The 131,597-nt window shown below is 34.5% G+C and overlaps 11 protein-coding genes, 3 long non-coding RNA genes, 1 other non-coding gene and 3 pseudogenes across 19 annotated transcripts; 7 read left to right on the forward strand and 11 right to left on the reverse strand.

Moving 5' to 3' along the window:
• Positions 1-6,324: 6,324 nt before the first annotated feature.
• Positions 6,325-11,122, reverse strand: LOC146948669 (cytochrome P450 714C2-like). Its single transcript, XM_085741460.1, has 5 exons — positions 10,747-11,122; positions 8,780-9,006; positions 8,254-8,504; positions 7,467-7,881; positions 6,325-6,892 (listed from the first exon to the last, which is right to left on the reverse strand). Exons 1-5 carry the CDS (start codon positions 11,042-11,044, stop codon positions 6,449-6,451), a joined length of 1,635 nt encoding a protein of 544 aa, XP_085597586.1. The 5' UTR covers positions 11,045-11,122; the 3' UTR covers positions 6,325-6,448.
• A 5,638-nt stretch (positions 11,123-16,760) lies between these two features.
• On the reverse strand, positions 16,761-19,179 carry LOC146948670 (uncharacterized). Its single transcript, XR_015025347.1, has 2 exons — positions 19,051-19,179; positions 16,761-17,002 (listed from the first exon to the last, which is right to left on the reverse strand). It is a non-coding gene; the product is annotated as an uncharacterized LOC146948670 (long non-coding RNA).
• Positions 19,180-31,609: 12,430 nt separating this feature from the next.
• On the reverse strand, positions 31,610-33,193 carry LOC146948671 (small ribosomal subunit protein eS1-like). Its single transcript, XM_085741461.1, has 3 exons — positions 32,793-33,193; positions 32,155-32,355; positions 31,610-31,867 (listed from the first exon to the last, which is right to left on the reverse strand). Exons 1-3 carry the CDS (start codon positions 32,973-32,975, stop codon positions 31,787-31,789), a joined length of 465 nt encoding a protein of 154 aa, XP_085597587.1. The 5' UTR covers positions 32,976-33,193; the 3' UTR covers positions 31,610-31,786.
• A 597-nt stretch (positions 33,194-33,790) lies between these two features.
• On the reverse strand, positions 33,791-35,316 carry LOC146948672 (uncharacterized). The gene is made up of 3 exons (XR_015025348.1): positions 35,213-35,316; positions 35,018-35,121; positions 33,791-34,333 (listed from the first exon to the last, which is right to left on the reverse strand). It is a non-coding gene; the product is annotated as an uncharacterized LOC146948672 (long non-coding RNA).
• A 2,845-nt stretch (positions 35,317-38,161) lies between these two features.
• Positions 38,162-45,353, reverse strand: LOC146948673 (uncharacterized). The gene has a single exon (XM_085744877.1). The coding sequence runs from the start codon at positions 44,925-44,927 to the stop codon at positions 39,915-39,917; it is 5,013 nt and encodes a 1,670-aa protein (XP_085601003.1). The 5' UTR covers positions 44,928-45,353; the 3' UTR covers positions 38,162-39,914.
• On the reverse strand, positions 39,499-39,873 carry LOC146948674 (uncharacterized). The gene has a single exon (XM_085748416.1). It carries the CDS (start codon positions 39,871-39,873, stop codon positions 39,499-39,501), a length of 375 nt encoding a protein of 124 aa, XP_085604542.1.
• LOC146948675 (small nucleolar RNA R71) lies at positions 44,317-44,423 on the forward strand. The gene has a single exon (XR_015029474.1). It is a non-coding gene; the product is annotated as a small nucleolar RNA R71 (small nucleolar RNA).
• Positions 45,354-47,277: 1,924 nt separating the features above from the next.
• On the reverse strand, positions 47,278-51,957 carry LOC146948676 (small ribosomal subunit protein eS1-like). The gene is made up of 6 exons (XM_085748417.1): positions 51,948-51,957; positions 51,404-51,474; positions 50,919-51,056; positions 50,647-50,832; positions 50,011-50,211; positions 47,278-47,501 (listed from the first exon to the last, which is right to left on the reverse strand). The coding sequence occupies exons 1-6, from the start codon at positions 51,955-51,957 to the stop codon at positions 47,406-47,408; spliced, it is 702 nt and encodes a 233-aa protein (XP_085604543.1). The 3' UTR covers positions 47,278-47,405.
• A 2,234-nt stretch (positions 51,958-54,191) lies between these two features.
• Positions 54,192-64,278, reverse strand: LOC146948677 (small ribosomal subunit protein eS1-like; annotated as a pseudogene). Its single transcript, XR_015025349.1, has 6 exons — positions 64,149-64,278; positions 63,955-64,060; positions 55,470-55,607; positions 55,198-55,383; positions 54,563-54,762; positions 54,192-54,287 (listed from the first exon to the last, which is right to left on the reverse strand). The product of XR_015025349.1 is annotated as a small ribosomal subunit protein eS1-like (transcript).
• A 4,258-nt stretch (positions 64,279-68,536) lies between these two features.
• LOC146948678 (uncharacterized) lies at positions 68,537-68,872 on the forward strand. Its single transcript, XM_085741462.1, has one exon. It carries the CDS (start codon positions 68,537-68,539, stop codon positions 68,870-68,872), a length of 336 nt encoding a protein of 111 aa, XP_085597588.1.
• Positions 68,873-81,901: 13,029 nt separating this feature from the next.
• On the forward strand, positions 81,902-83,135 carry LOC146948679 (uncharacterized protein At2g29880-like). Its single transcript, XM_085744880.1, has 2 exons — positions 81,902-82,261; positions 82,355-83,135. The coding sequence occupies exons 1-2, from the start codon at positions 81,902-81,904 to the stop codon at positions 82,991-82,993; spliced, it is 999 nt and encodes a 332-aa protein (XP_085601006.1). The 3' UTR covers positions 82,994-83,135.
• A 12,328-nt stretch (positions 83,136-95,463) lies between these two features.
• LOC146948680 (small ribosomal subunit protein eS1-like) lies at positions 95,464-98,385 on the forward strand. Its single transcript, XM_085744881.1, has 6 exons — positions 95,464-95,569; positions 95,661-95,766; positions 96,860-96,997; positions 97,090-97,275; positions 97,499-97,699; positions 98,103-98,385. Exons 1-6 carry the CDS (start codon positions 95,511-95,513, stop codon positions 98,196-98,198), a joined length of 786 nt encoding a protein of 261 aa, XP_085601007.1. The 5' UTR covers positions 95,464-95,510; the 3' UTR covers positions 98,199-98,385.
• Positions 98,386-101,496: 3,111 nt separating this feature from the next.
• Positions 101,497-112,666, reverse strand: LOC146948681 (pentatricopeptide repeat-containing protein At4g14820-like; annotated as a pseudogene). Its single transcript, XR_015026946.1, has 7 exons — positions 112,082-112,666; positions 107,237-110,756; positions 105,957-106,089; positions 105,661-105,842; positions 105,125-105,223; positions 103,072-104,577; positions 101,497-102,907 (listed from the first exon to the last, which is right to left on the reverse strand). The product of XR_015026946.1 is annotated as a pentatricopeptide repeat-containing protein At4g14820-like (transcript).
• Positions 112,667-114,536: 1,870 nt separating this feature from the next.
• Positions 114,537-117,480, forward strand: LOC146948682 (small ribosomal subunit protein eS1-like). Its single transcript, XM_085744882.1, has 6 exons — positions 114,537-114,654; positions 114,746-114,851; positions 115,958-116,095; positions 116,186-116,371; positions 116,595-116,795; positions 117,199-117,480. Exons 1-6 carry the CDS (start codon positions 114,596-114,598, stop codon positions 117,292-117,294), a joined length of 786 nt encoding a protein of 261 aa, XP_085601008.1. The 5' UTR covers positions 114,537-114,595; the 3' UTR covers positions 117,295-117,480.
• Positions 117,481-118,878: 1,398 nt separating this feature from the next.
• On the forward strand, positions 118,879-123,479 carry LOC146948683 (helicase-like transcription factor CHR28; annotated as a pseudogene). Its single transcript, XR_015026947.1, has 6 exons — positions 118,879-118,953; positions 119,069-119,975; positions 120,769-120,899; positions 121,113-121,339; positions 122,141-122,724; positions 122,995-123,479. The product of XR_015026947.1 is annotated as a helicase-like transcription factor CHR28 (transcript).
• Positions 123,480-123,931: 452 nt separating this feature from the next.
• Positions 123,932-126,721, reverse strand: LOC146948684 (protein ASPARTIC PROTEASE IN GUARD CELL 2-like). The gene is made up of 2 exons (XM_085744883.1): positions 125,855-126,721; positions 123,932-124,900 (listed from the first exon to the last, which is right to left on the reverse strand). The coding sequence occupies exons 1-2, from the start codon at positions 126,396-126,398 to the stop codon at positions 124,287-124,289; spliced, it is 1,158 nt and encodes a 385-aa protein (XP_085601009.1). The 5' UTR covers positions 126,399-126,721; the 3' UTR covers positions 123,932-124,286.
• Positions 126,722-127,055: 334 nt separating this feature from the next.
• Positions 127,056-127,688, forward strand: LOC146948685 (uncharacterized). Its single transcript, XR_015026948.1, has 2 exons — positions 127,056-127,567; positions 127,598-127,688. It is a non-coding gene; the product is annotated as an uncharacterized LOC146948685 (long non-coding RNA).
• Positions 127,689-129,375: 1,687 nt separating this feature from the next.
• On the reverse strand, positions 129,376-131,307 carry LOC146948686 (uncharacterized). Of its 2 annotated transcripts, none has more exons than XM_085744884.1 (2): positions 131,066-131,307; positions 129,376-130,602 (listed from the first exon to the last, which is right to left on the reverse strand). In XM_085744884.1, the coding sequence occupies exon 2, from the start codon at positions 130,575-130,577 to the stop codon at positions 129,864-129,866; it is 714 nt and encodes a 237-aa protein (XP_085601010.1). In that variant the 5' UTR covers positions 130,578-130,602; positions 131,066-131,307; the 3' UTR covers positions 129,376-129,863. The 2 variants fall into 2 exon arrangements, with proteins under 2 accessions (XP_085601010.1, XP_085601011.1); XM_085744885.1 differs by having other exon boundaries at positions 129,445-130,945; positions 131,066-131,259.
• Positions 131,308-131,597: the final 290 nt, after the last annotated feature.

The raw sequence follows: 131,597 nt of genomic DNA on the forward strand, positions 1-131,597 counted from the left end.
CCTTCTCTATGTCTACGATGAACATAAGTGAGTAGACTTCTCTTGTCTTGGGATTGTTGGATAAGTCTAATGACGTAATCCGATTCAAACCAAACCATAAACCCTAATTTTATATAAGCTTACTTTCTAATCTAATTTCACCGTTTTTATAATGAATTAACAATTACCGAACTAGGAAGCGAACGCGAAGGGTTTTGTAATTGTTAATTCATCATCTCAAATATCAATTCATAAAACGAACGCGGAGCTTTGATATTGGAACAAGTGAAATTAGACAAGGGTTGCGAAACATGAGAATACTCTAGCAAACCTTGAGACATATAAAGTTTCGTTCTTCAAGGATTCTAATAACAATCAACCATGAGAATAGGCTTGATTGTTAGAGGAACACACTCACTGACTTCGAGAGAAGCTTTGATACGCTAAAGAGAAACTTGTCTTTAGAAAGTAAACCAAATATGAAATTAGAAGTTTAGGGTTTGTTTGTGAAAGATTCGTTATTATGATGAACCAATAATCCCAAGGCTCCTTTTATTATTATATTTACTTTCAACCAACTAAAACCCTCTATTTTACAACTTTCTTCTCTTCTAATCATCAAATTAAAGTTAATTGAACTGAACAACTCCCTGTCGGAACGATACTCTCTTTTATTACTACTTCGATAGACCGTGCACTTGCGGTTTATCCCATCAGATATCATTAAAGCATATAGACTATTAAGTGGATAGACTGATGATCCCATCTCACATATCATGGATAAAGATTTATCAAGTCTACACATAGATATAAATATTAGGAGTAATATTTATATTAGATTGACCCACCATGAGAATACTACATAGTAAAAGTTATAAAAAATGTCATAAGATATTCTCATAGTGATAGTGGTGTATTCCACCCTTTGACCTGAAACCACTATGTACCCTAGATGTTGGAGTCAAGTGTTTTGTCATCATTCAAACGTTGTCTATGACAAGATGACTATAAAGTTGGTTGATGGGTACTCCACGAATCATGCTGAGGGACATGAGTGACCTAGATGGAATTTTCCCCTCCTACATAACAGGAGAAATGTCTACAGGCCCAATATTGAACTGGACAAGGATGACATACTATGTCTTGTGTTCAATATAGACATGAGGGCAAAAGGGTAATTATACACACAAACATTATCATGGAAAAGGTTCCGTCAGATCACATGACATTCTCGTCACTTGGGTAGCAGTGATGTGTTGCTAGATACCGCTCACTGTTTATAATATTAAATATGTGATTTGATATTATTGGCAATGTTACGGGAACCTATAGGTCACACCTATAGGTTCCCGTAACATTGCCAATAATATCAAATCACATATTTAATATTATAAACAGTGAGCGGTATCTAGCAACACATCACTGCTACCCAAGTGACGAGAATGTCATGTGATCTGACGGAACCTTTTCCATGATAATGTTTGTGTGTATAATTACCCTTTTGCCCTCATGTCTATATTGAACACAAGACATAGTATGTCATCCTTGTCCAGTTCAATATTGGGCCTGTAGACATTTCTCCTGTTATGTAGGAGGGGAAAATTCCATCTAGGTCACTCATGTCCCTCAGCATGATTCGTGGAGTACCCATCAACCAACTTTATAGTCATCTTGTCATAGACAACGTTTGAATGATGACAAAACACTTGACTCCAACATCTAGGGTACATAGTGGTTTCAGGTCAAAGGGTGGAATACACCACTATCACTATGAGAATATCTTATGACATTTTTTATAACTTTTACTATGTAGTATTCTCATGGTGGGTCAATCTAATATAAATATTACTCCTAATATTTATATCTATGTGTAGACTTGATAAATCTTTATCCATGATATGTGAGATGGGATCATCAGTCTATCCACTTAATAGTCTATATGCTTTAATGATATCTGATGGGATAAACCGCAAGTGCACGGTCTATCGAAGTAGTAATAAAAGAGAGTATCGTTCCGACAGGGAGTTGTTCAGTTCAATTAACTTTAATTTGATGATTAGAAGAGAAGAAAGTTGTAAAATAGAGGGTTTTAGTTGGTTGAAAGTAAATATAATAATAAAAGGAGCCTTGGGATTATTGGTTCATCATAATAACGAATCTTTCACAAACAAACCCTAAACTTCTAATTTCATATTTGGTTTACTTTCTAAAGACAAGTTTCTCTTTAGCGTATCAAAGCTTCTCTCGAAGTCAGTGAATTCTCATGGTTGATTGTTATTAGAATCCTTGAAGAACGAAACTTTATATGTCTCAAGGTTTGCTAGAGTATTCTCATGTTTCGCAACCCTTGTCTAATTTCACTTGTTCCAATATCAAAGCTCCGCGTTCGTTTTATGAATTGATATTTGAGATGATGAATTAACAATTACAAAACCCTTCGCGTTCGCTTCCTAGTTCGGTAATTGTTAATTCATTATAAAAACGGTGAAATTAGATTAGAAAGTAAGCTTATATAAAATTAGGGTTTATGGTTTGGTTTGATTCGGATTACGTCATTAGACTTATCCAACAATCTCAAGACAAGAGAAGTCTACTCACTCATGTTCATCGTAGACATAGAGAAGGAAGAGAAGAACATAAATAAAATAACAAGTAAAGATATAAAAGAAGAACTTTATTGAGAAAGACAATTGTCACTTATTGAATTCCAAGAAGAAAGATGATTCATTTGTGATGGCTAGCTACTCTATTTATAGGATACATTCGACTTAAAATCTAAGCAATTACATCACTAGAATGTTCCACAAGCAACTGCGGGATTTTTGGTCAAAACTAAATAGAGTAGCTTAAATCCTAAGCAAAAGCAGCAAAAGGCACTCCTGGAGGGTGGCACGGCCATGCTAATCTTAGCACGGGCCGTCCCAAGCTTCTGACTTTGGGGAGATATATTTTTGTCTCCAAATCATCGTATTTTTGCTTCGAATCAGCTCCAGACTCCTTTCTTTTGCTCCAAGACTCAATCCATCAAATATTTATTCCTGAAATATAATAATATGAAATTGGAGTAAAATAGTTCAAAAAGGAAATAATATTAAAATAAAATAAACTTAAATCTAATTAAAACGAAACTAAATATTATACTAAAGCTAACTCCCCCACTAATCAAACGTAGGGGTAGCTAAGAAACATAATGGATGCATTCTCAATAGATCCATGATATACATAATGGATGCAAGGGGAGTGTTATAAATTGTGTCGAGTGGAGTGTATCAAGTATTAGAGTATATGGCTGAACTCTATTGCTGTGTTTTGCTAAGCAGCAATGATGCATAAAACATTGCAGTAGTTATGTGGTAATGCAGGGGCATTAATTGGTGTAATATGTATCAATTAATCATTTTTTTGTTCTGTTTGAATATTGCTTTCTTTGCATCAAAATTTTCCTTAAAAAAAATATACTTAGCAAGTTGTTTTCAATTGACTAGATAATGTGTGATCATCAGCATATATATGCTTCATTTCCCTATTGATTTTATTCATCTTTCATCAATACCTATAATCTTTAAAGGTAGTTCTTATGCCTATTTATATGTCCACATGTAGATTTCATTTACTTATTACCTTGGTGACTTATTTGATGCACATATGTTGTTATTTCACTTGGATGAGTTTGTTAGTTTGCAAGATTGGCATGCAAGACTGATGTTGCACCACCTGATATACTATATGGATGAGTTTGATCCACAAAAAGGTAGATACTTGACAGAACAACAACACAATATAAGATAAAACAGTCCCCGTGAGAATAGTTCAGTTGGTAGGGACATGCATTGTTATATGCATAGGTCGAGTTCGAACCCCGGACACCCCACTTATTCATCTTGAAAATGGTGAATTCTAGTCACTAGCTACCTGACCAAAAAAAACATACGATAACTTTTTTAAGGTATTAAACAACCTTTTTTTTTAAGAAAAGATATTAAACAACTTTTTGTCTTGTATGATATTTGGTGGACAAAAAATTATATTAAACAACTTATACATGAGACAAGGATATAATTTTAAATAATTAAAAAGCTATATCATATATTCCAACGGATTGGTTATATCTCCTTATTTTGTCTACCCCTTCAAGTTATACCGGCACAAAATCCCAAATGTGTTGTAGCGCCGGTAAACAAAAAGATTTATTTTTTCTGTGTTGTGTTTTATAGATAACATCTTAAATATTCCTTCCGATCTTATATATAAGAGAAAAAAATTAGGTTCATTGAATAATTGATGTATATGGTCAATATTGTAAACCAAATACATGAATTATTCAATAAACCTCGTAACAAATTTTTTACTTACATATGAAACCGGAGGGAGTAGTAAAATTTTGAGTTCGTCATTTTGTTCCATTATTATTGTACATGTGAAGTGCAAAAGAAAATTCTAAAGAGAGAACATAAAAGAAACTGATGAGTTATTGATATTATAGGTTGTACTACTGATATCAGTTAAAACCAACAAAGCCATAGTTATTGATCACAATTTCAATCAACTCTAGAAGAAATCATTTCCCAGCGTTATGATCAACCTTGCTAACAAGAAACTTGACACCATATTGATATTCTGGTATTAACAGCCAATTAGACTCAAGGCAATGGACATAATTAGGTGAAACCTTAAAGTCGAAATTCTAAAGAGAGAATATAAACATTAAACTTTATTGTGATAAAGATCATATGAAATTTTAACATAATTCATTAAGCTTCTTGTTTGTTAAAATTTCCAGGGTTAATACGTTTTTACCCCCTGTAATATAGGCGAGTTCCGGTTTTTCCCCTGTAAAAAAGATTCTTTCGATTCCAACCTTGTAATATAAAGATTCCGTCGAAAACCCCCCTGGTCGAATATTGGACCCCCCAGCTGATGACGTGGCGCGCTGAGTCACCCTTTTCTGCTGACGTGGCGTGCTGACTGTATAATTAATTTTATTTTTTATTTTTTTTATAGGGTACACGTGGCATTTGTCATTTGTTTATGTCTTTACCCCCCTGTAATTTAGGCGAGTTCCAGTTTTCCCCCCTGTAAAAATTTTAAAAATAAAAAATAAAATCTGGAAAATTTTAAAAAATAATTATTTTTTAAAAAAAATTCTGGAAAATTAATAAAAATTGAAAATAAAAAAAAAATAAAAAAATTGTTCAGTCTTCCGGTTTATTTTCTCTTTTATGTTGTTTATTCCTTTGATGATGTCTAACTAATTCCTTTATGATTGGGTCATAAATGATTTTGTTCTAGCTCATGACCATGAAAGTTATTATAGTTTATTCAGTATAAATTGTACGTAATGTTTTTATGATTCTTACCCAATATAATTGATTTTAGGGAATTATAATTAGAGAAAAGGGCTTTGAGTTAAGGGATTGATCTGAGCTGTTTTTTTAATTGTCGTAAACCGATTAACAATCATATGATTTAGGTGCAGATTACTAATAAGTGATGAATAAATGATACGAAAGACCTAATCATTTCTCTAATCATATTTCAAAACCAATTTTATTCTTCAGTAATTTATTTATTATTACAAAAAAACATGTTTTCCTAAGGCAACCCCCCATTAACATACATCCTGAATATTGACGAAATTTTTCAGGGTTATGATTTTTTCTGGGTATTTTTTTATTAATATTGATGAAGATGATGAAGGTGATAAGAGAATAAGATGAAGAAAGGAAAAAAATATCGGGTAGTTATAGTGCACTATTACTTACAATAGACGTCTAAAATCCAACGGTTTATGTTTTATCAAATAGATTCCAGTTATTGATCCAAATTTTTAAAATTTTAAATATTTTCCAGTTTTTTAATTTCGCAAAAAAATCTAAACTTTTTTTTTATTTTTTTTATTTTCAATTTTTATTAATTTTCCAGCATTTTTTTTAAAAAAATAATTATTTTTTAAAATTTTCCAGATTTTATTTTTTATTTTTAAAATTTTTACAGGGGTAAAACTGAAACTCGCCTAAATTACAGGGGGTAAAGACATAAACAAATGACAAATGCCACGTGTACCCTATAAAAAAAATAAAAAATAAAATTAATTATACAGTCGGCACGCCACGTCAGCAGAAAAGGGTGACTCAGCGCGCCACGTCACGCCACGTCATCAGCTGGGGGTTCAATATTCGACCAGGGGGGTTTTCGACGGAATCTTTATATTACAAGGTTGGAATCGAAAGAATCTTTTTTACAGGAGGGAAAACCGGAACTCGCCTATATTACAGGGGGTAAAAACGTATTAACCCAAATTTCCAATATATTTAAATATACTCGTAAAAGATAAAAGCCATTGGATTTAGAATAAAATCCATAAGATATATTATGGATGTGTATTATTGAAATCAGTTCAAACCAACAAAGTCACTACAATTTATTGATCATGATTTGAAACAACACTAGGAGCATAACATAACCATGATCATTTCCCTTTGTTATGGTCAACCTTGCTAACAAGAAGCTTCACACCATATTTTGGTACCAACAGCAAATTGGACACGGGGCAATGGACATAATTTGGTGACAGCTTGAACTCGAAATTATAGACAAGAAGACCAAGAACAATCTTAATTTCTGTCAAGGTAAAGTTTTGGCCTAAGCAATGTCGACTCCCATATCCAAATGGTAGATAAGCTTGAGGATACTTACAAGCTCCAGAAAGACCATTAGCAAATCTTTCTGGCTTGAATTCTGTAGCATCCGGACCCCAATTATCAGTGTCGCGATGTAGCAATGGGACGAACATCCATATGTAGAGTCCTTTGGGGAGAACTAAGTTTCCGATCTTCATCTCAGCAAAAGTTTCCCTTGAGTTCGTCACTGCAGGCCCATAAATACGCATAGCCTCAAGAATCACCATTTGTAGCTACACAACATAAAACATCTTCATTAGTTTCAAATTTTGAGATTTTTAATGGTATTACAAAGAGAAGTAATGTACAAAGAGAAGTAATGAATTTAAAACTCCTGCAAAACACTCTCAATGCATATTTTGATTTCACATTTATTGGAGTTTAAGTTCAATGAAGAAATTTCAACTCCCAAAATAAAGTCCAAGGCCATAATATTGATTAAACATAAAGTCATGGGCCTAAGACAACCGCCATAATCGCCTTAGAGATTCGACAACCCTAGCAAGGTTGCCCTAGTGACATGCATGAAATGCTACAATATCATACCTCATGTTATTGAGTGGAACTATATAATAAAGAGTATTGAAAAGTGTTGATTATATACAGGAAACAAGATATGGAATTCGATATAAGGGATACTATACATTCAGATCATGTCATATGCAATGTAGGATTTTCAACACCCCTCACGCTCAAGACTGGAGTGTAACCGTAGATGGTCAACTCATAAAAATTAGTATTAACACAACATCTAAATTGTAAATGTGTTTGTTTTCATGAAGAGGGATTGAGAAAGGATGTACTAACCTTTTTCAGCTGGTTAAGTTTGGTGATATCAGTAAAAGAAGGAGGCAGATTACCAAAGGTCTCCGAAATCTCAGTTCGAATTCGTTGTTGCCATTCCGGATAAACCGCAAGGAGATACATTGCCCAAACTACTGAAAGAGCAGTGGACTCAGAACCAGCAAAGTAGATACTTTTGCAGATATCTATGATCAGTTGGTTCATGTCATGCCCTGCTTTCAAAGTACCCTTTCCACTAGCATTTAAAAGTTTCTCATTGGCAACACCTTCTATTATTTTTTGTAATAGATCATTGTGTTTCTTATTGTTATTGTTCTTTTGGTTTTCAATTTCGCGATCACGGATGATATTCATTATCAACACATCCACCTCTTTCTTCATTCTCCACATCTCTCTACGGTCCTTATTGGGAAGAAAACTAGAAAAGTATCATATAAATCATTAATTGATTAACTTATCACATGGTGCAATATAATATCAGTAATGAAACATAGACACCCACTTCTTGTACACTGGCACGACACTGGTTAATCACATTCCAAAATGTGGTAAATTAGTTAAGTATACGGCTAATTAAATAATTAAATTCACAGTCAAAATTTAGGTTAATTCAACTACATGATTTAACCATAATATTCGGTGCAATTTGAATTAACCATCTAATCAACCGAATAAATCACATTTTTGCACATGAATAATCAGGTGTCATGGATGTATGAAAAAGTGGGTGTACATGGAACATTTTTTATATAATATAAGATAGTATTGATTAATTTGTGGAATAAATTACCTTAGGTTTAGAAATCCCAAAAGAGTGCTAGTCTTCGAAAGTTTTGCTTGAATAGCATTCAATCTTTCAAAAATATGTTTTCCTTGTGTATAATCACTTCCAAAACATGCTTTTGAAATAATATCCTCTGAAAGAACTTTCAGGTCACTTTCAATCACTATCTCTGCAATGCTTTCTTTGCTTTCTGTGATACACCTCTCCCATTTTTTGACAATTTCCAAAGCAGATTCTTCCATATAACCTAACATATTCTACAAAAAATAAACAAAAGTAAAATAACAACTTTGAAATATAATTCTTTCCTTAAAAGAAACTTTGAAATATAATTCTGATAATAATAAGTATAATGATAATGATAAGGAATAAAGACAACATATAATGTTGCAGTGAACATAGCTCGGTCGGTAAAGACATTGCGATATGCATGTCTAGACTTCAAACCCCGAGTTCTCCACTTATTCTTAAAAAGATGAATTTATAGTCTCTGAAACTGCTTGACAAAAAAAACAAGATAGCATATACTAACCTTAACTTTGCTCATGAATAACTCAGCCATAATAAGATTCCTTTGGAAGATCCATGATTTTCCATTGGCTCTGAGGATGCCATCTCCTAGCATCGGATCCAAAGCTTTGTTTAGATACTCAACCCTACCAAGATCGGGTGACATAACAACGCTCATATCTTTTATTAGTTCACCCTTCTCCACGTAAAGATGTTGCTTGATTCCGGTGGAGTACGTATACAATGAGCCTAATGATCATATTTGTTAACAAAACAACAAGGTTTACTATGAGAGAAAATTAAAAACAAAATGTGAATCATTATTTTAAATTTTTGGTACGGTGGTAAAGCAAGACACCTTGGTCAATTTAACAAAAAATTAAAATGATTTATGAATTTTAAGTTTTTGGAACTTATGTATATTTTCTTTAGTTCACAACATTATATAAGGAATTTGGGTGGTATTGGCTTGAGACCTTGAGAGTGCGCTTCTCCTCGAGGTCTCAGGTTCGATTCTCTCCGGTGTCAATTTGGGTGGGCAAAGCGTAAGGTTATTGGGTGGACAAATTTAGCTTCTTCATAAAAAATACTTTATCATATTAAAAAATAACTACAAAAATTATATGCGGTTTGATTTGACTTTGAAAGGGCAAATTTAGCTTCTTCGTAAACGTTTGATTTGACTTTGATTTGATTTGACTTTGAAAGGGCAAATTTAGCTTCTTCGTAAACGTTTGATTTGACTTTGAAAGGGCAAATTTAGCTTCTTCGTAAACAATACTTCATATTAAAAAATAACTACTAAAATTTATATGCGGTTTGATTTGACTTTAGCTTCTTCGTAAACAATACTTCATATTAAAAAATAACTACCTAAAATTTATATGCGGTTTGATTTGACTTTGAAAAAAGATTTGAGACTTTTTCAGATCTAAACTATTTTCACAAAAAGATATCCAATAGTATTATATTTCATGTTGATTTAGTGAGTGTTTGGTGCAGCGGTGGTGTAAACATAACCTAGCGTTTAGTAAATAGGTAGCTTAATAAAATTGCGATGAGAACGGCATAGTAACAGGAGATTGATTGTTTGTGCGCGTTACCAAACATGTCATTAAACTTGTTTAGATCGGATTGCAATTTTGATTTGAATGGATTTAGATATTACCATCCTGACTCAAAACAAAAGTAAAATTGAATCCGATGTGACTTGTGAGTATCTTGCTCAAAAGAAAAAAACATACTCACTCCGATCACATTTATAAACAAAAAGTAAAATTTATTGAATAATTAAATGTATCTGGTAACATTTATAGATCAAGTACATTGGTTATTCTGGGGGGGCTAATTTAACTTCTTCAAAAAAAATACTTTATATTAAAAAAAAGCTACTAAAATTTATATCATTTAAAAAAAAAAACTACTAAAATTTATATGCGGTTTGATTTGACTTTGAAAAAAAAAATTATATGAGGTTTGATTTGACTTTGAAAAAAGATTTGAGATTTGTTCATATCAAAACTATTTTCACAAAAAGATATCCAATAGTATTAAATTTCATGTTGATTTCGTGAGTGTTTGGTGCAGCGGTGGTGTAAACGCAACCTTGCGTTTATTGTGAAGCTCAAATAGGTAGCTTAATAAAATTGCGGTGAGAACGGCATCGTAACACGAGATTGGATGTTTGTACGCGTTACCAAACACGCCGTTAAACTTCTTTAGATTGGATTGTGATTTTGATTTGAATGGATTTAGATATTACCTTCCTAACTCAAAACAAAAGTAAAATTGAATCCGATGTGACTTGTGAGTATCTTGCTCAAAAGAGAAGAAAAAAAACATACTCACTCCGATCACATTTACAAAACGAAAAAATAATTTTTTAGGTTTATTGAATAATTGATGTATCAGTTTGGCCGGAGGGAGTACTTCAAGTTCTTAAAAAATGATATGATCAAATGAAAATAAACAAAAATTTCATAATTTTACCGTAGCGTTGTTTCCAGGTTTCAAAATATGGGAACAAGGAATAAACCCATTCCTCAGTTGAATCAGCACCAGCAGGAGGTTGGGGACGAATCTGTTGCATCTCAGAAATGTTACCAAATGGGAAAGAAGGCTTTGGTCCTTTGATACCTTGTTTTTCAAGCACCGATCGAATCCTTCGTGGCTTCAGCAACACTTTCTCCAACAATATTATTACACTGGTTATCACTAGCATGCCCACTGTCCAGTATAATTTGTTCATCACTTTCTCTGAAGTCAGCCACTGGTATTGGGATTCCATGATATCACCCCTCTCTATCTCTCTTTCTGCTCACACTGAAATGTTTGATTTATACTCTCAAGCTTTATACACTTTTTCTATTTGACAAGTGTCCTTGACTTGGGTATTTATAATAGCAATTTTTTTCTTTTTTTCACACATTTGAATACAAAGCACTTGTGATAGGCTCCACTTGACAAGTAATAGAAGCTTCCAAAGTAAAATTAATCATAAAAAATTATTAAACTGGAATTTTATTAAAAATGTTTGGAAATGGGGGTAATTTTTTTTAAAATGGAACTTAATATATTTTCTGAACAAATGCATGAACAAGTGCAATATAATGTTAAAAAAAATTCTAGAAGCGAAGAAATGTTGACTAATATTGTCAACTTTTCTGGAAAAAATTGAATTTTAAAATATAATATAAAATTTTTGAATTGGAAAATCAATAAAATTTCATTTTTTTTAGAGGAATCTACAAAAATTCATGAATTTCCTAATAATCGGTATTGTAAATAAAAATTATCATGATTATCACCAATGCTTTCATTTATATTTATGCCTATGTATAAAGAGATCTTAAATTTTTCTCTCGTGAGCTTAGCTCAGTTGTTAGGAATATTGCATATTATATACAAGGTTGAAGTTCGAATCTCAGACACCTCACTTCTCCACATTAAAATGTGTGAGTGCTAGCTATACTTGACCAAAAAAAAAATTAATTTTTTATTTTGCTTTGGTCAAGAAAAAATCCTATTTTTTTTTAAATGGAATTTAATGTACTTTATTAATCATGCGTGCACAAGAGCAAAATAATGGATCGAGTGTTAGTTTCAATGTTTTGTAAAGGAAAAAAAAATTAAACTATAATTATGACATACACCTTACTACTACAATTGATAATTTCTTTTTCATGATTCTTTATTTTCCAATGCATGACTCTTCTTAAACGTTTATAATGCATGACTCCTTGTAACGTCTATTGTCGCACACTATTGTATTTTCGATGGATTGTATTTCCGATGTGATATAGTGTCATCATTAGATCTCATTCTTTGGTTTTAGTGTAAATTTTATCAAGAATTAAAGCGCATATACTACACCAACATACCTGCGACGACAAGCAATAATTATTTTTTCTTGCATTTTCATTTTCCAATGAATTTCTCATATTATATATGAGTAATGCTAGCAACACTCTCTTTTGAACACTCTCTCTAATACTCACTCTTTTATTGGTTTAAATCATTATGAGTCTACACTTTGAAAATTGAACCCACACAAAGTGGTGGAACATATATTGATTTCATCCAATAAAAGAGTGAGTGCTAGAGAGAGTGTTAAAAAGTGGGTCTTGTTAGCATTCATCTATTATATATGGGTCATGTTAACTTGTGCCCTAAGGGCACAAGTTAAGGAGCTTAAAATGGAAAGTCAAACCAACTTTTATATTATAAATACAACTTTTGAAACTTTTAATGCATTGAATGCACAATTTTCAAGATTTTTTTTCTACATTTAGTCTTTTTAACTTATGCCTCAAGGGCACAAGTTAACATTTCCCATTATATATTTATTGTCACACATCATACTTGATGGTTGGATTTAGGCTAGTGTACCACATCATTTATTAAGTAATAAAGTGTAAGTAGTGAATCATATCCACATGGATGATTGTTCCAACTAGGCAATTGGTGTTACTTATTTAGGAACTATAAACAATAAACAATAAAATAAAGAATCAAATATATATATATATATATATATATATATATATATATATATATATATATATATATATATAGACACACACACACACACACACCCCTACTACTACGATTGATAATTTCTTTTTCATGATTCTATATTTCCCAATGCATGACTCTTCTTAAACGTTTATAATGCATGACTCCTTGTAACGTTTATTGTCACACACTATTGTATTTTCGATGTGTTGTATTCCCGATGTGATATAGTGTCATCATTACATTTCATTCTTTAGTTTTAGTGTAAATTTTATCAAGAGTTAAAGCGCATATACTACACAAGCATACCTACGACCACAAGTAATAATTTTTTTTTCTTGCATTTTCATTATCCAATGAATTACTCATATTATATATTTATTGTCACACATCATACATGATGGTTGGATTTAGGCTAGTGTAGCACATCGTTTATTAAGTAATAAAGTGTAAGTAGAGAATCATATCCACATGGATGATTGTTACAACTAGGCAATTTGTGTTACTTATTTATGAACAATAAAATAAAAGATAAAAGGGGATTTTGCAATTTAGTCTATTTATAGCTGAGCAAGAGTTTAGGAATAACCTGCTTTGATTGCAGAATGTTAGCGGCGGTAGGATTCTTCGAATCCCCTCTAATTAATGGTCAAGCATTATTCAGATATTGATTTTACATCTTCTATTTAAGTGATGAGTTTGTGGGCTTTATTTCCTACCAGCTAATGAGTTGCACCTACTGATCACATGGTTTAGTACGTGTGGGGCCTTACTCTCTTAGAGGATTAGGTTTATTCCCCTCCATCTGTCAAGTTTAAACCTTACACTGGAGTGTCTACACGGTTCAATGCTTAGGGTCGTCAATCTTGTAGGGACATGCACCTTCGCGCGTAGAAGTACATGGAGTTCCTACTCTCTTAGAGGTAATTGAAACAATGACTTAAATTAGGGTTACCTAAATTCTCAATGGTCCTAAATGTTCCATCGTTTATTGATTCTTAAAAGTTCATCTTACATACTCTCTCTCTCTCTCTCTGGAAGTTCTACAAACGTGCACCCCTATCTCGTCTACCTTACCAAGGATGAAAGAAGAATAAAGTTACTATGCTTATTTAATTCCCTAAAGTTACTAATGTTTCCTTAATTACTGTAATCTTTATCTTAGTTACTTCCTGATTCGGATAGGTTTTCACCAGTATTGGGTATGTCATTTCCTTAAGTACCGTTATCTTAGCGTTGGTTCACATTTAAAAGAAATATATAATTAACATAATAAAATTAAATAGGATTCATAAAATATCTAAATAAAGAACTTAAATTAAATAATCCAACAAATAAAATAGAGGTTCATCTTAGAACCCTACCCTAATAGGGTTTAGTTACTGATGGTAACTAAAGACAAATTACAAAAGAAATAAAACATACGCTGGATACTTAGAATGGGGAGAAATTCCTCCCTTAAAGATCCTAGTACTTGCCTTCCTCTTGAAACGCTTCATTCTGAATGAAAATTTATGAATGAGAGGAGTTGTATCTATAGGCAAAGTTTCCACTTGGTTTGGCTTGAAAACTGGGCTTTTTCACTTAAAAAGTGGAAAAAGAAGTTCTTACTAGCTCCCAGCATGCCCGGAGCGCATGAGTGTAAAAACTCATGCCCAGGGTGCATGGTGCATGCCCAGGATGCATCAGTGCGTTTTCATGTGCGTAATCAATTGTTTCTTCGTCTTTTTGTGTGTTCCCTTTCATATAAGATGTCTTAGGACTTGAGAACATAATTCCTCCCTTTGTAATGTCTTCTGAAGTCTCTTGAATCTTCATTTATGGTCTTCAAGATGTATTGTTTTACCAATTTGCATGATTTCTTCTTGAATTACATCAAAAAACTCTAAGAATGCTATGTTTTGATGAATAACTATAATTATATGACTCAATAGAAAACATTAAAAAATGTCCCAAAAACCATAGGCAATTGCTCTAATACTACTATATTTTGGATTAAAACTAAATAAAAATGACTGAAAAACATGGTAAAAATAATGTAAGATGATATGCGATCAATACCAAACCACAATTTGACATGATATAGTGTCAATATAGATGGAGAAATTTCCCGAAATATACTACACCACCAAGCATGGGTTTGTAACTATATAACACCCAAAAACTCATAGTGTTTATTTGTGATTATGTTTACATGGATTTATTGTGTTTGAGCTATGTGGATTGATGGTCGGATTATGCAAGTGTACCAAATCGTTATACACACACCTACTACTGCAATTGATAATTTCTTTTTCATGATTCTTTATTTCACAATGCATGACTCTTCTTAAACGTTTATAATGCATGACTCCTCTTAACATTTATTGTCACACACTATTGTATTTCCGATGTGTTGTATTCCCGATGTGATATAGTGTCATCATTACATCTCATTCTTTAGTTTTAGTGTAAATTTTTTCAAGAGTTAAAGCGCATATACTTCACCAACATACCTAATACCACAGGTAATAATTACTTTTTCTTGCATTTTCATTTTCCATTGAATTACTCATATTATATATTTAGTGTTACACATCATACCTGATGGTCGGATTTAGGCTAGTGTACCACATCATTTATCAAGTAATACAGATTAAGTAGAGTATCGTATCCATAGGGATTTTCGTTTCAACCAAATAATTCGCGTTACTTATTTGGGAACAATAAAATAAATAAAAGAGATAAGGGTTTAGAGTTTTACAATTTAATATGTTAGCAACAGAGCAAAGTTTACCTGTTTTGATTGTTGAATGTTAGTGGAAGTTAGATTCTTTGAATCCCTTCTATTTATTTGTTGGAATTAGATAACAGTCAAGTCAAGTTCAGTATTCTAAGTAGACTATCTAAGTGATGAGTTCGTTGGGATGTGATAACCTAATCAGCTGTCAAGTTGCACCTGCTGGTCACACGACGATCCTTACTTGTGGGGTCTTACTCTCTCATAGATGTAGGTTTATACCTCCGCCTGTCGAGTTACACCTGCTGATCCTAGAGGTTCTCTCATCTATGAATTTTAAAAGTACATAGCACACTCTCCCTCTCGGTAATTCTACAAACGGGGATACCTATCAGCATCTACCTTACCAAGGTGAAAGGAGAATTGAGTTACTGAACTGATTTAAGTCATGAAGTCACTTGTTTCCTTAATTACTAACTAATTACTACCTAGTTCCAGCATAAATGCATCAATATTAGGTATGTCACCACCCTAAGTACTTACTCTCAGGGTACGCTCGCTTTCGGTTTGTTTCACTAGTTACTAATTAATTAATTCCTAATTAGACATATATACATCAATATTAGATATGACACCTCCCTAAGTTCCTAATTCAGGGCTATGCTTCAGAGGTGACAAATCTTACGCATTACAGTATAACTAAATAGCGAACATAAAATAATTGAATAAAAGACTTTAAATTAAATAGTTATCCAACAAACAAAATAGATGTTCATCTTAGAACCCTCGCCTAAAAAGATTTAGTTACTCATGGTAACTAAAGACAAATTACAAAAGAAATAAAACATACCCTAGAGAAACTTGAAGTGAGGAGAGTAACTCCTCCCTTGAAGCTCCTAGTGCTTGCCTTCCTCTTGAACCGCTTCGTTCGAAATGAATAACACTGAATGAGGAGAGCGGTATTTATATGGAGAGTTTCCACTTAAACTTGGGCTAAAGTATCGGGCTTTCTTCACCAAAAAGTCACAAAATAACGCAATTGTCCAGCAAGGAACAGACACCATATGCCTAGAACCATGCGTCAGGCGCATGTGAGTGGAGGTTTGGGACCTAGGCGTCTACTTTCATGCACCAGGTGCCCCAGTGTAGAGTTATTGTAACACCCTATTTCTATTAAGCGGTAAAACGCGCGAATACATCAGAAATATTCTAGAAATAGATGCCACGTCTCCGAATAACCACAATTCATACATGCATGTTATACCACATAGCAGCGGAACAATATATAATTCATAAACACTCTGGATCTCCAAACTAAATACAAATGTATCATCCAAATCTCAAATAACAGAATATCTCAACAACTCCAAAATACAAAGTCAAATAAACAACATGCAAAGACTATCCTAGATCAGAGCCCTAATCTAGACACTTGCATGAAAAAGAGGAACTCCACTCCTCGGCATCAACAAGCAACAACTAAGCATCCTGCACTCCATCTACCCGTCCATACTGAAAGGTAGGTGGTAAACCACTGAGGGTTAGCATTACATCATCATAATCCACTTAAAATTAACAAGAAACTTTGAGAATGAAAGATACATTTAAGAACGATGAATAACAAACTACACACGTATTCACAAGTATTCTTAACATTCACATCATTCAATATCAACATCTCAAATTCATATCCACAAGTGTATCATACACGCATCACAAGATCAACCATCTTAATCAACAATTAACAAATTCAATCATCATTCGCAACTCAAATGTATTTCAATTCACCAACAAGTATGCAATGACTCTAGACTCATCTAGATGCATGTGGTACCAATTCTCCTCAAGGTCGTCACCCATGATGCAACAAAAACATCATTATCAACGGCTATAGTCAACGGCAATATGGATATAACATCCGACACGACATATGATGCATGAACATATGACTCAATTCACTATGCATATGTTCACAACAATTTCAACGGCTATAATCAACGGCTATAAGTCAACGGCTATAATCATCATCCAACTATATCATATATTTCATATCTCCACATAGTTCCTTACATTCCAAATAAAAGAACAATCACAACATATGATCACAAACATCATATTCATCACTTAACAACCATTCATACATCATCTCATAATCATATCAATCTAATCATAGAGGGTTCATAAGCAATTGGCCCTCAATGATCATTTTCAATCAAGTTCGTCTCATAAATCACAATATTGAAAATAATTGAGCACCTAAGCCAAAACCAAGTAAACGAGCTCAATCGCCTATGCCATGTATCCTCACAAGTCACATATACGTGCAGTAGAGGTTACATAAACATTTCATCGGCCACATATGGAGAATTAACAAAAATTCCGAAGTTCGTCTCAATTGATCACTTTTTACAAAATTCCCATTTTCAAAGCAAAACAAGTTCAAACTTGATGGAACCATTCACAACCATTTTTAGAAGTCATATAAACATCATACATACTTAACCCTACTTCATTCTTTTGAGAAAACAAGTTTTCAGAAAATTAGCGTTCTTGAACATTCCTTGAACAATCAACAAAAAGCTTGATTAAATCCAAGGAGTCAAGTTCAACTCAATTCTTTTGATGTTTCCATAGGTTTAGAAAGTCTAGAAAATAGTGAAAACATCGAAAGAATCGGTTTTGGAAGTCCGGAATTGGCCCCAAAGCACCCCAGCACAACACAACAAGGCAGGCACCCATGAGGGGCTGCCAAGCCACGCCCAGGCATGGCTTCCTGCGCCCAGGCGCAAATGGGCAGCAGCCAGTGTCCTGAGCTGCGGTTCTGTGCAGTTCCAGTTTTCCGGTTTCGCCATTTCGTTCGTAAAATCTCGACCGTTAACCCAAATTCAATTCCGTTTTCGCCTATATTCTCCTAACACTTAGCTCTATCATAATGTATAGAAAAATTCAAGTTTCAACCATCCCAAAAATCATTTTCCATAACCTCACATCACACTCATTTTCCAAAACGGTTAACGCTCAATCTCATATGAAAATCCCGATTTCTCCCAAACCATTTCTCATTACCAAACAACAACCAAAAACAGAAAATCATTATACCATAACTCATCATAATCAACTTGTTTCATTCATTAAAAATCATTGACACTACAATTCAACTTAATCTCATCAAAATTCACCAATTCATCAATTTCCACAACTTTCAACAACAACAACATATTCATCACCAATTCACCATTTCAATGATACCCATTGTATCAATCCAACAACAACATATGTCAAGATAACAACAACAACATTTGAACATAAATTCATGCACAATTTAACACTACAACTTCAATTCTCATCAAACTTGCTCAAGAACACAAAGCACCAACAACTATGCATTTAAACATGTTAATTCACATACTAACATGCAATTATCATGTAAATCATGTTCTCAAACATAACAACAACAATCATGCACGAATTTTACAACAATTAGATTCAATTCATCAATTTCACAAAAATGGGTAAGAAAGAAAAAGTTATGAATTATGGTTGAATTCTAACCCTCTTACCTCTAGCACCAAGATTCTCTAACACAAGCTTCAATTGAGCTCCTAGATGATGAATCCCTCTTCTAGCTCTAGCCTTCCTCTTCAATCTCTTCAAACCCTTTCTTCTCTCTATCTCTATCTCTTCTCTCAAAGAAATGAAATGAATAATGTTTGTAAAACCTAGTTTCACCAACAACTAGAGTTTATATACTAGCTCTACTCAATTGGGCTTATCTCTTAAACCTTAATGGGCCTAACCCATTTCTATTCTAACACCCAAATGTCACTACTCACTTAATGGTAAATTATAACACTAACGGTCACTTAATGGTAATTAAAATAATTACTACACCCTCTCTAGTAACTTGGTAAAATAATACTCCTACTAAACATTAAAAATAATCCTCGTTCAAAATTACAAAATTACCCCTACTCTCAAAATGACCAAACTACCCCTAAGTCCAAAATGACTAAAATACCCTTCTAACACCGAATTCTACGAATCCCAACCAAAAATACACACAGATGCAAATAATCACATAAGAGCACATATAACAAACACAAATAAATAATTAAAATAAAAACTAGCGAAAATCGGGCTGTTACAACTCTCCCCCACTAAAATGAATTTTCGCCCTCGAAAATTACCTGAAGGAAACAACTCCGGATACGAAACCTTCATCCTACTCTCCAATTCCCAAGTGGCACTCTCACCCGTCGGTCCAACCCAAATCACTTTAACCAAAACGACCTCCTTGCCACGCAAACGCTTCACTTCACGATCCTCAATCCTAACTGGCCAAGTCTCAACAGTCAAATTATCCCTTACTTCCAAATCATCCACTTGGATCACATGAGACGCATCATACACATACTTCCTCAACTGAGACACATGAAACACATCATGAAGATTCGACAAAGATGGTGGTAACGCAATCCGATACGCTACAACCCCAACCTTCTCAACAATCTCAAAAGGTCCAACAAAACGAGGAGTTAACTTCCGACACTTCAAAGCACGTCCAACACCGGTTACAGGATTCACTCTCAAAAACACATGATCACCAACCTGAAACTCAAGGTCTTTCCTCCTCTTATCATGATAACTCTTCTGCCTACTCTGAGACGCTTTCATCTTCTCTTGGATCATCTTAACCTTTTCCGTAGTCTCTTGCACAACATCCGGTCCTAACAAAGCACCCTCTCCTGACTCATACCAACACAAAGGAGTTCTACACCTCCGACCATACAAAGCCTCAAACGGTGCCATTCCAATACTAGAATGAAAACTGTTGTTGTAAGTAAACTCAATCAACGGTAAACATTCAACCCAACTGACACCTTGCTCCAAAACACAAGCCCTCAACAAATCTTCCAAACTCTGAATAGTCCTCTCCGTCTGACCATCAGTCTGGGGATGATAAGCAGAACTCAACCTCAACTTAGTTCCCAAAGCATCTTGCAACTCTCCCAAAACTTAGAAGTAAACCTCGGATCCCGATCCGACACAATACTAGAAGGAATACCATGCAATCTAACAATCTGCTCAATGTAGATCTCAGCCAACTTCGCCACAGACATACCGGTCTTAATAGGAACAAAATGTGCCGACTTCGTCAACCGATCAACAATCACCCAAATTGAATCAAAACCCTTAACAGTCTTCGGCAACGCTCCCACAAAGTCCATTGATATACTATCCCACTTCCACTCTGGCACAAATAACGGTTGCATCAAACCTGACGGTCTCTGATGTTCAATCTTAGACTTCTGACAAACCAAACAAGCATACACAAACTCTGCGATCTCTTTCTTCATTCCAGGCCACCAAAACAACATCTTCAAATCTTGGTACATCTTAGTCGCTCCTGGATGAATACTCAAACTACTCCTGTGACCTTCTTCCAAAATCTGCCTCTTAAGCTCAAGAACACTTGGTACACAAACACGATCACGAAACATCAAAACACCGTTCTCATCCAACCTGAAGTCTCCACCTTTGCCTTGATTAACCAACACTACTCGATCTACGAGTTCCAAATCTCCCTTCTGACCATTCTTGATCTCCTCCAGAATATTACTTGTCAGCTTCAACATTCCCAACCTCACACCATCCGGTGTCAACTCACTAACCAAACTCAAATCTCGAAACTGTTCAATCAACTCTAACTCTTTTACCATCAAAGCAGACATATGCAACGACTTCCTACTCAATGCATCAGCAACAACATTGGCCTTTCCAGGGTGATAACTCAGCTGAAAATCAAAATCCTTAAGATACTCCAACCACCTTGTCTGCCTCATATTCAACTCTTTCTGGTCAAACTAGTACTTCAAACTCTTATGGTCACTGAACACTTCAAACTTAGAACCATACAGATAATGCCTCCAAATCTTCAACACATACACCACGGCTGCTAATTCCAAATCGTGAGTCGGATAATTCTTCTCATGCACTTTCAACTGCCTCGAAGCATAAGCCACGACCTGACGATTCTGCATAAGCACACCACAAAGACCCATCTTAGAAGCATCACAATACACAACAAACGATTCCTTCGGATTCGGCAAAATCAACACTGGAGCTGAAGTCAATCTCTTCTTCAACTCTTGGAAACTCTTCTCACACTTAGCATCCCAAACATACGCTTGCCCTTTCCGAGTCAACTGCGTCAATGGCAACGCCAACTTAGAGAATCCCTCAATGAACCTCCGATAATAACCTGCCAACCCAAGAAAGCTTCTAACTTCAAAAACAGACTTAGGTGATTCCCACTGCAACATTGCATCAACCTTCGACGGATCCACGACAATACCACCTTTAGAAATCACATGACCAAGGAAACTCACTTCCCGCAACCAAAACTCACACTTCGACAACTTAGCAAACAACTTATTCTCCTTCAAGACTCCCAACACAATCCTCAAATGCTCGGCATGCTCTTCTTCAGACTTCGAATACACCAAAATATCATCTATAAACACTACCACAAAACGGTCCAGAAAAGGATGAAATATCCTATTCATGTATTCCATGAAGACACCTGGCGCATTAGACACTCCAAATGGCATCACAGAATACTCATAGTGTCCATACCTCGTTCTGAACGCAGTTTTGGATATATCTTCCGCCTTTACTCTAATCTGATGATATCCTGACCTCAAATCAATCTTACTGAACACTTCTGCACCAACCAACTGATCCATCAAATCATCAATCCTCGGAAGCGGATACCGATTCTTGATTGTCACCTTGTTCAACTGCCGATAATCCACACACAATCTCATGCTACCATCCTTCTTCTTAACCAACAATACAGGAGCACCCCACGGAGAAACACTCGGTCTGATAAACTGTTTCTCAAGCAACTCTTCCAATTGCTTCTTCAATTCACCCAACTCTGATGCAGACATCTGATACGGCGCAATCGAAATAGGACTCGTTCCAGGTACCAAATCAATTGCAAACTCAACTTCCCTCTCCGGCGGTAATTCGGTAATGTCGTCCGGAAAAACTTCTGGAAACTCTTGCACTACCGGCAAATCACCAACTCCTTTCTCACTACTTTCCTTCAAGGAAGCAAACATCATGAACACACTAGCTTCACCATCCAAGGACTTCTTCACTTGCTCCGCGGTCAAGAACTTCCCAACTTCCTCAGCCACCGGCTTAGAAAACGTTACACTCTTGGTCAAACAATTAATGTTAACACCAAAAGTCAACATCCAATCCATACCGAAAATTACGTCCATATGCTTCAACGGAAGACACACAAGATCCAACTCAAAATCAACAGGAACCTTAACACAAACCACAACCAACTGAGCCTCTGCAGCCAAAGATACATTCCCTTGCCAGACCAACAAACTAGAAGCAACCTGCTACTCCCCCACTACGCTCAAACGCACCTAAAAGAACAGAACAACACAACAAGTACCGACAGTACTCCCGTATATGTCGCATACAACAGGGAATTCAACGGGTTTTGGTCTGGACAAGACCGACCACGGCTCTTATACCAACTTGTAACACCCTATTTCTATTAAGCGGTAAAACGCGCGAATACATCAGAAATATTCTAGAAATAGATGCTACGTCTCCGAATAACCACAATTCATACATGCATAAGGATCATGTTATACCACATAGCAGCGGAACAATATATAATTCATAAACACTCTGGATCTCCAAACTAAATACAAATGTATCATCCAAATCTCAAATAACAGAATATCTCAACAACTCCAAAATACAAAGTCAAATAAACAACATGCAAAGACTATCCTAGATCAGAGCCCTAATCTAGACACTTGCATGAAAAAGAGGAACTCCACTCCTCGGCATCAACAAGCAACAACTAAGCATCCTGCACTCCATCTACCCGTCCATACTGAAAGGTAGGTGGTAAACCACTGAGGGTTAGCATTACATCATCATAATCCACTTAAAATTAACAAGAAACTTTGAGAATGAAAGATACATTTAAGAACGATGAATAACAAACTACACACGTATTCACAAGTATTCTTAACATTCACATCATTCAATATCAACATCTCAAATTCATATCCACAAGTGTATCATACACGCATCACAAGATCAACCATCTTAATCAACAATTAACAAATTCAATCATCATTCGCAACTCAAATGTATTTCAATTCACCAACAAGTATGCAATGACTCTAGACTCATCTAGATGCATGTGGTACCAATTCTCCTCAAGGTCGTCACCCATGATGCAACAAAAACATCATTATCAACGGCTATAGTCAACGGCAATATGGATATAACATCCGACACGACATATGATGCATGAACATATGACTCAATTCACTATGCATATGTTCACAACAATTTCAACGGCTATAATCAACGGCTATAAGTCAACGGCTATAATCATCATCCAACTATATCATATATTTCATATCTCCACATAGTTCCTTACATTCCAAATAAAAGAACAATCACAACATATGATCACAAACATCATATTCATCACTTAACAACCATTCATACATCATCTCATAATCATATCAATCTAATCATAGAGGGTTCATAAGCAATTGGCCCTCAATGATCATTTTCAATCAAGTTCGTCTCATAAATCACAATATTGAAATCTATATGAAACAACCTGAACATTTTGCGATTCATGGACAAGAAAACAAAGTCTGTAAGTTAGATAATTCTTTGTGAGGTCTAAAATAAACTCTTAAGGAATGACATGAAAAATTTGGCATTCCATTGCTATCGAATGAGTATAAAGTGAATGAAAGTGACAAATAATATTTGCACGATCATATGTCTCTATGAAGACGACTTGCTCATATTTGATTTAAAGATTCATGTTATGAAATCATTGTTTATCAATAACATTGATAAGAAAGACCTAGACAAAGTTGAAGTAATTCTTGGTTTTAAGATTACTAGATCAGAAAAGAAATTTTTTTTGATAAATCTCACAAAGTTGAGAAGATCTTAAGGAAATGTAATTATTTCACCATAAACTTGCAATCATATATTATGATCCAAGTGTAAGAACACTTGAGATGGAGTTAGAAAAACAGAATATACGAGCTTCATTGGCAGCACTTCGGTATGCCACTGAATGTATTAGATCCGACATTGCCGATGTCGTGAAACTCTTGTGCAAGTTTACTAGTAGACGGATGAGAAGCATTGCCATGCTATAGAAAGAGTCATGAGGTGCCTTAAGAAGACTATGACTCTAGGATTACTTCATTAGGAGTAACCTATTGTACTTAAATGGTACAAGATATAAACTAGAACATCTTTCAGATGAGTATTTAGCGACTAGTGACTGCACATTGAGCATCACTAAAGGAGTTGTTTGTTAAAACAAATGATATTGACTCAGTCCACTATGGAATTAATCTGAGATGAAAACACTAGAGAAAACTAGTGGAGAAGCAAGTTGATAAGATGCTTGCTAGTTGAGATCCCTTAGTGGATAAAACCGTTGCCAAAAGTGTTAATTCATTGTGATAGTCTGCAGCTATTACAAAAATTGAGAATCGTTAGTATAATGGAAATAGACGATAATTAAGGCATGAACACATAAAGGGTTAGAGAGCTAGCTACTCTCAAAAGGAACAGTTGAAGTATATCATGTATGTAGTGATAAAGAATAGTCAATCCTTTGACGAAAGGAATTACTAAAAAGAAAGTCCTAAACACATCCAATAGGATGGGACTAATGCCCAAAGGTCACAAGTGATGGTAACCCGACCTACATGACTGGAGATCCCAAGAAATAGGTTCAATGGGTAATAACAAGTCATGAGTGATAGAACATGCTATGAGAAAATTAAGAAAGCATGAATCCTACAACGACAGAAGGATGAGATAATAGAAACTCTTAATGAGATCTATACTCTATGTGGAGTGGAGTACATAGCTACAGGAGTACTCTTGATAGACTCACCTATACGAATGTGGAACTAAGGCCGGTTCCTATGTAATTCGGGGCAGAATACCTAGAGCGTTCGTTAAAACTGGGATAGACGTGCAGGGCCATAAGCGCACGGGCTTTTAGAATACACCTTATGAAAAGATTTGTGTGTGGGTTCTATGTCTGAGATAGAGTTCAATGCTGTAAGCAACTCTTGTTAATCAGAATTTTACTCGCTATGCATAGGTTCAAGTTGTAGGCGACACCTTTGTTTACTAGCAAATCTTATGGAGACGTTTTTGATGTTATTTCAGAAACCATTTTTTTAAATTCAAGTGGGGGATTGTTGGAACATGTGTGGAAATTGAGTTAAAAAGACTAAACACAAATGTCACATGTTGGGTAGAACTAGTGTTGTGTGAATTGAAAAAAGTGGAAGTACCACATCGGATGGAACACACACATTAGTAGTGTTTATATAGTGGGGGTGTACCTCTAATAGGGGTACATGATTATGTGAACGAAGTAAGCAGTAGTGGAAAAATATATATTGCTATATATTTTATTATTTGAAAATGATAAATTAAATAATTAATTTAATCATTATTAGAAAGTGCTTTCTTAGTCCCCAAGTTTTGCTAAAATATTGTGGAACTGAATCTAGAATATTTTGGAACACAATCTGAAATATTTTGCTAGGCAATCTAATATATTTTCTGAAATATATTTTGGTACATAATATAATATATTTTTGTATTCAATATAATATATTTTGGTACTCAATTGAGATATTTTTGTACTAGATCTAATATGTGAATTACTTAATCACAAAGTAATGTATTACTTGTTCCCAAAGTTTCTCACTTATTAGTTGTGAATTTTCTCTATAAAAAGAGAGCTCACACAGTGCATTCTACACACTGAAATTCACAGTTGATGCTTCCTGTGTCTTTCCTCTCTTCTCCCTCCTTTGACTTGTGTTGACAAGTCCTTCTCCTTTTTCTACTCCTTTCTGTCCCTTCGGAATTAAGAGTGTTCTTAAGACCATATAGTCCATTTTCGGTATATTGTCCCTTCGGAATCAAGAATGGTCTTAAGAGCATAGTCCCTTCAATTATTTATATCTTTTTAGAATAAATAATATTTTAAGATCATAGTCCCTTTTCGGTATAATAAGAATGATCTTAAACATATATATTCTTCTTCAATTCATGGAGAAGTTAGATGTTAGAATAGTCGTAGCACCATATTTGAGTGGTTGAAATACCATATTGATATTTGGAGAAGTTGAGAATTAGAATGGTGGTAACACCATATTTGAGTGGTCTCAACACCATAATAGAGTGGTTATAGTACCATATTGGTTTCAGTATTAAAAGAGTGGTCTTAGTACCATATTGAAGGTGTAATTCTCGAACGGTTTTCTACAGTGCAGTAGTTAACCGCACAGTTGTAGCTGAGCTTGTTTTATCCTGGAGGCGGCGTGGTTGATAGTCTGTCTTGCACAATTTTGGGCAGTGCCACGAAACATCTTAAAGAGAGCGACCTGTTCGTGACTCAACCTAGTAACAACTTCGGTAGAAAATAGAATTTGGAAAACCAAAATACAACAGTTTGGGAATCCAAAAACAACATTAACATAATAAACCAGTACTCCATGTTTCTGAAACTAATAAGATTATAAATATTGCTAACCACAGGAATCACACAATACTAAGCTAGTAAAATAAGCAAGGTTAAATATATCTAAGGGACATATCAAGTGAGAGGACATGTTATAATGAGATATGAGAGTGTTAAATTATAACCATTAGATTTAATCAAACCGATGAGATACTTTAAAGTGACAAATGAATGAATTAACAAGTGGTTCTCAATTCAATTGCAACTTTGTAGATCAAAGGAGTTTAAGACATAAAAGATTGAGTTTGAGAATAGAGAGGGGTACTACTATTTATTGTTGAGGATATAAGGGTTGAGAATAACAATGGGGAAACTAACAATTCTTCGTCATACCATTGTAACTTGTAACAGTGGAAACTCACAAATTTCTCTATGTTTTTTCCTTCCAATTTTCTAGAGAGAAAAATAAAATGCATGTTTCTAAGTTGTAAAGAATGGATCTTCCGATGTGAAACGAGAAAATATAAATAAAGGCGCGTGAGGGCAAACTAAGGGGAAATAGTCTCTCATCCGTTTGATTAAATTTAATGGTTATAATTTAACACTCATCCTATAAATCACGGACACTGCTCAAACACCGACTAATATAATTACACTGAATTATGTGATTTTCTCAAATTATTGGCAGTATCGGCTGTTAGTGTTCGTGTCGTGTCCGGTGTCCGTATCTATGTTTCATAGCTCTCATCTCTCATATAATAAGACCTCTCACTTGATATGTCACATATATATATATATATATATCATATTATAAAAGAAAATCAAAAGAGAAGACAAATATAATTCAAATACAAACGCAAGCAGCAAAAATAACAAACATGGCACAAGTTAAGGAACAACCACTTGGATATATGATCAATTTATTCACTTGTTTGTGAAACACCTTTAATTTCTATTCTTACAATTTGAACACCAGTTATTTTTGTCATATCAAAGTGTATTTACCAGATGACCATACTAGATTTACCTAAGTACACATCAACAACAAGAAATCATAATCTTGTCAACAATTAGATGCTTTAGAATAGCTCATACCACAACCCTATGAATAAAAAGTGAGGTAATGATTGTAGTTTCATGCATAAAGCTACACGCATAAGTTTTAAACTCCTAATATCTAAGTTGTATATCACATAATCTATCAAAAAAAAGGAAGTTGTATATCACATAAGTTTTACTTAACTTACATTGACTCCACTGTGAAGTTTTTTTGCCCATGCTAGCAATTTGTCTAATATTGTAGCAATGAGTTCATGCTCCTTCGAGTCAAATCAAAATCATCTTTCACTTCATCCATGTGACAACTCACATCACCCTTGCAAAGTAATCGAGGTGTCCTGAAAAAGAATGATACATAATTATAATTCAAAACTAAAGATAGTTATAAAACATTTAAGTTTCCTTTGTTGGAAATTTAGTTTTTAGTAAAAACAGAGTTCATAAAACATGTTCAACAATTATGAATCAATAGCGGAAGTAAATAAAGTATTAAACATGATTATGATCGGGTCAACGACATGTTTGATTTATCAAAGATATTAAGAATTAGGGTATTAGGAATACCTGGATCAAGCTTTGATGACAGCCCTCTCATCAACGATGATAACCAAAGAGAGGAGATGATCTGAAACACACAATAGAGTTAGTCGCGGCTGATTTGGTTCTTCCTCAACCGGTATCTTTATGCCTCAAGTTCGCTTCAGATGGGAAGAAAAAAGAGTTTGTCGTGTACGGTGTATTGGGACCATAGCCTCTTTTATATTAGATGGCCATTAGGGTTTCCCATTATTCCGTTAATGGTCATCCGGGCATCCACTCATTGAGTCCATATCAACTAATTAAATATTAATTAATTATCTAATTATAAATCTAATAGACTTATTACTTAATTTGATCACTAATCAATTAAGGTTCACAGTTGATAAATAGGTAATATAATTATTATTACAATATTTATCCACATAATCATGTTGGAATATAATGCAAATAAATATAGAATGATCTTTCAACTAACAAAGAATAAATAAAAAAACTATATTATATTTATTAATAATGCTAATATTAAAAATTTAAAGTATTGGTGTCAGAATAGAGGGTCTTCTGGCCTATAAAATAATCACGTTAAAAGCAATTAATTTACATCTCTTCAATTTTTTTTTTTTTGTTTTCTTGTTTGCATTAAAATTTTGATGATGTGGCATGTCTAAATGAGCTCTAAATGGATACACAAACATGACGAACCATCAGAGTTGGATTTAACGGAAGAATTAGACCCTCACAACATGACGAATCAAATCAAAATTTAAATCGGGAAAAAATGTAATTGCCTCGCTCTCTGGTGGAGGGAACATATTAGAAATAAGCAAATAATTTTTTTTTCAATAATTGACCAATAAAACGTACGAATTATCTTCAAGTAATTGTATGTAGTGTAAGGGAGTAGTTTTGATTTTTTACCAGAAAGAGAGGGAGTAGTTGATTCTGTATTTTGGAACTGATTTATCAAAGTCTAAACACATACTATACACTTTAATTTTAAGAAAATTCTTAGGTGGCTTGAGTTTTGATGGATAGCGATTCTTCATGTAGGAAAAATTAATTCAAGAATTAAATTAACTTTAAAATAATTAAATCTAGGTATCGAGGTATTCACCTAATTTTAATTTGACATTTCCAATCAGGAGGATGATTCCTAACTATTGGTGATATGGATTGGTTCTGACAAGTAATCCATAATTTGAATGATTTATTTGACTTTATCGATCCACAAACATGCATGTCATTATTTAGAAGAAGGGTTTTGTTCACTGGTGCCTTTGAGGCACTCGTTAAAGAATCCAAGAGTAAGAGCTTTTTGAAAATATAGACAACTACTTTTGATCAAATAATTATTACACTACTTTTTAATATATATCTTACATCTATTGGCTGCTTAACCCTGTGACACTGTTTAACATTCTCGTTAGAAGAATTCTTGAAAACAACTAAAGATATGTGAATAAGCTCTCTTCAGCTTATTTCCATAAGCTCTTCAAAATAACCTATGAAAACAACTAATAATTATAAAAAAACAATTTTACTTTATTTCATCTGATGTTGTAGAAATTGATGATTATTCATAAGTGCTTATATGATAAACACCTATGTTATCATATAAGGGTTTAGGTTAGAACCCCAAGCTTGATCAAAATGTGTTACTCTTTTTACACTAAAATAATTTCATTAATTTTTACAAAACTTGACTATATTAATTTTTTACATATGTAAATGTATATTTTTAAGGAATATTTAAATAACACATTAAGTTGAAGTTGCTCGACAGGTGACACGTGTCCAAAAGGGTAATTTAGGTTTTACCACAACATCTTCTTTTTCTTTGAACAAACCACAACATCTTCTATTCTTATATTAAGAAGGATTTGTATCACTGTGTATAATAATAAATTTTAAATAACACCTATAAAACTCTCAAAGCACAAGAAACAACATGACATAAACACAAACACATAGTGCGCAATCCCTTTTGGAGTTTATACATGACATAAACATAAACATATTATATACAGTGATACAAATCCCTATGTATAATATGTTTCAACATCGTGCACAGTGATACATGACATAAACATAAACATATTATACACAGTGATAAACATAAACATAAACATAAACATAAATATTTCAACATAAACATAAACATGACACATAGTGCACAATCCCTTAATATGTGCACTATGTGTTTCTAGAAACACATAGTGCACATATTAAGGGATTGTGCACTATGTGTCATGTTTATGTTTATGTTGAAATATTTATGTTTATGTTTATGTTTATGTTTATCACTGTGTATAATATGTTTATGTTTATGTCATGTATCACTGACAGCAACAGCAACCACCCTAAGCATGATATATCATATATCATCATTTGATCTTATTATTAAGGAGTGTATTAATCTTATTTTATTTTTTCTAAACTTTAGAGTAAGTTTTACTGCGAGACAAGCAAATAGTGTTGTTCATAAAATTGCAAAGCGGAACAGATTCATATTCAAGGAGGAACGTCCTACAAGCAGCTGTAACTCACAAAATTACGAATTCTACCAAGCGTGTTAGGTTATCTCTACAAAGAGATACGATCGTGCAATGGGTCACAACCAAGATTCATCAGTAAAAATCAATGAAATGGAAGGATCTGTAAGCCCTGGCCAAAAATCAGTCTAACAAAGGATGCCGTATTTCTTCAGTAGAGTTTGTAGAAGTTATCCAAAATGTAATGTGATTTTAACGAAGCACAAAATATGACAGACCATTACAAACAAGAAGTAACGCTAAAATTGAATCAATTTTTATTATTCCGATATTTGATATTTTATGTTTGTAACATGGATAATAAAAATGCATTGTTTGCCTAGTTAAGAATCCAAATAACAGCCAAGCAAAGTCAAAAGACAATAGAGGCATTATGAGTGTTTCTTATGCTTAAGTCTAAAATACCATACCATTACTTCAAAATGAAATATCAAAAATCCAGATTTAAATTACAGTAAAAAAAACATTCAAGTCAACAACAAAACTTTGGAATAAATATCGGTAAAAGCAGGAGAAGCATCCTAAACAAACAAAAATGCATTATGAAATGGATCAAGCTCCAACAATTTATGGGGTTCCTTCAACAATTGTTTCATATGCAGGTCGTTCAACCTTTGTACCAACATCTTCAGAGTAATCCCCATGAACCTATGACCAAAAATAAACAATGAATCAACAAACTGAAAAAAAAACTAATAAATAATACAATGATATGGGTTGTATAACCGTTGTTTTCTTTTTTGACCGAAAAATAGTGTAATTATATCGTAGGATCATGATTTGTCAAGAAAATTAATGGAAAATCTTTAACCAGAACAACTCAACATGGGTTCACTAACATTCTAGTGTAAAGGAATCATAAAATAATAGTAACTTTCATTCAAATGGAAACAAAGTAGTGGCTTCAAGTCTAGTAGTGGATATAAAAGACATACCTCCATCAACTTCCCAAGATCAAACTTGGGAGCTTTCAGGATCTTAACTTTACGAATGAAAACATTCTGTAGAGGGTAGATGCTGGAGGTAGCCTTCTCAATCTCTTTTCCAATCATCTCAGGGATAAACTTGCGTACCAACTCCTTCAAATCACATGAGGTCGCCTGGATTATCATGATCTCCCTCATTTTTCTACGAATCTAAAAAAGATAAAGGAAAACATATAAGCTTTTCATGCTATCTGACATAGCAAACCATTTCCTAAGAAAAAACATAGTAGAACCTATACATATTATAAAGTATGTATCAAAACAAAGAGTAGGAGATATATATGAGTAAAACAATAAGGGTGGATAAGCAAAATCAGAGAGAACAATTAACTAGTAAAGATATAACTTAATTTACCAAGTACACTATAAATTAGTTATACGTGCTTGACTAAAAGAGATATGCAATTAGAAGGTCACACCATATGCTATAAATTGGCTATATAAGTGCTTGACTAAAAGAGATATGCAATTACAATGTACACCAATTAACATCCTACAAGCAAGTACAGATAGTTATAAAGTAGAAAATAGGTTAAAGATAAAGCAGAGTTCAAATGAAACCACTGGCAATATTGTAGTGAAAATACCTGACGGATTTGACTTGACTGGGCATAACAAGTCCTCTTGACATGATTAGAGCACCTCTTGGTTAACCCAATGCAGAACATTCTCAAAGTATAGTTGTCAGTGGTCTTAACATCCACATGAGCTTCAATGAGAGTCTGCCATTTTCGCACCAATGACCTAAGCTTTTCGGTGGTAAAATCCATACCCTGTAGAAAAAACACACACAAAATACATCATACACTATTCATACAACAACAAAACAAACAAAAAATACACATCCACTGACATAACCAGAAGTTGGTAATGAGATTTTTCCCTTGAACATCTTCAGCTCTCAACCTAATCATCCTGAATGCGTTGTCCTCATCTCCTTGAAGAACAGCCAATGAAACCTCAAACACACGATGTTTGAGTCCTTCAGTAGCAATCTGATATGTAAAAACAACATAGAATCATCATTGAGATATCCATGTCTGATAACGAATTTCGCAAGTGTACGAAATCGTGCAAGTAGAAAAAATAAAACGGTAAGACCGAGTGTCGAACTAGAGGGTCGCGTTATACTATTGAATCGTATTTGTGACTTAATCGAACAAAAGGTTACGAGGTTTGTTTTATCGCAATAATGAAAATTAAACAAAGTAAATTGGTTCAAACTTAATAAGAGAAAAGCGTTGGGGATGAGTTTCACCGGATTATTACCTAGACCTATTAACCTGATTATCACAATTGAATCGACTTATTTAATTGTTACCGAATTCTCTACAATATTCGTGTCCTAATTCCTTAGTGACAGAACCTTTAATTCTAAAATGAAAACCTAATTCCTTAGTGAATTTGAAGATTAGAATTAAGCATGAACAATCAAGAATTCTCTAATGATTCCAAGGGTTTGCATCTATTCCTAGATTACAAAGGCAAGGATCTCTTATCTCAAGCGTTTATAAATTCCACTTCCGTTTCACAATATAAACCGTAAATCAATTTAAAGGTGATCAATCAATAAAAGCATTAAGCATGGAGATAAGAAAAACAATTCAATAAGTTTCATCAAAAGTCATAATCAAATTACATGGCAAAGGTATTCATCTAGGTTTACTCATCCCCAACAATGGAGGGTTTAGTTACACATAGCAATTAAACAAGAGAAAGGGATAAAAGAGATATTACAAGAACAATTCATGAATGATTCTTGATAGAAATCTCCTCCAGTGATGCTCTAGATCTCTTCTTATGTGTTTCTATGCCTTTTGATCTCCAAAAACGTGAACCCTTAATTCAGAAACGCACTTTTCTATAAATAGGCAACTCAAAATCGGCCACCGAGTCTCAAAATCGGAGCCCGAAATAAGAAAAACGCGTCCAGACGAAGCTGAAATCGGCGCCCGATTTTTCCAGTAAGTTGGCCATTCCATTGTTGCGAAAATCGGCGCCCGAACTCATGAAATCGGGGCCCGATTTTTCCAGTGTTCCAGTGGCTTGAAATCTTCGTTTTTGAGTGCTTTCAGCTTGAATATCTTGATGAATTGCCTTAAAAATACTTGAAAAAGTGTCTACAAAACTAGTAATGACAGAGTGTCATCAATGTCAATCAAATCAAATTGTCCATGCAACAAATACACCAAAAGTGAATAAATTAACAATGTTAAGCCTCCTAAACAATACTAAACACTAATTAATCATGATCTAGATAACCAAGTCAAAAAATTGCATTGCCAGTAACAACAAATTTACCCAAAACTATAACTTTCAAAAATAAAAAAAAACTCCTAAGTAAAAATGAAACACTAATTAATCATGATATAAACTTATAGTCAATCCATCCAGATATAATTAAAAGATCAATGAAGCATATAAGCATTCATTTTATATACTATATTCATTATCCTCATTCCATCTAGATATAATTAACAGACCAATAAAGTATATAAGCATTCTATATCTATATTCATTGTTATTGTGCTTCAAATAAAATAAAATAAAAATTTAAAAGCAAAAACATCATACCTACTTTAATTCATTGGCATTAGTTCTGTAAACTATATTCCAAACAATTAATTACAATAACAATTAAGAAGTATCTAATTCCATTTACGCATAGATAGAGATCAGTAAACAAACTAACCAAATTTCAATTTTAAACAAGTCCAAGTTACAATTAAAATATTAAGAAAATTACATTACCCAGAAGCATTAAACAAATAAATTATAAATTTTGATCTATAATATAAAAGGAAAAGTGTACCTTGGTACCCTAAGTACGAGAAACCAAGGTTTTGCCAACATTCTTCACTTGGAAGACGGAAGGGGCTTTGATATCATACCAACTTCTTGGCAAATGGATCGGCGCTGTAAATTGACAATAATTGAATCAAAAAATCTGGGCTAAATAACAAAAATGAAAAGCAATGAGAGTGAAATGGAATTAATGAAAGCTTACGCTTTCTTCTTGCCACCCTTTTTCCCTTTTGAGATTCTCTTGTTCTTTCCGACCGCCCTGATTGTGCTCTCGAGGTGCTGCTGCTGCTGACAGTCGAAATGCACAAAACCTGAAACCCTGATGTTAGAATGAAAGATGAATCTGTGTTATATATTCAGGTTAAACCTTTTGGGCTTATGGGTTTTGGGCTTAGTGCATTGTTTGGTAATACTCGTGGGCTTTCTCTTATTCAATTGAAATGTTACTATTTTGACCCCCAAGCTTGATCAAAATGTGTTACTCTTTTTACACTAAAATAATTTCATTAATTTTTACAAAACCTGACTATTAATTTTTTACATATGTAAATGTATATTTTTAAGGAATATCTAAATAACACATTAAGTTGAAGTAGCTCAACAGGTGACACGTGTCCAAAAGGGTAATTTAGGTTTTACCACAACATCTTCTATTCTTATATTAAGAAGGATTTGTATCACTGTGTATAATAAAATTTTTAAATAACACCAATAAAACTCTCAAAGCACAAGAAACAACATGACATAAACACAAACACATAGTGCGCAATCCCTTTTGGAGTTTATACATGACATAAACATAAACATATTATACACAGCGATACAAATCCCTATGTATAATATGTTTCAACATAGTGCATAGTGATACATGACATAAACATAAACATATTATACACAGTGATAAACATAAACATAAACATAAATATTTCAACATAAACATAAACATGACACATAGTGCGCAATCCCTTAATATGTGCACTATGTGTTTCTTGTTATATCATGTTTATGTTTATGTTGAAATATTTATGTTTATGTTTATGTTTATCACTGTGTATAATACGTTTATGTTTATGTCATGTATCACTGTGCACTATGTTAAAACATATTATACATAGGGATTTGTATCGCTGTGTAGTTGACAGCAACAACAACCACCCTAAGTGTGATATATCATATATCATCATTTGGTCTTATTATTAAGGAGTGTATTAATCTTATTTTTCTTTTTTCTAAACTTTAGAGTAAGTTTTACTGGGAGTCAAGCAAATAGTGTTGTTCATAAAATTGCAAAGCGGATGATAGGTCCGCAAGTGCACGGAAATATCGGTTTTAGTATAAAAGATGTCGAATCCCACAGAGACCAATGTCAAGTACCGTTATCTATTGTCACGTTGTTTATCTAAGGCGATACTAGTTAATTTGGTTGCAAAATTGGAAAATAACTTTGATTTAAATTAATATTAATGACGAGAGACCGGAATATAATTCGTGTCGACCGTTGATGTTTGCTAAATTGTATTTTATTATTGTAACATGACAATATTTTCGCGCGTAAAAAGAATTAAATTAAAGGGGTCGTCAGCTTTCGCATGTACGACACCGAATTTCGACTTTGTAATCTATTCGACAGCTTTCGCGTGTACGCCTTACAACGTCAAAACTCCGTTTGAAAAATAATCAATTTTTGCTTGAAAAGTTATTTTTAGTAGAAAACAAATTTAAAGGTACCGTCGGCTTTCGCACGGCCGTTACCAGGTTTTAAGCTTATAACTGACAGCTTTCGCATGCACAATTACAATTTTAAAACCTCTTTTTGGAAATTTAAAATTTCTAAATTAATTAAAGAAAACGCTCTCGCTATATTTCAAAATCAATTTCTGAATTTTCTACGGTCAGATACAAGCTTCACTCTTTCGATATGAAACCGGTATCACGTTATTTCAGCTTTCGCTGTAAATATTTATACTCAAAAATCAGAATTTTCAGACTTAAAAATAATTCCTGTTACAATATCAAATCATACAAATTAACAGAGCATCATTGGTACGACATTCATCATATTCCGGACTCTATACAAATCTACTCAGACATGGTAATTATAATAAGCATACTTTTCTTCATGCTACTAAACATTTTTGAAACAGGGAACAATACAAGTAAATAAACGTGAATAATAGCTAACCTGGAATAGTTGGATACTTTAAATTAGAATAACAAGCATGGCAGCAGTTGCAAGCAAATTGAATTGAATGGAACCGCCACTTTGAAATACAGCAACAAAAGAATAAGACGGCAGTGCAGCACACAAATTGAGCACCGATTTAAAGACCTGCACCAACAATGACTAATTCTTTCCCATGGACAGCCACACAACAAATACAATTCACGCTTGCAGCAATGGAATTCAATTTGGTTCGGCACCGTAACAATACGAAAAGAAGCAAACAATTGAAACGAAGCAATCACGGCAACAATACCATATAAATAATTTGGGAAAAACTATTAAATTGGAATAAAGGGGATAATAATAAACGGCAATTTGGAATGAATAAAAGGTTTACTACTAAATTAAATATTGCAAAGAAACAAAGGTTTTTGAGACTTGTAAACTATACGGTAGCAGAAAATGAAAACTTTGATTACAATAAGTTGCGAATTTCTCTCTAATCTCTAAAAAGCTTCGTGCCTACAACTGAGTTCTTCAAGGTTTATTTATAGGCTGAAATCTGCCCTGAAGTGCTTCTGATCATGTCTCAAGTAGTGGAGAAAATGAAGGAAGTGGGCAAACTGCTTCTGAAACGTGGGGAATGAATTGGTCTGGCTTTTACTTCCCACAGACTTCTGATTTTTTTTAACCTTTTTTTTCTTCCTTTTTTACCCTTTCTTTCCTTTTTTCGCCGAATTTCATCATTTTGATGCGCGGAGACCTTTAACCGATAAATACCTGAAATAGACACACAATACCAGCATAACATTGCAAAAATTTATAAAATCAAAATCAAAAAAAATGTGTAAGACGAGTCAAAATAATAGTGCATTTTACATGTTATCAAACTCCCCTACACTTGAACCATTGCTTGTCCACAAGCAAGAGACAAGGGACAACATCAACATAATTCAGAAAAACATAATCAACTAAAAATCAATTACATTATTATTTTTCAAGGCTTTGTTCTCAGGGTGCACTTATCACAACCTAAACACTTTTCAAAGATCACATCAACCCTACAACAGTTTCAAGTGAGTGTGTGTGTGGAGTCCAGCTTTTTATTGCGCCTGTGTAAGAGGTATTATGAGGAAAACAGGTTCTAACTTCAACAGTAAATCAACCGAGAAAAGTCATTTCTTCATTTCATATAAGAGAGATGGGAATTTAGTTAGAATTAAATTAACAATTTAAGCACAAGGGGCTGCAGATTGCTTAGGGGCTATCTATCCTCATAGGAAGTCTTTATGGAGAGGGTGTCCTTTCCTCCTAGATTCAAAATCACCCTAAGTAGTGCTGCAAAATTTTTATCATCTCCGCGTAGGAAGTCTTTATGGAGAGGGTGTCCTTTCCCCCTAGCTTTGATGAATTTATTTCCTCTTTTGAGGGATTTGGAACTTAAGCTCAATTTAGGGAGTCACCACCACATTTAGGAAGTCAGAGAGAGAATGTCCTTTCCTCCACATGTTGGTGTCATTCTCCCGCCCCATTTTAGTTTAACAATTTATAACAATAAGGCACATTATTTCCCACACAAACTTATACTACTTTTACTCTGAAGACTTTTAAGGGTCTAAGTTACCATTAAAGTTAGAACGTGCTCCTTAAAATACCTACTCATACACTTACTCAAAGACTGCAACTTTGTGCTTTTCTCAAAAAGAGAATTTTCACAATGAAACTGATATGAGTTTAGTGAGATTTAAAAAGGAAAAGGTGTTTGCATGCACAAAATCATCATCAAACTCAACCTTCAAATAAGAGAAACAAATTTATTATTATTATTATTATTATTATTTATTTTTTTTTTTTGAAAATTTGGGAATTTATTTTATTGGTTCAAGAAATAGGAAAATTAAATAACAAAGCAAAAACACAAGCATAAATGACTCGACAACACATGCATTGACTCGATAACACTACTTTATTAATGAAAATGAAAATCCTAAACCATTAAAGTGGGAAATTCCTCCCCCACACTTAAAACCTACATTGACCTCAATGAAAATAAACAAAAATATGAGAAAAAGAAAGATATTACCGAGCAAGATCAATCGTCGATAGAATCAACTGGGGCGTGTACATACGCATGATCATGAAGTGGTTTGTACCTGCGGAAATGTTAGCATGAAAATATGGGGGAGGGGGTGGATTATGGTGTTGATCCGATTGCATCTTTTTATTCACTTAATTAACTAAAAAAACTAAACTTAAACTCGTGGGTTGCCTCCCACGCAACGCTTCGTTTAATGTCGGTAGCTCGACTTTTCAGTGCTTGGCCCTTAAGGGGGACACATCACTAGAGTAGCGACATGTCCTATTTTCTCTGCTGGATGGTAGTGCTTCAGTCTCTGGCCGTTTACTATGAACTTTCCGGTGGATTCACTCCAAACTTCAATTGCACCGGATTGGTTAACTTTAGTCACTTCAAATGGTCCACTCCATCTAGAGCGAAGTTTTCCAGGGAAAAGTTTCAGCCTAGAGTTAAATAGCAGTACTAACTCGCCCTCATTGAACTCCCTTCTAGTAATGCGCCTATCATGCCACTTTTTAGTCCTTTCTTTATAGATCAAGGCATTCTCATACGCATCTAACCTCAACTCCTCTAATTCATGCAGGTCTAACATCCTTTTTCCTCCGGCATCACTATGGTTCATGTTCAGGGCTTTGATGGCCCAATATGCTTTATGTTCTAGCTCTACCGGGAGATGCAGGATTTGCCGTAGACCAGCTTAAAAGGGGTGGTTCCAATGGGTGTTTTGTATGCCGTCCTATAGGCCCAGAGCGCATCATTTAACTTTGAAGACCAGTCTTTCCTTGAAACAGAGACAGTTTTCTCTAGGATTTGCTTAATTTCTCTGTTAGAGATTTCTGCCATTCCGTTTGTCTGTGGATGATAAGGGGTAACCGCTCTGTGCCGCACTCCGTACTTTGTCATAAGGTTTTCAAATATTTTTGATATAAAGTGAGATCCACCATCACTGATGACAAGCCTAGGGACACCAAATCTTGGGAATATGACGTTTTTGAACATCTTAACCACTACTTTTGCATCATTAGTGGGAGAGGCAATGGCCTCGATCCATTTTGACACGTAGTCCACAGCAACAAGTATGTATTTATTTCCCATCGATGACGGAAAAGGACCCATAAAATCAATTCCCCAGACGTCAAAGACTTCCACTTCCAAGATGTATTTTTGGGGCATTTCATGTCTCCCGGAGATGTTTCCGGTGCGCTGACATCGATCACATTCCATAGTGAAAATATGAACATCTCGGAACATGGTGGGCCAGAAAAGGCCAGCTTGAAGGATCTTTGCAGCAGTTTTAGACTTACCCATATGTCCTCCACATGGCGAGGAGTGGCAGTGGGTAATGACACTTTCTATCTCATCTTCTGGGATACATCGACGGAAGATTCCATCAACACCTCTCTTAAATAAAAGGGGGTCATCCCAGTAGTATTGCTTAAGGTCATGGAAAAACTTTTTCTTTTGCTGATAGGTCAGATCGGGAGGCAGAACTCCAGCAGATAGGTAGTTGATGATATTAGCGTACCATGGAACTGTAGTTTTACCCAAAGCTAATGCCTCCTCTGGGTCCTTTTTTATGCTTGAGCTTCCTTCCTCTAGGAAGTCTACAAGATGACCATATCTAGGTGCCTCAGCTCTAACAAATGCCACCAACCTATCATAAGGGAAATGGTCATTTATGGGCAATTCTTCCACTTTACCATCATTGATTCTTGACAAGTGATCCGCTACTACATTCTCTGTTCCCTTTTTATCTCGGATCTCCATGTCAAACTCTTGAAGCAGTAGTATCCACCGAATAAGTCTCGGTTTTGCATCTTTCTTGCTTAGTAGGTACCTGATAGCTGCATGGTCTGTGTAAATGATAATCTTCGATCCCACTAGATAGGAACGAAACTTATCAATTGCAAAAACAATGGCTAGAAGCTCCTTTTCAGTCGTGGCATAATTAATCTGAGCTTCGTCAAGTGTCCTACTAGCGTAATAGATTGCATGTAATTTCTTATCTTTGCGCTGTCCCAAAATAGCACCTACTGCATAATCACTAGCGTCGCACATGATCTCAAATGGTTGGTTCCAATCTGGAGGTTGCATTATAGGGGCAGAGATCAATGCACGTTTCAGCAGTTGGAAAGACTCAAGGCATTGTTCATCGAAGATGAATTCAGCGTCTTTCATCAAAAGGCCAGTTAATGGCTTGGTGATTTTTGAGAAGTCTTTGATGAACCGCCGGTAGAAACCAGCATGTCCCAGAAAACTACGGACCTCTCTTACAGTTGTGGGAGGCTGCAAATTCTCAATAACTTCAATTTTTGCTTTGTCAACCTCGATTCCTCTGTTGGACACCACATGGCCAAGGACTATGCCTTCATTTACCATAAAGTGGCACTTTTCCCAGTTTAACACGAGGTTGACCTTTACACACCTCTCCAATACTTTCTCCAAGTTGGCTAGACATTTTTCAAAACTTGAACCGCACACAGAAAAGTCATCCATGAAAACTTCCATAATGTCTTCTAGGAAGTCGGCAAAGATTGCCATCATGCATCTCTGGAATGTTGCAGGTGCGTTACACAGTCCGAATGGCATTCGCCGGTAGGCAAATGTGCCATATGGGCATGTGAAAGTAGTTTTCTCTTGGTCGTCCGGGTGAATTGGGATTTGAAAGAATCCCGAATAACCGTCCAGGTAGCAAAAATACGAGTGCCTAGCTAAACGCTCAAGCATCTGGTCTATGAACGGGAGTGGAAAATGATCCTTCCTAGTTGCTTTGTTTAGCTTTCTATAATCAATGCACATCCTCCATCCCGTTACTGTGCGCTTGGCGACTGAGACTCCTTTCTCGTTCTGCACCACCGTCATGCCACCTTTCTTTGGTACCACGTGCACCGGACTAACCCACTTACTATCAGATATAGGATAGATAATCCCAGCATCAAGAAGCTTCATTACTTCTTTCTTTACCACTTCGCTCATGTTAGGGTTCAGTCTCCTCTGATGCTCTCTAGAGGTTTTAGAATCCTCTTCTAGCATAATCCTGTGCATACAAACAGAGGGACTGATTCCTGTGAGATCATTAATTGTGTAACCTATTGCTTTGGGATATCTTCTTAACACATCAAGGAGTTTCTTTGTTTCCTCTTTTCCTAGGTTGGCATTAACTATGACTGGGTGATTCAATTCACTGTCTAAAAACTCATATCTAAGGCTTTGGGGAAGTTCTTTGAGCTCTATCTTTGGTTGCTCTGGTTCAGGCATCGGATCAGGAGTAAGGTCGAGGCATTCTAGAAGTTGAGAAATATCATCCTCGTCTTCCTTTAGTTCCGCTGCCGAAGTCGCAACCATCATCTCAGTTGGTGGAGCTTCTGACGATAGTTCCTTAATGCATTCATCAATTATGTCAACAAAGCAACATGTGTCATTTATGGCAGGGCCTTTCATGAATTTAGACAGTATGAACTCAATCTTTTCTTCACCAACCTCAAAGGTAAGCTTTCCTCTCTTTACATCAATAATAGCACCGGCAGTGGCTAGAAAGGGTCTTCCTAGGAGGATTGGGGTGTGAGAGTCTTCACTTATGTCCATGACAACAAAATCAGTGGGAATGTATAACTGACCGATTCTTAAAGGAACATCTTCCAGTATTCCGACTGGGTATTTTATGGAACGGTCAGCTAATTGTAAGGACATTTTGGTTGGTTTCAACTCTCCTAGATTTAGCCTCTTACAGATAGACAAAGGTATCAGACTCACGCTAGCACCTAAATCACACAGAGCTTTATCGATGATATGGTTACCGATGACACAAGGAATTGAAAAACTCCCTGGATCTTTTAGCTTTGGCGGCATCTTATTTTGAATGATGGCGCTGCACTCCTCAGTAAGTGCTACGGTACCATCGTCATCGATCTTCCTCTTGTTGGTCAGTATCTCCTTTAGGAATTTAGCATACGAAGGCATTTGAGTTATCGCCTCCGAGAAAGGAATACTGAGATGAAGCGTCTTTAGAAGCTCTACGAACTTCTTAAACTGACCTTCCGTTTTAGACTTGGCGAGTCTTTGAGGGTAAGGGATTTGAGGTTTGTATGGAGGAGGGGGTACATAAGGTTTTTCTTTTTCACTCTCCACTACCTCCTTAGGCTTGGATGTTTGCCCATGGTCAACGAGTTCATTCTCATTATTTTTGGCAGAGTCAATACCTTTTCCTACGTCTCGGTCTCTAACTCTCACAGCAACGGGATCTTCTAACTCTGTTCCGCTTCGAAGCGTTATAGCGTTAGCGTGTCCCTTGGGGTTCGGTTGTGGTTGGCCTGGGAATGTTCCGGCTGGGGCAGCAGTAGCTGCCTGCTGTTGGGCCACTTGGGAAATCTGCGTTTCTAGCATTTTGTTATGGGTGGCCATAGCATCAACTTTGTTTGCCAACTGCTTAATCAATTCATTTGTATGAATGTTTTGATTCATGAACTTTTTGTTTTGCTGAGTCTGAGCCAAGACGAAGTTTTCCATCATAAGTTCTAGGTTTGACTTTTTAGGAACAACAGGAGCAACAGGGGCTCCTCTTTGGCCTTGAAAACCAGGGGGATTTGCAGGTGCAGGACTGGGCGCAAAGGTGGGATTGTTATTAGGGTGGTTTCTCAATCCAGGGTTGTACGTGTTAGAGTACCGGTTACCTTGCGCATAGTTTGCCTGATCGGTTCCAGCTAGCAATTGACATTCGGCAGCGAGGTGTCCAAGAACTCCACAAATTTCGCAATTTGGAGTCACAGCAGCAGCAGTAGCTGGTGCAGCGAGGGACAAGTTGTCAAGCTTATGGTACAACGCATCCACTCTAGCATTCATGTGGTCAAGGTTGCTAACTTCGTACATTCCTGCTTTGGGTTGTGTTTTCTCCACTTGAGCGCGTTCGCTCCCCCACTGGTAATGGTTTTGCGCCATGTCTTCGATAAGAGCATAGGCGTCATTAAACGGTTTGTTCATGAGAGCACCTCCCGCAGCAGCATCAAGGGTCATTCTTGTGTTATACAACAGACCATTGTAGAAGGTATGAATTATGAGCCACTTCTCAAGTCCATGGTGGGGGCAAGCTCTCATTAATTCCTTGTATCTCTCCCATGCTTCGAAAAGCGACTCACCGTCTGTCTGCCTAAAGCAGGTGATTTGGTTCCTGAGTTGCGCCGTTTTGCTCGGCGGAAAGTATCTAGCTAGGAACGCCTTTTTAAGCTCATTCCACGTTGTAATGGAATTGGACGGTAGGGATTGTAGCCACGCTCTGGCTCGGTCCCTTAGGGAGAATGGGAATAGGCGCAAACGAATGGCTTCAGGGTCGACGCCATTTGCCTTTAACGTATCTGCGAACTGCACAAAGACAGAAAGGTGCAAGTTCGGATCCTCCGTCGGGTTTCCGGAGAATTGGTTCTGCTGCACTATTTGCAGCAGAGAAGGTTTGAGTTCGAAATTGTTCGCCGCAATCGCAGGACGAACAATGCTAGTATGAGGCTCCTCATCAGAGGGCACAGCGAATTCCTTAAGTGGCCGATTATCGTTAGCGTCGCCCATTTCTGTTTGAGTTTCAGACTCTAAAGGTGTTTCAAGTTGTAAACGGCGTCTTACTCGGAAGTAGCGCTCGATTTCGTCTATGGGTCTTATAAGATTATCGGCACTTTTGGTTCTTCGCATACAATTTTTTTTTTTTTTCTAAATAAAAAAAATAAAATGCCTTAGTCTATACGGTGTGACAACGGAGTTACGATATTGTCAAAATTGGTCCCCGGCAACGGCGCCAAAAACTTGATAGGTCCGCAAGTGCACGGAAATATCGGTTTTAGTATAAAAGATGTCGAATCCCACAGAGACCAATGTCAAGTACCGTTATCTATTGTCACGTTGTTTATCTAAGGCGATACTAGTTAATTTGGTTGCAAAATTGGAAAATAACTTTGATTTAAATTAATATTAATGACGAGAGACCGGAATATAATTCGTGTCGACCGTTGATGTTTGCTAAATTGTATTTTATTATTGTAACATGACAATATTTTCGCGCGTAAAAAGAATTAAATTAAAGGGGTCGTCAGCTTTCGCATGTACGACACCGAATTTCGACTTTGTAATCTATTCGACAGCTTTCGCGTGTATGCCTTACAACGTCAAAACTCCGTTTGAAAAATAATCAATTTTTGCTTGAAAAGTTATTTTTAGTAGAAAACAAATTTAAAGGTACCGTCGGCTTTCGCACGGCCGTTACCAGGTTTTAAGCTTATAACTGACAGCTTTCGCATGCACAATTACAATTTTAAAACCTCTTTTTGGAAATTTAAAATTTCTAAATTAATTAAAGAAAACGCTCTCGCTATATTTCAAAATCAATTTCTGAATTTTCTACGGTCAGATACAAGCTTCACTCTTTCGATATGAAACCGGTATCACGTTATTTCAGCTTTCGCTGTAAATATTTATACTCAAAAATCAGAATTTTCAGACTTAAAAATAATTCCTGTTACAATATCAAATCATACAAATTAACAGAGCATCATTGGTACGACATTCATCATATTCCGGACTCTATACAAATCTACTCAGACATGGTAATTATAATAAGCATACTTTTCTTCATGCTACTAAACATTTTTGAAACAGGGAACAATACAAGTAAATAAACGTGAATAATAGCTAACCTGGAATAGTTGGATACTTTAAATTAGAATAACAAGCATGGCAGCAGTTGCAAGCAAATTGAATTGAATGGAACCGCCACTTTGAAATACAGCAACAAAAGAATAAGACGGCAGTGCAGCACACAAATTGAGCACCGATTTAAAGACCTGCACCAACAATGACTAATTCTTTCCCATGGACAGCCACGCAACAAATACAATTCACGCTTGCAGCAATGGAATTCAATTTGGTTCGGCACCGTAACAATACGAAAAGAAGCAAACAATTGAAACGAAGCAATCACGGCAACAATACCATATAAATAATTTGGGAAAAACTATTAAATTGGAATAAAGGGGATAATAATAAACGGCAATTTGGAATGAATAAAAGGTTTACTACTAAATTAAATATTGCAAAGAAACAAAGGTTTTTGAGACTTGTAAACTATACGGTAGCAGAAAATGAAAACTTTGATTACAATAAGTTGCGAATTTCTCTCTAATCTCTAAAAAGCTTCGTGCCTACAACTGAGTTCTTCAAGGTTTATTTATAGGCTGAAATCTGCCCTGAAGTGCTTCTGATCATGTCTCAAGTAGTGGAGAAAATGAAGGAAGTGGGCAAACTGCTTCTGAAACGTGGGGAATGAATTGGTCTGGCTTTTACTTCCCACAGACTTCTGATTTTTTGTAACCTTTTTTTTCTTCCTTTTTTACCCTTTCTTTCCTTTTTTCGCCGAATTTCATCATTTTGATGCGCGGAGACCTTTAACCGATAAATACCTGAAATAGACACACAATACCAGCATAACATTGCAAAAATTTATAAAATCAAAATCAAAAAAAATGTGTAAGACGAGTCAAAATAATAGTGCATTTTACATGTTATCAGCGGAACAGATTCATATTCAAGGAGGAACGTCCTACAAACAGCCGGAACTCACAAAATTACGAATTCTACCAATTGTGTTAGGTTATCTCTACAAAGAGATACGATCGTGCAATGGGACACAACCAAGATTCATCAGTAAAAATCAATGAAAGGGAAGGAAGTGCAAGCCCTGGCCAAAAATCAGTCTAACAAAGGATGCCCTATTTCTTCAGTAGAGTTTGTAGAAGTTATCCAAAATGTAATGTGATTTTTGCGAAGCACAAAATATGACATACCATTACAAACAAGAAGTAATGCTGAAATTGAATCAATTTTTATTGTTCCGATATTTGATATTTTATGTTTGTAACATGGATAATAAAAATGCATTGTTTGCCTGGTTAAGAATCGAAATAATAGCCAAGCAAAGTCAAAAGACAATGAAGGCATTAAGAGTGTTTCTTATGCTTAAGTCTAAAATACCATACCATTACTTCAAAAATGAAATACCAAAAATCCAGATTTAAATTACAGTAAAAAAACATTCAAGTCAACAACAAAACTTTGGAATAAATATCGGTAAAAGCAGGAGAAGCATCCTAAACAAACAAAAATGCATTATGAAATGGATCAAGCTCCAACAATTTCCGGGGTTCCTTCAACAATTGTTTCATCTGCAGGTCGTTCAACCTTTGTACCAACATCTTCAGAGTAATCCCCATGAACCTATGACCAAAAATAAGCAATGAATCAACAAACTGAAGAAAACTCAAAAAATAACACAATGATATGGGTTGTATAACCGTTGTTTTCAAACACATAAACATATTTATGTTTATGTTTATGTCATGTATCACTGTGCATCACTGTGCACTATGTTGAAACATATTATACATAGGGTTTTGTATCACTGTGTATAATATGTTTATGTTTATGTCATGTATAAACTCCAAAAGGGATTGTGCACTATGTGTTTGTGTTTATGTCATGTTGTTTCTTGTGCTTTGATAGTTTTATATGTGTCATGTTTGTGTTTGCGATTATTATAGTTATATATCAGTAATGGATGATTAATTTATTTTTATTTACAAGTATTAAAAAAATTATATAACTTTTGCTAGCATATATATAGAATTTCAACCATTTTAATACATTATTCAAGTCAACCATGGCAGGCAGAGACATGAAGCAGCCTTGAAATCCCTTACTTCCCTTTTCTTACTTGATCCCAACTTGATACCTTTCTTCCCTGCAACTTCCTTTAACTCTGCTTTTTCTTTTTTCATTTCCATCACTCTATAAATAGCCTAAAATCCAACACTTTAATGCATCCAAATTAGCCAAGATAAAATAGAATACAAGTGTAAGCACTAAAAACAGAAAGAAAGAAGTGTTGAGATGGAGATAACTTCTATTTCTTCCAAACCACGTGACAAAGAAGAGAGAATTGATCTAACCCAAATCACACTCCGACCCCTTAATCTTTCTGACCTTGATGATCTCATGGTATGGACAACTGATGAAAAAGTTGCCAAGTTCTGCTCTTGGGAACTCTACACCAGCAAGGATGATGGCATCAACTTCATTGAAAATATAGCTTCAAAGTTTCTATGGTGCAAAGCAATATCCATCAATGATCGTGCAATTGGGTGTGTTTCTCTATCCTCAAGTTCACCTGGTGATAAATCAAGGAACGAATGTGCAGAACTTGGCTATGTTCTAGGCTCTAAATATTGGGGTAAAGGGGTTGCCAAGTGTGTTGTGAAACAAGTGGTTAAGGCTGCATTCTGTGAGTTGTCTTACTTGGAAAGGCTTGAAGCTTTAGTTGATGTGGAAAATGTTGGGTCTCAGAGTTTTGGAGAAAGTTGGTTTCCAAAAAGAGGGAGTTCTGAGGAAATATTTGTTCATGAAAGGAAAAAGTAGAGATATGATCATGTCCAGTGTTCTTTCTACTGATCTCCAACTATAAATCAATTGTTTGGAAATATAGGAGAATTTTCACCATAGGACAAAACCATACAATAAGATAGATGATGTGTTCTCCATCTCTATGATACCTATTATTTAAGTTGTATATGCATAAAATCTATCATGGAAGACCAACTGGAATTAGATGTTCACCAACATGTTCAGACTCAATGTCCGTGTATTTGTTATGAAAACATATAGTCTGTTTTTCTACGACATACATATAATACTAGAAAATGGAATCAAAAGCTTGTTTGAGTTCATTGACTTACATAGCCTTGAGCATCGGTAGCCAAATTCATATATTTGATACTAATTACTAATTATTACAAAATACAAGGGAAGTATAACTGATTTATCCTGGCATCTATGGTTTAGTCCATTTAAAATTAGGCAAGGATGAAGCAGATTCGTATACAATGAGGTTATAAAGGATTTCAGAAGGATCTGCAAACCCTCGCAAAAATTCAGTATACAAAGGGACCCTATTTCTTTGGTAACATAAAATTTTGCAGAATATCCAACATGTAATGTGATCTTAACAAAGAAAAAAAGATGCCAGAGGACTTGACGAACGAGCAAGTAAAGCTAGAATTCAAGTTGAATCAATTCTTATTGTTCTGGCATTTGATATTTGTAAATGGATAATAATATTTCAATTTTGCCTAGTTAAGAATGAAAATAACAGCCAAGCAAAGTCGAAAAACAATGTAGAGGAAGTGGTGCTACTTATGCTCAGGTCTAAAATAGCATACCATTACTTGAAAATGACATGCCAAAAATCCAGATTTAAATTACAGTAAAAAAACATTCAAGTCAACAACAAAACTCTAGAATAAATATTGGTAAAAGCAGGAGAAGCATCCTAAACAAACAAAAATGCATTATGAAATGGATCAAGCTCCAACAATTTCTGGGGTTCCCTCAACCATTGTTTCATCTGCAGGTCTTTCAACCTTCGTACCAACATATTCAGAGTAATCTCCATGAACCTATGACCAGCAATAAACGATACATTAACAGACTGAAGAAAACTGAAAAAATAACGTAATAATATCTTGTTTTCTTTTTTTGACGGAAAATAGCATAATTATATCTAAGGATTATGATTTGTCGAGAAAATTAAAGGATAATCTTTCACCAAAAAAGCTCAATATGGGTTGACTAACATTATATTGTGTAAAGGGATCATTAAATAATAGAAACTTTCATTCAAATGGGAACAAAGTGGAAATTACAAGTCTAGAAATGAAAATAAATGACATACCTCCATCAATTTCCCAAGATCAAACTTGGGAGCTTTCAGGATCTTAACTTTATGAATGAAAACATTCTGCAGAGGGTAGATGCTGGAGGTAGCCTTCTCAATCTCCTTTCCAATCATCTCAGAGATAAACTTGCGTACCAGCTCTTTAAGATCACATGAGGTAGCCTGGTTTATTATGATCTCCCTCATCTTTCTGCGAATCTAAAAAAGATAAAGGAAAAACATATAAGTGTTTTGTGCCATCAGACATAGCAAAACCAATTCCTAAGTAAAAACAGAGACTAGAACCTATACATATTGTCAAGTATGAATCAAAACAAGGAGTAGGGAAAATCTATGAGCAAAATAATAAGGGTGGATATACAAAATCAGAGTAAAAATTAACTAGTAATGATATAGCTTAATTTACTCCATACACAATAAATAAGTTACATGTGCTTGATGAAAAGAGATATACAATCACACCGTCACACCATACTCTACATATTAGCTACAAGTGCTTGACTAAAAGAGATATGCAATTACAATGTATACCAATTAACATCCTACAAGCTGGTACATATAATTTTAAAGTAGAAAATATGTTAAGACAGCAGCGTTGAAATGAAACCATTTGTAATGATGTAGTGATAATACCTGACGGATTTGACTTGATTGGGCATAACAAGTCCTCTTCACCTGGTTAGAGCGCCTCTTGGTGAACCCAATGCAGAACATTCTCAAAGTATAGTTATCAGTGGTCTTAACATCCACATGAGCTTCGATGGGAGTCTTCCATTTTTGCACCAATGACCTAAGCTTGTCGGTGGTAAAGTCCATACCCTGTAGAAAAGGCATACATAGAATACATCATACACTATTCATACAACAACAAAACAGAATCAAAAAATACACAGCCACTAACATACCCAGCAGTTGGTAAGGAGATTTTTCCCCTGAACATCTTCATCGCTCAACCTAATCTTCCTGAAAGTGTTGTCCTCGTCTCCTTGAAGATCAACCAATGAAACCTCAGACACACGATGTTTGAGTCCTTCAGAAGCAATCTGATATGTAAAAACAACATAGAATCATCATTAAGATAACCATGTCAATCAAATCAAAGTGTCCATACAACAAATACACCAAAAGTTAATAAATTAACAATGTTTCCTAAACAATACTAAACGCTAATTAATCATATCTAGAAAACCAAGTCAAAAAATTACATTGCCATTAACAACAAATTCACTCAAAACTATAACTTTAAAAAAATAAAAAACTTCTAACAATATTAAACACTAATTAATCATGTTCTAAGCTTATAGTCATTCCATCTAGATATAATTAAAAGATCAATATTAAAGCATATAAGCATTCATTCTATAAACTATATTCATTAATCAAAAATTACAGAAGATCGATCCAAAGCATATATTGCCGTCCGGGACTTCTCAGGGACTATTTCTGCAAATATTGGACTGTCTACATAGTTAAATTTCAAAGAGAATTGAATGAATTTCATATGACCAATAGTTTTTAGCTACACTTAAATAATTTTATTGTGTTACATAATTTTCATCACTTATAGAAACCCTAAGCACATAGATTAACAGAAAGTAGCAGAGAAAAGCTCTACAATGAGAGAAACCATTGGTGTATTTTCTATGAGAAAAACCTAGAACAAAAATGAAGCAGACCCAATCGCACCCAATTCAGAGCAACTTTATGCAATAAAAAAGATTGATTAATGCAGGTAATATTTTCATTTGTAAAAATTTACCTAGGAAAGAAAGTAGTTTCCCCTATATTGGTTACTGTGAAGAAAAAAAAATCTACCTTTGTTTTTGTTTAATTCTAAACGTAGCTTTGATTGATGGAAGTAGAAGTAGACTATGACACATGTGAACAATATGAAGGGTGTGAATGTTGATGTCCTCACTTTAGGAGAACTTTACCTGATACCATTCTCATAACTATACCTAGTCAAAGTCGAAAAACAAAATTTTGTATTGTCTGAGCAATTACAAATTGATAATTACTTAATTATTGTTAAATTGTATTATACTATTCCTGTAATTTCTGTTAATCTTAGAAATAGCATACCTAAACCATAATGTCATGTAACTCTCATTATAAAGTCATGGGGCTGGAAGATACACCAACCCTCAGGAAATTAAGAGCTGAAATGTTCAAATTGTGTTTGATGTATTTCTACTTCTGAAGAAAATGGAAAGCCATGAAAAATAATTCCGAAGAATGATGTTTGGATACGTTTTCTGATTTAGCGTTTATGTTGGATCTAGGTAGGTACTTGCGAAAAGCTATATTGGTATTTATCGGTAAATGGGGAGACTTGACAGAGTTAAGATTTGAAGATGCCATAATTCTCACCTCTATAACTAACCTACTTAACGCAACAGTATGAAAATGGGTAGGCAAAAACACAATATTGACAAAGATTAGTTTATATAAGCATTCTATAAACTATATTTCCAAACGATTCATCACAATAACAATTAAGAACAATCTAATTTCACAACACATAAATAGAGACCAGTAAACAAACTAATCAAATCTCAATTTTAAACAAATCACATTCAAAATATTCAAAAATTACATGACCCAGAAGAATTAAACAAATAAATTATAAATTTTGATTCAAAAAAAGTGTACCTTGGTACCCTGACCCAAATCACACTCCGACCCCTTAATCTTTCTGACCTTGATGATCTCATGGTATGGACAACTGATGAAAAATTGGCCAAGTTCTGCTCTTGGGAACTCTACACCAGCAAGGATGATGGCATCAACTTCATTGAAAATATAGCTACCAAGTTTCTTTGGTGCAAAGCAATATGCATCAATGATCGTGCAATTGAGTGTGTTTCTCTATCCTCAAGTTCACCTGGTGATAAATCAAGGAACAAATGTGCAGAACTTGGCTATGTTCTTGGCTATAAATATTGGGGTAAAGGGGTTGCCACGTGTGTTGTGAAACAAGAGGTTAAGGCTGCATTCTGTGAGTTGTCTTACTTGGAAAGGCTTGAAGCTTTAGTTGATGTGGAAAATGTTGGGTCTCAAAGAGTTTTGGAGAAAGCTGGTTTCCAAAAAGAGGGAGTTCTAAGGAAATATTTGTTCATGAAAGGAAAAAGTAGAGATATGATCATGTCCAGTGTTCTTACTGATCTCCAACTATAATTCAATTGTTTGGAAAATATAGGAGAATTTTCACCATAGGACAAAACCATACAAATAAGATAGATGATGTGTTCTCCATCTCTATGACACCTATTATTTAAGTTGTATATGCTTTTTAGCTTTTGCTTATTTGGTGGATTTTAAAAGACTACCTGTATATGGAAGAGAAAATTGGAATGTGTTAAACATAAATATTGTGACTCAGGCTTTTGATGCATAAAATCTATCATGGAAGACCAACTGGAACTGGAATTAGATGTTCACCAGCATGTTTAGACTCAATGTCCGTGTATTTGTTATGAAAACATAAAGTCTGTTTTTCTACGACATACATATAATACTAGAAAATGGAATCAAAAGCTTGTTTGAGTTCATTGACTTACATAGCCTTGAGCATCGGTAGCCAAATTCTTATATTTGATACTAATTATAGTAAATACAAGGGAAGTATAACTGATTTATCCTAGCATCTATGGTTTAGTCCATTTAAAATATTAGGCAAGGATGAAGCAGATTCGTATACAAGGAGGTTATAAAGGATTTCAGAAGGATCTGCAAACCCTCGCAAAAATTCAGTATACAAAGGGACCCTATATCTTCAGTAACATAAAAGTTTGCAGAATATCTAACATGTAATGTGATCTTAACAAAGCAAAAAAGATGCCAGAGGACTTGACGAACGAGCAAGTAAAGCTGGAATTGAAGTTGAATCAATTCTTATTGTTCTGGCATTTGATGTTTGTAAATGGATAATAATATTGCAATTTTGCCTAGTTAAGAATGAAAATAATAGCCAAGCAAAGTCGAAAAACAATGTAGAGGAAGAGGTGCTACTTATGCTCAGGTCTAAAATACCATACCGTTACTTGAAAATGACATACCAAAAATCCAGATTCAAATTACAGTAAAAAAACATTCAAGTCAACAACAAAACTCTGGAATAAATATTGGTAAAAGCAGGAGAAGCATCCTAAACAAACAAAAATGCATTTTGGAATGGATCAAGCTCCAACAATTTCTGGGGTTCCCTCAACCATTGTTTCATCTGCAGGTCTTTCAACCTTCGTACCAACATCTTCAGAGTAATCTTCATGAACCTATGACCAGCAATAAATGATACATTAACAGACTGAAGAAAACTGAAAAAATAACGTAATAATATCTTGTTTTCTTTTTTTGACGGAAAATAGCATAATTATATCTTAGGATCATGATTTGTCGAGAAAATTAAAGGATAATCTTTCACCAAAAAAGTTCAATATGGGTTGACTAACATTATATTGTGTAAAGGGATCATTAAATAATAGAATCTTTCATTCAAATGGGAACAAAGTGGTAATTTCAAGTCTAGAAATGAACATAAACGACATACCTCCATCAATTTCCCAAGATCAAACTTGGGAGCTTTCAGGATCTTAACTTTACGAATGAAAACATTCTGCAGAGGGTAGATGCTGAAGTAGCCTTCTCAATCTCCTTTCCAATCATCTCAGGGATAAACTTGCGTACCAGCTCTTTAAGATCACATGAGGTAGCCTGGTTTATCATGATCGCCCTCATCTTTCTGCGAATCTAAAAAAGATAAAGGAAAAACATATAAGTGTTTTGTGCCATCAGACATAGCAAAACCAATTCCTAAGAAAAAACAGAGACTAGAACCTATACATATTGTCATGTATGAATCAAAACAAGGAGTAGGGAAAATTTATGAGCAAAACAATAAGGGTGGATATACAAAATCAGAGTAAAAATTTAACAAGTAATGATATAGCTTAATTTACTCCATACACAATAAATAAGTTACATGTGCTTGATGAAAAGAGATATACAGTCACAACGTCACACCATACGCTATATATTAGCTACAAGTGCTTGACTAAAAGAGATATGCAATTACAATGTATACCAATTAACATCCTACAAGCTGGTACTGATAATTTTAAAGTAGAAAATATTTAAGATAGCAGCGTTGAAATGAAACCATTTGTAATGATGTAGTGAAAATACCTGACGGATTTGACTTGATTGGGCATAACAAGTCCTCTTCACCTGGTTAGAGCGCCTCTTGGTGAACCCAATGCAGAACATTCTCAAAGTATAGTTATCAGTGGTCTTAACATCCACATGAGCTTCGATGAGAGTCTGCCATTTTCACACCAATGACCTAAGTTTGTCGGTGGTAAAGTTCATACCCTGTAGAAAAGGCATACATAGAATACATCATACACTATTCATGCAACAACAAAACACAATCAAAAAATACACAGCCACTAACATACCCAGAAGTTGGTAAGGAGATTTTTCCCCTGAACATCTTTAGCTCTCAACCTAATCTTCCTGAAAGCGCTGTCCTCGTCTCCTTGAAGATCAGCCAATGAAACCTCAAACACACGATGTTTGAGTCCTTCAGAAGCAATCTGATATGTAAAAACAACATAGAATCATCATTAAGATAACCATGTGAATCAAATCAAAGTTTCCATACAACAAATACACCAAAAGTTAAAAAATTAACAATGTTAAGACTCCTAAACAATACTAAAAGCTAATTAATCATATCTAGAAAACAAGTCAAAAAATTACATTGCCATTAACAACAAATTCACTCAAAACTATAACTTTAAAAAAAAAAACTCCTAACAATATTAAACACTAATTAATCATGATCTAAGGTTATAGTCATTCCATCTAGATATAATTAAAAGATCAATATTGAAGCATATAAGCATTCATTCTATAAACTATATTAATTAATCAAAAATTACAGAAGATCGATCCAAAGCATATATTGTCGTCCGGGACTTCTCAGGGACTATTTCTGCAAATATTGGACTGTCTACACAGTTAAATTTCAAAGAGAACTGAATGAAATGCATATGACCAATAGTTTTTAGATACACTTAAATAATTTTATTGCGTTACATAATTTTCATCACTTATAGAAGCCCTAAGCACATAGATTAACAGAAAGTAGCAGCTGAAAAGCTCTACAATGAGAGAAACCATTGGTGTATTTTCTATGAGAAAAACCTAGAACAAAAATGAAGCAGACCCAATCCCACCCAATTCAGAGCAACTTTATGCAATAAAAAAGATTGATTAATGCAGGTAATATTTTCATTTGTAAAAATTTACCTAGGAAAGAAAGTAGTTTCCCCTATATTGGTTACTGTGAAAAAAAAATCTATCTTTGTTTTTGTTTAATTATAAACGTAGCTTTGATTGATGGAAGTAGAAGTAGACTATGACACATGTGAACAATATGAAGGGTGTGAATGTTGATGTCCTCACTTTAGGAGGACTTTACCTGATACCACTCTCATAACTATACCTAGTCAAAGTCGAAAAACAAAATTTTGTATTGTCTGAGCAATTACAAATTGGTAATTACTTAATTATTGTTAAATTGTATTATACTATTCCTGTAATTGCTGTTAATCTTTGAAATAGCATAACTAAACCATAATGTCATGTAACTCTCATTATAAAGTCATGGGGCTGGAAGATACACCAACCCTCAGGAAATTAAGAGCTGAAATGTTCAAATTATGTTTGATGCATTTCTACTTCTGAAGAAAATGGAAAGCCATGAAAAATAATTACGAAGAATGATGTTTGGATACGTTTTCTGATTTTGCGTTTATGTTGGATCTACGTAGGTACTTGCGAAAAGCTATATTGGTATTTATCGGTAAATGGGGAGACTTGACAGAGTTAAGATTTGAAGATGCCATAATTCTTGTAACACCCTATTTCTAATAAGCGGTAAAACGCGCGAATATACAAACATATTCTAGAAATAGATGCTACGCCTTCGAATCAACATACAAAACATACATTCATAAAGATCATGTTACATAACATAGCAGCGGAACATACATATAATTCTTAAACATCTCCAAAACTCAACATAATACAAATGTATTCTCCAAATCTCAAATAACAAGTAACATCTCAACTTCAAAATACATAGTCAAATAAAACAACATGCAAGTACTACCCTAGATCAGAGCCTTAATCTAGACACTTGCATATAAAGAGGAACTCCACTCCTCGGCATCATCAAGCAAACAAACTAATCATCCTGCACTCCATCTACCTGTCCATACAAAAAGGTAGGTGGTAAACCACTGAGGGTTAGCATTACATCATCATAATCCATATAAGATTTAATCAAGAACATTGGAAATGAAAGATATATTCAAGAATACAGAATAACAAATCATACATATATTCACAAGTATTCAAATCGGGCTGTTACAACTCTCCCCCACTAAAAAGAATTTTCGCCCTCGAAAATTACCTGAAGGAAACAACTCTGGATACGCAACTCTCATCCTACTCTCCGATTCCCAAGTGGCACTCCTTGCCAAAACGATCTCCTTGCCACGCAAACGCTTCATCTCCCGATCCTCAATCCTTACTGGCCAAGTCTCAACGGTCAAATTATCCTTTACTTCCAAATCATCCACTTGAATCACATGAGACGCGTCATACACATACTTCCGCAACTGAGACACAAGAAGCACATCATGAAGATTCGACAAAGATGGTGGTAACGCAATCCGATACACTACAACCCCAACCTTCTCAATAATCTCAAATGGTCCAACAAAACGAGGAGTCAACTTCGGACACTTCAAAGCAAGACCAACACTGGTTACAGGATTCACTCTCAAAAACACATGATCACCAACCTGAAACTCAATGTCCTTCCTCCTCTTATCATGATAACTCTTCTGCCTACTTTGAGACGCTTTCATCTTCTCTTGAATCATCTTAACCTTTTCCGTAGTTTCTTGCACAATTTCCGGTCCTAACAAAGCACTTTCACCTGACTCATACCAACACAATGGAGTCCTACACCTCCGACCATACAAAGCCTCAAACGGTGCCATTCCGATACTAGAATGAAAACTGTTGTTGTAAGTAAACTCAATCAATGGTAAACATTCAACCCAACTGACACCTTGCTCCAACACACAAGCTCTCAACAAATCTTCCAAACTTTGAATAGTCCTCTCCGTCTGACCATCAGTCTGGGGATGATAAGCAGAACTCAACCTCAACTTAGTTCCTAAAGCAACTTGCAAACTCTCCCAAAACTTAGAAGTAAACCTCGGATCCTGATCCGACACAATATTAGAAGGAATACCATGCAATCTAACAATCTACTCAATGTAGATCTCAGCCAACTCAACTGAAAATCAAAATCCTTAAGATACTTCAACCATCTTCTTTGCCTCATATTCAACTCCTTCTGGTCAAACAAGTACTTCAAACTCTTGTGGTCACTGAACACCTCAAACTTAAAACCATACAAATAATGCCTCCAAATCTTCAACACATACACAACAACCGCTAATTCCAAGTCGTGAGTCGGATAATTCTTCTCACGCACTTTCAACTGCCTCGAAGCATAAGCCACAACCTGACGATTCTGCATAAGCAAACCACCAAGACCCATCTTAGAAGCATCACAATACACAACAAATGATTCCTTCAGATTCGGCAAAATCAAAACTGGAGCTGAAGTCAACCTCTTCTTCAACTCTTGGAAGCTCTTCTCACACTTGGCATCCCAAACATAAGCTTGCCCTTTCCGAGTCAACTATGTCAATGGCAACGCCAACTTAGAGAATCCCTCAATGAACCTTTGATAATAACCTGCCAAACCAAGAAAGCTTCTAACTTCAAAAATAGACTTAGGTGATTCCCACTGCAACACCGCATCAACTTTCGATGGATCCACCGCAATACCACCTTTAGAAATCACATGACCAAGGAAACTCACTTCCCGCAACCAAAACTCACACTTTGAAAACTTAGCAAACAACTTCTTCCCCTTCAAGACTTCCAACACCAACCTCAAATGCTCGGCATTATCTTCTTCCGACTTCGAATACACCAAAATATCATCTATGAACACCACCACAAAACTGTCCAGAAAAGGATGAAATATCCTATTCATATATTCCATGAAGACACCTGGGGCATTAGACACTCCAAATGGCATCACAGAATACTCAAAGTGTCCATACCTCGTTCGAAACGCAGTTTTGGATATATCTTCCGCCTTCACTTTAATCTGATGATATCCTGATCTCAAATCAATCTTGCTAAACACTTCCGCACCAACCAACTGATCCATCAAATCATCAATCCTCGGAAGCGGATACCGATTCTTGATTGTCAGTTTGTTCAACTGCCGATAATCCACACACAACCTCATGCTTCCATCTTTCTTCTTAACCAACAACACAGGAGCACCCCATGGAGAAACACTTGGCCTGATAAACTGCTTCTCGAGCAACTCTTCCAACTGCTTCTTCAATTCACCCAACTCTGATGCAGACATCCGATACGGCGCAATCGAAATAGGACTCGTTCCCTGTACCAAATCAATTGCAAACTCAACTTCCCTCTCCGGTGGTAACTCGGTAATGTCGTCCGGAAAAACTTCTGGAAACTCTTGCACTACTGGCAAATCACCAACTCCTTTCTCACTACTTTCCTTCAAGGAAGCAAACATCATGAACACACTAGCTTCACCATCCAAGGACTTCTTCACTTGCTCCGCGGTCAAGAACCTCCCACCTTCCTCAGCTACCGGCTTAGAAAACGTTATACTCTTGGTCAAACAATTAATGTTAACACCAAAAGTCAACATCCAATCCATACCAAAAATCACGTCCATATGCTTCAACGGAAGACACACAAGATCCAACTCAAAAACAGCAGGAAACTTAACACCAACAACAACTAACCAAGTCTCTGCAGCTAAAGATACCTTCCCTTGCCAGACCCAACAAACCAGAAACAACCTGCTACTCCCCCACTACGCTCAAACCCACCTGAAAGAACGGAACAACACAACAAGTACCGACAGTACTCCCGTACATGTCGCATACAATAGGGAATTCAACGGATTTTGGTCTGGACAAGACCGACCACGGCTCTGATACCAACTTGTAACACCCTATTTCTAATAAGTTGTAAAACGCGCGAATATACAAACATATTCTAGAAATAGATGTTACGCCTTCGAATCAACATACAAAACATACATGCATAAAGATCATGTTACATAACATAGCAGCGGAACATACATATAATTCTTAAACATCTCCAAAACTCAACATAATACAAATGTATTCTCCAAATCTCAAATAACAAGTAACATCTCAACTTCAAAATACATAGTCAAATAAAACAACATGCAAGTACTACCCTAGATCAGAGCCCTAATCTAGACACTTGCATATAAAGAGGAACTCCACTCCTCGGCATCATCAAGCAAACAAACTAATCATCCTGCACTCCATCTACCTGTCCATACAAAAAGGTAGGTGGTAAATCACTGAGGGTTAACATTACATCATCATAATCCATATAAGATTTAATCAAGAACATTGGAAATGAAAGATATATTCAAGAATACAGAATAGCAAATCATACATGTATTCACAAGTATTCATGATTCTCATACCATTCCATATCATCATTCCAAGTTTATATCAACAAGTGTATCATACACGTATCACATATACATATCCCTCCCTCCTAGAACACTAGCATCACATGATTATTAACCCCCATCACTTACATTTCAAGCTATCACGTTATTAACATGGCATAGCAAGTATATCCAATTTCTAAACAAATCATCGACATAAGTTCATCAATTATCAATCAATGGAAGGATTACTCACCGTATTCTCCACTTAGCATACTTAATTCAAAAGTACAATTCATCATTTCAAAGTTATAAGCAATCAATCATTATCATCAAGGAAATCACCACATCATATGCATATACATATACAACTCTCACTTCATCATTATTATCAAATTAATTATCATCAAATAGATTCACCAAGTGTATAAGCACAAACAAATAAGACATGCAATTAGAGCATAATTCAATTATTCACAACCATCAACAAAATCCACCAATGTACATATACACCAATCCACACAATCACAACATTCACCAAATTTCACCAATCCACAAATTCACCAAGTCATATATTCAATTATGACACAACTCATCGATTATTCAAATGCATGCAATGTTCTAAACTCTTCTCTAGATGCATGTGGTACCAAAACACCTCAAGGTCGTCACCTTCGATGCAACAAAAACATTGTAATCACCTCAATTGGATATAAAATTCGCCACCATCAGTCATGAATGCATGAACATATGACTCGACTCAATGCATATGTTCACACAAACAATAATCACCTCATCACCACCATCAGTTTGCATACATGCATTCACCAACAAGATCACCACCAATATTAGCATGTATGAATTCACCACCAACAATCAACATTTAACATGTTCAACAAACAACATAACATAAACATGTTCATCACCATTCAATTAGTATATATGCATCGACAACAATTCACCACCACTTGACATATATATACAATCACCAACAACATCCACAATTCAATCAACATATAGTTTTCACATATATACACCATCAATCATCTCCACATAAATCAACATATAGTTGCCACATTTCCACATAATTCCTTACAATCCAAATAAAGGAACAAATACAACATATGATCACAAACATCATATTCCTCACTCAACAACCATTCATACATCATCTCATAATCATATTAATCCATTCATAAAAGGTTGATAAGCAATAGGCTCTCAAAAATCATTTTTAATCAAATTTGTCTCTCAAAGTCAAAATATTTCAAGTAATTGAGCATTTAAGTCAAAACCAAGTAAACAAGCTCAATTTCCTATGCCATGTGTTCTCACAAGTCACATAAGCATTTCATCGGCCAAACACAACGAATTATAGGATTCACCAAGTTCGTCTCTTACTTAATCTATTTCAATGCCAAGCAACATAAGAACTCAATAGACCTCTTTAAACAAAGTTAATTCCTTCATAAAAACATCCCTAGAGGGTTAGGATAAAGCCCCTACACTTTGGAACTAGTTTGGAAGCAATTGGATTGAAGAAAAATGCATTTTTAAAGTTTCTGGTCAGGCAAAATCGTATTACGATTTTTCTCCATCGTAGTACGATTTTTCCAGTGCGAAAACACTCCAAAAACTGGTCAAAAATCGTAGTGCGATGGCCAAAATTGTAGTACGATGGCCACCTGACAGACAGCATCAGATTTTCCAATTTTCACATTTTCGCGCGTAAAATCCTAACTGTTAACCCGTTTTCGATGCCGTTTTCACCTACATTCTCCTAACACATAGCTCTATCATAATGTACAGAAAAATTCAAGTTTCAACCATCCCAAAATTATTTTCCAAAACCTCACATCACACTCATTTTCAAAACGGTTAACACTCGAATTTTCATACGAAAATCCCGTTTTCTCCCAAACGATTCTACTAACAAAATCACAACATGAAAACACAAATTCTACCAAGTTCAATTCATCCAACAACATCAAAAATTCAGTCAACAACATCATATTTCAAAACTTCATTTTGGTCCTTCACATGAACAACTAAACACCACTTCACAAATTGAACAACAGCAACAAATCTCATCATAATTCACCAATTCATGATACCCAATGCATCAATTCATCAACAACACATCTAACAACAACAACAACAACAACATCTAATCATGAAATCATCCACAATTTAACAACCACAACTTCATTCTTCATCAATTTCACACAAAAACATATCATATTCATATATACCCATTTTGACATACAAATTCAACAACAACAACAACACAATTATCATGCAAATCATGTTCTCAAACATAACAACAACAATCATGCACGAATTTACAACAATTAAAATCAATCCATCAATTTCATAAAAATGGGTAAAAGGGAAAAGTTATGAAATTATGAGTGAAACCTAACCCTCTTACCTCTAGCACCAAGAATCTCTAACCCAAGCTTCAATTTAGCTCCTAGATGATGAATTTCCCTTCTAGCTCTAGCCTCCAACCCCTTTCTCTTGCTCTTCCTCTTGAACCCTTATCTTCTCTCTATCTCTATCTCAATTGAAATGAAATGAAATGTTGGTAAAGCCCCAATTTCACTTCCAACTAGTGTTTATATAGGTTCTACTCAATTGGGCTCAATTCACAATGTCTTAATGGGCCTAACCCATTTCTACTCTAACCCAAAATGTTACTACTCACTTAACGGTAAAATATAACACTAACGGTCATCTACCGGTAAATAAATAAATTACTACAACTCCCTAGCACTTAGTAAAATAGCAACTCTCACTAAGAACTAAAAATAATCCTCAACCAAATTACAAAATTACCCTTGCTCTCAAAATGACCAAAATGCCCCTAAGTCCAAAATGACTAAAATACTCTTCTAACACCGAATTCTACAATTCCCAACCAAAAAGACACACAGAGACAAATAATCACACAAGAGCATATATAGCACAATTAAAAAATGATAAAAATAAATCTAATCGAAAAATCGGGCTGTTACAATTCTCACCTCTATAACTAACCTACTTAACGCAACAGTATGCAAATGGGTAGGCAAAAACACAATATTGACAAAGCTTAGTTTATATAAGCATTCTATAAACTATATTTTCAAACAATTCATCACAATAACAATTAAGAACAGTCTAATTTCACAACACATAAATAGAGAACAGTAAACAAACTAACCAAATCTCAATTTTAAACAAATCCCATTCAAAATATTCAAAAATTACATGACCCAGAAGCATTAAACAAAGAAATTATAAATTTTAATTCAGAAAAAGTGTACCTTGGTACCCTGAGTACGAGAAACCAAGGTTTTGCCAACGTTCTTCACTTGGAAGACGAAAGGGGCTTTGATATCATACCAATCCTTCTTGGCAAATGGATCGGCGCTGTAAATTGATAATTGAATAAAAAAACTGAGCTAAATAACAAAAATGAAAAGCAATGAGAGTAAAAGGGGATGGATGAAAAGCTTACGCTTTCTTATTGCCACCCTTCTTCCCCTTTGAGATTCTCTTGTTTTTCCCGACCGCCATGATTGTGCTCTCGAGGTGCTGCTGCTGCTGACAGTCGAAATGCACAAAACCTGAAACCCTAATGTTAGAATGAATGAAAGATGAAACTGTGTTATATATTCAGGTTAAACCTTTCGGGCTTACGGGTTTTGGGCTTAGTTCATTGTTTGGTAATACTTGTGGGCTTTCTCTTATGAAAATTGAAATGTTGCTCTTTTGTCCCCCCCCCCCCCCCCCCCGAACTTGATCAAAATGTGTTAATAACTATAGTTTTTTATTTGATAATATATTCCAGATATTTTTATGTGTTTCAATTGGTTTGGTAGAATATTAACAACAATAAAAATGGTCGGGTAGCATGTACTTGTAGGGAAGTTTTGATAAACTAATTCAAGTAGTTTGTAACTTGTAATTTTACCTCCATAGTTTTAATTGAAAAAAATAATATTAATCGGCAAGTTTAATTTAACCATTAATTTTATCAAACACTACAAATTCAATCGGCAAGTTTGTCCACTGTCAACTATTCACTATTTTTAACCAAACAAATTCTTGGACTACTTTCAATTTCAAAGTCAACCCCTCAAATAAATAAATAAAAAGGGCTCAATTGCAACTTTTGTCCCGTGTTTTTATTATTTGTAGATTTGGTCGCCTATTTTAAAATATGATAATTTTGGTCTCTCGTGTCTCAGTTACAAGCAAAAGTAACTAAGCTCACACTTTTTAAGAAATATGTTAATAAACATAGTTATGTGTAACTAAATTTAATGATCGTATAAGAAAGTATGTGATCTCTCATCAACGTTCTCTATTGTTAAAAAGAATCATGAGAAAAGAAGAGTTGTTGGATGGTAATACGTATATGAATTTATGAGTGTTTTAGAATTTGCATCATCATATAGAAAGAAAAAAAAATTATTACATTTTCTTATATTTAAGATTGGAGTAGTTATATTTAGGATTAAATTAAATAAAATTGTATTTAAGTTCCAATATAAACGGACTTAAGCTCTCTATCTATTTAAAAAATAAAAAACAAGTCTCAATATAAATAGGTGGATTTTATGATGAAGACTTAATTAAGTTTCTCATCGATGAAGTACAAATAAAATACCATTTGATTGAATCTATGACCCACACTATTTGAAAATAAATATTAGAACATCCATCCCCTTCTACACACAATTATGTCCATATTTATATTATCTCCAACTCTTTTTCCACCCATAGCACCTCCAACTTGTTTTTTTTAAGGAAATCTCCAACCTGAAAAGATGCAGATTTGGTGTGTGGTTTTGTTTTGTGGGTTGACGAAATAAGTAGCCGTTATGTTTCATCAAATCAATTCCCATCCATTAACAAACAATAACACATGGTGATAATCGAATCGAGGGTGGTGGTACCTATAAATTATATTCTCATCAAATTATTTTGGATTGCATAATAAAAAGATTTTAAATAATTAGGAGTAGTTTCGTAAAAAAAAATATAGTAAAAAATTTAAATGGATCTTATGATAATTTTCCGACTCTTATTTAATAGTTTTCTAGATCCATCTCATTTGGCTATGCCATTATTATTCTGCATATAGATCATTTGTTAAGGAACTTTAAAAGAAAAAAAGGAACTTAATATATCAATGTTAGTAAACAAATAATTTATATAAAGCGAACACAGTAATATTCATATAGTTTTGTTGAGTATACACCCTCATCTATCATGTCACATTTTTATATTAATTTATTTTAAAATAAATTTCAATATTAAACAAATTTTATATAAAGGGTATCACTACCCAACCAAACTCCAAGGAGTACCTAAGAATTTACGCCTAATTCTACCTTAATTTTGCAAAGATTCAGTGAATATTAACAATGTTTTGTATGAAATATGATTCTTTCTTCAAACATGTATACTATCTCCATTCCTTGACTTAAGACCATACATATGGGTCTGTTTTGTCACAATCAGTGGAGGGAGAACCGTCAAGAAAAGAGCTATTTCCAGATTCAAAACTATAATCTTTATGGATTTTTCTCATAAAACTCTGATGATACACTCTCATAATGACCATGAATATAAGCACTATCTATAATATCAGACAATAATTAAGAAAAGGACTATACAAAGAGAAAAAGATTAAAATTTACATACATATGATCAATTGGAATTTAGTCCCGCTGGGGGACCTAGCCGTGTAGTCAATGATGTTTGCTTCAAGCTTTTTATTGATTATGATATGATATGACCTTCCTTACATTATTAAGTAAATTAAAATTAAGCTAATGGGCATCAACCATTACATGGCCACTATAAGAAAAATCATTATATTATATTAGTCAACAATATTCATAGAATATAATTAAGGTAACCAAACAAACAAGACCAGTCTATGATGCAACGTCCTAAGAGTTTCTCATAGTTTTCTCTTCTTTAACGTTGGAATCTAGAAAATAAATAAGGATTATTAGAAAATCATAGTCAAGTAAAAGGAAGACAAATTCAAAGCTTAGAAACGTATTAACTAAGAGCATAGATCAATAATTAAAAAAGAATAGGCATACGATTCTTATATCTAAAACAACTACGCAACATTAACATGTTCTTGTCTCATCTCAGTTTTATAAAGTAGATTTGTCGATAGTTGGAAAAGTTAAAAAAATAAAGAAAGTATATGGAGCTATGAAAATGAGTTTGGGCACCCCAATTAGAACTCCAACCTAATACGATAAAAAATCAACAAAGAGTTAGATTTTTATTTTTTATTATTATTATTATTTAAAGTGATAACAACACACCACCAACACCCTATATTTTGCCGTCAGAGTTTCACATAATTTGGTGAAATCCATATGAATTTTAATCAAATAAAAAAAAAATGTTTTTATTTTCCGATGTGTCAGAGTATCAAACCTAAATCTTCAAGGTTGAAGAACAAATTTACAACAAAATGCTTTACTTTTTTATTTCTTCTTGCAAAAATATAAAATCAATGAACACATGTTATGATCTGATAAATAAATGAACATTTTGACCATAGAGACAAGTATGGCAATTATTCACTCATATTATAAGCGCCCCCCCCCCCCCCCCCCCCCCCCCCCCTCTCTCAAAGCTCAATTCTACCCTTCCTGTTGGTCCTTTGTAGACAGTTCATGTTATGGAGTTAGGAGATTGTTCATTTTGTTAGCAGTCAAGGGAGATACTTTGGTAGTAGTAATTTGAGAAAGGTTACATAGTTAGATTAGTTTTTTTTCGTGGTGGAAAGGTTATAAAGTTTAGTTTATTCCCTTTTTTTTGTAATAAATCCTTGTATATTTGAGTTCAACACATTTAGACACTTTTAGCATATAATTTTTTCTACACCATGTGTATATAAGTTAAACCCTAAAATAAATCCTATACTCTAATTAATATTGGAATAATAGTCATTTTGGTTCTTGAATGTGTAAAGATTAGTCACATTGATCCCTCAATCAATGTATCAAAATTTTAAAATAGTCTTTGATTGTACACTTCGTTTATCAAAATAGTCTCTGACAATAAAATATTTCGTTAATATTGTCATATTAGTCATTCAATATACTTATTTTTCATCATATCAGTTTTACAAGTACTTATTTACCGCCATATCATTCCCGGTATGAAAATATTTATTGTGAGAATTGAAGGATTATTTTAGCGTCAATTACTATTTTGACCAACAGATTGTACAATCAGAAACTATTTCCGAATTTTGATAGATTGAAAGACTATTGTAATTATTTGTTACACATTCAAGGACCAAAGTGACTATTACCCGGTTAATATTCTTAAAAATTGGTTGATGTTTGTTATAATCATAAACTAAAAATAGTCTATTTGTTATTCCTTATAAAAAAGACATAGTAGTAGTATTTGAGAACAATTTGGGCATTCCATGGTAAGGAGGGCCAAAAAGAAGGCCCCTCCAACATGCATCGTCTTATTATCCATAGCCCCCACGTACCTTAGAACATGGACGAAATTATTGCACTCTTCCCTACTACTTACATTTGCATAATTGCACTTCTTTTTCTCTCATTTCAAACACCATAAAAGCTCTTGTTGAACAACAAACACTTGCTTGTGCTTGAAGTAACAACTAACAACACAATCAATCCCAAATTAGAAAACTCAGCAACATACACCAGATATAAATACAACCCTTCTTTGTCATCACTCATCATTGTCCTTTTGAATGAATCCAACCAAAAGAACTAACTAACACGTGGGTTGCAATATTCTGTCGTTCTTCTTCATTCAAATATTCTCATCCTTATAAAAACTACAACCTTGATAAGATACCAACGGCTTTTTTCATTCGATATGGAAATCGAATCAGCTAAGTGTGAGTGTTGCGGCTTAAAAGAGGATTGCACTCAAGACTACATCAGTGAAGTGAAGTCAAAATTTGATGGAAAATGGTTATGTGGGTTGTGTTCAGAAGCTGTTAGAGATGAAGCTATTAGAGGGAAAAAGACATTTGCAATGGAAGAAGCAATAAAAGCTCACATGTTGTTCTGTTGTAAGATTAAATCAAATCTTGCAGTTTGTGTTGCTGATGGTATGAGACAGATACCTAGGAGAAGGTCAACAAAGTTGTCTTCATCAAACAAACACAGTACGAGGTCAACTTCAACTTCCCAAGTAGGTGGTGAATAAAAAACAGAGGAGATTGGAAAGGTTGGAATAGGACACGCCATCACTCCGTTTTTGGTATGGTTGAAATAAATGTTTAATTACCTTTTTTTAAATAGTAAGCAATATGCCATAATGATCATGCTATTGGGTGTATTAAGTTGTTCTCAAGTTCACGTCATGATCTAAGCAGAATCAAATGTGCAGAAATTGGGTATGTTCTAGGGTCTAAATACTGGGGTAAAGGGATTACCACGTTTGCTGTGAAACAAATGGTTAAGGTTGCATTCATTGTATTTTCATACTTGGAAAGGCTTGAAGCTCTTGTTGATGTGGATAATGTTGGGTCGCAAAGAGTGCTTGAGAAAGTTGGTTTCCAAAAGGAGGGAGTTCTTAGGAAGTATGTATTCTTTAAAGGAAAAAGTAGAGATATGATCATGTTCAGTCTTCTTTCTACTGATCTTCAACTATGATTAAATATATGTAACAAAATTGAGAAAATATTAGAGGACACTTTGCATTTATCATTTAATTTTTTACTTTTTAGAACTTTTTTTTACCTTTTTATTAATTTATTGGTTGTCCGGTTCAATCTAATTGAACCATGATCCAGATATATCATTGTACAATCTCCTATCAAGTAATTAAGGCATTGATTTAGATCTATGAGGTCTAGATGCTTTAAAATTGAAAATGTACTCCCTCCGTCCCAAATTATAAGCAAAAAAAAAATCATACTTATTAAGAAAACTAAAACATAAGAATTTGGAGTATAGTTTTTTGTGTTTTCTTTGAAAAAAGTTTTATAGGAAGATGTAAAAACAATTTTCATTGGCTATTGGTTATGGAAAAAATGAAAGAGAGAGAAAATTGAATGTAATTTGCATTTAATTTTATGAGAATAAACAAAAAAACATCTTGAAAAAGATAAAAGTTTGTCTTTTTTGCTTATATTTTGGGACAAAGAAAATGTGTTTTTTTTGCTTATATTATGGGACGGAGGGAGTATATGTATTTGTACGTTTTAAGTAACGATGCTCCACACATATGTATGTAATTTCTTATTTTCTTTAAACAGATTTTACATCCTCTAAAAAAACATATTTTACATGACAAATATGAGATACTTCACAAATACATTTGAACATGCATCCTAGGAAGATCAAAGTTATGATTTTTCAATATCTCATGAAATCTATTGGATGATATTTTTCAACTATAGTGCATATTTTTTTTGGTAGTGCATATATCAATATTAAAAGCTTTTTAACTATCATTAGAGCCCTTACAACAAAAAATAAATAAAAATTATCATTAGAGCCGAAACAAATTCAGTGCCTGTTCACAACTCGTCTAATTGTTGCTTATCAGCAGAAGAAAAAAAATACTATTGTTATTGTTTATCAATGACATTAAAAAATATTTCAACTCTACAGAGAAAAGGAATGGGTTTGTAATTGAGACCAGGGTTTGTAATTGAGACCATTTAATAATTTCCATATGAAATATTTTTTTAGTAGGTCGCGGCCCACCTTGTTCATGAAAAACACTTAATTAAAGTTGTCTCTTGATAAACTAAATTTGGAAGTTGTGTTATTCATTGATCATGGTAATAAGAGAGAAGACACCAAATTAACTAACATTAGACAGAATTTATCAAAAATGATTTACAATTGTTGGTTATTGGATTGAGCCAAGATTTAGAATAAAATAAAATAAAATCAAAATTATTTTGAGACGTAACATAGGGGTCAAAACCTGTCCAAAAATAACTTAGGTGTTAGAGTATATATGATTTAGATAAAAAAAACAATTACATTTTGTTTGTATTTTGGTCACAAATATTTTTTTGGTTAATTGCGATGATTATAGTTATATATCAGTAATGGATGATTAATTTATTTTTATTTACAAGTATTAAAAAAATTATATAACTTTTGCTAGCATATATATAGAATTTCAATAATTTCATGTATGTGAGCTTCATAGGTTTGGATCCATTTTAATACATTATTCAAGTCAACCATGGCAGGCAGAGACATGAAGCAGCCTTGAAATCCCTTACTTCCCTTTTCTTGCTTGATCCCAACTTGATACTTTCTTCCATGCAACTTCCTTTAACTCTGCTTTTTCTTTTTTCATTTCCATGACTCTATAAATAGCCTAAAATTCAACACTTTAATGCATCCAAATTAGCCAAGATAAAAGAAAACACAAGTGTAAGCACTAAAAAAGAAAGAAACAAGTGTTGAGATGGAGATAACTTCTATTTCTTCCAAACCACGTGACAAAGAAGAGAGAATTGATCTAACCCAAATCACACTCCGACCCCTTAATCTTTCTGACCTTGATGATCTCATGGTATGGACAACTGATGAAAAAGTGGCCAAGTTCTGCTCTTGGGAACTCTACGCCAGCAAGGATGATGGCATCAACTTCATTGAAAATATAGCTACTAAGTTTCTATGGTGCAAAGCAATATGCATCAATGATCGTGCAATTGGGTATGTTTCTCTATCCTCAAGTTGACCTGTGATAAATCAAGGAACAAATGTGCAGAACTTGGCTATGTTCTAGGCTCTAAATATTGGGGTAAAGGGGTTGCCACGTGTGTTGTGAAACAAGTGGTTAAGGTTGCATTCTGTGAGTTGTCTTACTTGGAAAGGCTTGAAGCTTTAGTTGATGTGGAAAATGTTGGGTCTCAAAGAGTTTTGGAGAAAGCTGGTTTCCAAAAAGAGGGAGTTCTAAGGAAATATTTGTTCATGAAAGGAAAAAGTAGAGATATGATCATCTCTAGTGTTCTCTTTACTGATCTCCAACTAATTCAATTGTTTGGAAAATATATAAGAATTTTCACCATAGGAAAAAACCATACAAATAAGATAGATGATGTGTTCTCCATCTCTATGACACCTATTATTTAAGTTGTATATGCTTTTTAACTTTTGCTTATTTGGTGGATTTTAAAAGACTATTGAATGCAGCCCCCTATATTGTAAATTTTGCTTCATAATATGGTCTTTCTGTCTTACAAGCAGAGCATGACCAAATTTGGATGGTTTCCTATGTCTAATTCTTTCCAATCTATCATTTGCTATAATATCTTTTGAATGTCAAAATCAAATTTCCTCTACCATGGAAGAGGAAATTGGAATTCATTGTGTTAAACATGAATATCGAGACTTGTCATACCCCAAATTTTGACCACTTTGCTCTGTTTTTTCCCATTTTTGTCTATATTTCAAAACGGCTTAATTTCTTTTTTTTATTCGCTTTAACCAGTTAAAATTTCTTCAGTCGTTGTTTAGTAATTTAAAGTCTTTTATCTTGCAAGTAAAATTTTGTTCGCGCTTTATCTAGTTGAAATCGCTTTATTTGTTTTTTAGACATTTTAAATTTTTACGCGTGCTTTTAAAGTCTTTTATTCATTTCTTTGATAAATAGACCTTTTTAGGTAAATTCCTTTTGTCTGTATGATTAAACTGTTTAAAAAGTTTTGTTTGTGTTTTAAAAACACCGCGAGTTTTAGTCGTCTCAGTCGAAGTTTCGACAGCTTTAAATTTTATTACATTTTTTTATCACTTTTATATTATTTTACAATTCTATTTTATTTTATTTCATTTTAACCATTTATTCTTTTTGCTTTTAATGTCATTTTTATTTTGTTTTATTAATAACTTGTTTTGTCTTAAGTCCATGTGTCATTTGTTAATTGGTCCAAGAAGCATCTAATTCTTTCCTTTGTCTCCAAGTTTCTTCAAGGGTAACTTGGTCTTTAGTACATTCATCTTTCATAACCTAGTTTTTTTACTATAAGTAGTGTTGCCAATCATTGGCAAAGGGGGGCTGCACTGAAAATGATACAAACACAAAGCTGAAAACGGCAGCCCCAAATTCCAGATCGAAACTCTCTTTCTCTCAAATTTCTCAAGAACACTTTACACAAAAATTCCAACAACATTAACACTGATTCATACACCATCTTCATTTCATCTTCAAAAATTCATCATATAACATATCTATACCCGTACATCATAAGTTTCCATCGAACCATAATTCACCGCAAGTTCACAAAATCAAATTGAAATCCACCAACATACACAAATCCGAATCCGGCTCATACCAACTTAGGCCGTAACGAGATCGACGGAAGCAAGGAGAAGAAGAACTCGATTCGTATTCTTTCAACAGCAACGAATTTGCACAACAACCACAACACACAAAGTCACGAACAGAATCAAACCGGATCCGACGAGTTCCAGTGACAACGATGAAGCAAGAGTGGTGAATCTAGATCGGGAATGATGAAGGTGTAGCATCTAGCATACTAGAAGTTTTTCCATTTCAAAACAACAATAAAAATCTCCAGATCCTAATGGATTAAAAGAGGTAATTTCTTCTCTTCTCTGCTTCCTAGATCTAGTGTCCTCAATTGTTTGTTTTCAAAAACTATTTTTAGAAAATGAGAAGAGGAGCAAATAAGTTTGTATGTGCTTGCCTTTTGAATTGTGTGTTAAGTGGGAAGAATTTTGATTCATGTGGGAATTTATTTTTTTTGAAAAGAAAACATGAAGGAAGAAGGAAAAGCAGCGGTGCTGCTATGTTTTTTAAGAAGAAGATGATTCACTAAACCGGCTTTATATCACTCTTGCTGGACCGGTTCGGTTGAACCGACCCGTTCCTGAACCGGTCCAGCTGCTTTGATCCAGTTTAGCTGACCCAGCCCACCGTCTCTTTTTGCTGAGGCCCATCTTTCTTCTTTCATGTTGCTACTGCTTGCTGTTTGTACCATCAATTCATGGCTGTTTGCACCCCCTGTACATCCATATCTCTTTGGTCTTGCGTTCATTTTTATTTTCTTTGTTCTCGTTCATTTTCACTTAACATTTTTAGCATATTCCTTTTGTAAAATCATCACGTACATTTTAACTCAAATGATTTTTTTTTTTTCCATCATGCATTTGTTTATTGTATAGTTTGCTTAATTCTTAGTCATGCATTTTAGTCCAAATCACTCTTTATATCATGCATTTTTATCTAATTCATTTAAGGACTATATTTTCATCTCATGCATTTTTAAACTCATTTTTGGGATTTTGTCCCAAGCATTTTAAATACTTTAATCTCCATGATTGTTTTATGTGTTGCTTTAATACTTTAAAAACATCATATCATGCATTTGTTTTACTCCATAATATCTTGGCTTGATTTGGCTTTAATATTTCAATTTCTACTTTGTGTCTTGCTTTAATATTTTGACATCATACTTTCTTTTGACAATCCATGCAATGCTTTTAAGTTTCTTATCATCTTACTATGATTGCTTTATTTCTAGTATAATCTCATGCATTTTTCACTCTTGCAATTTATTTTTAATAGCAATGTTAGTGTGTATAATAGGTTTATGTAATGTCATTCATGCTTTATTTTCTTGCTTTAGAATGCCCCTAGGATGGTATGTAATAGCTTAGTAATTGCACACACCGACACTTGCACCGACACCATATCACTTTATTTATCGCTTTTATCTCGCTTTATATTTCCGCATCGTTACGCTACTTTACCGTTAGTTTAGTCAAACTTTTTTATCTCAAAAATCAAATAAGTGAAAGTCAAATTATTTTCTTAATAAACCTTGGGTCCAAATCCAAGTTGTTTTCCCTTTATTTTCTTAATCAAATTCCTAAATGAACTTTAATTAAACTTAGACAAAATTTCTCAAATAAAATGAAACAACCTCACTTCTATTTTATTCTTCTATGCCTTGAGGTCTCGCAACCCTTCTTAAAATCATTTTCAAAATCAAATTAAAATCAACTTAACCCACAAAAACATTTTTGAGAGGGAACTACGGCGGTTTTGATCCCTTTTAAGGGTACGTAGGCAGAGGCTTTATTCCTTTCAAATCAATCAAATAAAAATAACCAAAACTCCTACTTCTTCTCCCTCCATTCTTTCACTCATACTTTAATCAATAATTTTTCAAATGAAATAAAGTTAGAAAGAGGTTCTCACGGAGTACCGTGAACGACGCGGGTGCCTAACACCTTCCCGAATCGTAACCAACCCCCGGATCCAAAAAGGGTTTTTCAATCTCCTTTTCCCTTCCCAAGAATAAAATCGAGCAAGTCCGGTAGATTGAAGGTTCAAGTCCAATTAATGGCTTGACACCCGAAAATCCCGGTCTACAAATTAATGGCTTGACTCAAGCTTAATTTTGATGCATATGGTCCTCTTATTGAAAAGGTGGTTTTGGGTTATCTTACAACAGTACCCTCTGCAAATGATTCACATGGATACAAAATACTGCATCTGTTTTTATTTTTCAAAAATGTAAAAGAAGCTAACGTACTTCGTAAGTCAAGTGACGTTTGATGAATTTTAATTGTTAGGTTAGATATTCCACAAATAACAAATGACAGCCACACTCTTTAAATATAGTTTTTTAGATCCTTGAGTGAGATCTTAAGTTACTCCCACTAAACAAGTTGGATCAATATTTTACTAAGAGGGTCAACATAAATCAATAACCAAAATTATATCACAAAAGTATCTTGCCAAAGCTCTCAACCATAAACAAAGCAGAACATTAAATGATTATTAAATTTTAAATTTTTCCACACTTTTTTACACCGATCTCTCTTATACTATACCAACTATAATTATTGGCAATAGCAACATTATGCTGGTTCAAGTGGAACTTGACTTGGATACCTTAAAGCAAAATTTCAAGTTTGAACCTTTTGGATATAAATATATGTTCAGAGATGACTTCCCATTAAAGGTGATAGGTTCCCAACAAAGATTAGTTTTCAGCCAAGTCGGTGGATACTTCACACCAATAACTTGGTCAAAAAAAAACTATAATTGACAATTAAGGCTGCGCCTATTTTGATTATGGATGAGAAACGCACTACACACTAAGCTCAGTCTTGAATGGATATTTGATTGGTGAACATTATTTCTCTTCGTGAGATCTCAAACCTCTACCATTAAGTTATATAAACTCTTTGCTCAAAACCATATTCCAAGATTGACGTAGCATACCTGTAAATAACGTTGTTGGACCGAAAGTAGTTCCGCAACCCGATAATGTTCGGAAGTGGTTGACAACTCTGGGAACTTGGTAGAACCCTTGTTACAAGTGCAAATGAAACCATAGTCCTTACCATATGGCGTTGTTACCCTTGACTCCAACATGTGGACTTAACCTCACCATGCCTTCCATGTTCTTCAGCATAATCATGCATACATTCATAAAAAATTTCTCATTAAATACCGAAGGACTTCAATAAGTTTTTGTAAACATCAGAGGTGTGGACCTTGTAAAGAGGAACACCAAGGAATACAATTTCAAAAGTCTTAAACTAGACCTCAGCTTTATCGGGGACTTTGTCTTTGGCATTGCTTTTATTCCTAAGGGAACCATTTTTTTCAAATTATCAAATGAAACAATGTACCTTATGATGTTTACAATTACTTTGACAAGTTCTTTGATAAATAAAAAAATTCATGATTGTTTTTGCATAGGCATAGCATGCATCATTTTGCATCCATAGTTTCAAGTCTGAGTCTCACATTGTGTCTTTTCAATAAAAGGTCATTTGGTCTTAGTCAAAAGTGGTCTGACGTCCTCATTCAAAGTCAACTCGCACTTACAACACTCGTGCAAGCAAAAAAGAGAGAACGTATCAATTTGAGCAAGAGATCACAACACTCCAGGCTGGGTCAAAAAGACTGGGCACCTTGGTGGTTCAACTGGTAGCTTCACAGAATCAGCAACAGTTCCAGCAAGGGCCCAAACGCCAACATCAACAGCAGCCTCGACAACAGGCTCCAAGGATGCAGTTTGATCCAATCCCAATGACATATGCGGAGCTGCTTCCCATCTTGCTCATGAAGAACCTTGTCCAAATGAGAAAGCCTCCTAGAGTGCCTAACGAGTTGCCGGGTCGGTATCAACCTGACCTCTCATGTGCCTTTCATCAAGGAGCACCCGGCCATGACATTGAACACTGTCTCTCTTTGAAGATTGAAGTCCAAAAGCTGATTGAAACGTATGACGACCTATTGACGGGACTTCGACTTCTGCTAAAGTCCAAGCTTCGTCGAATTTAAACGTATGACGACCTTGTACAAATATATCAAAAGAGGTTTAAAGCAAGCTTCTAACAAAAAGGTTCGTCCCCATGAATTTCAAGAAGGGAACTTTGTACTACTTTCCAACCAGACTCCAGGGGCAAGTGGACGCCTAACTATGAAGGCTCATGTGCAATACTTTTACAACTATGGATAGTGACAAACTCACACGTCCTATGAATTCCAGTGCAGTCAAGAAATACTCTTTCAAAAAATATGAGCTCGATAAGTCGCAAACCTGAAAAGGCGGCTTAGGCAAAAATGAGCGTCTCGGTGGACTGAAAACTCGAAAGGGCGGTCCAGGCAAAAATTAGAGACAAAAAAAATATAATCATCCTGATAGGTTGAAACCCAAAAAAGGGCGACCTATGCAAAAGTTAAGGATCATGACAAGTAACTGCATCCAGTCAGGCACAATCCACTTGGGGCATAACTGTTATCAAAGAACCTCCAATTTAAGCATCTACAAATCCAAGACTCGGAACAGGGGCAATTCAAGGTCGCATCCGATCAGGCACGATCCACTTGGGGCATCCAGCTATCATAAGACCTTCGATTCGAAGTATCTGTAGATCAAAGACTCGGAACAGGGGCATTCAAAGTTGTTAGGGAGAATAACGGTTATTGTGTTCAATGTACCTCCCCATTACAATTACCATTTTCCAAAATTTCCAAAGATCCGTGGAGCCATGCCATTGGCAGGTCACCACTCAATTCATCAAATTTGAGCCTGTGGCCATTTATTTGGAACTCCCGTTTATTCTATTTGCAAAATTTCTTCTATTTTTTGGCAATACTTGAAGCAAAAATTTTCAAAATGCAAAACTTTTTTTACATCTTTTGAAAAGTGTGAATAACAAACACACTCTCTTTGAACTCGTGAGTAGTTGAAGTGTACATCAACATCCGCCTCGAGAACGGTTACATTCCGGAAGAGAAACATGGCTAAGCACAAATCGAGAGGACCTCTACTTTGAGCAAGACGCAGTCATAATCCAGAAACATAAAAAATTTACAAAAAAAAAAAAAAATAGCTCGCTAAGCTGAGAACCTGAAAAGGCGGCTTAGGCAATAGAGAGCGTCCCGGTGGACTGAAAACCCGAAAGGGCGGTCCAGGAAAAAATTAGGGGCACAAAAAAGGAATATACTCCCGTTGGACTGAAAACTTGAAAGGGCGGTCCTGACAAAAGTTAGGGATTTTCAAAAAAAAAACAAAATAATGCAAAAAAAATGACTGTTGAAGCATACTAATGGAAGAACACTCTGTGTCGATTTACAAATGGCGACTTCTTCCAAACTCTTGGTCAACAATGGGCTTTATCCCCAGGAGCATCAACTGCTACCTTGTGCCAGGTTTTACCCCGTCAGCGGCTCGATTTGTTCGCAATATTATCATCCCCAAGGAAGTCTGTCGAGTGTTTGTACTACAATGTCAGTCCGACTCCCATCTTACCTGTCTTGTCTTGTTTCATCGAGTTACCCGTCACATCCAGTTTATACAGTCATACAAGTTACATTCATACATTAATGTTTTCACACATTCATACACTCATGCATGGCATCATTCACACATGATTGCATTAGTCACCAAAATCTTGTTTCGGTCGTGTCTCTTTAGTTTGGTCTCTACTTATCGTTGTGTTAAGCCGCAAGTCTCTACACGTGAACATCTGACATTTACCTTCTCATCTTCAAAAGTGTCATCCCCAGTGTGTCTGGTCCAGAGATGTCACTCATTATAAGCCCGGTGGATTCCGGCGAACTCTTATAAGCCCGGTGGATTCCGGCGAACTCTTACAAAGCCCGGTGGATTCCGGCGACCTTTAACAAAGCCCAGTGGATTCTGGCCAATTTTTACCAAGCCGAGTGGATTCTCGCAAAATCCGCGTGGATTCTCGCAAACCTTTTATTTTGTTTCAAGCTGCCAGTCCCAAACAACGGACCGCTTGAGTTTATCTTGTTTCAAGCTGCCAGTCCCAAACAACGGACCGCTTGAGTTTATCATCTTGTTTCAAGCCGCTAGTCCTAAACAACGGACCGCTTGAGTTTACATTTTTATCTTGTTTCAAGCTGCCAGTCCCAAACAACGGACCGCTTGACTTTACCTTTTATCTTATTTCGAGCTACCAGTCCTAAACAACGGACCGCTTGATTCTACCTTTTTATCTTGTTTCGAGCTACCAGTCCTAAACAACGGACCGCTTGAGTCTACCTTTTTATCTTGTTTCGATCTGCCAGTCCTAAACAACGGACCGCTTGAGTCTACCTTTTTATCTTGTTTCGAGCTGCCAGTCCTAAACAACGGACCGCTCGAGTCTACTTTTTATCTTGCTCCAAGCTGACAGTCTTAAACAACGGACCGCTTGAGTTTACTTTTCATCTTGTTCCAAGCTGCTAGTCCTAAACAACGGACCGCTTGAGTCTACCTTTTCATCTTGTATCGAGCTGCCAGTCCTAAACAACGGACCGCTCGAGTCTACTTTTTATCTTGTTCCAAGCTGCCAGTCCTAAACAACGGACTGCTTGAGTCTACCTTTTTATCTTGTTTCGAGCTGCCAGTCCTAAACAACGGACCGCTCGAGTCTACTTTTTATCTTGTTCCAAGCTGCCAGTCCTAAACAACGGACCGCTTGAGTTTACTTTTCATCTTGTTCCAAGCTGCTAGTCCTAAACAACAGACCGCTTGAGTTTGCTTTTCACCTTGTTCCAAGCTGCTAGTCCTAAACAACGGATCGCTTGAGTCTACCTTTTCATCTCGTTCAGGCTGTCAGTCCTAAACAACGGACCGCTTGAGTTTACCTTTTGTCTTGTTTCAAGCTGCCAGTCCTAAACAACGGACCGCTTGAGTTTACCTTTCGTCATGGTCAGTTCCAACCAATGAACAGTTTGAAATCACATTTTATTTTCTCCAGTGTCATCCCCAGCTTAGCTGTTCAAGTGATGTCGCTAACAATGTTTTGTTTTCATTAAGCTATCGTTCCAAACCGATACGGTAGTAGACAATCTCTTCCCAAGTGAAACTGCAATTCCCCAGCGGAGTCGGATCCCTTTCTTTAACAAATTGGGTATCCCGTTGTTTGTTTCTCGTCCCAGTCAAATCATCTTTGCCGTCCTGCATTCATAATTGCATCATGAGCATTTCACAGCATCTTAGGTCAAAAATTGGTGTACTTTTGTATTTAAGTCTCTTCGTCCCGTCAACTCAAAGATTTCATCTTCAAATCTCCGGACGAAGAAACTTAAATAGGGGCATCTGTCATACCCCAATTTTTGACCTAAGGTCCTACATTCATACACCGTTCGATCCTGATTAGTCTTTGACTTTTTAGTGAAAAATCGGCAGAAAGATATTTTAAAATACCTCTTTTTTGTTCTGATTCGGGCCCTCTTCTCACTTTATTTTTATTGTTAGTTTTTTTATTATTTCCATCTTTTATTTGATTTTACAATTTTAATTTTTTTTATTTTTCAATTTTTATTTTTATTTTTTTTTTAATTAGTAGTGTTTCATATTTTATTTTAATCACTTGTTTTTAATTTAGTTGTCCAAGGCATAAAAAAAACAGCAAAGTGTCAATAGGTCCAAAATTTGTCCATAGGGTCCGGTGAAAAATTTCTTCTTTCTCAAACGCCACAATTACTGGCAGTCAGTGCAAGTCTTTGTTTTCTTTCCTTTTCCATTCTGCAGAAACGCGTTTCATTTTAATCTCATTCAAACCTCATCAATAGCCATTCAATTCCATTAATCTGTGTTTCCAATTTGAAAGTCTAGTGAGCCTTTAAAACAGAAGCAAATCATCAGAAGAAGACACACAGAACAATTCACAACAACCTGCAAACAACACAATTTTCACACACAAAAACCTTTAGCTGCCGCAATTTTCATAAACCTAATCTTGAAGTTTCAATTTTTATTTTGTTATTTCTTTTGAACCCTAGTTGCGCACTCATTCTTTTTTGAAGTTTCCATCATCAATCAGGTGGTTGCCGTGGAGATTCTATTCCATTCCAATTGCAAGGCCGTGGCCGCTCTCCAACGTTTAAAGAGATTCCATCATAAAGAGAATTGTTTTATTAGATTAGATTTATTATTCTGCATTTTTATTATTTGTTTAGGCATATTTACTTTTTCGTCAGTAGATTGTAATTAGGCTAAATGTAACTATAAATGAAAAATAGTGTGTGTGTGTGTGTGTGTGTGTGTGTGTGTGTGTGTGTGTGTGTGTTTTATTGCTTTATTATTATTAGGGACTTTGTGGCGGTCCAATGACACCACAAAAGTTCATGCGCATTTATTCTTTTTTGTTCCGTTAGTTTATTTTCATGCTTTAATTAATCAATCAAACATCAAAAACTTTTTCACAATAAACCTTGGTTCCAAAAACCAAGTGATCTTTTCTTTTTTTATTTTCTTAATCAAATTCTAAATCAACTTAACCATATTTCAAGTCTATTTTCTTTAAATTAAAAAACACAAACCAGCTTACTTGCCACTTGGCTTTTCTCTTTAAAACTTTTTTAAAACAAATAAAAAACACACAACCAATCAAACGTCATTTTTTAACCCCGAACTACGAGGTTTTGATCCCTCACAGGTACGTAGGCAGAGGACACTCGTCCTTCCAAATCAATAAAATGTAGATAATTAGGTCTTCCTTTTTAATCATTTCAAAATTTCATTTTTTTAAAAAAAAGCAAGCAAGTTTATAGCACAAGAAGTTAAATAAAATCAAGAGGTTCTCGTAGAGTACTACGAATATTTAGGGTGTTAATACCTTCCCTAAATATAACCAACCCCCAGACCCCCCAATTTAAATAAATTTTTTCAAAGTCGTGAAACAAAAAGTGAGTCAAACGCTAACCAAATAGCCTTGATCTCCGAAAAATAACGCGACAATATATACTAGTGATTAAATGGGGGATTCACAACAAGAAAATAATAGAGGGAAGGGTAAGGACAAAGATGGCTATGTAGCTTGGACCATGGAAGAAACTAATGAGTTGTTGTTCCTCTTAGTGGATGCTATAAATAGAGGGTTACGTGATGCCAATGAGTCACTTAGTAAACAAACTGTAGAGCGAGTTATCATTCCTCAGCTCAATACCAAAACTGAATCACAAAAAACTTATAATCATTACTTGAGCCGAATGAAGTGGTTTAGAACTCAATACAACAAGATGACAACGTTTATGCGTAACAATTCTGGTTTTGGATGGGATTCAGTTGCAAAGACTTACACGGCTACTGAAGAAGTATGGAATAATTACTTAAAGGTGAGCTAAGTTCAAAATCGTTTAAAAGTATGATTGAATTTTTTTTTGTTGTAATATTTATAGTATATTAATAATGAATTTTTTGTTTTTTAGTCACATCCATCTCACAACAATATTCGAGGAAAAAGTACGATTGATTATGATTATTTGAAGATTCTTGTTGGAGGTGGAGTGTCTAGCGGGAATAGTTCTATAGCATTAGACGCTGAGGATACTGATGCAACAACTTTTGAGCAAGAAAGTGAAAGTTTTGGAATGGAAGGGTTTTCTTATGATCCTAGTAGTGATGCATTCATAGCACCAGATAACTATGAACCACCGTACCAACCTCCATCACCTAACCAACCTACTCCACCATCCCATTTTTCTTTAGATTCAGAGGCACCTATTGAAAAACGAAATCGTCATAAGAGGAATAGATCCGAGTACGAAAGGAGTTCTGGTGTTGTTAGGATCAACAATCAAGGACCTGCTATGGAAAACCTTTCTTCTAGCATTGGGACTATTGTTGTGCACTTTGAAAAGATGTCTAACATGATGGAGAAAAGGGAAAAGGATAGAGAGCTGAAGAATAATATTTGGGATATTATAAAAGATATTCCAAATTTAGATGACAAAACTCGATTCAAGATTGTTGAATTAATGAAGTCTAAAGCAGATAAGGACCTCTTCTTGAAGATGTCACCGGAAGACCGCTTGTCTTGGATAAAATTCAAGTTAGGGGACGATTAATATTTGATCATCTATGTGTTATTTGAACATCTTGATTTTGTGGGACTATAGTTTATGGGTTTCTATTTTGGTTGTACTTTTGTTAAAGTATTTGGTTTGCTTTTTTTTTTTTTTGAGTCTATTGTGGTTAAACTTTAATTATACTTTCATTATAGTATGCTAATCTATGGAGGATTAATATAGGTTCAGATATGTGGAGAGATGCTACATAGGAGAACATGAAGTTATAATATTACAATGTAGAAAATAATCAATCTCTCTGTTCTTTTTTTTACATAAAAACATTAATAACTTTGTTAGTAAAAGAATTTTCTATTGGTTTTATTTTTCTTTATCGAAACGCAATTTATTTGTTTACTATTTCTATCATTCACGGTTGTAAGTTTGTTCTTTTTCCCCTAAAATTCATTGAATCCTTTGAAATATTAAAATCCCATAAAATCATTTGAAATCCTTAAAAGTCATTGTGATAAATCCATTAAAATCTTGAGTGTATAAAGTCTTTTACATAAAAAGTCTTTTAAAATCTCACAGAATCAGTACAATCTCACAAAGTCTTTTAAAATCTCAAAGACTTTTTTAGTTAAAATAGTCTTTTAAAATCCTAATCCAATACATCCCCCTAAGTACTTATAGTGTAAACACTTAACATGTAAGTACTTATGCATAGCCATTACTATACCTAAAGATAAAATAAAGTCAAATTGTTTCCATATAAGTTATTATGGACAGCTTACGAAAATAAGCCAAAAACAGCTTAATGACAAATCATAAGTTGTTTCCATAACCTCTCCCAAATATATTTAGAAGTACTTGCCTTTGATTGGTTAAACAACTTAATATGCAGGTTATAGCATAAGCGCTTATTATATAAGCGTTTATAAATAAGTTATTCCTATAACACAAGATAAAATAAAGTCAAAATTGTTTTCATATAAGCAATAAGTTGTTTTTGTTGAGGCAAAATCCCTAATTAATTTTAAAGATAATAAACCAATATGATTAAAGAATTAATGGACTTTGATTAATTCCTTGGTATTTAACTTGTGCTCTTGAGTGTTTTACTAAGACAGGAACAATGTTTAAATCATACCAAGAATCAAGAAATCAAAGAACATTTGAATTCAAGATCTAACATTGAGGTCAGAAAGTTAGATCAGAATGTTGCTCGAAGATCAGAATGTTCAAGCAGAGATCAGAAGGTTGTTCTTAACAAGCCAAGAATCTCAAGAACATTGATCCAGGTTATGCAAGGCACATGTGACATGAATATATGTCCAGAAAAGTACATTTGCATGGATCAAGCAATGAAGGCATCTATGGTGATTAAAGGATTAATGGACTTTGATAGTTCTTGGTATTTGTGCGTTCTTGAGTGATTAACCAAGACACAAACAAAGTTTAAATCATACCAAGATGCAAGAAATCAAAGTACATTTGAATTCAAGATCTAACTCTGAAGTTCAGAAAGTTAGTTCAGAATGTTGATCAGAGAGTTGATCAGAACGTTCTGATGATAGTTTAGAAGGTTGTTCATAAGCAAACCCAGATTCATCAAGAACGTGAAGAACATGCAAGCACACTTGACATGGATAAAAGGTCCAGAAAAGTACATCTGCATGGATCTATCAACAATGAAGACATGGACAAGAAACTATGTCAAAAAGGTCTTTAATGTTCATCTAAGACTATGAACATTAAAGTACTAGGATTATTCCAATGAGAATACTATCCTAGATGTTGCATTCACTGCACTTCAGTCGTGTCTCTACTATTAGGATTGATTACATCAAAAGTAGTCTTACAAACCATCCTAAAGTAAGAGCAAATGAAACATTCTGATGGTCAGAATGTTCACTTCTGCACATGCTTCCAGCCATGAACAGTGGAAAGAAGAAAAAGGTAGCAAAAGGAGATCTTGCATCAGAGATAACATATTCTCTAAAGTGAATCAAGCAGATTTCCTGAAGCTGCAGACCCACTATCCACTCTTTCCTGCACAATATCCAAGGCAGATTTGAATCAAGCTTTATCCTACTTTTCCAGCAACTTTTGATGCATATGGAGAAGCTACTTTTGGAGGATAAAACTCAAACAAATCTCATATCACGTGCTGGGCAAGCCCAGAAATTCATCCAACATTCATCCATGATGAACCCAGATGAAGAACATCATGAATATCCAACATTCTGATGAAGAACACAACAACATTCTGATGTTCATCTTGGGAACGTAACAACAATCTGATGGTCAAAATGTTCACCCAGATTTTCAAGTAAAAGCTTGTGGGGCCCAGGACACGTGGCATAACACCATTGGTCACCTTACAACAGCTATATGAGCCCAAAAACTCTATAAATAGAGATCAAAGGCTCAGCATTACTTGCACCTTGCCAAAGCATTCAAATAAACAACTTGAAGATTGTTTAAAAGCTCTTGCAACAGAAATTGATCAATCACTAAGGCTTTCATTTACTTAGTGCAAATCAATACTCTTTGTTATCTCTTGCAAAGATAACTTCTCTTCCCCCTCCTCTGTTTGATTCTCAAACATTCAAACTCCACACAAATTGCAAAGCATACAAGAAAACAACTTGATTTTGTTTGAAGCTTTTGTAAACTGAAATTGATCAATGACTAAGGCTTTCATTACTTAGTGCAAATCAATACTCTCTGTTATCTCCAAGATAACTTCTTCTTCTTTCTTCTTCTGTTTGTTTCTCAAACATTCAAACTCCAAACATCTTGTAAAGTCTCATCTAGCTTTAGAGGTACTAAAGTGTTAGTTTGAGCTGAAGGTGCAAAGTCTAAGTGGGTAACTTAGCAAGAAGAAAAGAAAGTCTCATCTAGCTTTAGAGGTGCTAAAGTGTTAGTTTGAGGTGAAGGTGCAAAGTCTAAGTGGGTAACTTAGCAAGAAGAAAAGAAAGTCTCATCTAGCTTTAGAGGTGCTAAAGTGTTAGATTGAGCAGAAGGTGTAAAACTCTAAGTGGGTAACTTAGCAACAAGGTGCAAGCCTGCTGAGGCTAAGAAAATACAGAGGTGTAAGTGTTCAGCTGAACACAGATTGTAAAGTGCAGAATTTGAGATGTTATCTCAAACATCATAGTGGAAACTCTCACAATATTGTGAGGAGTGGACTAACCCACATTGGGGAACCACTATAAACTTCTGTGTGTTCTTTCTCTTCCCTTTACTCTTTAAATACAGTATACACTACACACACACAACACAGTTACTTGATTAAATCAGTTTCTGCATAATCTGCACAGGAACGTCAGAACGTTCTGAAGTTAGAAAGTTAACTTAACTATTCCAAGTAAACCACTTGAGAATCATTTTAAGATGCAGGTTAATTTTTAAAGGGTCACAATTCAAACCCCCCCTTCCTTGTGACTATTTTATCCACTTCAGTTTTTATAAATTATCTTGGAAAGCTTATGGAAATAAGCTAAAAGCAGCTCATGAACATATCACAAGCAATTTTACATAAATTCTTCTAAACAATGTCAAAACTCACAAGAAGCACTGACACCTCTCTAATCGAAGTCGTCAATGTCCGACACGTGATTATATTCAATTAATTCATTTTCTCAAATTATTATCGGTGTTGACGTGTCATAGTCAGTGTTGTGTCCGGTGCTTCATAGAGTGCTTAATGCAATAGATAAGCCAATCCAAACATGTCCCTCCCTCGTGTTAGTATATAAGCTCTAATAAGTTAATCCAAATAAGCTCTTAATGTTAGTATATAGCATACCCATCAATTATCATATTCCAAGCAACAGCAGGGTGAGACATTTTATCAAACAGTAACCGTGCATCCATAATGCGGATGCATACATTGCAATCAATCCAGTTTGAATAAAAGGGTCGTCAACGAATCCAAGCTTTGAAGCAAGACCATGAATCTCCAAGCCATGATTAAAGGCAGAAACTTTAGAAACAGCTTTCAACAATGGAGGGAAAGTAAAGCGGTCAAGAGTAAAAGCGTTAATAGCTCTAAGGTTATGATATAGAAAAATGGTCTTTTCTGGGAAGGAACTGCGAGAGAGATGACGAAGGAGTTGATTGGAGAAATGGATACGTGGGTTTGGGATTTGGGAGAAAACAGAGAGAGCGTAATGGAGGCTTGAAGAGGAAGAAGAGAGGGTGCAAATAGAAAGAGCGAGTTTTGAAAGGAGGGTGTTGGTGTTTTCGGGGGTTGTGTTAGAGTGGAGGATTTGTGCATGGATTTGTTTAAGGTGAGAAAGTGTTGCGGAAGATGAAAGTGTTGATAAAAGTTGAGGAATGTGTTGTTATGCGATTGTGTGTATGGGACATGGTGGTCATTGCCATTTTTCTATGTTATGAACCACGAATAAGGAGGAGAGATATGATATGAACTATGAAGTGGATACTCAAGACAAAAGTGGTCCACGGCTATGCATAGGAATTTTGGCCATTTCCTTAGGAGTTTAAACAATAAAAAAGGGGATAACTTTTTACTTAAAAAAAAAAAAACTTTTGCATAGAAAGTTGTCTAATTATCACTTTTTTATGTGTTTTACTTACATTTTAGACACTTTTTTTTTTTAGTATGTGGAGAGAAAAATGTTAATAAAATGTTAGAGGGGAGAGAAAATTCTAGTTTTTGAAGATCTCCTTCGACGTTAAGAGAAGATGGTATTTGTGAGGATTTTCAATTAGCATGCTCCCCTCAAATACACAAAATACATTGTTCAATCTTTTTCATCTTTTTACTTTTGCTTGTATGGAAATAAGGGTTAGATGCAATTCACTCCTGTAATTTTGGAGAATTCTACTTTATCTTTGTTTACACCTACAAATAATTATCCTTTTAGCTGGCATTAATAGATAGACAATTAATGTTTAGGTGATGAAAACTCTCAATCAATGGAAGGCTATGCGAAGGTTAAGACATATGAGACTGATTTGCTTTTAGGTCTATTGACTAAGAACGTATGTCTAAAGATCTCACACAAAGTCAAAGCTCAATAGGACTGGAAAACGAGATTCGTAACCCACACCATATGTTTATATCACCATTAACCACAAAAGGTGATAAAATATAAATAATGTTTGTGACCTTGTAACAGATCATGGTATGCAATTGGAAGCTAAGAGCCAAAATATGGAGCGCCATGATCACCCCAAACAAGGGAAATTCATGCACGGCCTGTGAAAATAGCCGAGTAAAAGATGGACCCTGTAGGTCATGTCATTTGACTAGCATGAGAACGACAATGGAAGTTTGAGGGGCATGTGAGTAATTCAAGGGGCCTAATGAGCAACACCTATCAGGGCTTTACAAAAAGGTCCATAAAGAAGAAAAGCCCAAGCCCACGTAACATTGGTATCATAAAACCCTAAAACGGTGCCATTGTTGGAAGTTTCTTTCCCATTGTTGCTGTGAGAACTCTGAGCCGCACTCTGCAAACAGTGAAACCATGGCCGTTGGTAAGAACAAGCGGATCTCTAAGGGGAAGAAAGGTGGCAAGAAGAAAGCGTTAGTACCAACCCTTTTTCAAAATCCATTCAAATTTTCATTTTTTACAATTTTCCTTGCAAAAAAGTTCCGCGTATTGTTATACCTAAAAAGTGCATCAATTAAAAGTCAATGGTAGGAGGATCTGCTTATATAGAAATTGCATGTCTTGTAATGACCAGTACGCCTTACAAAGAAATTAAAAAAAATGACTTCCAAACAATACGCAACTTTAGTTTTCTAAATTATAGCAACAACAATTCTAAAACATAATCAATGATCATACTTTTTGAAAAAACTTCACGATACACAACATTTGTGGTCTCCTTGCAAACATTATTATTTTCATCCAAGATGAGCAGCTTCAAACCTTTTCTAGAATTAACTCGAGTTACAGCGACATAGAGTTGTCCATCCATGAACACGGGTTAGGAAGATAAACTCCCACTTGAGATAAAGATTGACCATGACTTTTATTTATTGTCATTACAAAACAAAGTGTCAATGGAAATTGTCTGCGCCTGAATTTGAAGGGTAGTCCTGGATCACTCGGAATAAGATTCATCCATTCCTGGGAATGAATACCCTGGTACCTGCCCTTTTTCCTGTTATTACTGTAGCAGCTATCGTGCTCTTCCCTAGATGTGTAACTGTCAGCCTCGTACCATTACACATTCCATTGGCCTGATCGATGTTTCTCAATGATAAGCTAGTGTGATACCCATGCTAAGCACGGGAAATTAACGTACTTATTTTTTTTTACTCAAGGAATTAACGTATTTATTAATGTTTTATAAAATACTATTTTAAATCCAAAACTAATTTACACAAAGTTAGCGAGTATTTAAGTTATTTGATATATAAATCAATATAAATTTAAAATATCTTTAATATAAATTATAAAGCTTTTTGACAAAAACTATAACTTGTAATATTGGTAGTATTTGTAAAAAATATTATATAGTTGTATTAAGATATTTACTTTTACAAATATAAAGTTTATATATGTAGTTTACAAATATATATATATATATATATATATATATATATTTTAAACTAATACTTTTATCCTAACTAATAAATTGTTTCGGGGGTTGAGTAGTTCAAATGATTTGAGTTAAGGAATAAGGAGTTGAAGGTACTGGGTCAAACTCAAACGACAGAGTAAATATTAATTTAACAACTAATTACTAACATTTGTCATAAGAAAAAGGACAATTGTTTGAATCCCTCCAACATGATAATATTTACCCCAAGAATATATTACATTGACATTTAAAAAAAAAATATTTACTATTGTCAAATTCACCTTTTGAAAATGGTTTTTCCTATAAGGTCTATGGTAGCCCATGTTTCTATTATGATTAGCAAGTCTTTAAAGATATAGATATACACTTCGAACCCGTACCGAATGTAGAAATATATTAATATGTAACATGCAAGTCTCTAAATATTATCCATACTTTTGTGATATTTTGTAACTTTTTAAGATTTTTTTTAAAAAGTTTGTGTAATTATTTATTGATCCAACCTAACGAAACTTCATTGTATCAGGTAATAGATTACAATGAAAACCGATCCATCCTGTGAACACCTATAGGCGTGGATGCAACAACATGTATAAAACACCAAGTATATATAATCACAAATGGTTTGACCAATTTTCTAAACTTGCAATTCTACAGTTATCTTGTAGATATCTTTCACATGTAAGTATTTTTAGAAAAAATTTGGTGTGATTATAGTCACACCAAACCATATGGTGCATCTGCCCATGGACACACACACACACACTCATAAGAATGATATAAAATATCATAATTTTTTTTTTTAAAATCAACAATTAATATATTAATGTAATACATTTGTAAATGTTTGGTTTGGTGGTAAAAAGATAGATCTTGGACATTAAAGAGAAATCAACAAATTATACCAACTTGTGATAAAATGAAAATGGACTGGTTTTCCCTTTTTATTTTAATAATACTTAATATTTTAATCTATTAATGTATAATTATAGTTATAAAAAATTGAATTTTTTATTTATTATTATAATTATAATTATTAAAATTTGACAATAATGAGAATGTCCTTATTTGAAAAACATCATTACTCGTTAAGGAAAGTATTCATTAAAATTAATATTTATTGAAAATATTACAATTTGATAATATCATTTAAATTGCTTATGATTCTCTTAGATATTTGTCTTCCTTCATAGGTTTCTTTTAATATGAAAAAAAAATTATATAACTATAATATTTAAAATCTTAACAAATTTAAAAATAAATATCAAAATCATTTAACCATGTACCTTAGATTAAAAATGATTTGAATTTTAGAAAAATCAAAGTATTTTTATTTATACTTGTTCAACAGATAAAATGGTAATGCCTATTGAATGGTGAATATTTCCTCATTAAAGGTCCAAGGCAATGGTAATGCCTATTGAATGGTGAATATTTCCTCATTAAATGTCCATTAAAACAATGGTTCCTTATAAATTTTGGTACTTGGAAAAAAAAATTAAACTAATAAAAAAATATTAATGTAAAATATATACCTAGAATGGTACATATATCGATTAATTTAGGATTTATATTATAAAAAATACTTTGAAGGGTGAATATTTTGAATCGTAGGATAATCCGTTTATGATATAAAAAGGTGAGGTTTATTTGGTTCTTATAACAAACAACAAATGTCTATGTTTTTTGTCGATGATAAATTTAATCTCGTTTTTTTTTTTTAAAAAAATATACCATCTTCTATTTTATTTATTAAAATTAAAACAGTGTCTGAAAATATATGTAACACTTCAACCGCATTAAAAGTTTTGATCAATAATAATGTCTATTGAATAGTAAATATTTATTAATCATTTCCTTGGAAAAAATATTAGCTTTAAAAGTTGTGGTTAACAATAATGCAATAATTGTGCTTTAATTATTTTTAAAGGAATTGTGCTCATTGTGATTTAACTTAAAATGCAAAGTTATATGGGTATATTTTAATTGCTAAATGGATAGCACTGCCATGAGAAAAAATGGACATTTAACGTGTACCATATATCCTACATGGATTATCAATATCATTATGAATAAAACAGTTCGACATAAATGGATAGTTCATTTTAATTCAACATAAAACTCATTTTGCTCTTGACTTATAAAAAAAATCAACATAAAACGGTTCAATATAAACGGTTCAATAACTTCTTTTTGACAAAAAAAAAACGGTTCAATAACTTTTTTTGTTGAAGGATAGTATTTTATATTGTTTTATTTTAATGATATTATTTTTCTCATTTCTTTGAAGATTATTACCATCGGATGAAACAAAATGGTATGGGAAAAAAAAAACCAATCTTGATAATTTTTATTATAGATGGAACATTTTTCAATTTTAAAGTCAAATATTAGTAAAAAACTAAAATCGAAAATCATTAAAAAATCTAAAATTCAACAAAAAAAATGAATAAATCACCATTAATGTAAACTACTAAAAAGTTCAAAAATTAAAAATCAAAACTGCAACCCAATTTTATTGATTCATTAAAACCATTTCTAAAGATTTAGAAAGTTTGTCTCTATTCATGTCCCACACAAAGTCATAGGCGAAAGATTTGAACCACGATGTTCCATGTCTCTTAAAAAGAAGATCTATAATTGTATTTTGGTGCTCATTAATTTCTTTGAATAACAAATTACAAAGAAGCAAATAACAAATTTCTATAATATACAATAAGATCTTATCAATATTATAATATTAAGACAAAACTCATAATGAACATATGACAATTCTTACAACATTTTTTCGTAGATGCACATCAAAGTTGAAAGTAGAACATAATCATTAATCTATAGAAAAACTACTATTTGGAATATGAAATATCTATCATTTACAAAAACAGATTATATCTCTAAAACTAATTAGATGAATAGTTGTACAAAAGAATAATCATTGCTTAAAAAACTAATAAAATACATCCATTCTAATCAAAGTGTTTAATCCAATTTCTTCAAAGTTCAAACCATATGTTGATTCTTTCATCACATTCAACGTTTGAGATCAAATTCTGCAACAACTAAATAGAAAGTGAATAAAGATCAAGAATAATTGACAAAGAAAAACAGAGAGAAATTTGTTTAATTGTTGTACCTATGAAAAAATATTAGAAATTGATCCAGTCTTAAGAATTAGATCTAAGAAGAAAAAAAATGAGAAAAAGAAGTAAAAATGAATAAAATTAAAGAATGATCTCGAGAAAATTTTTAAAATTTTAGTATGAATCTCGAAATTGAGTGAGAATGTTAAAACCAAAAAGCACAATGTATAGTAGTGATATGAAAATTGTGAGTTGTAACTTAAAATGGTGTAAAAAGTGTGAGCTTCAAACACAATATTTATAGCCAACATGTATGAAGTAATCACAAAAAAAATTTCATGGATGTAGTAATTGACAATTAAATGGTACATTAATTATCAACAATTTGTACGATTAAATTAGAAAGAAAAAAAATACTCATGATTAATTTAGGGGAAACAAATACTCATGAGGTACATCTTTATTAAAAAAAATACTCATGATGTACATATCTATTTAATTTTTTTATTTAAATGTGTAAAAAAATGTAAATGTGTTCAAAAACCAAATGTATACTTTTTTTTCATGAATGTAGAAAATAATTTGACTAATATTAGTTAATTGTGAAAACGACATAGCTCATGTTGTCAAGTAAAATTTAACATCCTTGCTTTAATATCATAAAAAAAAAATGAGACGAAAGGTGTACTGATCTTTTTGGTAGTGAAGGTGTACTGATTTTAATGTAGTAATAACAACGTCATTAATATGTCAAAACAAAATAAAAAATGTCATTAAAGCCTTTTATTTGTTTTATTCGGCGATAATAAATTACAAAGATATTTTGTAGGCTTTGCCTTAATGAAACAGTCTATATTACTCCATCCGTAAATATCTTTAATAATCTATTAAAAAAATTATGAAAAATTGATATTTTAAAAATATTAATCGAGACAAATCCAACATCTTATATACTATATTTTGTCTTTATATATTAGTACAAAAATATGATCAAATTATATTATGTAAACAATATATATTTTTAAATTATGTCATTTAAAATGGGACAGAGTACTTTTTTTTGTTACCGGTTTATATTACTACTTAGTATTACTTATTTGCAGCCATCTTTCATTAATGCACTTAAATAATTGCACTATTTTATGGGATTATATCATATATTATATTAGTACAGTCTATATTTTTTTTGAGCAACTATTGCAGTCTATATCAAAAAACATTTAAGGTACGAATAATAATATATAATAGGGCAATAGAACAATTATGATAAAAATGGAGTTTGCTACAATTGAATTAATCTAAAAGTACTAAATATAATAAATTTGTTCCCGATGTAAACATTATGTTAAGGTATAAATAATAAATCCAACAAATACACAAAATACATTGTTCAATCTTTTTCATCTTTTTACTTTTGATTGTATGGAAATAAGGGTTACATGCAATTCACTCCTGAAATTTAGGAGAATTCTACTTTATCTTTGTTTACACCTACAAATAATTATCCTTTTAGCTGGCATTAATAGATAGACAATTAATGTTTAGGTGATGAAAACTCTCAATCAATGGAAGGATATGCGAAGGTTAAGACATATGAGCAAAGGAAAACTGATTTGCTTTTAGGTCTATTGACTAAGAACGTGTGTCTAAAGATCTCACACAAAGTCAAAACTCAATAGGACTGGAAAACGAGATTCGTAACCCACACCATATGTTTATATCACCATTAACCACAAAAGGTGATAAAATATAAATAATGTTTGTGACCTTGTAACAGATCATGGTATGCAATTGGAAGCTAAGAGCCAAAATATGGAGCGCCATGATCACCCCAAACAAGGGAAATTCATGCACGACCTGTGAAAATAGCCGAGTAAAAGATGGACCCTGTAGGTCATGTCATTTGACTAATAAGAATAATTGTTACCTATAAATTATAAGTAATTTTAATATCAATAATTAATTTATCAACTTCACTCGAGATACCCCTGCTACATCACGAGTTGCACCACGAAACATGTGTCGTTGTGTTGTGAAACATGCATCAGTGAGGACATATATAATATTTAGCTATGCTATACAATTATTATATTATAATAATTTTTCATTTTTATCATTTGCTATTAATTTTAATTAATTATGTAGCGACAAATTTATAATATTATAATAGGTCAATAACTTTAAAAACTTGTTAAAATATTTGCACCGAGCTCTTTTAAAAAAAAAATAGTAACGTTATAAAATAAAATCATATAACCAATTTAGTACAACAAAATCATTTGTTATATGCAAAAATCCGTTAAAATATTTTTGAACACTAATTTTAATTTATTGATAATCGATAAATACGAGTCCCGTGTAAAGACATATATTTACATCTTTTTTTATCACTATATATTGCATATACTCAAAATTCAATTGAGTTATATAAAAAAACTCAATTGAGTTTATTTAATGGATAATTTAATAATTTAAATTGTAAATACTCCCTTTATAATCGATTTTTCCCATTGTGTTACTGAGAAACAAGAGCTGTGTACGAGAGTCAACAACTGCTTGCATCTCCCGACATTAAGACATTACAACATTAGAATGTTAAATCATAAGTATTAGTTGATGAACTCCAAACAATACTCATGGGTACTTTCATCAACATAATTAATTATCCTTGTAATTCTTCCAACTGAAAATGCTGGTTTCTTGAGTTTTGGAAGGGGCAATGTTGAACAACAATGGAAGTTTGAGGGGCATGTGAGTAATTCAAGGGGCCTAATGAGCAACACCTATCAGGGCTTTACAAAAAGGTCCATAAAGACGAAAAGCCCAAGCCCACGTAACATTGGTATCATAAAACCCTAAAACGGTGCCATTGTTGGAAGTTTCCCATTGTTGCTGTGAGAACTCTGAGCCGCACTCTGCAAACCATGGCCGTTGGTAAGAACAAGCGGATCTCTAAGGGGAAGAAAGGTGGCAAGAAGAAAGCGTTAGTACCAACCCTTTTTCAAAATCCATTCAAATTTTCATTTTTTACAATTTTCCTTGCATTTTCTATAATGGTTTCTATGAACTTGCAGTGCTGATCCATTTGCCAAGAAGGATTGGTATGATATTAAGGCTCCTTCAGTTTTCCAGGTGAAGAATGTCGGCAAGACCCTCGTGTCTCGTACTCAGGGTACCAAGGTATTGTTTTCCTCTGTCATGTTTTTTGTTTTTTGTAATTTGGTTTGATTTGTACATTGTTAGGTTATTGTACGAATTTATATGATCCTATCTTACTTTCATTGAATATCTATCTGGACCCTCCCTGATTGTTTAGATAGCTTAATTAAGAGCTTTTATATTTAAGTGTTGTTAAGTATAAACTATTTTTATAACTAAAGATAGAATAAAGTCAAATTGTTTTCACATAAGCTAAAAGTTTTTCCTATAGGCTATTATGGAAATAAGCTGAAAAAACATCTCATGGATCATAAGCTTTTTCGTTAAGCTCTTTCAAACCGTCACTTAGTTACTTATGTTCGTATATACGGTCAAATATGCCAATCCAAACAGGTAGTCCTTGGACTGAGTATACTTAGTGACATTATAGTGTTCGTGTTGTGCTTTTGTCAGTGTTCTCAATCTTGTAGTGCAGAAAACAGCGGGTTGTTAAAATTCTGCTACACAATAGTGCTATGGTGCCACTTTACCCGCTATTTGACAACATTTTTTTTTGCTAAATAGTGTACCATAAAACAATTTTTATACTAAAAAGCATATCGTGGAACAATAGTGATTTGTATAAATTCAGCTACCCTATAGCGATATGTGATCTACCCTCTGCTCGAAATATCTATCTAGCACTGGGAGAGATGCGTCCACACTTATAAAACAACAATCATATCTTAAACTATCAGCTTGACCCCACTTCTGCCCTGCCACAAGCAAGACCAACATTATTTAAAAGACAAGAAAAAAGACTGAACTGGCATTATCATGATGGGCTCAAACTTAAATATTTTCTAAAGTATCGACTCCAGGGGACATGACATTCCCATGTCTTCATTTTTATTCTCGTGATTAGAGTGAGTGTCCTCTTTCCACTTACATGAGAATGGAAGTTTTAATGTTACATTGTAACATATATTCATTTCCTAGCTGCTATTTAACCCATTGGTTTTGGTTACAAGGAATAACAAATATGTCTTAGTCTTTCATGGGGTTGCTGAAATTTGATCAATTGGAGTTTTGCATGCTTAATGCTTATTTAGAAAATGGTTGTTTTGAATGACAGATTGCTTCAGATGGACTCAAGCATAGAGTGTTTGAGGTTTCATTGGCTGATCTTCAAGGGGACGAAGACCATGCATTCAGGAAGATTAGGTTGAGAGCTGAAGATGTTCAAGGGAAAAATCTTTTGACAAATTTCTGGGTATGATAAGCTGCTGAACCATCTATTTGTCATAATGTTGTTTGTTGGTATTTTTTTTTAATTTGATTTTGATTTTTTTTTTTTATTTACAGGGGATGAATTTCACAACTGACAAACTGAGGTCATTGGTGCGTAAGTGGCAAACTCTTGTTGAAGCCCATGTGGATGTCAAGACTACTGATAATTACACATTGAGGATGTTTTGCATTGGCTTTACCAAGAGGAGAGCTAACCAGGTGAAGAGGACCTGTTATGCACAATCTAGTCAGATTAGACAGGTAGATACATTGACGCTTTTCTTTTCAAATCATACTAGTTTTCCAGATTTATATATTAGTGTATCCAACACGGTATCCAACACATGTTTTAGGTAGGACCTTTCTTTTATGAAATGCTGTTATATATAAAGAAGAAATCACTGGTTTTGAACCTAGGATCATGCTTTGTCTTCTTCTAAGATATTTCTTATTAGTTACTAATGTTACACCTTTATTTGTTCAGATCCGTAGGAAGATGGTTGAGATCATGATCAACCAAGCATCATCCTGTGATTTGAAGGAATTGGTCCGCAAATTCATTCCCGAGATGATTGGGAAGGAGATTGAGAAAGCCACGTCTAGTATTTACCCCTTGCAGAATGTGTTCATCCGAAAAGTGAAGATCCTTAAAGCTCCCAAGTTTGATCTTGGAAAATTGATGGAGGTATTTTTTTGAAACAACTTTTTTATGTTTGTTCTCATTCACACCCAATATTTATTTTCATAATATCACCTGAATAAAAACTTTGGTTGTTACTTTGGTCACTGGTGTTATTTGCTTGACGAGATGAACTCTTTAATATAACCAATTACTTCAAACTTTCCAAAAGCTCTCTATTCGGTTTCTCCATAAACAACCTTCAGATTATTACAAGTTCAAAACTAAATACTTACTAATCCAATAAATGCTTGTGTGAAAACAAACTTAATCATGTTGCCTTTTAAAATTTTAATTTTGTTTTCCTTCTGTTCTCTTTTAGCATGAGTATGCAGTTGTCACGTGTGCACACTTATAACCATCTAAAAAGTGGCTTTGGTTTGATTTTGTTTCTATTTGGTCCTTGTAGGTTCATGGAGATTACTCTGAGGATGTTGGCACAAAGGTAGAGAGGCCTGCTGATGAAATGGTGACGGAGGAACCTACTGAAATTGTTGGAGCTTGATTTGGCGATGATGCTCTAAGTTTGATTTAGATTTGCTGTTACTTATGTTTATTAGACACATTAAGTTTGAATCGAAATATATATCTGAATTTTGTTTGGAGCTCTGAAAATCAGATATGCATGCTATTGGTTTTGTAGTACTCACTTGAAAAATTTGATACTTATATTTAATAGTTTCTCACCCCAAGTCTTTTGGTTTTGCGTCCATTCATTGCTGAAAAATATACGTTTAACCTCATGCATATTTGTTCTTTGCATGAACTCTATTGATCATAATAGTTTGTTCAAATTCGGCTTTGTTACATTCTTAATAGCCGTCAAATTGCAAAATAAGAATTGTTCTTATTCTGCTAGGCAATGGCGAAGTTATTCCGAAGATGTTTTAGATAAGAAATGATAACTAAACACATTTTTGTTGACACAATACAGACACTAGGGTTAATTGTGTCATTTCATCCTTAATTAGAAGTGCAATTTTGTCATTTTCTTTCTTTCTTCTTCCTTCCTCCTTCTTTCACGTCACTGTAATTTCCCCTTCTCTCTAACTGCCCCTCTTCTCTGCAACACCACTTTCATTTCACCTTTCCCTCCTCCACTTTCATTTCACCTTTCCCTCCTCCACACAACAACACAACAGTGACAAAAGCAGATTTTCAAGATTAAATTCACATCACAAACGACATGAAAATAAAATCGGATTAGAGACTTTAGATCTGACACGAAGGCAAAGTAACAGTCGGATTTGAGACGACGGAAAACGACCGGATCTGCTACGACCGGAAATCCAATCACCGGACGGTGGCGATTGTGATGGTGTTGTTGCGGTTGGGGCATGGCGGTTACAACAAGGAGAGAGAGAGAGAGAGAGAGAGAGAGAGAGAGAGAGAGAGAGAGAGAGAGAGAGAGAGAGAGAGAGAGAGAGGACAAGGAGTTGGTGGTTTAAGGATGCACGAGAGGTTATGCAGAGAACCTACGCGCCTCCGGCGACGATGGCCGGCGGAGGGCGGATGAACTCAGGGATGTGAGAGAGAGGACATGGTGCGAGAGGTCTGTTGTCGAAGGAGAAAGAAGAAAAGGAAATAGAATAAAATAAAAAATAATAAAAATAGATGTATTGAGTAACAGTGATAATAGTATATGGTGTCTAATATGTGTTGCATATTTTGTGTCTAGTTATCAATCCTCGTTTAGATAAATGATTTTTGAACTGCACATCACAGCAGTTACATCACAGCAGTTACACTAAAGTGGACTTTTTTGTTATATACTACATCAGCGGTGATAAGATCTAAATCATGAATTTTCTAAATTATGTAAGCTTACAGTAACGTGGACGGTTAATAGCAGAGAAGCAGAAACATTGCTGAATTTATTATTTGTTTGGAATTACTACCACACACATGTCCAAATTAGATACATTGATTGATACTATCATGCCAAGCTGTAACCAAACAAATACTATCATGCCAAACCAGATGATTGGCATGCCATGTGATCCGATCATATATTAAATTAAATATCAAATTCAAATTCATAAACAAATAAGAATCTTACGATATTTGAGCTACTGAGATACCATTTTTAGGATTCTAACTGATTTTTTTTTTTGTTTTGTTTTGATATTTTTATTAACACTGTTATTTTGACGTACCCAAACTATAATAGAAAGATACAATGGTCCTGCAACAGCAAGTATTGATGCTAAAAATCAAGTTTTCATGGAAATGAAAACCGATATGAAACGAGTAGCAGACCAACAGAGGAAGAGTATTGGATGACAAAACCGTAACTAATAAGTAAATGGAAATTACGTAGCAATTTATCAATCTGTATATTCCACACACCATAAATCAACAATAACCCGTAGAGTCAATGGTAACCAGAACAAGCATAAAATAAATAACAAGATCATAAGTTCACATAACACAATATCTACATCTTAACACTGAGAAAGAGGTGATATCAAAGTTTCAATGTAGACTTCTGGAAGGTAAACTTCTTTTACCGGATCATGGATATTGTTTTGAATTTCAGGAATCTTCAAAGTATCATTTATGGAATCATAGACAGCCAATCTAAATTTCCCCCTCTTGAAAAAATACATCAGCACTTTGGTCATCTTCAGATTCCCAATTTGAGGAACACTTAACAATTTAGTCCAAGATTCTACATTTCCATATTCCTTCATGATCCAAACATCAGAAAATTGTTTCCCAAACAAAATTGTTTTCCATGTTGAATTGGTAAAATTGCCGGGGTAAATCGAAATATTGGTGAAATCTTCAATTCATTGGCATTTCAGTGTCTCAGATTTGCAACCAGTTTGCTGGCTAGGTTGCATGACAAACCCTATTCAGAGTCTCTTCTTCTCTCTTTTGCTACCCTTGTGAGCAAGTTCTGTCTATTTAAGGTCTACCTTTTCTTCTCCCGTGTCGTGCAGAAGTCTGTGTGTGCGCGCGCGTGCGCGAGCGTGCATGTGCGTTTGTTTGTGATGGTGAAAAGGAGAGCCATAATAATACAGCGATTTAGCACCACAAAAAAACTTAATAAATGATTTTGAGATGATTTGATGTTTAATCTTACTAGTTACAAACCCGTGAGTTGTTATACACGACAAATGAGCAAATTAAGGGATAAATATGCAAGAAAGAAGTATTGCACACATATGATTAATTTTAGGACACACGGGTCTATTTAAAAATATCGCCAAATATTTTTGTTTTGTGTTAACTTCTGGTTTTTAAGGGAAATGAGACCGGATAATTTGGAGTTCAATCGGAAGGTAGATAAAAGTCTGACCAATAATTTTTTTTGGTGAAAGTCGAGACAAAAAAAATTCACCCAAGAATCGAACTCAAATTCATCTGAACAATTCGTCATTTATTGCCACTCATTAACCACGTGAGTCTAATTGTTCGGTGTATCACAATTTTTTTTTACAAAAGATGCAATATTTAGATAAAAATTTCCTTATATTCACCTTAAAGGCATTTGGGTTCTACTAAACCTTTCAAACGGATTAGAAAAGAAAGCAAAATGGAATTCATCAGACATCAATGCCTATTGGCTTAACATTTTTTACTGGTGCTGCATAAGAGTGATGAAATCAGATATAGTTGCTCATTATCAATCTTTTCAACAATTGAAGAATAAGATCAAAGATAAATACTCAATTCATATACATAAATGTTCCCTAATGAAAACTATATTACTTACATATAAGGTACGAATGTTGAGAAAGAAAAAAAAACACAGCACAATAGTCATTATTATCTATGTTTAGAAATATAGTGAAATATTTAGCCAAGCAATGGTTGTATATGTCTTATAGTTATATATATAAATTGTAAAGTAATTTCTAACTACTACAAAGTACATATGCATAAGCAACAAACAAATATATTATGATGTCATTTGAGGGACTTTCTTTTGTTCCCTTTGTACAATCATCATCTTTCGTAAAACTAACTCAAACTAATTTCTGGAACACATTTACTGGCACCATAAGTACTTCCCCTGAAACCCCACTAAAGCTCTTATTAGTTTTTATTGCATTAGGACAATGAACATTAGCTTCTAAGATTTTGGAATAGACTTCTATTATACCTCACCCAATCCAAACCGAACCAGCAGTCAGCTGCAGTAGCAGATCAGCAAACCTGCTAGAGATAGAACTGATAACAAAACAGCAGCCTCCCAGCAGCCTATGACAGAACCGCAACCATAGCAGCAGCAGTGCAACAAACTCCCTTAATCTCATACAGGTTACAAAGCAGCAGAAGCCCCCCAGCCCAAAACAGAACCACTACTGCGCCCAGAAGATACTCCCCAGCCTTTAATGCCAAGACACCATTTTGGGTTCCAATGTCATTCATAGCACAAACACGGCCGAATCTTCAACCTAGATAGACTTCACTAAGCTGTATACAATACATATGTGATTTGTGAATCTAATCTAACAATCACCAAATGAGTAAAAATCAAAACTATTCTGAAATATCAAGAGTGCAAAAGCTAAATTAGATAAATAAATATTAAATCAACTAACAATATCACACTGAAAGCCGTATACTTCAATGCAGAATACATCTAACAATGAAAAATTAGATAAATCGCAACATTAAAGGACTATATTAGAAATTGTCAAAACTTAAACTATAATTTAGATTTATGACGCAATATAAATAAAATGTACAACCTGAAATATACTGAGGGAAAATGTTTCTAGGAAAATTCCACATATGATATATCAAATAAGAAGCCTGAATTAATTTAGAGTTCAAAGCAGTGGTACAATGATTGGTCGAGTTTTAAAAGCCATATACATGAATAAGTAAATCATGTGCTTTTTGAAAGTAAAACACAGGAGAATGGGATCTGTCAAAGATTCCTTGTTGTCATTAACATTTGTCGCTGCTGAACGAAACTTGCTTACTTTTTTGCTACAATGTTCACCATGATATAAGAAACATAATTGCAGATTCACACATTAACATCAACAGTACTTCATTTTCTGCATGTATGTGTGAAAACTGAAATGGGTGTGAAAATTGAACAAAAAAAAAATGGATTTATTCATTAAGCAAAACTGTTAAATAATTTCAGTATCTATTCAACTATTACAATAAGAGGTTGAGAATTGTTAGAAAATGACTTACGATCATCACTCAACAATAGCTATATGACATCGTAGCTTCAAGTAAACATCACTGCAACAAAAAAAAAAAAAAATAGACATACGTTACTAATAAACAATCCAATAACCAAACCATCGGTTGTCAGCATACTTAGATGTTCTTGTGATTTTTATCACTACCTAAGAAATAAGAAAATTTGAAATAAAATAAAAGCAAAAAAAATTGTGGAAAACCACCTTTGTCCAACCTCTGCTGTTGTGCTTGTGCTCTTAATCACTACCTGTAGTGGAACTAAGCTCATCGTCAACATTCAGCAAAAGAAAAAAAAAAGTAGAGAAAATGTAGAGAAAGAAGGAAGAGGGGATTAGGAGAGATGAGGATGCAGGAAGTACACAGAGGAAGAGAGAAGTCATGTGTATCTTAGAGAGTGTTGAGTTATGAGATTGTAAAAAGTAAAATTTTGAATTATGGTAAGCAAGTGACTTAAAGAACAGGACTATCCTCAGATGCCACCAAATCAAATATGTTGATGAAGAACCAAGCTTTACCCTCAAATGCTCTCCATTATTATCCTATCTTCAATTTTGTTAGAAGCTGAACCAATTACCTAAAACTGATACTAACTATTGAGATTGTACCTTTAATCAAATATTATTAACCATCCAGACTGCCTAAACTGATGAGAAAGAGTACAATCAAAGGGGTATTATACTTCCACAAATTACCTAAAGTATTTGATTAGCCAACTCGACAAAGGGGTATTATACTTGTAACAAACACAAAACTCATAAACACATGCTATCATCCTCTCCAATTTTGCCAATTAAAAACCATAATGACAAAATACATAATTACAATACCATTACTGAAACTAAAAAGAAAACAAACCCAAAAAGACATGCCAAGAAAATATGTATAATAACAAAATAGAAATAGGATTGCAACCAATAGCACTCACAATGAAAAGAACCTAAAAGCTCTATCATGTTGTCTATCCAGTAGTACGATGGTAGCACCAGAAATTGTAAGCTACTCACCTTCACCAAATTTCATTATTCATTTAATCAAAATAAAAATTGAAGTCCAAATAACACAATCAAACTAAGAAACACCATTTCTATAATTTGAAAAACTAAGCAACTATCATTAACTTTTAAAAGTCAAGTTACATCTGCATTTCAACAGTAAGTTAAACTTCTGCACACAGCAAATTGAGTCATATAAGACCTCAAGGAATGACCTTATTTTTCAAATAGCCTTCTCAAGTTGCAAAAGAACAACAAAATATGAGTGTCCTGGAACTTAAAAAATAGCAACTTTGAAACATTCATAGTGAGTTGGTAATATAGATTTTCAGTTTGAGATGTCAACATGTAATCACTATAAAGAATAGCTAAGAATGCATAAGCCACTGAATGTTGCAAACAGTTCCATAGTACCAGCACCATTATCACATATACGGAAGCACAAACACATTTTTTCAAATTTTGAATAAATGAAGATTGCTTCAATTCCAAATATATAAAATGGATGCTATTTTTACTAAGAAATCATAGGAGAATGAAGCTTACGAACAACTTTGGTAGACAGAAATTGTTTTAGAGGGTAAGAACAGTAGTTAATATGGGCCCCACCAACCTTAAGTTTAACTGATCCAAGAAAACCTGCCTTTACCTTCACTGGCAATTTTAAAGCATTTAGAGCCTCCGGTTTCAACTGCATATTCTTCAACTCTACATCACCTGTTTCAAAGTTCAGTTTTAGAGACGAACAAAAAAAGCATCAAAGATACATTAAAAAAATTGATGTGAAGAAAATAAAAAGCAAAAACACACAAATGTACATCCATAAACTCATTGAATCTCTCAATAATTTGCGACTAAGATACATATATACTTATAACAGTTCATACGCAGGATAATTTACATGCCATTTATTCAATAGATACCTACTGCAACCATCAATGAAGTTCAAAATTCCAGACACAATTATATGTGTTCTATGCTTTACCTTGTCCTTGAGACCATCTTTTGAGTTGAACACATCAAGTTTAACCATTTAAAAAGCAGATCCGTTTCTTGACACAAACTCAAGGACTTATTCTTAATCATTAGTAAAGCTCTTTGCCTATTTCTTTCTACTTTAAACATTCATTGCAATCATATTTGCCACGATGCACAATTTCAGTGCTGTCAAATGAGTAACACTAAATTATAACAATCGTGCAATTTTAGAACTATATCTTCAAATTTCAATGAAGAATAAAAGGAAGGTGAATGATGATCATACCAGTATTGACACCAGAAACAAAGTTCATCCATTTCAACCTTGTTTCTCTCAACGGTTTTGTAGCATTCAAATCCAGAATATGCATATCTGAGAAGCAATCTGAAATTAAAAATGAAACAAAAGCGTTAGATTATAATTATACATTAATGAGCAGTGCTATATTCAGCGAGAAATGGTCTCGCGAATTCCCCGACCGCACACATGTCAACATTTACATTAATTGAGAAGAAAACATCATTTTGCATTTACGGAAAACATGGTGTGCTGGCCAATTAAAAGGCTTAGTTTGGATGCGGTATGCGCTCTCTATGTAAACTCTCGCGATAATAAGCATTCCCCTACATTAATTAACATTAACTGATTGGACTATGCAGGGAAAACAATAAGAGATTGAAAAAGTAGTAATATACTTACATAAGACATCGACTAATGAAATCCCCTAACATTTTCAAACCCTAGAACAACAGCAACAACAACAATTCATGAAAATTCCGAAACACAAAGTATGAAATAAATAGTATATGTTAAGCATTTACCTGTTGGAAATCTTGCAATGCCTCCTCATTAAAAATGTCACCTAAAAATTAGACATCTTTCTGCACAGTGATAAGCAGGGAATTTTGGGCATATATTAATTGTTCATAGTTTATCTATCTTCAATCAATGACATCCAATGCTCGAGGTCTCTGTACCGAGTTATGGCATGAACGCGGTCACCCTAAATACATAAACAAAAGCAAAGGGCGAACGTAAATCAAGATGTATAATACTAACCAACAAAAATAAATCTTAAAAAATATCCACTCAACAAATCCAACATAATTTCCCTAACCTTTGAATCACCAATGATTAGCTCCATGTGTCAGTTGCCATTGCTAGCAGTAACAATCCATGAGTCAAGAACCCTAAAGCCAATTTTCCAAACATCTAAATCCTTTTTCAAGTCCTTGATACAGTCGTAGCCCCTAGACATTGCGAAACCAATATAAAAATACAGCAATTCATCATACAACCACTTTGTAATACAGCACTGATTTGTAATTGCATTCCTTTAACAAAATCATACAACCAAATCAACCAATTTTTTTTTTTTTTAAATTCCAAAACTCAGGTGAATAACTAAAAGTCTTGTTCCATGTTAGAAACTCTTCCATCACAGACCAAAAATTATCAACATAAAGCATAAACTACGGATTTTCCATACACAACTCACTAAAAACATACACAATTTAAAGTTCCTTTCAGATCAACAATATGCTCAATCCAATTCAAATGCTTCTCAAAGATTCATTGAACAGAAAACCTGCATTGATGCTAGAGCAAAAAAGGACTTTTACACACAAGATTACAGAGTGAAAGGTAGTGGGATTGGATTTCATTTGTTGAGTTACTTCCTTGACCTATTGAGTTCATTGTTGCAAGTGTGTTGAACACATTCATCATATGAAAACATAGGGACTATATTACAGAAACTATTATACAATCTTTCCCAAACATTTCAACTCTAATTGTTTAAAATAAACCAAAGTGAAATTATTTTAAATGTGATCATTGAGCAGATCCAATAGTTAGCTCCAAAATGCCCTTAAATCAGGTATTATTTAATCAAAATTCTCTCAAAATTAAACATGAAAATGAGACTTAATCTCCAAATCCCCAAAAAAATGATGAGACCAAAGAGACTATATTCTAATTAGATGTTAACAGATAAATTATTCACCAAATAAAAACACTTCTATCATATTAACCACAAACATATAATTTCCAATAAAACAAACACCAAATAAAAAACCAACATACATAAAAAAATAAAAAATAAAAACCAAACATACCCAGAATAACCGAACTCATAGCACTGATATAGAATCAATGTTGATGTTAATTTATGGTCACTCTAAATCTTTAATAAAATCTAAAATCTCAAAAACACAATCAGCCATTTAATCAAAGAGGAACAAAAATCTCTCAATCATAATCTCTCAATCCATCAGGCCATTAAATCAAAACACATCACTACAACAAAAAGGAACACATCGCTGGAACAAAGAGGAGAAGGAAAAAAACACAAAAACAACACACAGAAGAGACATGCAAACGAAAATCTACACAAACCTTGGAACAACGACGACGAGGAACCGAGCCGCACAGGATGCTGAGAATGCCGATATTGAATGGAACCGGAGGAAACTGAACAGTGGGACGCAATCTCATACTATTCCATATTTATAGAAGAAAACCAGATGATGTGTCAACAGATTAAATATATACAGGAGAAAAACAGATTATGTGTCAATAAATAAAATTCAATAGTTAGGAAATGTCGAAAATGTCCCTCTCAAGGGTAAAAGAGGAAAAATTAGCGGAATATTTTATCTGTCATTTGCTGTAATATCTTTTGAATGTCAAAATCAAATGTCCTCTACCATGGAAGAGGAAATTGGAATTCATTGTGTTAAACATAAATATCGAGACTCAAGCTTAATTTTGATGCATATGGTCCTCTTATTGAAAATGTGGTTTTGGGTTATCTTACAACAGTACCCTCTGCAAATGATTCACATGGATACAAAATATTGCATCTGTTTTTATTTTTCAAAAATGTAAAAGAAACTAACGTACTTCGTAAGTCAAGTGACGTTTGATGAATTTTAATTGTTAGGTTAGATATTCCACAAATAACAAATGACAGCCACACTCTTTAAATATAGTTTTTTAGATCCTTGGGTGAGATCTTAAGTTACTCCCACTAAACAAGTTGGATCAATATTTTACTAAGAGGGTCAACATAAATCAATAACCAAAATTATATCACAAAAGTATCTTGCCAAAGCTCTCAACCATAAACAAAGCAGAACATTAAATGATTATTAAATTTTAAATTTTTCCACACTTTTTTACACCGATCTCTCTTATACTATACCAACTATAATTATTGGCAATAGCAACATTATGCTGGTTCAAGTGGAACTTGACTTGGATACCTTAAAGCAAAATTTCAAGTTTGAACCTTTTGGATATAAATATATGTTCAGAGATGACTTCCCATTAAAGGTGACATGTTCCCAACAAAGATTAGTTTTCAGCCAAGTCGGTGGATACTTCACACCAATAACATGGTAAAAAAAAACTATAATTGACAATTAAGGCTGCGCCTATTTTGATTATGGATGAGAAACGCACTACACACTCATCAGTCATCTTCTAAGGCAACTCTTGACTCTGACCAAGGTTTAGACCTATGATTCACATATACAAACACTAAGCTTAGTCTTGAATGGATATTTGATTGGTGAACATTATTTCTCTTCGTGAAATCTCAAACCTCTACCATTAAGTTATATAAACTCTTTGCTCAAAACCATATTCCAAGATTGGCGTAGCATACCTGTAAATAACGTGGCCAAATTTCCAATGAGCAAGACTATCTACCTCCAAGCCAATTCATAGTATTTTGAATCCAAAAATTAAGATGAATTTGACAATTTGTAGCAGTGAACCTTCAGTAAGTTCCAGTACATGCTATGATATGTACAGGACAGAGACAAAATGAAGATGCAGCAGTGTAGTTCCATTCACTAATACAAATGAATCACCAATAGTCTCTACAAGAACAAATACCACCACTACAATGGTGAAACCTAGTCCTATCTCTTACAACAATCTCAATTTGATACACCTTCGAGACCAACTTCATAAAGGAATGACAATCCTCACATATTCTAAGATTTAAAGGTATAAGGGAGACTTAAAAGAGAAACGTTCGTAGGAGCTGACGTAACGTTTGAGCTTTACAACAAATCAAGAAAGAAGGATTTGACACTGATAACAACTCATAACAATATACCAAGGAGAGAACTACATTGACCGCAAAATCTTATAGAGAAATGATAACTAGACATCGAAATACAGATACAATTTTGACACCAAACACTATTCACCGTATATTTATACATCAAATTTCTTTTTTTTCTTTTTCCTTTTTTCTTTCACTCTTTTGTGACACTCTCACACCACCATGTCTCTCTCACCACCGCCCGACCACCGTATTCGTCTGGCCACAATCTCTCTACAACTCACGGTCTCTCTTTCACTGCTGTAACCACAATCTCTCTCTCATCGAGAATTGTCTTCTCGGATCAGCTCAAATCTGACCACCACCAACAACGAGCGTCCTTCTTTCCTTCTGCAAAAGCCCTACAATTCGGATCCGAACACCGACTGATAAACCATTGATCGGATCTGAAGAAATTTGGTCGGAAATAGCAACGTTGGCACACATGTTAAGCTCAACGACATGGTCGTGGGTGGTGGTTGTTCTTGCAGGGAAGAAGGGTGGTTGAAAATGGAAGAAGAAGAAGAGAACGATAGGATGGTTGGTGGTGAGGATTTTGGTGGGTATGCCATGGAGAAGAAAGAGAAGGGAGAAGATAATTGTAAGGGTTTTAGTGATTTTACAAAAACTGCCCTGTTTTATGGATGAAATGTCAAAACTACCCATGGTGTTGTATTTGTGTCAAATATTATATGTTTGACAAAACCACAACGGCTCCATCATGATCAGGTTCTAACTCAAGAAGCTGTTTGGCAGCAAATTCCCCTAACTCAGCCTCCCCATGAACTTGACAAGCAGACATAAGGGATCCCCAAATGATAACATTTGGCGCAAAAGGCTTGTCTCGATAAGCTCAACAGCTTTTCTCAAGAAATTGGCTCGACAATACAGGTCAACCATGCAACCATAGTGCTCACGGGTCGGAGAGATTCCATGCTCATTAATCATGGATGAAAATAATTTCTCACCTTCCTCAACTAAACCCGCATGACCGCAAGCATAAAGGACACCTATAAATGTAACACCATTGGGTTTAATATTTTCTTCTTTCATCCTATGGAAAAGGTTTATAGCACTATCTGCATTCCCATGCATTGCAAATGCATTGATCATACTAGACCAAGATATAACATTTTTTCTACGCATATTCTCAAATACCTCTCTTGCTTTGACCAAGTTCACATATTTGGCATACATATCAATAGTTGATTGTTAACAGATAGAGCTCTTCCAAACCCACTTCTATCTACATAGGTATGAATCCAATTTGCTTGAGCGAGTGCACCAACATGAGAACAAGCAGAAATGACACTCAACATTGTGATCTGGTCAGGCACTATTCTCTTCTGTAGCATTTCATCGAACAATTTAAGAGCCTCTTGAGGCTGATCACTTTCAGCATATCCAGATATCATGGCACTCCAACACACCAAGTCCCTTTCAATCATTTGGTCAAATATGAAACGAGCATCCTTAACCATTCCAAGTTTTGCATAACCAGAAAGCATTGCAGTTGAAACTATCAAATGTTTCAATGAGAGTCCGTCATATATTTCCCTAGCCAAATCCATTGCACCACAATTTGCATACATGTTAATGAGAGCAGTCTGCAAATGTGAGTCAATATCATAACCATTGTCCTTAACAAACTCATGGATTGTTCTGCCATAGCTTAAATTTCCAGCATGGCCACAAGCAGAAAGCACAGTACAAAGGATAACAGAATCAGGTTTCATATCAGAGCTCCTCATATCTTCAAAGAGCCTTAAAGCATCATCATAATGACCATTCTGGCAGTACCTGTTTCAAAAAAAATCTTATTAAAAAAAGTAACAACTTGAATGCTTGTAAGTATCTAGGCTGTCTAAGGATAAACAACTTAATTAAGTGCTTATAGTGTAAACACTTAACATGTAAGTACTTATGCATAGCCATTACTATACCTAAAGATAAAATAAAGTCAAATTGTTTCCATATAAGTTATTATGGACAGCTTACGAAAATAAGCCAAAAACAGCTTAATGACAAATCATAAGTTGTTTCCATAACCTCTCCCAAATATATTTAGAAGTACTTGGCTTTGATTGGTTAAACAACTTAATATGCAGGTTATAGCATAAGCGCTTATTATATAAGCGTTTATGAATAAGTTATTCCTATAACACAAGATAAAATAAAGTCAAAATTGTTTTCATATAAGCAATAAGTTGTTTTTATAAATTATCTTGGAAAGCTTATGGAAATAAGCTGAAAGCAGCTCATGAACATATCACAAGCAATTTTACATAAATTCTTCTAAACAATGTGAAAACTCACAAGAAGCACTGACACCTCTCTAATCGAAGTCGTCAATGTCCGACACGTGATTATATTCAATTAATTCATTTTCTCAAATTATTATCGGTGTTGACGTGTCATAGTCAGTGTTGTGTCCGGTGCTTCATAGAGTGCAAAGAAATTTAAACCCGAATCAAGATCAATGCGTGAAAGAGCAAAGGATTCTACATCACAGGGTCAGGCCCCAGGAGATGATACTCTCCGTTCTTTAATCAGATAAGGATGCTTTCCATGAATTGCTCCAGCTCTGGTGCACACCTGTTCTCTCTAGAAAGAGAATGTTCACTGGAAAGCACAGACCAGCTAAAAAAAGAGTGAGCTAATCAAGGGGAATACCTGTTCGAAAATAAAGTCCGATCGGACCTAAATCAGTCAATCAGGACAGGAACAGTCTCCGGCAGTCAGGTACAAGCAAGTAAGAGAAGAAGGTAAAGGCCTGACTCCGTTCCTGAAGAAGGAATGGCGGGCCCAAGCAGCAACAATAACTTAAATACGGCTGAAGACATATATTTCACCCGGGCCCAGAAAAAAATATGACATTAAGTCCAAAGATCCGGGGTAGGGATGATTGACACGTTGATTTTAGTACCCCTTAAATGAGATGGTAGGTTCGTATGTTTTTGTGAAAGCTCGGCTCCTGTTATTGCTGATGTCCAGTCATCCACATTTAAATTCCTTGGAAATTATGACAATAGATAAGCCAATCCAAACATGTCTCTCCCTCGTGTTAGTATATAAGCTCTAATAAGTTAATCCAAATAAGCTCTTAATGTTAGTATATAGCATACCCATCAATTATCATATTCCAAGCAACAGCAGGGTGAGACATTTTATCAAACAGTAACCGTGCATCCATAATGCGGCAACACGATGCATACATTGCAATCAATCCAATTTGAATAAAAGGGTCGTCAACGAATCCAAGCTTTGAAGCAAGACCATGAATCTCCAAGCCATGATTAAAGGCAGAAACTTTAGAAACAACTTTCAACAATGGAGGGAAAGTAAAGCGGTCAAGAGTAAAAGGTGTTAATAGCTCTAAGGTTATGATATAGAAAAATGGTCTTTTCTGGGAAGGAACTACGAGAGAGATGACGAAGGAGTTGATTGGAGAAATGGATACGTGGGTTTGGGATTTGGGAGAAAACAGAGAGAGCGTAATGGAGGCTTGAAGAGGAAGAAGAGAGGGTGCAAATAGAAAAGCGAGTTTTGAAAGGAGGGTGTTGGTGTTTTCGGGGGTTGTGTTAGAGTGGAGGATTTGTGCATGGATTTGTTTAAGGTGAGAAAGTGTTGTGGAAGATGAAAGTGTTGATAAAAGTTGAGGAATGTGTTGTTATGCGATTGTGTGTATGGGACATGGTGGTCATTGCCATTTTTCTATGTTATGAACCACGAATAAGGAGGAGAGATATGATATGAACTATGAAGTGGATACTCAAGACAAAAGTGGTCCACGGCTATGCATAGGAATTTTGGCCATTTCCTTAGGAGTTTAAACAATAAAAAAGGGGATAACTTTTTACTTAAAAAAAAAAAAAACTTTTGCATAGAAAGTTGTCTAATTATCACTTTTTTATGTGTTTTACTTACATTTTAGACACTTTTTTTTTAGTATGTGGAGAGAAAAATGTTAATAAAATGTTAGAGGGGAGAGAAAATTCTAGTTTTTGAAGATCTCCTTCGACGTTAAGAGAAGATGGTATTTGTGAGGATTTTCAATTAGCATGCTCCCCTCAAATACACAAAATACATTGTTCAATCTTTTTCATCTTTTTACTTTTGATTGTATGGAAATAAGGGTTACATGCAATTCACTCCTGAAATTTAGGAGAATTCTACTTTATCTTTGTTTACACCTACAAATAATTATCCTTTTAGCTGGCATTAATAGATAGACAATTAATGTTTAGGTGATGAAAACTCTCAATCAATGGAAGGCTATGCGAAGGTTAAGACATATGAGCAAAGGAAAACTGATTTGCTTTTAGGTCTATTGACTAAGAACGTGTGTCTAAAGATCTCACACAAAGTCAAAACTCAATAGGACTGGAAAACGAGATTCGTAACCCACACCATATGTTTATATCACCATTAACCACAAAAGGTGATAAAATATAAATAATGTTTGTGACCTTGTAACAGATCATGGTATGCAATTGGAAGCTAAGAGCCAAAATATGGAGCGCCATGATCACCCCAAACAAGGGAAATTCATGCACGACCTGTGAAAATAGCCGAGTAAAAGATGGACCCTGTAGGTCATGTCATTTGACTAATAAGAATAATTGTTACCTATAAATTATAAGTAATTTTAATATCAATAATTAATTTATCAACTTCACTCGAGATACCCCTGCTACATCACGAGTTGCACCACGAAACATGTGTCGTTGTGTTGTGAAACATGCATCAGTGAGGACATATATAATATTTAGCTATGCTATACAATTATTATATTATAATAATTTTTCATTTTTATCATTTGCTATTAATTTTAATTAATTATGTAGCGACAAATTTATAATATTATAATAGGTCAATAACTTTAAAAACTTGTTAAAATATTTGCACCGAGCTCTTTTAAAAAAAAAATAGTAACGTTATAAAATAAAATCATATAACCAATTTAGTACAACAAAATCATTTGTTATATGCAAAAATCCGTTAAAATATTTTTGAACACTAATTTTAATTTATTGATAATCGATAAATACGAGTCCCGTGTAAAGACATATATTTACATCTTTTTTTATCACTATATATTGCATATACTCAAAATTCAATTGAGTTATATAAAAAAACTCAATTGAGTTTATTTAATGGATAATTTAATAATTTAAATTGTAAATACTCCCTTTATAATCGATTTTTCCCATTGTGTTACTGAGAAACAAGAGCTGTGTACGAGAGTCAACAACTGCTTGCATCTCCCGACATTAAGACATTACAACATTAGAATGTTAAATCATAAGTATTAGTTGATGAACTCCAAACAATACTCATGGGTACTTTCATCAACATAATTAATTATCCTTGTAATTCTTCCAACTGAAAATGCTGGTTTCTTGAGTTTTGGAAGGGGCAATGTGAGAACAACAATGGAAGTTTGAGGGGCATGTGAGTAATTCAAGGGGCCTAATGAGCAACACCTATCAGGGCTTTACAAAAAGGTCCATAAAGACGAAAAGCCCAAGCCCACGTAACATTGGTATCATAAAACCCTAAAACGGTGCCATTGTTGGAAGTTTCTTTCCCATTGTTGCTGTGAGAACTCTGAGCCGCACTCTGCAAACAGTGAAACCATGGCCGTTGGTAAGAACAAGCGGATCTCTAAGGGGAAGAAAGGTGGCAAGAAGAAAGCGTTAGTACCAACCCTTTTTCAAAATCCATTCAAATTTTCATTTTTTACAATTTTCCTTGCATTTTCTATAATGGTTTCTATGAACTTGCAGTGCTGATCCATTTGCCAAGAAGGATTGGTATGATATTAAGGCTCCTTCAGTTTTCCAGGTGAAGAATGTCGGCAAGACCCTCGTGTCTCGTACTCAGGGTACCAAGGTATTGTTTTCCTCTGTCATGTTTTTTGTTTTTTGTAATTTGGTTTGATTTGTACATTGTTAGGTTATTGTACGAATTTATATGATCCTATCTTACTTTCATTGAATATCTATCTGGACCCTCCCTGATTGTTTAGATAGCTTAATTAAGAGCTTTTATATTTAAGTGTTGTTATATAAGTGTTTATGTATAAACTATTTTTATAACTAAAGATAGAATAAAGTCAAATTGTTTTCACATAAGCTAAAAGTTTTTCCTATAGGCTATTATGGAAATAAGCTGAAAAAACATCTCATGGATATGTCATAAGCTTTTTCGTTAAGCTCTTTCAAACCGTCACTTAGTTACTTATGTTCGTAGATACGGTCAAATATGCCAATCCAAACAGGTCCTTGGACTGAGTATACTTAGTGACATTATAGTGTTCGTGTTGTGTTTTTGTCAGTGTTCTCAATCTTGTAGTGCAGAAAACAGCGGGTTGTTAAAATTCTGCTACACAATAGTGCTATGGTGCCACTTTACCCGCTATTTGACAACATTTTTTTTTGCTAAATAGTGTACCATAAAACAATTTTTATACTAAAAAGCATATCGTGGAACAATAGCGATTTGTATAAATTCAGCTACCCTATAGCGATATGTGATCTACCCTCTGCTCGAAATATCTATCTAGCACTGGGAGAGATGCGTCCACACTTATAAAACAACAATCATATCTTAAACTATCAGCTTGACCCCACTTCTGCCCTGCCACAAGCAAGACCAACATTATTTAAAAGACAAGAAAAAAGACTGAACTGGCATTATCATGATGGGCTCAAACTTAAATATTTTCTAAAGTATCGACTCCAGGGGACATGACATTCCCATGTCTTCATTTTTATTCTCGTGATTAGAGTGAGTGTCCTCTTTCCACTTACATGAGAATGGAAGTTTTAATGTTACATTGTAACATATATTCATTTCCTAGCTGCTATTTAACCCATTGGTTTTGGTTACAAGGAATAACAAATATGTCTTAGTCTTTCATGGGGTTGCTGAAATTTGATCAATTGGAGTTTTGCACGCTTAATGCTTATTTAGAAAATGGTTGTTTTGAATGACAGATTGCTTCAGATGGACTCAAGCATAGAGTGTTTGAGGTTTCATTGGCTGATCTTCAAGGGGACGAAGACCATGCATTCAGGAAGATTAGGTTGAGAGCTGAAGATGTTCAAGGGAAAAATCTTTTGACAAATTTCTGGGTATGATAAGCTGCCGAACCATCTATTTGTCATAATGTTGTTTGTTGGTATTTTTTTTTAATTTGATTTTGATTTTTTTTTTATTTACAGGGGATGAATTTCACAACTGACAAACTGAGGTCATTGGTGCGTAAGTGGCAAACTCTTGTTGAAGCCCATGTGGATGTCAAGACTACTGATAATTACACATTGAGGATGTTTTGCATTGGCTTTACCAAGAGGAGAGCTAACCAGGTGAAGAGGACCTGTTATGCACAATCTAGTCAGATTAGACAGGTAGATACATTGACGCTTTTCTTTTCAAATCATACTAGTTTTCTAAATTTATATATTAGTGTATCCAACACGGTATCCAACACATGTTTTAGGTAGGACCTTTCTTTTATGAAATGCTGTTATATATAAAGAAGAAATCACTGGTTTTGAACCTAGGATCATGCTTTGTCTTCTTCTAAGATATTTCTTATTAGTTACTAATGTTACACCTTTATTTGTTCAGATCCGTAGGAAGATGGTTGAGATCATGATCAACCAAGCATCATCCTGTGATTTGAAGGAATTGGTCCGCAAATTCATTCCCGAGATGATTGGGAAGGAGATTGAGAAAGCCACGTCTAGTATTTACCCCTTGCAGAATGTGTTCATCCGAAAAGTGAAGATCCTTAAAGCTCCCAAGTTTGATCTTGGAAAATTGATGGAGGTATTTTTTTGAAACAACTTTTTTATGTTTGTTCTCATTCACACCCAATATTTATTTTCATAATATCACCTGAATAAAAACTTTGGTTGTTACTTTGGTCACTGGTGTTATTTGCTTGACGAGATGAACTCTTTAATATAACCAATTACTTCAAACTTTCCAAAAGCTCTCTATTCGATTTCTCCATAAACAACCTTCAGATTATTACAAGTTCAAAACTAAATACTTACTAATCCAATAAATGCTTGTGTGAAAACAAACTTAATCATGTTGCCTTTTAAAATTTTAATTTTGTTTTCCTTCTGTTCTCTTTTAGCATGAGTATGTAGTTGTCACGTGTGCACACTTATAACCATCTAAAAAGTGGCTTTGGTTTGATTTTGTTTCTATTTGGTCCTTGTAGGTTCATGGAGATTACTCTGAGGATGTTGGCACAAAGGTAGAGAGGCCCGCTGATGAAATGGTGACGGAGGAACCTACTGAAATTGTTGGAGCTTGATTTGGCGATGATGCTCTAAGTTTGATTTAGATTTGCTGTTACTTATGTTTATTAGACACATTAAGTTTGAATCGAAATATATATCTGAATTTTGTTTGGAGCTCTGAAAATCAGATATGCATGCTATTGGTTTTGTAGTACTCACTTGAAAAATTGATACTTATATTTAATAGTTTCTCACCCCAAGTCTTTTGGTTTTGCGTCCATTCATTGCTGAAAAATATACGTTTAACCTCATGCATATTTGTTCTTTGCATGAACTCTATTGATCATATTAGTTTGTTCAAATTCGGCTTTGTTACATTCTTAATAGCCGTCAAATTGCAAAATAAGAATTGTTCTTATTCTGCTAGGCAATAGCGAAGTTATTCCGAAGATGTTTTAGATAAATGATTTTTGAACTGCACATCACAGCAGTTACACTAAAGTGGACTTTTTTGTTATATACTACATCAGCTGTGATAAGATCTCAATCATGAATTTTTTAAATTATGTAAGCTTACAGTAACGTGGACGGTTAATAGCAGAGAAGCAGAAACATTGCTGAATTTATTATTTGTTTGGAATTACTACCACACACATGTCCAAATTAGATACATTGATTGATACTATCATGCCAAACTGTAACCAAACAAATACTATCATGCCAAACCAGATGATTGGCATGCCATGTGATCCGATCATATATTAAATTAAATATCAAATTCAAATTCATAAACAAATAAGAATCTTATGATATTTGAGCTACTGAGATACCATTTTTAGGATTCTAACTGATTTTTTTTTTGTTTTGTTTTGATATTTTATTAACACTGTTATTTTGACGTACCCAAACTATAATAGAAAGATACAATGGTCCTGCAACAGCAAGTATTGATGCTAAAAATCAAGTTTTCATGGAAATGAAAACCGACATGAAACGAGTAGCAGACCAACAGAGGAAGAGTATTGGATGACAAAACCGTAACTAATAAGTAAATGGAAATTACGTAGCAATTTATCAATCTGTATATTCCACACACCATAAATCAACAATAACCCGTAGAGTCAATGGTAACCAGAAGAAGCATAAAATAAATAACAAGATCATAAGTTCACATAACACAATATCTACATCTTATCACTGAGAAAGAGGTGATATCAAAGTTTCAATGTAGACTTCTGGAAGGTAGACTTCTTTTACCGGATCATAGACAGCCAATCTAAATTTCCCCCTCTTGAAAAAATACATCAGCACTTTGGTCATCTTCAGATTCCCAATTTGAGGAACACTTAACAATTTAGTCCAAGATTCTACATTTCCATACGGTATTGGGGCCTGTCTATTATAACTGCTCTTATTATTTATTACTATTATTATTAGGGAAATGTTAACGAGTGCCCCCGGGGCACTGATTAACGCCTTTAAAAGGTAACTTGTCATGAAAAAACGTGTAATCAGTGCATCGGAAATCGAAATGTTTGATTTTTTTATAAAATAATTTCTTCTTTTGGGATCCTTAAAGAGTGCCCCTGGGGCACTCGTTAACAAGACCCTTATTATTATTATTTTGGATATTTTATCTGTTATCACCTTTCCAGAAAATTGCACTGGCCTGGATGCTTCAGAGGGAAAACAGGAGTTTGCATTGCTTGGGGGGGATTTTGGCTGATGATCAGGTTATTTTTGAATCATCATTTTTTTTTGGTTAAGTGAATCATCATTTTTTAATGACAAGCACTGATATTTAACTGTGAACATTTTTATCTCAACTTTATAACCTTGTTCAAACAGGGTCTTGGAAAGACAATTTCAACGATTGCTCTCATCCTAATGCAAAGGCAATCACAGATAAAATGGAAAACAGATGATCCACGCAACCATAAAGCTGAAGCCTTGAATTTGGATGATGATGATGAGAATGGTAGTATTGATGTGGAAAAGGAAAAGCTTAAAAATGATGAAGAATCCAATGATGCAAAACCTATTATTGAACCGAGTAGTTCAACACAGGCCCCAGGTAGGAAAAGGCCAGCTGCTGGTACACTGGTTGTCTGCCCTGCAAGTGTTCTTCAGCAGTGGGCCAGAGAGCTTGATGAGAAAGTTGGAGATGAAAAGCTTTCTGTTTTGATTTTTCATGGGGGCAGTAGGACAAAGGATCCTGTTGAACTTGCAAAATATGATGTAGTTCTCACAACATACTCTCTTGTGACTAATGAAGTTCCCAAACAACCTTTAGTCGAGGAGGATGATATTGATGAAAAAGACGGGGAAAAGTTTGGCTTATCCTCCGATTTTTCTGTCAATAAAAAGAGGAAAAAGCTATATAATGGAAGTAAAAAGGGTAAAAAAGGTAGGAAGGGATTAGATGGCTCTTCTTTCGATTGCGGTGGCGCTCTTGCAAAAGTAGGTTGGTTTAGGGTTATTCTAGATGAAGCTCAAACGATAAAGAATCATAGGACTCAGATGGCCAGAGCTTGCTCCAGCCTTAGGGCAAAAAGAAGGTGGTGCTTGTCTGGCACGCCTATTCAGAATACCATCGATGATTTATATAGCTACTTTAGGTTCCTGAAGTATGATCCTTATGCTGTGTATAAATCATTCTACAATACAATAAAAGTCCCAATATCCAGAAATTCTATTCAAGGTTACAAAAAACTTCAAGCAGTTTTGAGGGCCATAATGCTACGTCGTACAAAAGGTGATTTTTTTTTCTTCATAATCTGGCTGCTAAGTCTTGATTGGATAGATTGTATGAATTTATCGTTTTCCTGGCTTGATTTAGGTTTTAAGTGTCATAGCAATATTGTTTGCTGATCTCCTCTTTAGTTAAAGTTCATGACTTAGATAATTTTTCATTGATTCTTTTTCTCATTTCCTTCTCTAACTTTGGTACCACCAATCAGCACACATTCATTCTTGTACAGGACAACCTCGTCCAGTTGTAATGATGTCAAGTCTTAAGTGAGTATGAAAAGCGAGTCATTGATGATCCTGGAAAGAATTCTTGCCATGCAAGCCACCTTCCATTAGTTTGATAAGTTTAGCCGAGGGTTTTGTAGTGGTGTGTGTCGACACCAAGTATTATATTTGGTGTTAATTTCATGTCCTTTGTTCTTCCCTCCATGAAATTCCCATCAGAATGCTAGACATATTTATTTATTTTGTTACATTGTTGATTTATTAAATTTTCTGTTTTGACTAAATTTTCTTGTTTTTAAATGATGGAATTATTTCTTCTATTCAATGAACTCATCCTTGATTTCTTTTTTAACGAGTCTGTGGCCATCATGTATAATGTAATGAATTTGGGATTGTTTCACCATAAAGAAATATAATATTGTTTCGTTAAGGGAGTGGACCGAACATTTTACTCATCAAGGTTTCTGGTTAGAGTGATCCCGATTTTCTTTAAAGTTGGTGTCATATTTACTGTATAGGGGTGATTATCTGTCTATTCTGTTTTTTCATATCAATTTATTTTATTTGTCTAGGAACTTTGCTTGATGGCAAGCCTATAATCACTTTACCTCCTAAAACAATTAGTCTGGAGAAGGTGGATTTCTCCTATGAGGAGCGGGCCTTCTACAAGAAGTTGGAAGCTGATTCACGTTCTCAATTTAAGGTTTATTTCCTTTTATATTGCTTATATTAACTTGGTTGGACATAATGTAATGATACTGTTTGTTTTTCCCTGTCAAAATTAGTGTCTAGAAATTCGTTTTGATATTGGGTCAAGGCAATTGCAAATTATATGACATTGTTGTTCATCTGATATTTCTATGCTGATGGATATTACAAATTTGTAGTTCTGAAATGAAATGCTTGTACTTTGCAGGCATATGCAGCTGCTGGCACAGTAAATCAAAACTACGCAAATATTCTTTTAATACTTTTACGTCTCCGTCAGGCTTGTGATCACCCGCTTCTTGTTAAAGAATATAATTCTGATCCTGTTGGGAAAGATTCTGTTGAAATGGCAAAAAAAGCTTCCAAAGGAGATGCTGGTCAATCTGTCTAATAGTCTGGAAACAACTTCCGCTATATGCTGTGTCTGCAATGTGAGTTAATTTTGATATGATAATTTCGTTATTGGTTTCCTTTGTTGCAATTGTGCCTCCTAAAAACATCCGGTATAGATCCTTTTGATTGCATCTTACAAGTCTTACTCTTCCTATGGTACATGTTATGTTATTTGTCTAATGGATAATATTAGGAGGTACACTTCTCGACGGTTTGATATATGATTAAGTCTGTTAACAGATGTTTCTAAGCATATGTTTACTCTGATCATGTTTTAGGAGCGTCACACTATTAGTCTTTTCGGAACACTATAAATACACTTTGTTCACAAAATCAGGCAAAGTTTAACACCTAAAACCTTCAGTGTTAGAAAGTCATGTATTATGATGGAAACAAGTCAAAGTTAAGGAGTTCTAGTTGTATGTTTTGGCAAAATAAAACCCATATCATCACAAAGTAGTTATAGAATATATTTTAGGGGGGATGCATTCCAAGGGTATTTCATGTAGCACAATCCAAAACTACCAGGTAGCAGGTGATGTGATTTAATAATTGTTGTTTGAAAAAGTAAGTTTATTCAAATGAAGATAAAGGATTTTCAAGGAGGGCCCTGTTTTATCAATTTGTTGATTGCTTACTGAACTTGTTTTTATTATAATTTTCTACTTGAATGTCTGGAATTTTATTTATCTGTTAACCTGTTATTGCCAAGTGGTAAACAGTAGCTATGCATTGTCATTAAGGGTTCTGGCTGATTTATACTATGGTTTCAACAGGATCTCTGTTATTTCGATGTGTGGGGACCATATTCGATTGCCTCGTATAGAACCAACCCCAAAAAAGGTCACTGGAAATGGCTGCCTCACTGCGTGGACCATGTCTTCTGTTATCAATGCGTGTCAGAACATTTGACAAGTGATGATAATATGTGCCCTGCAGTTCATTGTAAAGAACAACTTGGGGAAGATCTTGTTTTCTCCAAAGCAACTTTGAGGAGTTGCCTCTGTGACGATCTTGGTGGTAGTAGTTCTAGCAAATCGAGTCTTGTTGATTATTCCCTAGTACAGAACAGTGAGTACAGCTCATCTAAAATCAAAGCTGTCCTTGAGGTTCTGCAGTCAAGTTGTAAATTGAAGACTCCTGGCTTACTGAATACCCCCGAAGGCAATAGAGATTCACTGCCTTCTGATGATTCCGATATTGAAGATTTTGATTCAGATGTCAAGGTTACAAAACACACAAGTAAATATTCAGAGTGCACATCTGGAGGACCACTAAAGGCTATAATTTTTTCTCAGTGGACTAGCATGTTGGACTTGGTCGAGACATCAATGGAGCAATCTGGCGTCAAATACAGGAGACTTGATGGCAGGATGACTCTTACTGCGAGGGACAGAGCTGTTAAGGATTTCAATACTGATCCTGAGGTTTGGCCATCCCCAATATTGTTAAAGCTGTAACTTCTTTTTATTCAAATCTATAAATGACACCAAGAAATGTGATGTAAGAACCTGTTTGTTAGTAGCTGAAGTACACCAAGAAATTAAATATGCTTTTTTCATTACGTCAATAACCCTGAGTGCACTGCTAATCAGTATAATTAAACTAATACCAGAAATTGGATTATCTACTGTGATTCAAATGTGTAAACCTAGATTTTCTTTGTTGGCTGACTCACTTGATTTTTTTCTTTTCAGATTACTGTTATGCTGATGTCACTAAAAGCAGGAAACCTTGGTTTAAATAATATGGTTGCCGCATGTCATGTTATTCTTTTGGACCTTTGGTGGAATCCAACTACTGAAGATCAAGCTATTGATCGAGCTCATAGAATTGGACAGACTCGTCCTGTTACTGTGACACGGATCACCATAAAAGATACAGTTGAAGATAGAATATTGGCTCTACAGGTTTAACATCTATCAGTTTAATTTTATTTCATGTGGCAATATGAGATTATACTTTGTAGAAAAATTGAATTTAGAGTCCCCGGTAATTCGGCTTAGAAGCGAGTGGGGGGAATTGAGGTGATCATGACGATAAAAAACAAAGTATCATTTTAACTGCTCAAATTATCATATATACTGAAATGCACATCAGCACATACATGTGAATGTGACATGTAAGTAAGTATTTTTTGTTTCCTGATAATAATCAACCACTTGAAAAAAAGAAAAGAAAAGGACAACAGTGATTTTTCTTAATCTCACATCTCTCGAAAAGATGAAAAGCAAACGGTTGCACTCCAACGTGAGGTCCCAACCAACAAAGGCAGTGCATAGCCCCAAACAAAACAATGGTCTCACATGTTCATAATAGTGGTGGCTCCCTCCCTTTGCCTAATGATTCAATTTCTGTAGCAGCTTTCACACACTAGTAGAAAGAGAAGAGTGAAGGAAGTGGAATCTGTTTATGTGAAAGAAAGAAAAAAGTAACAGAAAAAGAAAAGGTTGAGGGCAATGTCCAGTCATTAGTACATAGAGAGACCAAATCATTTCTACTCTTCATTAGTACATAGAGAGTGATCCTCCTCATCACTCTTTACAACATATAAAGATTACCCTTGTGCCCAACAGAGCAATTAACCTTTTCTATGATTCTTTTGACCATGTTTAGTTGAGTGTCATCTTAGGAATGTTTGTTTGACCCCATCATTATATAAATATTTTCCTTTAGCTTAAGTACACACTTAGAGTGCACCACTTTTGCACAAAAACTCAATAAAACTACTATTTTCACAAGATTTACTTTACATGTTCTTTTAGCAGCTAATCAAAAGTAGGATTATACTATTAATATTTCATGACCACATATGTGGCTTAATTATTATTCAATATATCCTATAAAGTACGATTATTATATTACATTACTAATACTAACAAAATTTAGAACGTTGATAATATACACACGCTTACAATAACAGTTGACATATATCAGCTTTAAGATCTGCTTTAACCCCGATGCGCTTCTAAAATCCAACTCATATTACTTAACATATATTGGGTCCAAATCCCACATATCCATTAGCTCCATCCACTGAAATTTCAATCCCTTCTTGCTGGATATTTCCTATGATGGAAAGTCCTGAAGAAGAAGGAGCAAATGCAAAGCAAAAAGTTCCCACACTATCCACTGGAATTAAGAAGTTCCTTGCTGGAAGGGTCAATATAGGCCCACCTAAGAAATAAAATGATATGGTTGGAACCCGAACCGTCACAAACTCGTTTAAATCATAACATGTGTCAAAAATGGATACTCCTAATGTTTTGGGCAGGTTTGTCATTTGAGCAATAAATGCATCTCGAAATGCATTGTAAGCCGCCGTAGGCAACCTCGTCACGGCAGTGCCGGTGTCTATGACCACCCCTCCCTCACCCAATTCATTTAACCGAAAAACATCCTCCGATATAGGTACCCTCAACCCCCCAACACCAAGACCTGAAAGCCCGATGTAATAAAAGCTCGGAGCCCGTGGGTTATGAATCAGGGAAACCCACGAAGCACCCACGGGCACCGATTCACGTCCAAATTCTAGCGACCCAGACGATTCAGTGGCCCGACTCACTAAACAATAACTAAATGTACCACCGGTCTGGAAAATTGCTTTTTTGACATAGAATACTTCCTATTGACACATGGAAATGACCAAATTACCCCCAGCGGTAGTTAACTACCGTTGAGGACCCAACGGCAGTTAACTACCGTTGAGAACCCAGCGGTAGTTAACTACCGCTCAATTCATTTCTTTCACTTTATGTTCTCTCTATTCTCTCTCTGTCTTCTTTTCTTCTTCCTTTTCTGGTTCAATTTATTGCATGAATTTAACAAACAGCTTCTAGGATTGTATCAGAGTCCAATCCTTCAAATATTATTTGCTTTTCAATCCAACGTGATGGCCATTTTTGTGTTCTTCTTCATCTTCCCCCTCATGTTCTTCTTCATCTTCATCAACAACAATCCTTCAATCCATAAATTTATCAATAACAACAACAAATCCAGAAATTCATCAACAACAAAATCATCATCACCACAACACAATCCCAACAAATTTTTCAGAAATTCATCAACCCAAAAAATTAATTTTTTCAACTCCATTTTAAAACTCATAAATGTAAAATATCATTTCCAATTTCTTCATCTTCAAACTCATCTCTCCAAATCAAACACAACCAGAAAAATAATTCTTAAATTAATTAAAACTTTTTATTAATGAAAATTATAGCAAACCCGGGAGAAAAAACACACAATAAGTTCATAAAAAAACACAATAAAATGCATTCATCTTATCACAGTTTTAGAAATGGGTTGTGAAAATGGTGAGAAGAGGAACACGGATCTAAAAAGCTTCACCTCTCAATTTAAGATTTTGATTGACTACCGCTGAGAGTGGGGCAGCAAACAAAAGCAGTTTTCCAGCGGTAGTTAACTACCGCTGAGAGTCCAGCGGTAGTTAACTACCGGCGCTTTAATCAACGGTAGTTAATAACTGCTGGGGACAAAAAGGTCATTTCCATGTGTCAATAGGAAGTATTCTATGTCAAAAAAGCAACCTTCCACCGGTCTGACCACCCAATTGGCCCACGAAAGACATGGGCCCACTTCCAAGACCCAACAACCCAGCTGCTCCAACAAACATACCCTGGTTCCTATGCCGACACCCAATAGCCACGTTTCGGATCACAGTTCCTCCCAATGTAACAGTCTCAAGGGCAAGTGTTCCTTTAGTATAGGACCCATCTCCATAAGAAACCTCATAACGGCACCTCCCTTCATGACACCATGCATTCTCCACACGGCTACATACGGTGGAACCGCAAGGCACACCAGCATAAGATGAAGAATCCCCCGGGTTAAAAACCGGGTCGGATTGGTGATAACATTGGGTACATGGTTGACACTGGACCCAAATAATGTCACTACCCGAATCAATAACAACGTATTGGTTTTTTGGTGGACTTCCAACTCCTATTCTTACGATATACTCTCCACTTCCTTGCTCCATACCCGAAACCACACCCGACCCGAATTCCTCTGTTTCGTACCCGACGCCACCGGTGATTCGCCGTCCAACGGCGGTGACCCTTTTGGAATCTCTCTCCATTCATGCATTGAAACGGCTGAGATGATCACCTGAAGTGTTAAAGGTAGGAATTTTATCTCTGTGAATCAGCTTCAGTTTGTGTTTTCCTGATACTGCGTCTGATTTTTCACTCATGGACTCAGTGTTGGATTTTTGGTTTTCTTGGGGTTGTTTGGTTGCATGAAAAGGCTTCAAATTTAGCTTTGTTTCTGCAATGGTTTGTTTCACGTTGATACGTTGGAAATGAGGGTATGAAAGGTTATGTGAAGGTGATGAGGTTGGAATGGAAGTTGTGATAGTGAGAAGAGCAATGGTAGAAGAAACAAAACCAATACCATGGTTGCTTGTATTGGTGCAAAATTTAAGGATAGGAGACAAGTATTGGATGTTGGTGTTTATATGTTCTGCTTGAGAAGTATAAGTTTTATGTTGGGAACGTGTGTGTTGTGGAGGGATTTATTTGGTTTGGTTTTGGGACTGTGTAGGGAGAAAAAGTTTCATACTGTGGAAATAATTGAATGTGGGGGAGTTTTTGTTTTTGTAGTTTAGTATTTAGAATTGATTTTTATCCAAGCATGAGAGAGTGAGTGGAAAGGCCCATGCATCTTTTTTGTGTGGAGTTATACCTTATAAGGGGTGGTGATTTCCAGCAACATGGAAAGATAGTTGGTGGTGCATAAAATTTTGTTAAGAGATTTGATGAGGTAAATATATCATGCTCCTTAACTTTTGATTTTGTGTTGTGATTAACTGTGTTGTGCTTGTTTTGTCCTTTTCTACTTTCTTTTTTTTAACTGGTGGCTACTTAGATATAGAGTGTACAATTGACTTGCTCAATAGCCAAATCACTCATAATGTAATCAACTTATGACATGGTTTTACTTTACAGTTTAACAGAATTTGTGTCCTATAAATGGAGGGACCCATTTGTGACTTTTATGGTCATGCCAATTTGATCTGGTTAATGGGAAGAGAAAGGAGATTAGGGACACTGTTTTGCAGGGAAGAAAACAATGGATTCCATTGTATTTGATTGTATACGGTATTTTATTAAAGTTGCAAGGAGTTTCATAGAGTGATCAGAAAAGAAGAAACAATATGTAGAGTGGAATATACACATTCACCAAATGATAAAAACACTTGTGTTTGGATTGAGGGTTTGAGAGGGGATTCAAACTCAATACATTAAGGTTACAAGACTAAACCGATTCAAAAAAAAGGTTACAAGACTAAACTATCTCCATTTAACTAGCACCTCAAGTGCAACTGTCTTGTGATTGATTTGTATGTTCAAACGACATTCTTTAGTGAGTCTTTTGTAAAATTTATCATCCCCCCCCCCCCCCCCACACACACACACACACACCCACCCACCCCTGAACTCATCAGTCAAATTACCATTGACTAACACAGAAGTTGTTGTTAAACTAATACATTCCATAATCAAATTCCTCCACTACGCAGGAAACCTCATCATAGACATCACAAATCATGCAGTCACGCAGTCAAGTTAATGTGAACCGCCGGATTTAATTAACGGTTTAGATTTAGTTTTTTTAATTTTTTAATCTAAACCCCACACACAGGAAATTAAGAACCCAGTAAAACCAAGTCTTCCCCTTTCCTTTCGATCCATCTTCATTTTCCTCCGACGAGTTCTCGTCCTCGTCTCTCATCTGTCAATCAGATATGGCAGTTTTCATCCATTTCCGTCCTAGTTGTGAATCTGTTTATGCCAAAGAAAAAGAACATATCATGAAAACAGATTGGATTTTTAAGCTTTTTGACATGAAGAGGTGGAAAACATTTCTAAGAGAAATCAATTGATTTGGATCTTACAACTTATTTTTGATATTGCAAAGTTGTAAAGTGAAAAAAATAATAAGGGAGGGATAATAACAGCCACAAAGGAGCTTAATGCATGAAGGAGATAAGGAATGAATTGAAATCAATGGAAAAGGACAGAACTTAATGGATAAAGGACAAAATCAATTGACTGGATTTAGAAACCGTGGAAATTGTTTAATTGACGAGACCGCATGGAAGAAGAAAGGAAGAGTATGGTTAATTACCTGTGTTTGGGGTTGAGATTAAAAAATTAAAAAATCTAAATCTGAACCGTAATTCAATCCGGTGGCTCATGTTAACCTGACTGCATGACTGCATGATTTGCTTGACAGCAGTGAATCACGATCCCACAACAACACTCCCATTCAACTTCTTTTAAATCAGTTTTGAATCGAATAAACTCTTTTAAAATCAGTTTTTGAATCGAGTAAGCTCTTTTTTCAACTTCTTTGTGTAATGCACCACTTCATTAGCAATTACAATGTCACCCAAAATTTGTTTATTTACAAAAGTAAATTACATTATCAAATAATTAACCTCAATCTGTTCGCCAAGACTTTAGCCAAATCTTTAGACATACACACCGAACTAAAGAAATCGGCCAAAAATCAAACAACCTGAGGAATAATAGCTTTAGGAAACAGAGCTTTAAAAATATACAGTTTAGAACTTTTAACCAACCTACCATTCGAATGAAACCCCCACAAGAATCTCATGAAATCAAGTTTAAGTTAAAAAAATATATAAATCATATATATTTTGAAGGAATGCTAATGGAGGCACATGCCCTAACCTGCAGCAAATATAACAATCCATGTAACTCAATAGATATGGATCAGTTGACACCATAAGAATTATGAATAATTTTTAAAATTCATTACATCTCTTTATAATATTTTGAAAATAAAATAAAAATTATTACTGATAACTATTTCCATCCCCTTCTCTATGTTTTCCTTCTGCCAAAAGCCCTCCTCTGCTTTTTCCTCATAACTCCCAAACAAAACCTTAAAGTCAAACTAGAAAGACAGAAACAAAAAGTTTTGTGCAACAAATAAATTGTAGACTAGTATTAAATCTAAAATCTAATATATGGTGGCATTCTATTTTATCTACATGATCAATTCTCCTTTCATAAAAGCACATCATGTAAACAATCCTTAAGGATTCATTTCAAACTCACCTTAAAATATCAATTCTACTAGAATAAGATGAAAGGTCCACTGAAATAATCAGAGAGTATATTATACTAATATCAGTTATCTAGATGTTAAAGGTTAAGTATCAGCTCTACCATAATTAAGATGAAAAGTCCAATGAAATACTCACTATACTACTATCGGTTATCTAGATGTTAAAGGAAAAATACAAGATGCAGTTGCAGAATTAGTTAGAGCAATATATTAAGTACGACTTCCTCATTGATTTGTAGCAGCAATGTGAAAATCGAATCTCTATCGACATAATTAGGTTTTAGTTCTCTAATGCTTCAGATGGATGAGTAACTGCATATATGATTGAAGTTCCTTAACAAATTGTTGTGTAGAATGAAGTTCTTACTACACCGGGAATTTAGCCTCGATAATTGATGGTGAGAAGTATAATGGGGCTTCTTTTGTCTCCTGGCAAGATCAAGAACTAAAACATAGCTCCATCGGTTGAAGTACTCGGGAATTGCATCGGATCTGGCTCTTCTAATCCACCAAAGTTACCAAACAACGACAAATCCTGGTTTGTTGAAGCAACGGTGCGTCTTCTGCGCCGCTGCTTAGTACTCTCAACTCTAGGTGCATGAGGTCGATCAGGAACTCTCAAACAAGTTTCTTCCAACTCCAACCGGCTAATATCATCGATCATTCCATTTCCATAAACTGGGATGATGTCGGTGTCAAGGACTTCTCCTTCACAAACAGGACACTCTTTAGCATTTGAATAAGCATATGCCAATTGATAGAAGCATTCCCAACAAAACAAGTGACCACAGCATGTCAAAACAGGATTATTTGCCGTATCAAAACATATATTACAATCAAAGAAGTTTCTAGTACGGCCCCCAACGCCTTTCGCGGATGTCACCATCCCCAACGCATTGGCAACTAAACAGGCAGTCTTCCTTTTGCGTGTGTTCTCGCATTCCAATGTTGCTCCTTCAATCTCTTCCATATTCATCCAGCTTTCGTCATCTTGAACATTATCAGCTTTTGTTAACAGTTCTCCTTCAAAATTAGTTATCTGAATTGAATTGTGACACTGTTGCCACTTCTGATTCTGTTTAGCTTTGAAAATGGCTTCAATCTGTTTCATTCGCTCTTCTATTCGGTTCTCAGGCTTTTCACTCAAACCAATCTCCATTACAACTTCAGTTCTCTATTTAAACCTATGACATCAACAACATATTTCTAATGTTTAAATGTCCTAAAAAACAAAACAAACTTGATTCATATATACTAAAAAATGAACAAAAATGCTAAGAACAAACTCTTTAATAGACACATCTCAACAAACTCTCTTCTAATCGTTGAAATTCATATGGGTCCCACTAAATTTTGCGGATCCCACCAAATTATGTTTGTGGCTCGAGATAAATTATGTTTGTTAGAGAGTATGTTCATAACACTTCTCGAAACTGAATGATGCAAACATTAACAAGAGCACAAGCAGATCTACATTATCAACCTTGCAATTGCATAATGCACAGTTAAATTGAGAGTGAAATTCCCCTGGAACAAACCAAATATCACACACACACAATTCATGTTTTCAACAAGATACTGTAAATGTGATTTTTTTTTTTCAAAAAAGAAAAAAAAATTGATTCGGAAAGTGAGGAATTAAATTACCAGATTAGAGTTGAAATTTGGAGAGGTTTTTACGGTTGTATGAAGAAGAAGAAGAAGGTTTTGACCTTTGATGGCGATGAAGAATCCAAAGATTTTGAAATCTGAATGGAATTTCAGAAACCGTTTCCATTCTCCATCATCACACTGCGTTTTCTTTCTTCTGTTTTTGGTTAAAACCTTCGTTTGATTCGTACAAAGGTAACATAAAACATTTCCGATGTATATAAAAAACAAAAAGCTCCATTTTATTAGTCAAAAACGTTCCTTTATTTCTTTTCTTTTCTTTTCCTTTACCAAAAGTCCCATTATTTGATAAAATCGGAAAGTAAACCAACTCTTACGTATACTTTTTATCAGCTGTGATAAACTTTTTGGGAAGTTCCGTTATTTTTATTTATTTTTTAACTCCAAGATATATCTCAATATTTTTTTAATGGTAAAATTACTCTTTTTTTTCATAACTTAATCTCTGTTAACATTTTCGTCATCTATCTTTTTATTTTTATTTCTCTGATTTCATTTTTATATTACA

The sequence above is a fragment of the Medicago sativa genome, chromosome 2, assembly GCF_051527215.1.
Source record: "Medicago sativa cultivar Bolivia chromosome 2, Bolivia_mono, whole genome shotgun sequence".
In the NCBI taxonomy this organism is placed as follows: Eukaryota; Viridiplantae; Streptophyta; class Magnoliopsida; order Fabales; family Fabaceae; genus Medicago; species Medicago sativa.

Excerpts from the sequence above, each read along its gene's own strand:
- LOC146948684 (XM_085744883.1), bottom strand. The coding sequence starts at position 126,398 with ATGGAGAGAGATTCCAAAAGGGTCACCGCCGTTGGACGGCGAATCACC. Across the intron at positions 124,901-125,854 it reads CCAATTGGGTGGTCAGACCG|CAATTTTCCAGACCGGTGGT; the intron begins GTGGAAGGTTGC and ends ATGTCAAAAAAG.
- LOC146948673 (XM_085744877.1), bottom strand. The coding sequence starts at position 44,927 with ATGCGAAGAACCAAAAGTGCCGATAATCTTATAAGACCCATAGACGAA.
- LOC146948678 (XM_085741462.1), top strand. The coding sequence starts at position 68,537 with ATGGAAATCGAATCAGCTAAGTGTGAGTGTTGCGGCTTAAAAGAGGAT.
- LOC146948679 (XM_085744880.1), top strand. The coding sequence starts at position 81,902 with ATGGGGGATTCACAACAAGAAAATAATAGAGGGAAGGGTAAGGACAAA. Across the intron at positions 82,262-82,354 it reads TATGGAATAATTACTTAAAG|TCACATCCATCTCACAACAA; the intron begins GTGAGCTAAGTT and ends TTTGTTTTTTAG.
- LOC146948680 (XM_085744881.1), top strand. The coding sequence starts at position 95,511 with ATGGCCGTTGGTAAGAACAAGCGGATCTCTAAGGGGAAGAAAGGTGGC. Across the intron at positions 95,570-95,660 it reads AAAGGTGGCAAGAAGAAAGC|TGCTGATCCATTTGCCAAGA; the intron begins GTTAGTACCAAC and ends ATGAACTTGCAG. Across the intron at positions 97,700-98,102 it reads ATCTTGGAAAATTGATGGAG|GTTCATGGAGATTACTCTGA; the intron begins GTATTTTTTTGA and ends TGGTCCTTGTAG.
- LOC146948686 (XM_085744884.1), bottom strand. The coding sequence starts at position 130,577 with ATGGAGATTGGTTTGAGTGAAAAGCCTGAGAACCGAATAGAAGAGCGA.
- LOC146948674 (XM_085748416.1), bottom strand. The coding sequence starts at position 39,873 with ATGAACCATAGTGATGCCGGAGGAAAAAGGATGTTAGACCTGCATGAA.
- LOC146948682 (XM_085744882.1), top strand. The coding sequence starts at position 114,596 with ATGGCCGTTGGTAAGAACAAGCGGATCTCTAAGGGGAAGAAAGGTGGC. Across the intron at positions 116,096-116,185 it reads ATCTTTTGACAAATTTCTGG|GGGATGAATTTCACAACTGA; the intron begins GTATGATAAGCT and ends TTTTATTTACAG. Across the intron at positions 116,796-117,198 it reads ATCTTGGAAAATTGATGGAG|GTTCATGGAGATTACTCTGA; the intron begins GTATTTTTTTGA and ends TGGTCCTTGTAG.
- LOC146948669 (XM_085741460.1), bottom strand. The coding sequence starts at position 11,044 with ATGGAATCCCAATACCAGTGGCTGACTTCAGAGAAAGTGATGAACAAA. Across the intron at positions 9,007-10,746 it reads AACCTGGAAACAACGCTACG|GCTCATTGTATACGTACTCC; the intron begins GTAAAATTATGA and ends TATGATCATTAG. Across the intron at positions 8,505-8,779 it reads TATTCATGAGCAAAGTTAAG|AATATGTTAGGTTATATGGA; the intron begins GTTAGTATATGC and ends TATTTTTTGTAG.
- LOC146948671 (XM_085741461.1), bottom strand. The coding sequence starts at position 32,975 with ATGGATTTTACCACCGAAAAGCTTAGGTCATTGGTGCGAAAATGGCAG. Across the intron at positions 32,356-32,792 it reads AGTCAAGTCAAATCCGTCAG|ATTCGTAGAAAAATGAGGGA; the intron begins GTATTTTCACTA and ends TATCTTTTTTAG. Across the intron at positions 31,868-32,154 it reads ATCTTGGGAAGTTGATGGAG|GTTCATGGGGATTACTCTGA; the intron begins GTATGTCTTTTA and ends TTTTGGTCATAG.
- LOC146948676 (XM_085748417.1), bottom strand. Across the intron at positions 51,057-51,403 it reads ATGCTTTGGATCGATCTTCT|ATTGCTTCTGAAGGACTCAA; the intron begins GTAATTTTTGAT and ends TTTACATATCAG. Across the intron at positions 47,502-50,010 it reads ATCTTGGGAAATTGATGGAG|GTTCATGGGGATTACTCTGA; the intron begins GTATGTCATTTA and ends TTTTGGTCATAG.